At 38.2% G+C, this 144,179-nt stretch overlaps 2 protein-coding genes and 2 long non-coding RNA genes across 6 annotated transcripts; 1 reads left to right on the forward strand and 3 right to left on the reverse strand.

Annotated features, from left to right (window-relative positions):
* Nucleotides 1–53,404: 53,404 nt before the first annotated feature.
* Nucleotides 53,405–61,992, reverse strand: LOC123585928. The gene is made up of 2 exons (XR_006706492.1): nt 59,341–61,992; nt 53,405–53,880 (listed from the first exon to the last, which is right to left on the reverse strand). It is a non-coding gene; the product is annotated as an uncharacterized LOC123585928 (long non-coding RNA).
* A 195-nt stretch (nt 61,993–62,187) lies between these two features.
* On the reverse strand, nt 62,188–80,145 carry CA2 (carbonic anhydrase 2). The gene is made up of 7 exons (XM_045454667.1): nt 79,994–80,145; nt 78,678–78,875; nt 68,997–69,115; nt 68,347–68,439; nt 67,212–67,274; nt 64,823–64,978; nt 62,188–62,993 (listed from the first exon to the last, which is right to left on the reverse strand). The coding sequence occupies exons 1-7, from the start codon at nt 80,025–80,027 to the stop codon at nt 62,874–62,876; spliced, it is 783 nt and encodes a 260-aa protein (XP_045310623.1). The 5' UTR covers nt 80,028–80,145; the 3' UTR covers nt 62,188–62,873.
* Nucleotides 80,146–93,292: 13,147 nt separating this feature from the next.
* CA3 (carbonic anhydrase 3) lies at nt 93,293–104,260 on the reverse strand. Its single transcript, XM_045454668.1, has 7 exons — nt 103,327–104,260; nt 102,347–102,544; nt 99,836–99,954; nt 97,955–98,047; nt 96,861–96,923; nt 95,377–95,532; nt 93,293–93,993 (listed from the first exon to the last, which is right to left on the reverse strand). The coding sequence occupies exons 1-7, from the start codon at nt 103,358–103,360 to the stop codon at nt 93,874–93,876; spliced, it is 783 nt and encodes a 260-aa protein (XP_045310624.1). The 5' UTR covers nt 103,361–104,260; the 3' UTR covers nt 93,293–93,873.
* On the forward strand, nt 102,552–117,629 carry LOC123585931. Of its 3 annotated transcripts, none has more exons than XR_006706493.1 (5): nt 102,552–103,173; nt 112,039–112,131; nt 113,011–113,156; nt 115,432–115,633; nt 117,581–117,629. It is a non-coding gene; the product is annotated as an uncharacterized LOC123585931 (long non-coding RNA). The 3 variants fall into 3 exon arrangements; XR_006706495.1 differs by having other exon boundaries at nt 113,011–113,152; XR_006706494.1 differs by lacking the exon at nt 102,552–103,173 and adding an exon at nt 104,221–104,311.
* Nucleotides 117,630–144,179: the final 26,550 nt, after the last annotated feature.

Here is a 144,179-nt window from a genome sequence, read left to right on the forward strand (position 1 = left end):
AACTCACAAACCATGAGATCATGACCTGAGCAGATGGATGCTTAACCTACTGAGCCACCCACACACCCTGAGAGGAGATTTAATTTGAACTTGAATTTTCCCTTTCCTGAAGGGGGAATAGGTTAAACTGAGGCCCAACAATTAGGTTTTGCAGTGGGAGGAAAGAGCTACAGAATAAATGATACTTGGAGTCTAATTTTTATTTCTTTTTTAAATAATAAGGAAAGAAAACAAAAACATTTCATTGTATCAACTTCAATGGAGAAAATGTCTCTTGGAAACCAACTGCTGCCATTGTTGGGTATCTGTCATGGCAGACAACAAGAAAAAGAGGTTCTTTTATTTTTCCCTTCAAAGAAATGGATTTGCTCAGAGACTCTCTGGGCCCGGAGCTCAAAGTCACACTTAGAAAATCTCTCCAGTGGAGCCAGAAGCCAGGAAGGCCACTGCTTCACAAAATGTCAGTTCAGAAGCTCTGGGAAGAAGGCTTCTTTGGGTCTCAGTCAATATTGAGTAATAAGGGAAAGAAAAGTCTTAAAGCTCTCAGTCACCAAACTGTTCTTTAGGAGGCAGATGTTGACACATCTCAAATGACACGTCTCCAATGAAATGTAACCCTTGCCAGTGGACATTTTGGAATCACAGGAATGCTCTTTCTGAAAATAAAAATGCACTAATATGTATTCTAAACTTACAGCACTATCTGAAGGAAAAAAACATTATTTTACAGTTAGACCAGGCCTCCAGACCAGCCTAGGCCATGGGAAAAATTAAATAAAGAGAGAATTTGTGCATGTGGTTGTAGAGTTTGTCAGGCATGCTAAGACTTAGAGTAAACAAAATTCATATTTAGAAAATCAGTTATAATTTAAACTCATCCTTGGACTCATTAACCAGAGTTAACCACAAAGAGTAAACTGTCATCTTTTTTGTTTTTTTAAAGTTTATTTACTTATTTTGAGACAGAGACAGAGCATGAGTGGGGGAGGGGCAAAGAGAGAGGGAGAGAGAGAATTCCAAGCAGGCTCTGCACTGTCAGCACAGAGTCTGATGCAAGGCTCGATCCCATGAACCATGAGATCATGACCTGAGCCAAAATCAAGAGTCAGATGCTTAACTGACTGAGCCACTCACTCAGGTGCCTCAAGAGTAAGCTGTTATTCTTAAAACCAGAAATATTATATCTGTCTCCTGTTCTCATTAGCCTGTAGATTCAAATAAAGTCATTGTGTTATTTACACTCATCTTTTTAGCTCAGTGATACCATTCAGCCAAATTCTGAGGGTCCCTCTCCCTCTCCCTCACCTGTGAGAGTGTCCACGAGTTATGCCTGCATGTTCATGGATCAGTCTGGACCCATCACCTCCACGGTGTACCCCAGACCAGGGCTCATGATGTTCTACTTAGGCAGATGCCGGTTGCAACCTTGCAATGTCTTTAGGACCAGTGCTTTTTTGCATGTTTCTACTCACCACAAACCATCACCTGACAACCTGTTTTAAAACCTTCTTTGGAAAATGAGGAGGCAGCCTCTTCTTCCTATGGATTAGCTCTCTCAGCATAGTCAGTCAGCAGAGTTGTGCATAACCCACACTAGCAGAGCTCACTAAGTTTAAATACAACCCTTCCTCTCCATAGAATGAGGAGACTTCCATATTGGTGTGAGAGTAGCTTCCACTGAGAGTGCACACTGAATCCAGGTTGCCTACTCATCTCTTGTTCTTCTCACTTCAGATCAGTTCTTTCTGGGGGGCCTACAGTTCCTTCTTATGATTTGTCTTTTGTCATTTCTCCCTCTCCTAGTTAATCAGACTCAAATACGTATTGGATCCCAATTGTTGACAAGGTTCTAGTTCTCCTTACAATTCCTTCAGCCATTGTAAAGTCAGCCAATGCAATTAGGTAACAGAGAGAAGTGGCTATCTCCTAATCCCTTATCCTAATATATGTAGGGACTCTCAGTTCTCTGGACTTGATTCTGAAATGTCTGGGTTTTAATCTTAGGACCACCACTTACTAGTGTAACCTTGGCAAATTATTTGACCTTGTAACAGTTCATTTTCTCATCTCCAAAATTAGAATGACTGTACTCAGCCAACATCTCTACTTTGAGACTTGAAAAAGATAATGTAAAAGGAAGCACTTTTTAAAAAGTTCTCAATATATTTTATATGTGGCAGGAGTCCCTGCTTGACTTGTTGCCAGAACTCAGGGGTACATGAATATATCTGACTTGCCATCTAGCCCAGCTAAATCTATTTGCAAGACAGCTGAAGAACCTTCCAAGAGAGACTCCATGTTAAGTGGAGTATTCAGACACAAGGCCCTCGACTCAGTAAGGAAGCTTTAGTCTTCAGAAAGAAGGGGTGAGTTTTAGTTTAATAGGATGACATATTTTTCAAGCTCAACACCTAACTGGGCTCAGTTCTCCCTAAATACCTAATGAGGAAGCTGAACTTCTTGATCACTATCAAACTTTAAGGACAGTGGAATTTGAATTGGTTTTGTTAAAGTACTCCATTTGCACTCTAGGCAGTAAGAACTGGAAAAATTATTTGTATACATAAATCAAGACAAATATATATGTTACAAATACATATTAAATATATTCTGCATTTGCCACCCTAACAAATATAGAAGGTAAACATTTCCTAAGAGATTATCCTGTGGATTTCATTACTTTATATAATTTTTGCTGAGCTAATGGAAATTATAGATTCCACTTCTTTATCTTTGATCTACAAAAGTACAGAAAAGTACTAGGTTTAGTTGGTCACCAGAAGATGGTTTGGGGAATTACAATTAACAATGAATTACTACTTAAAAGCAGATCTTATTTAGTGGAAATGTCCTTTCCTTTTTGGAAACTATTTATCAACTAAGATGAATCACTCGTAATGTTTACTTTTGTAAATTGGCAGGAAAACCATAAACAAATCTCAAAGGAGATTGATGAATAAGGTCTCAAAGACATTACTGCTCCTTCCTGAATTCTTAAAGAACTCGAAACCTGAAAATATAGAATTCAGAATTTCAGTGTTTCTTCAAATTGTGAGTGAATAAATGCAGAAGAAATCAGGACATTAGTCTGACTGTTCACAAAACAACCTAAAGTAGTAATATAACAGAATCTTAAAAGAAAAATTAACAATTCAAAAGAAAAAAGGTGACATTTATGGGCTAAATGGTGTCCTCTCCAAAGTGCATATGTTAAATCCTAACATCCATATCTCAGAATACGACTGTATTTGGGGATAGAGCATTTCAAGGGGTAATTTAAGGCAAATGAAATCATGGGGGTAGGCTCAAATTCAATATGGCTAGTATCTTTATAAGAGGAGACTAGGGCACAGGCACAAACAAAGGGAAGACCATGTGAAAACAAAGGGAGTAGACAGTCATCTATAAGCCAGTGAGAGAGATCTTGAAATGAAAACAACCCTGCTGACAACTTGATTTTGGATTTCTAAGCCTCCAAAATATGAAGAAATAAATTTCTGTTGTTTAAGTCACTCAGTCTATGTAACAGCCATAGCAAATTAATACAGTCCCCTTACACCAAAAAAACCTTCCCAAAAAGTTCAAAAGAGAGAGAATCATATTCTTTCTCTTGGATCTATAAAGTCTCCTATATTTTGATTGTGTTTATATTTTTCTTTTTTTTAAGTTTATTTATTTATTTTGAGAGAGAGAGGCAAGGAGAGGCAGAGAGAGAGGGGGAAAGAGAGAGAATCCCAAGCAGCCTCCGACATAAGGCTCAATCTCATGAACCCTGAGATCATGACCTGAGCTGAAATCAAGAGTCGGACACTTTCCTGACTGAGCCACCCAGGTGCCCCTGTGTTTATAATTTTCAAAGCAGCTTCATATTTATTATCTCCTGTGTACCTCTCAACAGCCCTATTTAATGGATGGAGAGATCAAGGCTGAGAGAACAAAGCCTTGCCTTGCTCAGTGACAGACTAAGTATCAGCACCAAGACCTTTTGATTCACTTGTATAGGGCAACAGCCAAGGTTTGATGAGGATAAATATGCCATTACTCCACATTTGCTGATGGGGAGAGAGGCACCATGTGATTAAGTGACCTGCCCAAGACCCTCTTAGCAGGAAGTAGCCTATCAGAGTCCAAAGCCAAGTCCTCAGACTCCATCTTGTGAGGTTTCTCTCTCCATGAGGGGAAGGCATGCCCTTTCTCTACAACCCAGGACGATTCCTAACTTCCTCTTCTTTCTTCATCTCTTCTTGCCAAGGAGATGCCTGTTCTCAGGACTAAAGGGAGGTCAGCTGGTTAGGCATATTTTTATAACTTTTGAAAGGAATTTTTAATACCACAAAGACAATTTTATATTTCCATGCAGCTTTAACTTTTGTTCCTAATGAGAACAAAAAGTTCCATCTCTGTATGACAAAAGCAATAATGAGTAATTATAATCCTCTAACCCCCTCCACCTACACACATGCTATTATACCTTTTAGGTAACGAATAGGTTGCTCTACGCAAAGAAAGGTCATCTAAAAAGACAGACTCATAAAGGGATATGCAGAGATCTGTATAACTACAGAGAATTTGAGAGAGGGGAAGGCATGTCTAATAAAGGATTTTAGGAAGTTTAATTTATAATTTACTATGTAAACCCCACTGTACAATTTCCATTTGGATGCCTTTAAGAGTTTTTCAGCAGAGGCCTACATCACTTTTCAATAATTTATTTTTGTTTCTTTAAAGTTTATTTATTTTGAGAGAGAGAGAGTGTGTGTGTGCATGCATGTGTGTGCACCCGCATAAGCGGGGGAGGGATAGAGAGAGAGAGGGAGAGAGTCCCAATCAGGTTCTGTGCTATCAGCATGGAGCCTGAGGTGAGGCTCAAACTCATGAACCATGAAATCATGACCTGAGCCAAAATGAAGAGTTGGGAGCTTAACCAACTGAGCCACCCAGACACCCCACTTTTGAATGGTTTTTAGAACTGTAGTTGTGTTTCTTTCCCTTTTCCTGTCCTTCTTCTCCTTTTTCCTCCTCCTTCTCTTTCTCTTCCTCGTCCTCCTCCTTCCTCCTCCTCCTCCTCCTCCTCCTCCTCCTCCTCCTCCTTTCTTCTTCTTCATGTCATACCAAACTGGAACTGGTCTTAAAGTGGGCCAATCTTATTTGAATCACAATTGTTTCCTGTTAGGTTTACTGAAGAATGTGCACGAGTAAGGATTCTAGCCTGCAAGCTGCTGGTAACCAACAGAAAGAACTGGAACTTCAGATTTCAAAATGTGATTCCCCTACAAAATCTCCTGGATGAGTTAATACTTCCTAACAAAAAAGTCACTCTTACAACTGGAAAGAAGTACATACTAGTTCTAGTCACACTCTCTCTGTTTCTCTTTTTATTTTACCATCTATCCATTCATCTATCTGTTTACATATCTGTCTATACATTCTAACAAGAGGTTTCCATACAATAATTTGTGTTTACTAAACTTTCCCATATGGAAGTTCCAAGTAAGAAAAACTGTCCACAGGGGCGCCTGAGTCGCTCAGTCAGTTAAGCATCTGACTCAGTTTTGGCTCAGGTCATGATCTCATGGTTTCGTGAGTCTGAGCCCCACAATGGGCTCTGTGCTGGCAATGTGGAGGCTGCTTGGGATTCTCTCTCTCTTTCCCTCTCTCTCTGACCCTGCCCTATTCACACTGTCTCTGTCTCTCTCAAAATAAATAAACTTTAAAAAAAAAAAAAAAACTATCCACAATTAAACTTAGTGTGAAAACCAGAGCTCCTTATTATACCACTTTCTGACAAGTGACTCACTGTCTCTCACCTTCATGACATATAGAGCCAAGGGGTGAAGGAACTAAGGATAACACGGTCTTTAACCAGGAATGGGGAAAAATTTTTTTTTGAAAGCATTTACCCTAAATCTTCTATCAGAATCTTCTTAGTCTTTTAACATTGTCAGTTCCCATATATAATATGGGAATCATCTGTGTAATGTGAAATCATCCAGAGAGCAATCAAATCCAGCCAGAAATTCCTAGAGAGGATGTGGATGGTCTCAGAAAAGATGAGTTTGAACACTCTTTCAAGTCCCTAGGTAATTGTCTGAGGATCTCTGAGAAAATTGATCACTGTTGACATGAGACTGACTGAGATGTCAGGTAACCTCCATCAGTTAAGGAGTCCAGCAAGAAGGCCAAAGCATAGACTTAGAATGCACCCACATGTGACAGAATTGGTTCTGTGATGTCAGACACTAGTCAGCAGGTCTTGCAAATGAGATGGGGACTTCAGGGAAAAAAGCCCCAAAAGACAGGTCAGAATTTCCCAGCCTGCCATGGCTTTTAGAGTAAGCCTTTTTCTGTTGTGGTGGTGGCAGAGTGAGATCACCCTCTGGGGCACTAGAAGGGAGTCTCACCTTTGCAGCAAGGTCGCTCGCTCCAGCCAGCCAAAGAGCTGTGGGCACCTGTTTGTTCTTTATTTAGTAATAGTCCACTTTGCAATCTGCTTACTATTCTGAAACGTCTCTTCTATTTTTATCCTGTCATAAGCTTGATTCCTTGGCTTATGTCCTGGCTCCATCTTGACCCTCCCACCCACTCCACCTCACCTTGAATGTGTTTCCATCAATAAATAAAAATATTTTAGTAGAATGCCTGGTTGTCTTTGGATGAATTCTCCTCCTCTTGCTTCGACTGTGTGGTTACCCTTGAATTCCTCCCTGAGTTGACTCAATTAGGTAAAGGGATTTCCAGAGCACTTTTTTTTTTTTCAACGTTTATCTATTTTTGGGACAGAGAGAGACAGAGCATGAACGGGGGAAGGGCAGAGAGAGAGGGAGACACAGAACGGAAACAGGCTCCAGGCTCTGAGCCATCAGCCCAGAGCCTGACGCGGGGCTCGAACTCACGGACCGTGAGATCGTGACCTGGCTGAAGTCGGACGCTTAACCGACTGCGCCACCCAGGCGCCCCCAGAGCACTTTTTTTTTTTTTACAGACATACCCCTCTTAGGAGCAGGTTAGTCTTAAAATAATTATCACTCCATTGCCCATCTTTTTCCCTAAATAGATTTTCTTCTAGGTCTTTAAGGTATTTTTGGTATTTAAAGTATTCTTTAAAGTATTTCATTAAAACATAAATACTCCTGAAAAATATGGAACATCTTAATGAATAGGAAACATCCTATTCATTGCTAATGAATAGGAAACATCTTAATCGGTAAACAGTCGAGACAAGGCCCTATTGATGCTTAATGCCAAATAATGGGCTAATGACTCTGACTTCACTATTGTCAGCTCACGCTTCCCTCCTGAGCTTCAAACCTACATGTACAACCATATGCGAAAGGAAGTGTTTCCTCCTAGATGTCAACCATACATACCCTTCATACTCCACGTGTCCCAAACCCAGCCCATCTTTTTCTCCTCCAAGTCTTCCATATTCCCTACTGGGCTGAAATAGCATGCCCTCTACTTACATGCTCAAAGCCAGAATCCTGACAGTGTTTGTATACGTGTGCATGTGTGTGTGTGTGTGAAGATAGTAAAGGTAAATGTACCAAATCTTTACTTGCTTGTATGCAAGAAGGCTTAAATATAAGTCCATACTTGTATTTTTTGCTTTCAAGAGAAAATTTCCTCCTAAATCCTTTAAATATTTAATTTAGCAAAGTCTAATATACATAATATGTGACCCATGTATAATTTTAAACATTCTACTAGACACTTAAGAAAAAGTAGAATCACTTTGCCTGGGAATACATATTTATATGAAAATAAAAGTGATTAAGTGGAAAAAAAAAACAGAGAAAGAGCAAAGAGACAGGTGAAATTATATTTAATAATATATTTTATTTAACCAATACACCTGAACTACTATCATTTTGACATACAACATTATAAAAATTATTAACGACATATTTTATTTATTTTTGTACTAAGGGTTTGCTAGTAGGTTTGTATTTTACATTTATGGCCTATCTCAATTTGTACTACCACTTTTCAAGTCCTCAATAGCCCCATGCACCTAATGACTACTATACTGGATAGTGTAGAGTTAACACAATCCAAGTCAAAATCTAATTTGGACCAAAAAAAGGGACATGAAATCCAAAAAAATGATTCTGAAATTATTCTAAAATTTATAAATCTAGAATCTCAAATAATATTCTGAAAAATAAGAAAAATAATAGGAATATACTATTGCAAATCTAAAAACTTAGATTCACGTGGAAGCCAAACTTCTAGATTTAGTTATAATTAAGAATGTAGTCAACTTCAGGGGCGCATGGATGGCTCAATTGGTTAAGCGTCGGACTTCAGCTTAGGTCTCACGATCTCATGTTCCTGGGTTCAAGTCCCCTGTTGAGCTCTGTGCTGACAGCTCAGAGCCTGGAGCCTGCTTGGATTCTGTATCTCCCTCTCTCTTTGCCCCTCCCCCACTCACACTCTGTCTCTCTCTCTATATCTCTCAAAAATAAATAAATGTAAAAAAAATAATAATAAAATTAAAATTTTAAAAATTAAATATTTAAAAAGATCTGAATAACTGGAGAAATATTCCATGTTGACAAACAGGTAACTTTCATTGTATAGATGTCAATATTCCCCAGATTCATGTCTGAATTTATTATAAAACAAATAAGAAATTTAGCAACATTTTTAAAAATATAAAAACACTTATTCTAGAATATATATGAAATATAAAATCCATGAATAGCCCAGTAAGACAAAAAGAAGAGTGAAGAGAGATGCTTTTTCTACTAGATAATAAAGCTACAAACCTTAGTAAAAACCAAATGATATTGGTGGAGAATAAATAAACCAATGAAACTTTAAAGAGAGCTAATATGCACATATTTGTATTACATATATTATATATTATATATACATATGATCCTATATATATATATATATATATATATATATATATAACCTAATGTATGATAAAAGGAACATCAAATCCAATGGGGAACAATTCATTGTTTAGTAGATTATGTTGGGGAAGTCTCAATATCTCCAGAAAAATAAACTGGATCTTTGTATAATACATAAAGATGAACACTAAATTAAAGATTTAAATGTAAAATTATGAAGTCAGTATAGCAAATGCCAAGGAGAGATCTTTGTGACCTTGTGGCAGAAAAAAAATGTGTACTTAAGGGATACAAGATATGTTCATCAAATTGACAAATTTAACTATATCAAAATTAGGGATCTGTCTTTTACAAAAATAGTATGGGCAAAGGTAACAGATGACAGAATGGTAGAAGTTACCAATAATGTCTAAAACTGCCAAAGGATAACTTAAACATAGGAAACTCTTGCAAATCAAAAGAAAAAGGAAATAGACAAGTACTAGAATAAGAATCACACACAAAAAAGGAAAACTGAATGGATAAGAAATCCTCAGACTCATCAGTAACTAAAGTAACACAGATTAAGCAAACAATGAGATATCACTTTAAATCCCTCAAATTAGAAAATTTTAAAAATTTGGATACAACCCAATACTGATGAGAATGTGAGAGAGCTCAGAGCCCCACATATTATTGATGGGAGAGAAAGATTTGAGTCACTCTGAAAAACAATCTGACAGTACTTAGTGAAACTCATCATGCAAAAAGCCTATATACCCAGCAATCCCACTCTTGGCTATAAATCTCAGAGAAATGTTCTCAAAATCCATTATGTGACATTTGCAAGGATATTTGTTGCAGCGTTATTTGTGTTTCCTGGAAATTTGAGGCAATTTAAGTGTCTACAACAAAATGCCACGTATGGACATTTAAAACTCTTACAAATATTATATTTTAGAAGGGTACATGCATATCCAAAAAGTAGACATTAGAGAAGAGAATATGCTTGGGAGTCAAGAAAAAGGGGGATATAGAAAAGGGAATAATAGAAAGGTCTTGATTGCATCAGAATGGTGGGATGTCATAAATTGAGACCATGATCAACTCTACACGTGAGGTTTGACATGAGAAAAATGAAGAATTTTTAAAAATCATAACCAAGAATTGTGCAGATATAAGACATGCAAAAAAGTAATGTAGAGAAAGTAAAGATGGATGTGTCTGAGTGATAAAAGCTGAGCATGGTGGCCCCCAGTAATAAGCTTTGGTCTAGAGGAAAGACAGTGGGGCTGTGCTTCAACAAGAGCTTGTCAGTGTAAAGGGTTAATATCTTATGTGCAAACACCTACACCCTACATCAGGAGTTGCAAACTCCTAGCCTTAGTGTTTCTTAATAAACCCCCAAAACACAAACAGACTCACTAAAACCCAGTCTTCTTGTTAAACCTATATTGAATGGACTTGCCTATCCATAGCCTCTACCTCTGAGAACATTTACTTCACTTTCTTACATATTTTATTATTTGTTTATTTGTTTATTTATTTATTTATTTATTTATTTATTTATTTCTCATTCTGAGCAAGCAGGGGGAGGGACAGGGAGAGGTCCCCAAACAGGCTCTGTGCTGTCAGCAAGGAACCCGGTACGAGGCTCAAACTCACAGACCGTGAGATCATGACCTGAGCAGAAACCAAGAGTCACTTAACCGACTAAGCCACCCAGGTGCCCCTCTCTTGCTTCACTTTCTGTGTTACACTTGTTTCTTTGTCCTCCTTTCCTCCTGATCAACCTCAGTTCCTATCAAAAGCCAAGAAGCTACAAAATTAAACTTAGTTCAAGAAAAACTGAAGGGCAGAGAGTCTAATCAGATTGCCCACATGTATGGTCTATGCCAGGCTCTACCTGGTCTATAAACATCCAGGTATAAATCTGGTATGAAATGACAAAACTAAGGAACACTATAGCACAACTGATAAGAAACCAGCGTCACCACAAGTGAGATCCAGAAAACAAAATAGACTATTTGAAAGAAGACACTGAATAATTCCGGTGAAGTCTTGATTGACACAAAGATTGGTGTAATCCCTTCTGAACTCAAGAAAATAAAGCTCTAGGCATACTATATTAACATTTCAACTCAAATGGATATTGCTTACCTTATGTTCACCACCCTTGAAAACTACACAGAACAGGTATAATGTGAATGAGAGTGTTGTATGTATATAAACTAAGTAATGGAATAGTAATGCAATCGAGACTTTAAAATTTGGAACTTAGAACTCTTGGTAAATTATACTAAATTTTATCCACCCTTGATGTCTTGTATTTATAAAGATAAGATTTGCCTTGTAATTTCCAGGTTTGCAGCTAAAATCCCAGCCATTGGCAGAGTCATTTGACACCAGAAGTCAAAGAGGATGAAATATAGGATATTAGACTTCATGATGCAGAATGGGAGTAGAGAATATCCAGATAGACTGACGGGATGGCCTGCCCTTAAGGAAGAAAGACCCAGCTCCTGGGATTAGAAATCAAATAGTCCAGATTCTGGAACAGATCTTATCTAAAAGTAACATATTTGGTATCAGCTGAGTCTGGAATTTGCTAGGTAGACAGGTCTGGTGGTACGGGAGAAGGCTCAAAGTGTCCAAATAATATCATTTATTAATGAGATACTGAGAGCTGAATGTTATCCTAGAATTATGGACAGTCTTGCCTGAGGGCCAGGCTTTTTTAGAGACTAATATGCATGTAGTCACTCATGCACGTGTACACTATGCAATCGACAAGCAAACCAAACCGCTAGCTTTAAGTGTTCATCACTAACCTCTTCAGATACGCAAATGAACATGCACAGACACTGAAATATTTATTCTTATTAATAATAAATTACAAATTCTGGATCTGGTAGAGGGATTCTTTATTTAGAAAGATCCCAAGATAAAGCCACTGAACCTTTTACAAATGTATGTGCTTCTTTACATTGTTGATCAGTTTGATCAGGAATTTTAGATTCTGCAGCTGTGATCTGTGATCTGTCTCTTCTGCCAGGCCAAATTTCCTTTTACTGATTTATGTAAGCTACAGCAGGTGAAAAGCATAAAAAATATAAGGATATAGCTCTGCACCCAGTTCAAGAAAAGAAAGGCATAGTCCTGCCTGAACCAAATTACTAAGATAGCCTAACCGTACTAAAAGGGCAGGGACTTATATCTAGAGATATTAATATACACTTTTTGCATTAATGGATTCTAATTTTCAAAAATATTTTTTCATGTAAAAATATAAACTCTACATCTCATTTTCTGACTTATTTTATATCATGTCTCTTCTTCTTGGTATTCCTTCAGTATTTCTTTGACAACATATTTGTCATGCAACACACACACCAACAATGGCAGATGATTTTCCCCCTTCCTTCAGTTCTGCCTGATTTGCTAAAAACGCATCACAGAGTAATTTCCTAAAGAGGGGGATGGGTTGGAGAGACTTTGGCATCTTGGAGGATCAGATCTCGCTCTTCAGAAATGAAAACCATAGATAAAAATATATCCACAAAAATTAGACATTCACTCTTCAGAATCATTTATTACTCTGAAAGATAGCAAAGAGAAAGGGTTGAGCAAAAACACAAACATCTTTGTTGAACGTGCTTTATTTCACTAATAAAGTTTGTGATCACCAAAACAAAAACAACAACAAAAATCAATAATCCTGTGAGGTCTAATAAAACCCTAAGGCAACCACGTAATTCTTTATTATTTCAGAATATGTTGAAATATCACAAAAGTATAGAAAATGTGTCCATCTCAAACTCTTTACTGAGCGGGAATGTTTTCATAATAGCAAGCTGAAGCACTAATGAAACCCATAGCTTATCAGGATGACCTTTTAGAGTGTGCCAATGTTGACAAAATCAAAGAACTCTTAAAATCCAGAAAGGACAAGCAAATAAGAAACTATAAGAAAGCATACGACATATTTAAGTCAACCAAACCAAGTTTGTTTATGTCTTGATTTAATCCCTATCAAACAGAAATGACAATACCTTTTTAAACATGTCCTGGAGAGTCCATTTTTCCTTTGATCTTCTAAAACTGTTTTATGACATTCTTAAGAAATCACCACAGAGCAGTAATTAGCTCAGCTCTTTCACAAACATACATTAAAACTATTTAAAAGTATATTCCTGGAAGCCATGAAATTATATATATGCATATTTACATATCTGTGTATGTATGTATACATACTTATGTATGCATATAGGTATATATGTGTGTTTATGTGTATATTTATGTGTGTTATACATATGTATAATGTTTAAAATATCTTTAGCTACAAAAACAAAAAATGTTAAATCCATGCTCATTTAGGGCAAAATTAAATCCAGACTCCCAAGCCTTAGCATATTAACTCCTCTAGCCAGAAAGATCACATGTCAGAATAATCAAGCATCCACAGTACTTGTAGCAGAATTAAGGCAAAAGGAAATAAGAATTCTATTACTGATGGATGTGTTGGATGCCTTTCTTTAGCAAGTCTTTTTCAGGCAACTATCCCTGAGCTCATTATTTAGATTTGCCACCTAAGAATTTTCTTTTTCCCTCTCTCCCAAGTATCTGATTGCATTTATTCTGGTAACTTAACTGCGGTGTCATTATTACATGATTCATCATGTAACCAAGGGTCAAACATGTTTTCAAATCTACAGTAGTTTTCAAGTCTGTAGGCGGCATAATAAAAGAGATCCAAGTAAACGAATGTGCTATAAATATTTAAATTTGTGAAGAATATGGTAGAAGCTTTTGGTTTTCTCTGAGTTCTTCTGAAAGGATGTGGTTTTTAAACAAGAGAGCCATTTCACAACCAAACCAATTTTAATTCAGATTGTGCCACTCAATGTTCCACACCCATACTCCTGTTGGTGTATAATTCCTAATGAAATTTCTAAGTGAAGAACAGCCCTATCTTTGCCTCTGGAAAACGCTCTGAATACCATTTCGGCCTTGGCAGCCTCTATGTGACAGCTCAGTAACTCCCTGCTATGAAGTAAAGACACTAAAGAGGATTATAATGCCAGCGTTTAGGGAGCAAAGAATATTTTTTAAAGAAGCTGTGGGGGGAAAAATGGCTGGATCTAAGGAGAAATAGTTTGTTTATAACCATTTGAAAAAAATACAGATAACATTACAAAGGTCGATCTTCTGCTTCAGTGTTAAAAACAAAAGCTATCTCTTAGCAGTTCTGGATGTCAGCCAGCCTTTGGTTCTTCTGCATTGTAGTAAGCCACTTCCTTATTCGTTGTATATGCACTCCCATTGTCATTACCAGAGCTGTCTTTTTTAATGACCACTTCTGCTCCCATGTTCATCTCCATAGCCTCTACTCTCTCAGGTCTCACCTTAGCTGTCACTTCCTGTAGGAAATCCTTCTGGTTCCATCCTCTTTCAACTGTACTCTGCTACGAAGTGTCATAGGTAGATCAAACTCAACATGCACAGATCCAGGCCCACCACAGTCCACCAAACCTGCTCAACGTCCTCCTGTGGTCCCAGCTCAGCAAAGGGCTCCCCATCCAGGCAGTGACCCAAGACAGAAACACAGGTGCCACCTTGGGTTCTACCGTTCTTTCCCCAACACCAATTTGGTCACCAAGTTTCTCGGTCAAAGATGGTGCCCACTTCTCACCATCCCTACTCCAGCACTTCTGATTCAGGTGACTGTGTTACCATCATTTCTCACTTGCTTGATGACACTCTCCTATCAGGTTGCCCTTTCTTCATGCCCTCATTTCCATCCACTATTCTACCACCAGTCATTCTTTCTAACGTGTGAATCTAATCAGTTATTCTTTTTTTTTTTTAAGTTTATTTATTTATTTTGAGGGAGACAGAGACAGCATGAGGTGGGAAGGGGCAGAGAGAGAGGGAGACAGAGGATTCCAAACGGGCTCTGCACTGTCAACACGGAGCCCAATACAGGACTCTAACCCATGAACTGGTGAGATCGTGATCTGAACCAAAATCAAGAATTAGATGCTTAACCAACTGAGCCATCCAGGCGCCCCTAATCAGTTATTCTTTAAACACTTCACAAGTCTCCATTGCTTCAAAATATTATCCAGGCTTCTTATCTTGATTTGCAAGGTGCTTCATGATCTCTTACCTTTTACAGCTTATCATTTTCAATTCCATTCTGAGTTAGATATTATCTACTGAGGTAGATATCATTACTTTTAATATAGAGATGATTAAATTAAGTCTCTGTGATGTTAGAAACTCTGATGTTGGAAATTACTGACTACGCCAGTAATTGGTAGTGTTAGATATGAACTCACATTAGAAGTTTGAATAAAGTATCCAGAAATTTAATTCAGATTTAGAGGTTGAATTTATTCTTCCTCAAAAAGGCATGCATCCTTCTCTTTTTTTTTAAGTTTATTTATTTTGAGAGAGAATGAGAGGGAGAGCATGCATGTAAGCCAGAGAAGGGCAGAGAGAGAGAATTCCAAGCAGGCTCTGTGTTGCCAGTGCAGAGCCTGACATGGGGCTCGATCCCACGAACTGTGATATCATGACCTGAGCTGAAATCAAGACTCAGACACTTAAATGCTTGAGCCACCCAGGCACCCCCAGAAGGGCATGTATTCTAAAGTTCCACTTAACATACTTCTGATCTCATATACAGAACAAGATGGTTCAATTTCATTAGAAGGTTATTTGTATATAAATTATTATACCACCCTTACCTGTTATCTTCATTGGATTCTCCTGAAAACAGGGTTTGATGAAGGGTTTGTGAGTAAGCAATTATTTGGGAGGTGAGCCCAGGGAGCAGGAGTGGGGAGGAGCATGAGGCACAGAAGGAGGACTAGCCAATAAAACTATGTGTTAATGACATCAGTGCTATGACAACAGGGTTCAATTCTCCCAAGGAAAAGTATACTGGATAGCTCCTAGAATTGTGACCATGGAAGACAGAGGGAATTTTCCATCAACTTCTGGCCCCATTGGTTGACAGTTGCCTTCAGGGATATTAACTGCTCCAAGGTTTTGAGTTGTATATATGTACTAACGAAGGAACATTCTGCCAGTACTTGGGGTCTGTGAGGCACACAGGGAGCACACGTATAAAGCCCCTGGGTCAGGGGTTTCTCCCTCCCTCTGTGAGTTGAAGCTTCCATAGACCCATCTACAACAGCCACAGCTAAAATAAGAGATGGGGTTAGCCAGGATGAATGTGGGCACCAAAGGCTAAGTCACCTATTGCCAGGAAATGAAATAATTAAGAAATGGGATGCTATTCTATTCACTAATATTTTTAGACTCACGATAAATTTCAAGTAATAGGTTACAGATTAGCACAAATACAATTTTCACTGATTTTTCTCTGCAGAAAACAAAGATAATTGAGTTACATGTAGGTGGTCCTATTAAGTGACTCATTTGCAAATAAGTACCAAGTGCTTAGGTTGCAAAGCTAGAGCTAATCAATAAATAATTCTCTTGGGAAAAGAGACAGAATTTTCTATTTCTACAATAGTCCCTTTATAGAAATGTCAAATATTAAAAACTCTGGGCCCAAAATTAATCACAGAAGAAATGATTTTGACCAAATTTTAGCACCTTGGAAATCATATGACAGATATATTTTTACCTCTCTTTGTTCCATGTCAGTTCTCAAGCTTCTTTGCTTATTTATGTATTAGGGAAGAAGAAATATGTCAGGGTAACCTATAGCTTCCAAAAATGAAGTTCTTCATATATTTTGGAACATGAATTCTTTATATCCATTTCACCTCATTTTAAAATGTATTAGTAACATATCCATAGACTAAAGATAGAGATAAGAAAATAAAATATTAATAATGTTTATTGCCTTGGAATGAAATTAAAGAAGTTTTTATTTTCCCCTTTGTGTTATTTGGAATTTTTCAAATTTTTATAGTATTTACCTGTTTTTTTGAAAAAAAATAAGCCTACACTACACATCATTTTATAAAAAGTCAAATTAAAAAGAAAATGCTGTGGTAATCATTTTTAACTCAAATGTGACCCAAGATGATTTTCATGAAAAACTGCCACCATGTAGCACAGGTGTGTAGAAAATTTTTCATCATGATGAAAAAGAATCAACCATTTGATTTTATGCTAGTTAGCTTCTTTCCCATTTGCCAGGGATGTTAATACCTTTGGCTTATAGGCCTTGCATGGAAAGTCTAAGAGATGTTGAACAACATGTATGAAGAAAGGGGAGAAAGGCTACATTTTCCTTTCTCTGAGAGAACTTGGAGCAGACCTCTCCAGGCAGGAATGTGGCAAGAGTTACAAAACCTCACTGGCCTTAATTTTGACTGTATAGGGACAAAAAGACTACTTGTCATTTCATGTCTGGACTGGTGATGACCTTCTAGTGTCTGGATAGATTTACATTATATTCTCCTGTTAGGAATGTTCTTCTGGCTCTATTCTTCCACATTTCCCCTGTACAGGTGGAAAATTCCAGAAAGGCACCAGAAACATCTTATATAAGAGAGTTGGCGAACTCAGGGGTGCCTGGGTGGCTCAGTCGGTTGAGTCCAACTTCAGCTCAGCTCATGATCTCATGGTTTGTGAGTTCGAGCACAGTTCTAGCTGTGCTGACAGCTCAGAGCCTGGAGCCTGCTTCAGATTTGCGTCTCCCTCTCTCTCTGCCCCTAACCCTCTTGCATTCTGTCTCTGTCTCTGTCAAAAATAAAATAAACATTAAAAAATAAATTAAAAAAAAGAGAGAGTTGGTGAACTCAAACATTAACTACTATCATCTCCACCAACCAACTAGCAAGAGATGAGCCTGATAGACAAAGCTGATAATTCCATTAGGAATTTACCACGGGTAAATTCTAGGTGGATCTTTATGTTGTTAACCCTGGGTTATTCTCATGTTTTTCTCCTTTTCCAGAACCTCCTGGCTTTGGTCAGCTGGGATTGCACTTACAGAATAGCTCTCTGGCTATTGTGCTCTTCTATAGGACTAGCTGCAGAATGGAGCTCCGTCTGCCTGGTTCCCCTTTGCCATGCTGCATTCGACGTCAGCCACATAGCCTCTTTTAGTTGGTCTGGGTTTGGGTTTTGTTTTTGTTTATTCATTTGCTTTTGCTTTTAATCTCGAATAAATTGGGAGCAACTGAAATAACAAATAAGAGAAAGTCGAGTTTCTGATAATCATGGTTCTTACCCTTTGAGGCTGATTAGATTTCTGAGATGGTTTCTAGTTACATCCTTTGCTTCCATTTCTCAAGTTGGGGCTTGCCAAATCTCGTCTTATTTTCTGACTTCCTCATTAGAAAGGGGGATGCGGTCTTTCCTATTTGAAGTTTTATTCCTGTGTACGTTGGCAAGCAAAGAAATCAAGGCAAAACATGTACGCCCTTTGTCTTTGGTGGATAATTTACCTTTCTGTGAGCTTCTGTACTGAATAACAGAGAGGCCATACCTAAATCACCAATTACCACCATTATATGCTCCTAAATACACTGCATTTTTCCTTTATAGTAGAGTTTCTCAACCTTGGCATTATTGACATTTTGGGCTGGATGATTCTTTATTGTGGGAGACAGGGCTGTCCTATGGGTTGAAGGATCTGAGCAGAATCTCTGGCCTCTACCCTGTAGATAGCACCACCCATCTCCAATCCCGATCATTTGTGACACCAAAAATGTCTCCAGATATTTCCAAGTCTTCTTGAACATTTCCAATGTCTTCTCAATCACCCCTGATTGAGATCATAAATCACTGATTCGGAAAACCTAATACATTTGTAATTATATGCTTATTTGTGTGATTATAAATAATTATTGCCTCATCCACTTGGTTAGAAATTCCACAGGGGTAGGGACCAACACTTTTCTAAAATATGACCAATTTCTGTTCCAGACACATAGTAGCCACTCTTTAAATATACATTAATTTAATTAATATATAATGATGTGGCTAGTTTTGAGTTGTTGCAATAATTCTAAGAGACCCAGGATTAACTAATGTCTATGTCACATTTCATGAGAAAAATGATTATTCTGGCTACACAACAAAAATGGTATTTACAAACTCTAACAGTATCTTAAAACATGACATTTTGGGAGACATGTCATAACTTTTTTCTTATATTATGACTTGAAAACTTACATACGTAAGATTTTTATATTATTTCAAAACTTGATTTGAACTTTAATCTATGTTATATTTCTCCATAAAGTATATCTAAATATTTGTGGCTGTTAATGTTTGTTTATTAATGCTGGTGTCAGATAGATGGCTCAGTTTTCTTAGCGCATTTTATTGTTAAATTTAATACAATTTTTAAAAATTTAAATTGCAAAATTAATACTTTAAAAAATAAAAGTTCAAACCACACAAAGGAAAGCTCCTCTTCTATAAATCAGTGCTCTCACCATAGTTAAAAGTGATTGCTTAAAGATTATATATTCATTCATGGGCACACACACACAAATATGTATATACATTTGTTTTGTTATTGTGTTTAAGGAATGTTTTTGCTTAGGGGCGCCTGGGTGGCTCCGCTGGTTAAACTGTCTGACTTCAGCTCAGGTCATGATCTTGAGATTCGTGAGTTCGAGCCCTGCATCAGGCTCTCTGCTGTCAGTGCGGAGCCCCCTTTGGACCCTCTGCCCCACTCTCTCTCTGTCCCTCCCACTCTTGCACATGCTCACTCTCTCTCTCAAAACTAATTAAAAAAAAGGAAATGTTTTTGCTTAAATGGTATGAAAACATACTTATTATTTTTCTGCAATTTGCTTCCTTCACCAAACAATATTTCCAGGATCCACATAGACTTACCTGATTCTTTTAACCTGATGCGTACTAGTTTGTGGTATGGACTCCCTGTAGTTGTTCGTTGTTCTTGTTTTTTTGTCACAGTGATAAGATCAAGCATTCAGATATTATCAAAGTTTCTTCCCCTTACACACAAATTTCCTGACCCTTCTTTCCATTTAATTAGCAACATCCAATGCCTTGGAGGAGTGCTAATACATCTAAATGAACCAAACAATCCATTTCTTAAATTTTAAGTTTCTAAGTAAGCCTTGGAAAATCCTGGCCCAAAAAAATCGTTTTAGAGGTCATTTTTTTTTCTTTCGGCAAAAGAAAGGGTGTTTCGTTTTTACTTTTGTGTTTAGTTTTGATACCCAAAGGTAAAATTGGAGCAGAGCTGAGGAAAAGAACAAAAAGCCATAAGCGATAGCCTGGAGAGAGAAGAACTCAAGAGTCAGAATGTCCATTCCGCCTCTATCCCCACTCCCAGCAGCACAGATTATGTGGCTAGCACCGGGAATGGAAGGGATTTGAAGGTCAGGTGTCATGTAGGTCTTTGAGAATAGAGCATTTCGACTAAGCACTATTAAATTGATGGAGGGAAGAAAGTTCCAATGGTCTATTACCTCATAACAAATTACTATGAAACTTCAATGGCTTAAAACCAATCTCTGTTATCTCTCACAGTTTCTGCAGATCAAGAATTCAAGAAGGTTTTGGGTGGATGCTTCTGCCTCAGGAACCTCCTATTTAGCTGCAATCAGACAGTGGCTTGAGTGTAATGGTCGGGTGTATCAGCTGGGGCTGGCCAGGTACCTGGTCTCTCTTATGCAGTCTCAGGGCCTCCCTTTATGGTCTCTGCTACATATGTGCTAGTTTGGGCTTCCTTGAAGCACAGTGGCCTCAGGTCAGCCAGACACCTTACATGGCAGCTCAGAACTCCAAAGGCAAGCAAGCGTCCAGAGAGAATGAGGCAGAAATGCATGACATTTTTATAACTTGGCTCGGAAGTCGCACATGGGTCCCACATGGTATCATTTTTACCGCACTCTCCTGGTTGAGGTGGTTACAAAGTCCTGCCCGGGCTTAAATGGAAAGGACAGAGACCCACCTAACCACTTAGTGAGAGGAATGTCAAAGTCCCATTGTAAGTAGGGCATGTGAGATGAGAGATATGGCCCAGCCCGTGGTTATCTTTTGAAAATGCAATCTGCCACAGGGGAGAACAATACAGCTGCAGGCGCTCCGATAAATTTTGTGGCATCTGAAAGTGGAGAGAACTTGCTCCCCACTTCCCATCTGGGACCTGAGAGGCAGTAAGCCCCTCTCAGCTCTCTTCCCTATCACAGCAAATGCAATAGCAGTTGGGTAAAAATGATAAGTGTAGTTCCAGGAAGAGAGGGGGCCTGAGGTAGCCCCTGGCAGACCTCCTGCTGCCTATAGTGGGGAGGTGAAAGAGCTGAATTTTCACGTTCCTCAAAAGACAGGAAAATGTGCGAAGAGGGAGAGAGAGAGCATGAGCACAAGAGAGAATTCACATTGTAAAGGGGCATCTTGGGGTGCCTGGGTGGCTCAGTCGGTTAAGCGTCTGACTTCGGCTCAGGTCATGATCTCTGGTTTGTGAGTTCGAGCCCCGCATCAGGCTCTGTTCAGACAGCTCAGAGCCTGGAGCCTGCTTTGGATTCTGTGTGTCCCCCTCCTCCACCCTCCCTGCTCGCGCTCTGTCTCTGTCTCTCATTGATAAATAAACGTTAAAAAAAAATTAAAAAATAATAATAATAAAGGGGCATCTTGGTTGTGAAGAAGGAGTGGCATTCTCCACAGAAGGCAGTTCCACCTTTAAACTAGAAGCAGATCCAGTCACAGCCATCTTTGGGAAGGTTAGTGTGCTGGGGGCGGGGGAGGGTGTGGGAAAAAGGTGAAGTTTCAGAAGCAGGTATATCAGATTTGCATGCCTTGAGGATGGTGTCACACCCTTCGGCAGATGCCAGTGTATCAGACACCAAGCAATGGCAACCCCACCCGCATTGGGAAGCTCTCTTAGTAGCCTGGGAATTTACACAACATTCACGGGAAAAGAAAAAAGTCCTGAATTGACCAAGTTTGTGGGAAAACGGCCAGATTAAGTTTTCTGCCATCGGACTAAATGGGAGTTCAATGTATAATATTTATTTTGAGTTATAGAAAAATAAAGAATGCTACCAATTTTGTTTTCATATCTGCACTCCTGGTTCACAGAAATCATATCCATTATAGAAATATTCCAGGGGCACCTGGGTGGCTCAGTCAGTTAAGTGTTCGACTTCTGCTCAGGTCATGATCTTACCACTTGAGAGTTCAAGCCCTGTGTCGGATTCTGTGCTGACAGCTCAGAGCCTGGAGCCTGCTTTGGATTCTGTGTGTCCCTCTCTCTCTGCCCCTCTCCGACTCGCTCTCTCTCTTTCTCTCTCTCTCTCAAAAATAAATAAATATTAAAAGAAATTTTAAAAAAAGAGTATCAGTTCCATCACCAATAAAGCAGCAAATTTTTTTTTTTTTTTTTACAGCAGATTGCTGTAGGTTTGGCTTTCTACTAAATGCTCTCAGTGGGTAAGTCTCCCCCACTCATCACCATGAAAAATTTTGGCTATGGTTATCACTGATAATTTAAACAGGGACTGGCAGGAACAAATATGATCCATTTTAATCACGAGTTAGAGAAATAAGGAGGCCAGGAGAGAAGAAGCAACACCAAGGATCTCATCACCTCCAATTGTGATTAGAGGTAACACAGTTCATCCTTACAGAATTTCAGTTACTTGACAGATTTCATCTGCCAGTATCATTTGTCCTCTACTTCTCAAGTGTGAGTTTACACATCTGTCAGTCCAAGTAAAATAAGTTCACCTAATAAGTGTTATACCTAATTCTACTTAACGTATAAAGCCTATTTCATTATTAGATCTCAGTAAGGTTTAAATAATACCATGATATGGTCATTGAAATGTTCAGATTTCACTTCTTTTTTGACTCAGACCAGTCCTGGGGAATGGAGCAGTATTGCTCTCTCAGACATGAAATAGCACCACAGTAGACATTGAGTTTTAAAAATCTTGAACAAATGATGGTAACAAAATAGGGAAAATGCACACGAGCATTTTTGTCTAAGGAGTACTAAAAATCTAGATAATTTTTTCACTGAATCTGAGATTTAAACTTAGAACTGAATAAAATTAAGGAATAGATACACCTTGGAAGAAAAAGAGATGGGAGGAAAAAATAGATCATAAAAGTATCCTCAAGACTGTTTGAGACTATTATGATTACAAAATGTGTTCTGTTTCGCTAAATCATTAAGCATAGTAAAATTTTCATACACATAGTCTCACAGGGGAAAAAATGCAAGACTAGTGAAATAAACGAAAGGGAAATCCATATGAAAACTTAAATTGTTTTTCATTCTTATTTATTTCACATTGGCAATTGACTAATCAAAGAGGATGAGCATATTATAGTTTCCTGCCAGACTAGTAATTTAACTTTTTTCTGACTTTGTATTATGTGTGTGTTTCTAGTGAGGGGGGCTCTTAGCATTGCAAAAGGGTATTAACAATGCAAGACCTTATCAGATTGAATAGACCTAGATGATCCCTTCTGTTCTCAGGGCTCATTCTTAGACACTCTTCAGCTCTCAGTTGAGATGTCTTCAGTAGCTATCGTATGTCAATGTGTACTGAGCACTCACTACTGGGTTCGTAATTTACATGTGCCATCGTATTTAATTCTCATGACAATTTTATGACTTGGGCACCAATATTAACCCCATTTTAGAGTATAGTAAAGAGTAAAGAGTTAAGAGTATAGAGTATAGAGGCATGATTTGCTAAAGTCATATGTCCTAAGCTGTTACATTGTATGTATGGAATTAAAATACAGGTAGCCTGGTTCCAAGGCCAATGCTGACCCAGGGTGTGATTAATCCTAGTCCAGGTTATGGCCTTCCTGCATGCCCACATGAATCCTAGGGCTTCCCTCATCCTTGCACTTTCAATACTGCACCATGGCTGCCTGTTCCATTGCCCGTCTCTCACGCTAGATTGCAAGCAACTTGAAGGCATAATTTTTTAAATTTTTTTATTTTGATTTTTATTTTAATGAGTAAACCTAACTCACAGATGTTTCCTGAATGAAGAAGGCAGTACACCAACATAAAAGAAATATTAAAATTCTATTGCTAAGAGTCAATTAAGATTCAAAAGAAGACCACATGTTAATAAATGAAAGAAAAGAATGACATCTTACATAACATATGAATATTCTTCGCAGTTTAGCTCTAGCAGAATTTTACATACTTGACAAATATCTTTTGCTATAACTTGGGCTTTAGAATCGTGATTATTGACGTCAGAAAAAACTACCTATAAATCTCAAAGCATTACCTGTGACAATGCCTCGTCAGAGTACTACTTCTGACAATGCCTCCTCAAAGGGATCATAAGAATCACCTGGGAGCCTTTTAAAAATACATATATTGGGGCACTTGGGTGGCTCAGTCGGTTGGGCGTCTGATTTCAACTCAGGTCATGACCTCACATCCATGAGTTTGAGCCCTACATCAGGCTCTGTCCTGACAGCTCAGAACCTAGAGTCTGCTTCAGATTCTGTGTCTCCCTCTCTCTCTGCCCCTCCCCCCACTCACGCTCTGTCTCTCTCTCTCAAAAATAAAATAAAAACATAAATATTTTAAAAATACGTGTATCCTACAGACACTTTTCCAAAAAAGACATCCAGATGGCTAACAGACAAATGAAAAGATGCTCAACATGACTCATCATCAGGGAAATACAAATCAAAACCACTATGAGATACCACCTCACACATGTAAGAATGGCTAACATTAACAACTCCGGAAACCATGGATGTTGGTGAGAATGCAGAGAAAGGGGAACCTTTTCGCACTGTTGGTGGGAATGCAAACTGGTGCAGCCGCTCTTGAAGACAGTATGGAGGTTCCTCAAGAAATTAAAAATAGAACTACTCTACAACCCAGCAATTGTATGAGTAGGTATTTATCCAAAGGATACAAAAATGCTGATTTGAAGGGGCACATGCACCCCAATGTTTATAGCAGCACTATCAATAATAACCAAATTATGAAAAGAGCTCAAATGTCCACTGACAAATGGATAAAGAAGTGTGGTATATATATACAATGGAATATTACTTGGTGATCAAAAAGAATGAAATCTTGCCTTTTGCAACAACATGGTTGGAGCTACAGGGTATTATGCTAAGCGAAATAAGTCAGTCAGAGAAAGATAAATACCATATGATTTCACTCATATGTGGAATTTAAGAAACAAAACAGATGAACATAGGGGAAAGGGAAGGAAAAATAAGATAAAGAGAGAGAAAGAGGCAAACTATAAGAGACTCTTAAATACAGAAAACAAACTGAGGATTGCTGGAAAGGTATGGGGGGGGGGGGCTAAATGGAAGATGGCCTAAATGGGTGATGGACATTAAGGAGGGTGCTTGTCGGGATGAGCGCTGGGTGTTATATGTAAGTGATGAATCACAAAATTCTACTCCTGAAATCATAATTACATTATATGTTAACTAACTTGTATTTAAATAAAATTAATTATTTTTTAATAATAAAGATTTAAAAAATAAAAATACATATATCCTGGCCTTACCTTCAGAGATTCTGATTCTTTAGAAGTGAAGTGGAACCAAGGAGTTTGCATTTGGGGATTAGTTGTGTTGGCTGATTTAAGAGAGTTCTACCCCACTCAGTTACATTGTGCTCCTTTCCCTCCCCTAGTTTTTGAGGAGTGCTGAGGAAAATCCAGCCAAGCTGAAAGATCATCTGGCTACTGACCCTGTCCTGGCTTATATTTGTAATGTTGCTCTTTCCCTGTGCAAGGATTCCCAAACACCCACACTTAGCCCCTTGTGCTAAGGATTAGTAAATACTGAAAAAAATTTAAATACTATATTGAAATGTATTAGGAACCTAATATTTAATTTTGTAATTGATTAAAATTATGGTTGAGATTATTGACTCAAATCAAAAGACATGTTTTGGTAGCTTTTTAAGCAATTAAATTAACAATTTAACAATTGCTTTTCAAGCAATTAAATTAATTAACACTGTAGCTTTTTAAGCAATTAAAACAGGTTAAGTAATTAATTTCCACTAAATAACAAAGATACTAACATTATCCAGTTGGTCTCAGACACCAGCTTATTTTTTTCACACACATTTGCTCATCATAATCCTGTGAGCTAGGCATTATTGTGACATTTTGTTGATTAGAAAACCAACTTTCAAGGCAGCTGAATAACTTAAGATTCTGGCCAGGGGAAGGCACAGCTTAGGTGTGGGTCCAGATTTCTGATTCCACATCCAGAGCAATTTTCCTTTACCAGACTAACGGAGACATTTCTCTCTTCTTTAGTGAAAAATGCATTACACTCAGGGTTTTTTCCTAATGTATTACCAATTTTTCATAACATTTTCGGTAACCTTACTTTTTAGTAGACAGTCTTTTTTGTTAGAATTACTCCACAGCCCCCACAGTGAGTAGGCAGTGAAAATTGGCAGCACAGTCCAGAGTCTGATTTAGTCAAACATCAATCCACTTGTAAAAGTCCTTGGAAAAGAAAAAAAAAAAAAATGTCTTTAACACTTTGCCAAGCAGTAGAGAGGAGACTGGCTTAAAGGTTATATGAGCTTTCTTCCCATAGTTCAGAACATTCTACTTCACAGCTTCAAACATCATTACTCACTTATTTTCTCTCGTTTGATCACTTTTAATACACAGGGAGATGAATTTTCCCCCATAAGACACGTTAAAGTGCTGAGTAGCTCTTCAGGTAGCCCTCAGTTGCATGAGTCCTGTCATCTTGGGTTAAGCATCCTTCTCACCTGACTCAGGATGCTGCCACCAGAAAGGGGGACATTTCTAGTCTCTGACCAGGCAGCTTCTCTCTCGTGACAGCTATGGCCCCTCCACACCTGCTTCAGACCCTCTACCAATCCTCATTTAAGAATTCTCTTGGCTGAGCAGACTTGAAAAAATGCTCTCAAAATATTTGACTAAGCACTTCTGACCAATGTTATAAAATCTAAATGGTATGAGGTGGCTTAGTGACAAAGTCCTTTTCCAGCTTCACCCCATTTTCCATTTGCATTCACTCATTTGTGTACTCATTCATTTATTCAACACATGCTTTTTCAAATTTTAAATTCCAGTACAGTTAACATAAAGTGTTATATTCGTTTCAGGCATATAATATAGTGACTCAATACTTCCAGACATCACCGCTCATCGCGCTCATCACGACCAGCGCACTCCTTAATCCCCATCACCTATTTTACCCATCCTCTCAAACACATGTTTTTTAAGAGGCAGCTGTGTGCCAAGCACAAACATTGGGAGGATTAACTATTTACTGTCTGCCCTCAAGAAGCTGCCCGAGAGACGATTTGTAAAAGCAGCCTGATCCATCCAGTGATTCTGCCTGTGCAGGGTACCGGGGAGGCACAGTGGAGGTTCCTCTATCCCAGCGACCCTTGGGGACCGTTGCTGGACAAGGAGAAGCTTCCTGGGGAGGTTACTTCTTAATTGATTCTGGTAAGATTCGTGGAGGAATCAGAATGAGGTGAGAGAGAGTAGCAGAATAAGACTTGCTGAGAGGTACTCTCCACAGTGAGGACATCATGAGCAAAGATTTTGAAGAAGAAAACTGCACACATGTGTGCATGCATGTGTCAGTACCTGTGAGTGTGTCTGCGTGTGTGCATGTGAGTGTGTGGGGATGTGTGCGTGAGATGGGTACTGAAGTTGACCCGGTGTGTCATCAGGGAGCAGAACATAAAAATCTAGAATAGAGAAACACATTCACAGCTGCCGTTTCCTTCTATTTACTGATCGAAAATCCTGAGGTATACAAAGATGTACCAACTTCTTAAAGGCTGAAAATAAAGAACAACACTACCCAAATCCTTGGCCACTCTTAACCAAAGGCCTTTCCTTTGGGCTTTTGTTTATTAAGTTGTGAAATCAAAAAGGTAGGGCTTAAGAGTAGTGGAGCATAAAGGCTCTTGAGATTAACTGCCTTAGTCTGGATCCTGACCTTTGTCGAGTTCTGTAAACTGAGGCCAGTTACTTCACTCCCTGTGCCTCCGTTTCTTTGTAACATGAAGAAGACAATGAGTTATATCTCAAAGCTGTTGTATTCATTAAATACACAGAAAGAACCTAAAACCTTACCTTGCAGGAAAGAAGCACTCAGTGAATCTTATCACTATAGTTACTATTGTATAAAGAACAATAACCTAGAACTCTCTAGTGCTCTAGGATATTTACTGCTTGATTCACACTGTAATGAGGTTTAACACAGGTTTAGACAAAGAAACAGACTTTTAGGGTTAGGGTATCCTACATCTACCAAGTATAGCTATGTAAACATTTTGTGTCTGTTTTCTCGTATTTAAAATTTTAAATGTAATTCATAATTCCATAATTCACAATGCCCATATGTAATCCATTCAGTTATTCTCAGGGTTAAATAAAAAGAAGTATTTAAATGGCCCTGGAACATATGGTACAGGTATCTGATATGAATATTGAAAAAAAAATTAATTACATTGCCCTTTTGTGCAAATGTAAATGCTTAGTATTTACTTCAGAGGAGAGGAAATACAAAGATAGAGCATGTGGGACTTTTTGATGATGGGGGGACAAGAAGTTAATAAGCATTTTTTTTAAAGCAAGCAAAGTGAAAGCACTTTTACAACCTCTTGTGAAATTTGAGATTGTTATCTAGATATTTAATAACAGACTTAAGACTGAGGGTTTTATGGATATTAGTGACATCAAAATTATGCATACAGAATGCAGGAATAACGATATAAAGACTATCAGACGTGATGCCTCAGGATGTACATCTCGGGGGTGGAGAAGACATCCTCTTCCGGTACAATGCAAGAGTATGAAAAGGTGCACAGCAAACTAAAAAGAGGGGTGGCCAAAGAGATACTCTTAGAAATATAGGGATGCCTGGGTGGCTCAGTTCGTTAAGTGTCTGACTTCAGCTCTGGTCATGATCTCAGGATTTATGGGTTCGAGCCCTGCGTTGGGCTCTGTGCTGACAGCTCAGAGCCTGGAGCCTGCTTCAGATTCTGTGTCTCCCTCTCTCTCTCTCTCTGCCCCTCCCCTACTCACTCTCTGTGTGTGTCTCTCTCTCAAAGATAAATAAACATTTTAAAATTTTTTTAAAAGAAATACAATACTAACCATGATCCAATAAACATATTAAGAAAAAGTCATTTTGTAAATAGGATAGAATTATCTATTGAACTGAAACAATGCATGTACTTATGTACATGATTAAGCTAAAAACAGAGTCTTTTAAGCTGGGTCTGAATAGAAGAAAAATAATCATGACAAGGCTTTCCCTGTGCTGTCACTGAGTGTCTGTGGGTGACAACATGCTGGAAGGATGATGACTGACAGCATTAATTGCCAATCTGTTCCATTTCCATGCCTCAGTCTTCTCTTTACCCTAGCCACTCCTTCCATTCCATTTCCTTGCTTACCTTTTCTTTCAAGAGGCATACAACCAAGCAGACTAGGATAATACTATCCTGTTCTCTTACACATACATGGAGGTAGCCTCCAACCTGCCCAGCCACAACAATGGGGTGACTTTTATGTTTAATCAATAAAAACCTAGGGAATAAATTAATAAATATTTTCTGTCTTTCCAAGAAGTTTAAGGGCTGGGACTCATGGTGACAGCAAAGAAATATGACATTTCCTTGACTTCATGATGCTCTCACTTATAAAGAACATCATAATTTTATGTCAACTGAGAAAGGAGAAACACTTGCAACTAACCAATGAAACAATGCCATACTGATTGCATGAATGAATGAGCTGGCCATACCAATTCTCATTGCATTGAAGTTTCTTTCATCTTCTGGGAGGGAATTGGCAATGTCTCCTTTCTTTGATTGCCTTGCTTGGCATATGATAAAAGGTTCTTTGGCCCACAATTTAGTACAAAATATAACAAAACTTCAACCACTTTTCACCATCTTTTTTTCCTTAGATCATTTAAAATGCTTCACTGTTGATTTGTAAGAAAATATGAAATTGTAGTCATCACTCCAATCACTAATATCTATTTCACTGCCATTAAATTTATGTCCTACCTCTCTATTTCTGTGCATTTCTACACAGACATAATTTTTGGTTCATTGCTGAATTATAATGTAATCTTTCTATAAACATTTTAAGTGACAATTAAATTGAACATCTGTATTATTAACCGTGCTATAACTATGTGTATTAATAACCATTAACAATCTCAGCTAATGTGATAATATCGTCAGAAGCTACAACCAAGTTCATCCATGTGAACCCAAGTTCACCAATGACAACTCTGCCACACCAGTGGTAGTTGATGGCAAGACGCATCCAGCTTTCAATAATGTTAAAATATAAGGGCAAAAGTTCCACCTTAGAATAGGTGAAATGCAATAATAAGACTTCATCCCCGTCTTCCAAATGTTTGCATATCGTAATTTGGAGATAAGACATAGAAATATAGTAAGATAACCACAAGTATATGACTCATATAACTGTCAAAGGACCATCACAGACAATAAATACTCTAGGTCTTCAGGGCAGAAAGATAATACTTAGTGTCATTTCAGTTTCCTTTCAAAAGGAAAGACCAAGACCCAATTCTCCTTGATATCAAACCTTGCAGTTTTATCCCTACATGCTAAACTATTGTATAGTAATGATTTATACAAGGAAATCTGAGTCCTCTGCCTTAATTCACAGGCATTCCAAGAGGCATGGAGAGTTATAGTAGAGTTAAAAGGACAGCACACATTGACCGTACAAGCATTAAAGCAGCAAATCAAGAAGAATGGGGAGTGCACATCCCGGCCTGTCTTCACATAGACCTCAGCCACACTGGCCCTGGTACTATCTCCCTTATGCTTGGCATACGTGTGGATCGGCACATATTTATGCTCAAACCATTATCCCTACCTCAAATAATTTTGCCAAGCCTCAAGCCACCAGTATTTTAAAGGCTCAGCTCAAATTCTTGATAGGAATAATGAGGTTTGAGGATTATTGGCTGACAGGGGGACAGTCAGAAACACTGGAAGAGAATGGGTTTAGAGGGATGGAGAACTGACTGATGTACCATTACTGATTTTATCAACCAGAGGACATTTGACATTACGGGGGGAAGCTCTGCAACTATCCATCCTCTTCCTATTCAAGTCCTACAAACTGTTTCCATAAGTAGTGAACGTTTTGAAGATGTAAACCAAAGGTTATACATATTCCTTAAATCTGAGCATAGTATCTTGTGGGTCACAATTATTCAAAAAGATGTATATAGATGGCACGTGTTATGGGTTGTATTGTGTTTCTCCAAACAATATGTTGAAGTCCTAACCTCACTTTATGGCCTTACTTGGAAATACGATCTTTACACAGGTAACCATGTTTATATGAGGTCATTAGGGTAAGCCCTAATCAAATATGACTGGTGTCATTATAAAACAGGGAATTTGGACAGAGAAATGGACACACCGTGGAGAGATTACATAAAGACACACTGGGGGTGCCATGTGAAAACAGAGGTTAGAGTGATGGATGTACTTACCTCCTGAGGCGTGTCAAAAATTGCTGGCAGACCCCCAAAGCAAAGAAGGACAAGGAAGTATTTTCCCCTACATTGTGACAGGGGACATGGCCCTATTGATGTCTTGCATTCAGACAAACATCCAAAACTGTAAAACAATACTTTTCTGTTGTTTTAAGCCACCCAGTTTGTGGTACAGCCCCAAGAAAGAGCTCAATATGATGTCTTTTACTCAGTGGGTTCTTAAGAATGAGCAAATGCTAACACTTCATCATTTCCTCAAAATATTTTTAAACATAGGGGAAAAGTGTGGAAAGGAAGAGTCAAAATACATCTATTTCTTTTTTATAGGCAACAAGCACTGCAATAGATACCAACATTTTTGCCTGTGCTTAGTTTCCAATAGCTACCATAGGAAGTGTTGATGTAAATTTGGCTAACTGACTGTTTCCCATTGGAATGCGATCAAAACAAAAACAATGCTGGATCACACAAAGTATCTCAAGTGTTGCTCCAGCTTTTCCAAGGGAGAAAGTTGGTTTGTCTTTCAGTGGTTAAGGGGCTCTTTCAAACGTCTCTAATTGCTAATGTACAAAGATCAGAATCATGTAGCAAGAATTCTGTGTTTGGGAATCCTGGATATGGCCACCTGTTGGCCCTCTGGAAATAATTTTTTTTTATTTTAATTGAAAAGCTTGTGTCTGAAACCAAACATCCAACCTCTAAAGCTACTGGTTTTCTTCTTAAGGTATCTGTACACTCTTATTATTATACTCAAATACTTCTAAAGTTTCTGAAATCAGTCCAAAACTCATTAGACATTTCTATCCTCCAAAGAAATACAACATCTGAATCATATAGTTTGCAAATCACAGAATATACTATGCTTAAAACACATTCAAATGTAAAGTTTCATTTTAATCTACAGATAACCAATTTTTCCAATAACGGTTTCAAGATCTATTGATTCATACACTCATCTCCATAATTAACTAATTAACTGAGCACCAGTTTCTTTTTAAAAAGGAAATATTATCATTCAAATATTTGTTAAGATGACATTTTAATCAGACTTCCTGAAAAGTATTCCAAAGTCAGCTGACATTATTTGTTAGCTGACATTTCAAAGTAGAAATGCATTTTAGTGTTACAGAATTACTTGGAATAGAGTCTTTATTTTTAAATTCTCTTATTTGATTTTTTGAGTGATCTAAAACAACCAGAGCTACTTCTCTATGAGGTTTAATAGAATGCTAAACAAAATTTAGTTTGTGTTTTAATCCTGATTAAAAACAAAGTGGCAGTCTGTCTCTAATAGTCTCAATCCAGGGCCCCTTTTGGTTCCTCTCAAATTTGTCACTATTCAGGAAATTAGAGCTTTCATTTTCTGTTCTGTTCTCACCTAAAAAAATCTCCTGAAATTTCTAGATTACTATTACCTTTGAGCCCACATCCTTTCTCCATTCAACATATTTGCCTTTGTTCCAAAAACCCCTTGTGATATGGAAGTCACCTAGGAGCCTGTAGACACGGTTAGAAGGGAACAAAATAGTCTGTAATGTAACAGATAGTAAGAAAGTCTTCTTTATCCAAAATTGCCCTTTTACTCCCAACAGCTCTTTTTAGAAGTTCTTGTAAAGTAACAGAGGCAATGTGTTGCTACTTGGCCCTGTGTCCTCTTACAGCTCTAATAAATATTTCAGTGATGCAGAGGAATGGGGTGTAATCACTTTGCTTTCTTCTTATGACCTAATTTGTAGGTCCTCCTTCTATGCTAAGTACCTTTCAGCAAATACTGAAAGATCTGTGCACAGTTTGCATCTCGTGTGAAATTTCACTTGTTTCTCAAAAGATAATAAGCCTCCCTGAAAGACCCCTCCATTTGGAAAGCCAGGTTACCTGTACAACATAAGCATAGAGATAGTATTTTCTAGGTTGCTGACTCAATTTTTAAAGGTCATTGGATGGGTTTTAATCTTCGTGATTTTTAAAGTCAATGGGTTGTAAGTAATTCAGATGTGTTCTGTTTTGAGACTGTTTCCACATTCATTAAAATTGATTCTCCCTCTGAGTCAGATTAGTACTTGCTTTGTTCCTACTGAAACCAACATTTTGGACTCAGCGAGTTTTCTTTCACCTTGTCTTCAAGAACTTTGCGAGGAAACAGTTGCCTGCTCTGTGCCCAGCATTCCGATTCCACAAGACTGTGTGTGACACATTGCTTACATGCATCTGTCCAAGTCAGGGTCAAAGCTGAGATCTGAAACTCATATCACAGTTCAAAATGTCAGTTTTCCCCAGAAGAGTGAAGAGTCATGGTCTCGGAGAGATGGACACAAGGGAGGCAGAGGACTAGGTCTCCTTCTCCAGAAGTCTCGAGTTTTATTCCAACAACAGCCAAACTCTATCCTGGACGGGTGGGTAAAGTTAACTGCAAATCGGAACAAAACAAAATTTTTGTTTGCCACTCGCCCTTCCTCTATGAGTGCCTCTACATTTAAGCCCTATTTATAGACTGACCATAATGGCAAAAATTATCAAACAAATGAATACTGATTTTTATCCAACCCATCTCTTCTCTGAGAGGCTTTACTATTTAGCTATATTGTTTAAAATCGGATGTTCTGTGGCTGCCTACCCGTGAAGTATTTCTGTGACCACATGAACAACGGTATAACTTTTGCTTTGAAACATGCCCAGGGCAAATTGTTAGCAGTCATAATGTATGGCCCAGAACTTTGGAGACTTAGTCACTACTGACCCACACATTGGAACAGAGGGAGAGCTGTTTTCTGAGGAAGATTTGACACAGCCTCTGGTTGGTGGGTACTTCTGTTGCCCACCTTTCTGCTACCATTCTGTGGGGTGGTAGCCATTCATGTCAGGTATTTCTCGTAGTGAGAAAACTTTACCCCTACCGTCTGCCTCTTGATCAATAATCAATTACCTATCTGCTCTTCAGGATCTTGGCAGAGATGACAACATCAACCTTCACTTGCACAACTCCTCAATAAGAGCCTCATTATGAAAGTTAGTACTTATAAAGAAAGGCCTGAAAGCTAGTACTTAGAAAGAAATACCTGACAGACATATATTCGATTCTCTAGTTATTCTGTTTTCTCTGGACTAAAACAGACAATGTAAATAAAAACAACCAATCCTTGAGCACTCAGGCATTTACCTAATTGTGTGTTTATAGCAGTGTCATATCTTGCTATTGATTATTGTCATTTTACAGAAATGGCATATCTAGTACATGAACTAGGATTCATATCAATGTATCTGATCCCAAACTGAGTTTGTAATCACAGTAAAGTGTTCCTTACCAAAGAACTATATGCTTAAATTGTGTGCTTTGGACCTTTATGAATTATTTTGCTTCACTGTAAAACTGGCAATGTTGATGATGGTTGTTATATAAATGAAGACCTATCAGAAATTATTCCCAGTTCTTTTGTTCAGAAAAGACTGAGACTCCTTAGACTAATTCTTTTTGTTTTATCTCAAGAACACCAAATTCTACGTAACTGGTTCTGTTTCCTTGTTTGCTTTGGCCACTAGGAAGCACAGAGACAACCTTTAGCAACTATACATATGCATTTTCACACACCGATCTTACCACATATTTATTATTTTCCTGCCTGCATTTCCCTTGCGCTCATTCTCTCATTCATTTATTTTAGCTACTTTCTATTGTGTGTATTTTTTAAACCTGCTCAAATCCTTGGTGAAAATAGACAGAGTATGTTAAGTAAGTAAGTGCAATACATTCATTGTGATTCTAATTAATTTATTTGGCAAGAATTCATTAAGTGCATGTTATATTACCAGAACTATTGTAGGTACTGCATATTTACTGAGACCTCCAAAATAAAAACATTAACATTATCCCAGTGTTTGAAATATAACTTCTTATTCTACTATTCTATTTCTTATTCAGCTAGCCAGGCAGTGTCTAGCCAAAAATATAAAACTAAGACTTGCAGGAACATAGTGACTCTGGTATTCTGCTTTCTTGTACTACAATACTCAATGGCCTTTTAATCTATCTCTTAACTATAGAATATTGTCAGTTTGAGTAGTTTCATGCATGAGACATGGAGACCAGTTACAAGCAAAACATATTCATAACCACAGCAATAGTAGTGCAAACCACCAACAGTTTCTTCAGCATCATTACAGATTATAATTAACCCTCAAAACTAATTTTTATGCCAGCACCCTTAGGCCTGAGAGGGGGGATGAGTTATACTTTATAGAACACTTTTCATTAGACAAAAACGAAATGCAATAACAACACACAAATGAGCCAGAGTTGGCAACAGCCAGAGTTGCCTGTTATGACTACTAATCCAATTCTACAGAGAAAAGAAGAAACAAACTAAGATCAGTCAGGATTACCCATAACACACATGTCTGATTCAATTTTGTTATCCTTCGAGTTTATCTCACTCGTTGAGTGCTGTGGCCACTTTTGAAAAGGTGAATTAATTATTAAGCAATTTCTGTAAAGCTACTTAAGTCAGCTTTTTCTTTCCACCCCAAGAGTAATGATGCAAGCAAATGCATTCACAGAGTAGGATGCAATTGAGGCTTCAATTGATTTCAATTATTTGCTATATTTCAGCTAAATTAGCAGTTTAGGATTCATTTTCCCATTTAACTTTAATTTTCTACACAAAGGAGACATAGATATTTTAAACTTGACTATTTACTTGTAAAACATACATTCTAATGTTTTTACACCACAGCAACTATTATCCAATGTTTTTCTCTTAATAGAGACCCTTCTAATTAATGTGCTTATTGATCTTTCATAGTTACTTCCAGAGAAGATTGATACTTAATTCTGTCAAGGCAAAACAAAGTTCCTAAAAGATCTTGAATTGTTGCTCTCTGAACATATATTCAATCATTTTTAAGTGTTCTGACTGGTTGCCTGGTATAATTATTTTAAAATTGGATGAACTGTATATTTATATTAAGAAGAAACCTGAGATACACTTACAAGAGAAACTCAATTAAAAATCTTTTTTACTGATGTGCAGAATCCTGTGTCAAAGTCGTTGAATATTAAATTATGGCCCTGCTTAGGTTCTATTCAAGGTAGATTTGACCTTCCAAACCAAAGAATTTCTTTTCATGAATCATTTGTGCAACTCTGATCCATGTTAACAATAAACGAAAATTAAGAGAAGTATCACAGTTAATGTATATGCCATCTAGAGTGTTTTCTTGTGAGTCGCAGACAACCCTTCCCAAAGTGGCTTAAACAGTAACAGCAAGTTGAATCAGTCACCAGGTACTGGTGCCTTCAGTGTTTCTATTCTATTTCCTGTTCTCCTTCATCTGTGTCTTCCTCTATATTTTAGCTTTATCTTCAGATGACTCCCTTCAAAGACGCAAATGGTTCATGCATTCCAGATGTCACATTGGCAATATATCACAATATTCAGGAAGAGATAATTTCTTTAAGTTACTCTCTGAAAAGCAAGCAAACCTCTTCTTCTTCAAAAAAAAAAAAAAAAACAACTTTTTTTTTAAAAAAAATGTTGATTTATTTTTGAGAGAGAGAGACAGAGCACAAGCAGGGGAGGGGAAGAAAGAGAAGGAGACAGAATCTGAAGCAGGCTCCAGGCTCTAAGCACAGAGACCTATGCGGGGCTAGAACATACCTGAGCCATTAGAGGCTTAAAAGACTGAGCCACCCAGGCGCCACCAAGCAAATCTCTTCTTAATGAAAAATTTAATTGGACCCCGTGCCCATTGGGAATCAATCTGGGAGTACAGAGAAATGTCGTATTCTGATTGGCCTACACCTGGGTTCCTTAGCCAATCATTGTGGCCAGAGGGGTGGGACTGACCTGGGTTTGGACCAATCACAGCTCCCCACTGGACCTGGTAGAAAGGTAAACCCCACCCTGAGCACAGGCTACTATGCTGAACAGGAGAGGAAGAATGGATGCCAGGGTAATAACCAGGTGACCACGTCAATTCCTAAACTTCTTTCAGAGTTCTCTTTTCTTTTATTCACAGGGTAAGTGTGGGAGCATAATGTGAAACCCAAGAATGCACAAAAGCAGTTTTTAGAAATTGTTGTGGATAGAAGCCTAAAGATTATGGTGAGTCCCAGTTTCCGATTTCTGAGACTTTATCCAAGTCTCAAACACTGAAATTTGCTTGAATTCTAGATCAGAGTAAATGTGGCTTTTCATAGTATTTTCTCACTATTTTGAAGAGAAATTTTGCATACAAGACTTTGCTGCAGACTGGACCTCAGTCTGCCCGTTATTCCAGAAAACTCAGCAGTCCTGATGATTCCTACCTCCTTCACGACTTCCTTCAGGCAGCTGCTTCTCAGTGATGTCACTGTGTGAGAATCCAAGGGCAAAGAGGCTGCTAAGTGAGCTGGAGTCTTCTCCCTGGCACAGAGTCAGGTAATTCATCTTTGTCACAGGCATGGAGACAAAGAGACCTGCTAAACTAGCAACTCCTTGTCTCACGTGGTGCTAGAAAATAAAGATAGATATGTTGAAGAATGCAGCTGAGCAAATGAATAAGACTGGCGTCATGAGTTCATACGGGCAAATTATTTCTGATATAGAAACAAAGTCAACTGTGCCACTAAACTCTATCATTGAATTTTCCTTCTTTTAATGATCGTTAGAAAAGACTGTAACACTAAGCATCTAGTGAAGGAATTCTCCTGAAATGAAAAAAAGATGTCTTAAAGTAACCAAAATAGTCAATTTAGGAATTTAGAAATAGTTTTATTTAGTGTGAGAAGTTATTCTTTTAAAACGATAGAATTCATAGTGTTTTCTACTTGAAACTTTTCGTTTTAAATTTCTTAAAATTGAATCTCTAATAAAGGCTGCCAGCTTCACACACACACACAAATCATCATATCCAACTAATCAAAGTCCTTTCAGTAGCCAAGTGACAAATCTGTTATTGCTTAGAGAAAGTCAGAGAAGTAATCCGTTTTGATTTAAGTGAAGTTTCAGACTCTGTCCCACTTGGCATATACTGTAATAATCCGCTTCTAAAGTTCCACTGGCTGGAGAATGGAATCTGTCAATTCATTAATTTAGTCAGTCAACAAGCATTCTTTGTGTACTTACTGCATGCCAGACATGGTGCTTGGCACATTCTGAGCTTCCAACTTTACCACCAGCAGCACCAACTGAAGGTTGCAAGAAAAAGGATTGAGGAATAGAAGAAAATAGGAGAGGCATGTGGAGAGAAGGAAGAGAGAAAAAGAAAAAGAGCAGGAGATAAGGACAAAGGGGAGATTTATCCATTGCTGGCCAGTTAATGTTGGTAGCTGGCTTCTGTCTTGGCCATGCTCTTATTTAGTGAGAATGAAGGGGAGAAAAAGGGAGAGGCAAATGAGGAGAGAAAACCCCCAAGGGCTCTCTACCATCTTCACTCGATCAGCCTCAGTGCTGTTCTTAATTATCACACCATCCCACCACCAACCCTATATTCAGTGGCAGGACTCTAGCACTGCTTCCCTTATTCCAGAATGTTGGAGACAACTCTAATGCCTTGAAACCACCAAGGATGAAACAGAAGATGTGGTCTTGGCTCCCTACTATGTAACTCTGAATGAATATTCTGGTAACAGAGCCTCTATTACCACCTACAGTAGTTCCGTAGGATTAGTTTTTTAATTCACTGACTCATGCATTGATGACCTACTAGGATTAGTCATTATTCTAGGCTGTGGGAAGCAATGATTACATACTAGCAGGGGGACATATATCATATACAAGGAAATTAACAAGAAAGTATCAAGTAGTAAATTTTTTGAGCTATACGAGGAATTAAAACAGGAAAACAGAATAGAACGACTAGGTGGCTAATTTGCATTGGGTGCCAGGAAAGATCTAATAGTTAAGGTGAGTCTACTAGGCAGGGATAACCAGTGACATTTGTTTTTGAGTGTCCAAAGAACAAGAAGGAACGGTCTTGCTAAAATCAGAAAGAATAGCATCTAAGTGAGGAAATGAGTGTCAATGCCCTAAGGTGGAAACATATCTGACTTATTCAAGGATCTCAAGTAAAACTAGTGTCACTGGAGCACAGAGGCTGAGGGGAAAGGGGTGATAGAAAGCTGAGGGCACAGCACAAAAGGCATTGTGGGAGAGTAATTTTGGGTTTGAGTTTTACTCCTGGGGTAAGAGGAAGTTATTTTTGAGTCAGAATATTGCAATACACCGACATTATATGCTGCTAGCATCATCAGAACACATTGCAAATCTATTACATGCTAAATAAATTTGTGAACTTTTCTGGGATCCAAACCATCGTGAGAAAGATTATGTCCATGAGAAAATGCTTTCTGAATTCCAGCACCATCTCTTCAGATCTGATTCATTTGTAACCTGGGTGGGGATCTTCCCTTGGCTTGGGCATTGTCCTAATATTGCATCACTGTTTACTTGTATTCTTCATTAAAAATTGGGAAAGGGGACAACCATAGACCATTTGAGTCTCCTAGGCCTCAAGAAGAATCTAGTTTATCATTTCTCTCTTTTCCAACGTGCATAGAATCTGGCTACTGGCAGAATACATTTGAGAGTAGTCATTTACATTAAGTCTTCTTTAATTTGTTTTAAAATGTTTTATGACAAAAAGAAAAAAAATTAATTCATACCATCTTCTCTTTAGTTTTAATTAGATGACTTTTGCCTTGAATTTTTTCATAAACCCTTTTGACTTACAAAGCAATAATAATAAATCATCACCACTTTGAAAATTTCATTAGGAAGCAAAATGTGAAAAGCAATTATATATTTAGTAATTTGTGAAAATAACCAGTTATTTTATTTGGGGAAACATACCTTGTTTTTTAGGATGAAGAGATCACTCTAGTATATGTCATGGGCTTCATCAATAATTTGAAACAAATTTAGGACTTAGATAAATATATAAATGTAAAATGGCTTACCAGGTGAATACCACAGACCCACAAATCCAAATTGATCAAGTAATATGATGAAATTAAAATGTGATTTTCCAGTTATGAATACTCATCACACATAAAACTGCCATAATGTTTTCAAAAAATGTTATATTATGGAAATTTCAAACATACGCAAAAGAGAAAATAAGATAGTCAACCACTCAGCTTCACTAATTATCAACATTTTTTTCCATTCTGCTTTATTATCTAGCCCTACTTCTGACATTTTTAAGAGCTGAAAAAAATTGTATGCATAAACTGGTAGTTATTCTGATGTTAACTGCAAGATCATTCTTGTTTCGAACACTATGTACCTTTTTATATTTTCTTATTTTTATCACGAGTATTAGATCTAGTTTTCTTTAGTAAAAATTTAGGTAAATTTAAGTAAAAATCTATCATATTTTTTTTCACAGCATCACATCTCTGAGTGCCTGTGGGAATTCAATAAGAGATAAGTACTAGTTGTTTAGATGTTTCCAGATTTTCTGTTTCAGAACCATAGTGGTAATGGAGAGGGGCTGGCAAATGAGCAAAGGAGTGAGATAATAGCTGATAAGGACAAAACAGGAACTACTTTTTTGCTTGATGATACTTGATGAGTTTAGACTGAATGTTAATGATAGGAGAGGAATCGGGATCTGGGAATCACTGTAAAAGAATAAATTTCTTCCTGGGCTTGTGCCTAATGAATCTTAGACTTGTTTCCCCTACTGTAGAATCCAGTCTTATACATCTCCATTTCTACAACCATTCTTTTATTTAAGGTTTTTATTTCCCCCATGCATTTCTGTGACTGCCTCTTCCTTTCCTAACTCCATTACATTTTCCATTTTATCTACCTGCAGTCGAAGAAATATTTCTAAAACTCAGGTATGAACATGTCAGAATTCTCCAGTGGTTCTTCACTGACTTTAGGATGAGGCTGATTCTTTAGTATGAATTAGGTGAACATTTTAAACCCGACTCCAGCTTACCTCTTTGCCACCATAGTATTTTGAACTTGTTGCATGAACTAAGATGACTGCTATAGGTATCCCTTCCTGGTGAAAACTAACTTCACGCCATCTATTCCTCAAAGCATCCTCTCATTTAGAGTCCTGAACTTCATCTGTATGAAGTGCTCCTCCCCTCCTCCCATAGCACCAACCAGGTTGTGTTGTAAAGTCTGTTGACATCTTCATTTCCCAACTAGACAAAAACTCCCTGAGGCCACCTACCATGTTTTGCTCCTCATTGCATCCTCAGTGTGTTTGCTATTGCTCAGTATATGTGTTCAATAAATGTTGGCTGTAAGGGTGCCTGGTAGCTCAGTTAGTTAAGCGTCTTAGGTCATGGCTTAGGTCATGGTCTTGTGGTTTGTCAGTTTGAGCTCCGCATGAGACTGTCTGCTCTCAGCACAGAGCCTGCTTCAGACCCTCTCTCTGTCCCCTCTCTCTCTGCCCCTCCCCTGGGGCTCTCTCTCTCTCTCTCAAAAATGAATAAACACTTAAAAACAAAAAAACTAAATATTGGTTTTAGAAATGGCTGACTGAATGAATGAAAAATATGCAATTCTGCTTTTTTTAGTAAAATAATTCTGCCAGAAAGAAAAGGAAAGAATCATCATTTGGAGTGTAGTTTGCTATATAATAAACCATGGTAGAAAATTTTGTCTAGTCAAGTATACAATTCTAGAGCTATTTTCATAAATATATTAATATTCTTACTATATTCTTAATATTTTACCTATTTTCTTAAATATATTTATAATTCTAGATATGTAATTTGATTTCTTTTAATGTTTATTTTTATTTTTGAGAGAGAGGGAGAGAGACGGAACGTGAGTGGGGAAGGGGCAGAGGGAGAGGGAGACGCAGAATCCGAAGCAGGCTCCAGGCTCTGAGCTGTCAGCACAGAGCCTAATGCGGGGCTTGAACTCTTGAACTGCAAGGTCATGACCTGAGCCGAAGTCGGATGCTTAACTGACTGAGCCACCCAGGTGCCCCTAGATCTATAATTTTAAAATATTATTATTCATTGTTATCAAATCCACCTTAACAATACACCTCAGTGGGGTTTCAATGGCACACCTTTGCTGTGAGCCAAATGTGGGTCCTCCACCTTCCCTCCCCAAATGGATTACTGTACTTTGTTAGCAGCAGCCTGAATAACTCTATGTTCCCTAAGAGACTCCAAGAAAATGAGAATGGATGAGAGGAAGTTGAGTCTATTTTTCCCCTCAAGAAAAGAAGCAGACATTCCCCCCAAACCTGATAAACACAGGTTACTTAGGTTTTTGATGGGATTTATTGATTTATTTGTGTTATGTTTCAGTGTCTTATGCAATTTTAAGCTATTTGTGTTCCATACACTCAAGCCTTTCAGAAACAGATGGAACATAAATTTAAAATAAATAAAAGTGCAATTTGATCTGTATATAGCCACAGAATTGTCAACACTTATGCCACATAATATGTTGGTATATTTGTTTCATGTTTATGATATGAAATTGATCGATTTTGTCACCTACAGGATAAATATATTTATAAGAGATTTATTTATAAGAGACTTAAACCTTATTACCTAAATGGAGAATGTGCCTGACTGCTCCATTTAAATAGCTCTGAACTTAATGCAGTGCATATTAGAGAAAAGATATGAAAAATTATTCCCCTTTTAAGTGCCTGGGGGAATATACAATCCTTCCAAGTACAGTTAAGAATAATTTGTCTAAAAGGTTGTAATTCAAGCTATAATTTATTTTTACTTCCAGATTTTTGCTATCATTTTCTTTATATTGGTTCTTCTGCCAAAAAAAAAAAATTGCATCTCTAACAATATGTATTTTTAATAAGGCTATGGAAGGGCACCTGAGTGGCTCAGTGGGTTGAGTGTCCAACTTCCGCTCAGGTCATGATCTCGCAGTTTGTGGGTTGAGCCTTGCATCAGGGTCTGTGCTGACAGCTCAGGGCCTGCAGCCTATTTTGGATCCTGTGTCTCCCTCTCGCTCTGCTTCTTCTCTGCTTGCACTCTTTCTCTCTCTCAAAAATGAATAAATATTTTTTAAAAATTAAAAAAATATAAAAATAAAGCTATAGAAGAATTTTCAGCTTTAAAACACGTAAGATTTTGTAAAGGTCCTCCAGTCTTATTAAGAATAATATGGGAAATTATGTGATTCAGATTCAGATTCAACAAACATTTGCTGAAAAGCTCCTATATGCCAACCATTCTGCCAAGTGTTTTATCATGATATCTCATTTGATCTCTGTAACAATTTGATGAGGAAAGTATTATTAGTATCTCTGTTTTACAGATGGTAACTGAGACTCATGGAAATTGAGTAAATTACTTACATTACACAAATAGAATGGAAAATGTCTTGGAAACAGTGCGACACATGGTAGGCATTCAGTAAATGCTTGCTGAACCTGAAACAGCACTGCCTCTTAAGACAAATACTGTTTCTTTTCAGCATTCTTAGATCTTAAACTATACAAAATGAGTAAACATGAGGCTTGGCAAGTAGTCTGGCTTATTTATGTCTTTATTTTTTGTAAGTAATCTGTTATTTTATCTGAACAGAATATTGAACTGTCTGCCGGTTTTTAAAACTTTTCAAGCATGATTGAGGCCAAGCTTCTCAAATCTTATTGTATTATTAGCTCAACACATTTCTCTCCCTTATTATTTTACTGAGGTATCTAAGAGAAATTTTTTTTCAGCGGAAGCAGTTTGAGATTCTTTTAGTCAATCTAGAAAACCATCTTCTATGTTTAGTCGATGCTCATTGACATTGAAGTTTGGGCTTTGCAAATGACAAATTGCTTTAAAGTCAAGCTTTATGCTTTCTTGATCATTCCCTCCAGCACCTCACATAGTGCCTTGTACATCACAGATACTCAGTAAATACCAGATGGATGAAATAATGGATGAATAATTTTTGTATTGAATGCCACACACGTATAAAACCAGTTATTCTTCTCTGAAATGTTTCTGTGGATTGATTCAATATGGCTAGTTAGTTAGTTTGGCTAATGAAAATTTAAAATCTAATTCATAGTATAGCATTTTATATTTTCTATTGTTTCAATACAAGAGAAATGTCTTTGCAGTTTCTTCATCTACCCTCACAGTTTCTCCGGGAAGCTCTACGTAGTAGAAAGTATAGCAGTTCTTGAAGCCACTAACCCAACCTCCACTTGCAGTTCTGTAGATGTCCGTAGTTCTTCCTCACATCTGCACAGACTGCAAAGGCTTTTTCTTTGAGAGAAATCCTGTCCCTGATGACTTCAAGCCATTAACCTGATGAGAAAAATCATATAAGAAACAATACATGATTAACATGTTAAATAGACATTATTCTTCCATTTACCATGAGTGAATGGGATAACTAGTATCAAGAAAGCACATTCTGAAGTTGAATATAGTCCTAAAACTTTATCTAATTGATGAACAAAATCAACTGGGGCTTAATGAGAGCATGGTAGAAATCATTTCAAGTTCCATGGGACAAATGCATTATGCAGCAATATCCAATATGTCTTTGGAGCCTCACAAATAGTTGTTGTAATCACTTCCACTTTTACATTTAAAGGAAATGTGTTGTTAGTTATGGCAACTCCACCCTGGCTACCTTCCCAGAAAATTGTGTGCTAAATATATTCAGGCAAAAACAATGAAGACTTGTTCACATTTTGATATTGGAGTCCTTTTGTGGTTTTCAATGAACACCTTACTGACCTAATGAATTTGGAGGACACATTTCTAAATTCTGCAGCTGAAAATGCTTCCATACTGGTCTATCGCTTTATTTCCCTCTGGGATGAGGACATTTAAGTACCACTGGAAAAGAACTTTGCTGAATCCTGCACAAATATAAATCAGCTCTTTCTGAGGTTACCAACTTGCATCAATCAAAAACTGTTGGAATATAAATAAGTGTGATACTGGAGTGTATGGGTAAAAAATAAAAAGGGTGCTCCATTACAACCAGAATGCCCTTAATTAAAGAATATCTTTAATTTTACTTTTTAATATAAAACAATATTTTCTGGAGGTTGGGTGATAACTATGTAGTAACTACTCAGTATTCTTATGTCAGGTTACTGTTTCAGAATGGATATTTAGAATTCTTATCCTTCTAGATTTGTCCTAGATAAATTTGTATTGAATTAGATGTTATATGCTCTTTTTTGTTTTTTAATATTCCATCTCTGGCACAACCTCAAGTACCAATAACTGATCTTTTTTTTCTTTTTTAAGTTCATTTATTTATTTTGAAAGAGAGAGAGAGAGAGAGAGTATGAGCAGGGAAGGGGCAGAGAGAGAAAGAGAGAGATAGAGAGACAATCCCAAGTAGGCTCCACACTGTCAGCACAGAGGCTGATCAGGGGCTCCATCTCACAAACTGCAAGATCCTGACCTGAGCCAAGATCAAGAGTTGGACTCTTAACCGACTGAGCCACCCAGGCACCTCTAGATGTTATATGCTCTTAATCCATCTACTCATAAAGTTATAGATTTGCAGAATGTTAGGATGCATTGTACCTTAGAAATCTATTATCAGGGCACCTGGGTGGCTCAGTCAGTTAAGCAACTGACTCCTGATTTCAGCTCAGCTCATGATCTAGTGGTTCAGGCCTCAGGTCAGACTCTGTGCTGACAGTGCAGAGCCTGTCTGAGAATCTCTCTCTTTCTCTCTGTACCTCCCTTGCTCGGGTGCACGCATGCACTCTTTCTCTCTCAAGATGAATAAATAAATCTTAAAAAAAATCAATTAGATCATTTGGAGTTTTTTTCCCATTGATCACAAACCGATAGAAGAAATGAAGGGTGAATCATCACAGGGTATTGGAGAGGCTAGTTTAACTAGGATAGTAAGATTAGGTCTTTATAATTTTTTTTTTTTAACGTTTATTTATTTTTGGGACAGAGAGAGACAGAGTATGAACGGGGGAGGGGCAGAGAGAGAGGGAGACACAGAATCGGAAACAGGCTCCAGGCTCTGAGCCATCAGCCCAGAGCCCGACGCGGGGCTCGAACTCACGGGCCGCGAGATCGTGACCTGGCTGAAGTCGGACGCTTAACCGACTGCGCCACCCAGGCGCCCCAGGTTAGGTCTTTATAAAATGGCATCTTTTCAGCTGAGACTTCAAATGAGAGGGAAAAGCCATTTGAAAATCTCAGGGAAAAGCATCCCAAGGAGATGGAATGGCAAGTATAAAGTCCTTGAAGCACAAAAAAGGGAGCGTACTAGAATGAAGTAAAGTAGGAAAAGGGCAATGAGTTCAAAAGGGCAGGCCAAAACCAGACTACAAAGGGCCTTAAGAAGAGGGTAAAGAATTTGGATTTCCTTGGCAATTCCATGGGACATCATCTGAGAGTTTCAGGGAAGGGAGTAACAGGGTCTGATTTATGCTTTAGGTTGAAAACTCTGGTGTCTGTGTGAACAATAAGCAACAAAGTAGCCAGAACAGAGGGAGGAAGACAAGTTGAGATGTTATTACAGTAGTTCAGGAAAGATAGAATAATGACTTGGACAAGGGTTGCATTGAAAGTATTGGAGATAGAAGAATCTGATGAGATTTCTAAGTGTTTGATTTGAGCGAGTAACTGGATGGGAGGTGATGCCATTTGCTGTTCTTGAGAAAGCTGAGCAAAGAGAAGATTGAAGAGATAAGCTTAATTGGTCTTGCTGGTCATATTAAAGTTTAAGGTACCACTTGGACATCCAACTGGCAAAATTGAATAGACAGTAGAGGCTGTGCTTCAGGGTAGATGTCTGGAGTAGGGATAAAAAATTGGGAGTGTTCATCATGTGGGTAGCCTTTACAGCTGCCTAAATGAGATCACTTAGGTAGAAAGTGTAGCTAGAGGAGAAATGGACAATAATTAAGTCTGTGGGGAACCCAGTAGGAGGTCTAGTAGAGAAAAAATAGCCAGCAGATGAGGCAAATATGGGATAGGCAGTGAACTGGGAGGAAAACGCAGTGTTGTATCATTGAAGCCAACTGAAGTAAGCATTGAATCAAACAAAACAAAAAACGACAAAAAGTAGGAGTGATCAATTGCATAAAATGTATCAAAATGCCAAGTAAGATGAGGAAAAGGAGAGAGTTTGCTTTGGTTATATCAGGTGCTTTGTAGTCTTAAATAGTATCATTTCAATGGAGATAAAAAGCTGATTGGAGACACCAAAGGAGCGAAGGGAATGAAGAAGTGGAGATAGCAAGTAGAGAGCCCTTTGAGGAGATTTGTTGTGAACAAAGACACAGATCTGTAGCTGAACTGGTTGACACTTGCCACGTGTGAACAGATAGTAAGCAAGCACATCCTTGCTTTGGACCTCAGATGTTCTGACTCTGAACCAAATATAGTAGGTCTTAATTAGTACCAAAAGACCATTTTAAAAGTATTTTCTTAATATTTTTTCTTTTATTTTCATCTTTAACTAAATATTGCTATAGTCAATTACACAGCTGCCTAATACTGAGATGCTGTGAGAGCTGATTCTTAAATAAGAGGTCTGAGAATACTAGATAGCTGTCAGGGGCCCAACGAATACTGAAGTATGGCACAGATTTTGTCACTGAAGAGATCCACACCTGTCACAAACAAGAAGTAACTGTACATTGTATACTTTTGGGGTCCCATTTCAGAAGAGAAATAGTTCCTATTTTCCAACTGCATTATCGTATAGAAAGAGTAGAGCCAAAAGTGATTTCATCATGCTTCATCTGAAAGCTTATCTATGACACATCAAGAAAATGATTTCACTTTGGTTGGTATTTAAGTCAGCCAGTATGTATAATATAGGAAATGAATGTCACATGAAGTAGGACTGACTCAGCATAATTATATCCATTGCCATTTAAGTGTGGGGATGTGGTTCCTGAGGCAAAATTTGAAAGTAGGCTTTTAAAGACTGCATGTGATCTTATAGATAATAAAAATTGGAAGGGAAGAAGGGAAGGGAGGAAGGAAACCAAAGAAGTGAACAATTATTGATCAGTCATGTGCTTAGCACTATGCTAAGTACTTTAAAATGCATTCATTTTGCATTTTTTAGTTTTAACCAAAGGTCTTTTATCGTTATTATCTGGATGGCAAAAATTGAGGCTCAGGAAAGCTAGTTCCCTAATATAACATATCAGGGAACCAATGCATGCTCTAACTAAATTCCAGCTCCAGCAATTAAATATAATACCATCATCTGTGCTAGCAAAAACTTCATCACATAGCTATAACATATCACTTTATTTCTTACTTAGGTTTATTTTGAAGAAGAGAAGTAATGGAATTATGTAGGAATTCTCAGAATTCTGCTACATACCATTCCATTCCATCTTAGCTATGACTGTACGTCACATGTCATTCATATGAGCTTGACACATGGGGGAAGAAATCCCTGCACCTCTGGTTCAAAATGCATTTGTGATCCATTTACAAAGTCTTTCAGGAATACAGAAGTAAAAACTACATAGTTTTGCTGCTATATTAGTGGAAGAGACACATATAAGTGGTCTCTTGTTTAGATTTTTAAATCCATAAAAGATTTCTCCTGTGCACTCCTGGAAGACTGGAAGCCTTTAACTGAGAGTCCAGCACCTAATAGGAGGGGCTCAATAAATATTCACAGATAAATCGACCTCTGTGTATGTCAGGCACTTTGGATTATAAGAAGGAAAGTAAAAACTTAGGCTGCCTGAAGCAAAGGGAAGGTAAGAATTCACACAAAGGGACAGAGACAGAGACCCAGAGATGCAAACAGCTCTGGGGACCAACTTCTCCCTCCTTTCTTCTGGCCTTCAAGGTCTTTGTCTCAAAGATCCTGTGTGCTGTTTTCTTCCTTTTTCTCTGACTATTAGACAATCCTCTTTGTAGTTCTTTAGTTTAGTTTGTAAGGAAGTCTGCCTGATAGACTCACCTACTCATTATTATCTCTTTTGGGCAGAAATTTATATTCTAGGCCATTTCTTGCTCCAAATTTGAGTGTGTTCCCTGATCCATCCAATAAGTGCTCATTGGTAACTCAAAATACAATGAAGTGCTGCTTTTTTGACCAATGCATTAGTTCCTATGATATTTTACTTAAGGATCTAATTTGACTTGTATCAATAGCATAGACTTTGGCTATATCTCTGCCCAGGTCATTTCAGAACAAGTCTAACACTTTGCTTCCTGTCCTTGAAGAGCAAAGAAAAATTATATGAAATATTGACAGAATTTTTTTTAAGATTTTATTTTTGAGTAATCTCTATACCCAATGTGGGGCTCGAACTTACAACCCCAAGAATAAGAGTCACATGCTCTAATGACTGAGCCAGTCAGGACCTTTCATTGAGAATCTTTTTAAAAGAAATATAACAGAAATCCAAATGTGCCAGAATATCAAACACTGAAGAAAGAAGTTTGATCAACACCAAAAAAAAAAAAAATGAAATAATCCAATTAAAAATGGGCAGAGGACCTGAATAGACATTTTTCAAAAAAAGACATATAGAGGGCCAATAGACACATAAAAAAATGTTCAACATCACTAATCATTAGAGAAATACAAGTCAAAACCATAATAAGATCTCACCTTATGCCAGTCAGCACGGTTTGTATCAAAAAGTCAAGAAATAACAAACATTGGCAATGATGAAAAGGGAATCCTGGTGCACTATTGGTAGCAATGTGAATTGGTTCAGTCACTTAGAAAACAGGGTAGAAGTTGGTTATTCAAGAAATTAAAGATGGAAATATCATACAACACAGTAATTCTACTTATGGGTATGTAACAAAGAAAACAAAAACACTAATTCAAAAAGATATATACACTACTATGTTTATTGCAGTGTTATTTACAATCGCCAAAGATAATGGAAGCAACCTAAGTGTCCATTGATAAATAAATGGACAAAGAAGATGCAGCATATATATACAATGCAATATTACTCAGCCATAAAAAAGAATGAAATATTGCCACTTGCAACATGTATGGACCCAGAGAGCATGTTAAGTGAAATAAGTCAAACAGAAAAGACAATTACCATATTATTTCACTTATATGTGGAATCTAAAAAACAAAACAACTTGTGATGAGCACTGAGTATTGTATGAAAGTGATGAATCACTGAATTCTACTCCTGAAACTAATATTGCATTGTATGTTAACTAACTAAAATTCTTTTAAATGTTTATTTATTTATGAGGCAGTGTTTATTTAAATGTTTATTTCTTTATTTTTGAGAGAGTGAGAGGCAGAGATTGAGAGCATGAGTGGAGGAGGAGCAGAGAGAGAGAGAGAGAGAGAGAGAGAGAGAGAATTCCAAGCAGGCTCTGCACTGTCAGCGCAGAGCCCAACATGGGGCTCAAACCCATGAACTGTGAGATCATGACCTGAGCCAAAATCAAGAGTTGGATGCTCAACAAACTGGGCACCCCTTAACTAGCTAGAATTTAAATAAAAATTTGAAAATATGAATAAATAAATAAATAAATAAATAAATAACAAAACAAAGAGAATGGAAATAGACTCATGAATACAGAGAACCTACTGGTGGTTGCCAGAGTGGTGAGGTAGTGGTGAGGGGATGGATGAAATAGGTGAAGGGGATTTTGTACAAACTTCTAGTCATAAAATAAGTCAATCACAGGGATGAAAAGTATAGCACAGGGAATATAGTCAATAATATTATAATAACTTTGCACAATGGTAGATGGTAACTACACTTACTGTGGTGAGCATTTCATAATATATAGAATTGTTGAATCACTACGTGGTACACCTGAAGTTAATATAATGGTGTATGTCAACTATACTTAAATTTAAAAAAAAAAGAAAGTAGTTTGAAAGTGAGTTGTTTCTCGTCAAAGATTAGAGTTGACACAAACCAAATTCATGCACCACTTACTTTGTATGAAAAATGTTTTTGACAGCTAACAAAGTGGTTAGGACTTTATTTTTAAAGTTAGTTATTTTATAAGTTAGGACTTATAAACTTTAAAGATTATAGAAATTTGATACACTGGTAGTAGTAGGTTACATTCTGAGACATATAGAAATAGCTTTGCCCTCGTGGTAAAAGAATGTGCCTTGTGATTAGACTCCAGAATAACAAACATGCCAGTGAAAGACAGAATATGGGCAAGAAATTCATTGTTTCCCCCCAAAAATGAAGCTGTTAATAAGATACATTTTAAGACATCAGGGATATGAGTATAGCTTGATAAGTGTTTATATTGGTTTTTCAGTTTGGCACCTACATATATGCTGTAAAAATTTTGACTTCTTGTCAAAGGCAAATTTACATACAATCTAAGCACATAGAGAATCTAGATTGCATATTCCCCCCACTTTAAAATGTTTATTTATTTTGAGAGAGAGAGAGTGAGCACGTGTGTGCATGTGAGCAGGGGAGTGGCAGAGAGAGAAAGGGAGAGAGAGAATCCCAAGCAGGCTCCATGCTGTCATCACTGAGGCTCAATCTCACAAACTGTGAGATCATGACCTGAGCCAAAATCGAAAGTCAGACACTTAAATGACTGAGCCACTCAGACACTCCTCTCCCTTCTTTTAAAGTGATGAAAACTTGCTATATATATTCCATAAAATCCTTTAGCAGGAAGTAATAATAAATAAAGTATAGGCCCATAAATAGGAAATATTCAGGAAATCCTGAAGAATATAATTTCACTTTCCCATATAACACACATCTTATGTAAAAGGATATTGGAATGGTGTTATGGATTAAATTGTGTCTCCTCCCCCTCAACAAAAGGTATGTTGGAGTCTTAAACCTCCATTACTCAGAATGTGATCTTATTGGAAAATAAGGTAGGTGCAGATATAATTAGTTAGGATGAAGTCATACTGGAGTAGTGTGGGCCCCTAATCCAATATGACTGATGTCCTTATAAAAGGGAGAAATTTGGACACAGACACACAGGGAGAACCCCCATGGAGACTGGAGTTATACCACCTCAAGTCAAGGAACTACCAGAAGCTAGGAGAGGGGCCTAGAACAGATTCTTCATTAGCTCCTTCAGAGACCCAGACAACACCTTGACCTTAGACTTCCAGGCTCTGGGGCTGTGAGGCAATGAAGTGTTGTTTAAGCCCCTCAGTTTGTGGTACTGCATTACATTCAAAGAATCCACAAGAATGTTAAGCTTGCATGCTGTGAAGGAGCAGAGTTGGACAATACCCAACACGTCTGTTAGAATGAACTCATTTATATAAAAGCTGAAAATCTGCTGTTGAAAAAGACACAGGAACACTGACTTCACTGGGATTCAAGTCTATAAAAACATGTAAACTGAGTGGCACATGACTAAAAACAGACTGAATCATGAAAGGGAAGGCACCACAAGGTAAAACAGAGTCTGGATCCTGAGCTGCCCATTGCTTGAAGGCCAAATGGCCCCGGTGCTGTGGAAGCATTCTAGAAACGTGTGTGTGTGTGTGTGTGTGTGTGTGGTGAAAACCTGTGCCTCTCATCGTTTTGGAGCACAGACAGCTCTTTAGTGGGTGGGACATTGCAATAGTGTGTAAGAGAAAGTGAGCACCTTTTTTCCTGACAGCATCACAACCTGTATGGGTTGAAGGAGGCCCACATTAAGGCCATGCAACTATCAGAGCTTAAACTGAAAGTCCCGGCAAGGTTGACAGTTCTCCAGTTATGTGAGTGGTTCCCAGCCCCAGGTGCAGTGGCAGCTGTCCCATTTCCTCACTGGTAGCAGGGTGATAGAAGGACACAGAGTCAGAGACCCCAGGGCTCCATTCATAACCTATGGAGGTTTCCCAGAAGGGATTTCTGGTTTCCCGTTCCACTAACAAACAGTAATAGTAAATTATGCCTAAGGAAATTTTTTTTTCAAATAAATTTAGGTACTCCTCATATCTGCAGAAATACTTGGAGAGAAAGAATCTATCTCAGACCAAACTTTCTGCATGTCTGTCAGTTAAGATTGGAGCATCAAAAAATTTAAACTTTAATATATATGTTTCCTGATTTATATACAAATTTGGATATAGCAATCTTACTACTATATGTTGAAAGTCAATTTATTATCTTTTATACAGATATAAAATTAATTATTTGAAGGAAAGTAACATTAAAAAAAAAAACATGTTACAACATAATGGCTACAGCAACTATTTTATTTACTCAGTAAATTAGGCCGAAAGGCAGGCAAATGAAAATGAAACGAAGCAAATACACTAAAGGCTTCCTCACTGGCATAATGGAAAAGGCTATGGAAACGCTTGAGAATGCTCCCCACAAAGTGTTGCTTGAGCTCTATTAGATCAGCTAGAAAAAAAAAATGGTGGAGTCTGCCAAGCTCTGACAGCTTTCTCTATTAGAAGGAAGCGTCAGAGACTCGTGTCTTCACAAACTCATTCCAGGACTGTCATTCCACAGTTAAAGGACCATTTATCTGCTGGATAGTGTCCATCTTGGAGATGTCACTATGGGTGTTCCCTGAGCTATACCTGGAAGAATCAGATATTCCACTGGGCTTGCAGCATGACCAATGTTTGTTCTGAAGTGAAAAGCCTCAACATGGTTGTTGGAAGTAGCCATATATTTACCTATGGGGTTTCACATTCCCATAAGCCTGGAAAAAATCCAATCGTTACATCATGAAATGGATTTCTGCATGGTTCAATCACTGAATTTTTAATAGCCTTAAGTAACATTTATTGAGCACTTGCCACAAGCAAGGAATAGTGTTAAGAATTTTGCGTAGATTATCTTTTTTTTTTTAGATTTTTAAAATTTATTTTGAAAGAGAGACAGAGACAGAGAGAGTGTGAATGGGGGAGAGGCAGAGAGAGAGGGAGAGAGAGAGACAATCCCAGGCAGGCTCCACACTATCGGTGCAGAGCCTGATGTGGGGCTTTAACTTACGAACCATGATCATGACCTGAACAGAAGTCAGATACTTAACCAACTGAGCCACCCAGGTGTCTCCTAGATTATTTCAGTCCTAAAAATAACTTTAACAAATAGGTACCCTTGTTATCTCCATCAAATTCATGAGGAAACTAAAGCCCATGGCAGCCAAGTATCTTAACTATCATCTCACAGGGAACGATAGCAGAGCTGGTGGTCACACTGGCAACCGGGCCAACCTTACACTCTTAGCTCCATCTTATGCTATCTGAGTCAGCCAGATGGAAGCTGATCCTCAAGTAAGGTCACGGCTTCAGTTTTGTTTGATGGGAAAATAGATCTTATTTTGAGTGTTTTTATGAGAGCAACCATCTATTGATTGCTTACTATGAGCCAGACGACACGAATGCTCTTTGTACATATCCCGTTTACTTCTGACCTCAACCCTCTACCATGTAGTATTGCACATTTTATACACAAAGGAACGGGACTGAATCACCAAGCACTTTTTTCAAAGTCACACAGTTGGAATAGAAGTCTCTCAGCCCAACTCTAAAGGCTATATACTACCTGCTCTAAACTTTCTTCTTTTATTCAAAGAATTTTATTTTTATTTGTTTGGTACTTTTTCTATTAATCCCTGCTGGTAATAATGATGCCTATGAAATGCCTTTTTCCTCAAAGCTGATATTTATGTTTTCATGTCATATCAAGACTAAGATAAGCTAAGAAAGTGTGCCCAGTAGTAATTTCCCACAGAATGGTCAATAAGTAAAACAAGTAAAAACTGTCATTCTGAAACAGATTGATCATCTCCCCTTTTAAAAAAAAAATGAAGGAGGGGCGCCTGGGTGGCGCCGTCGGTTAAGCGTCCGACTTCAGCCAGGTCACGATCTCGCGGTCCGTGAGTTCGAGCCCCGCGTCGGGCTCTGGGCTGATGGCTCAGAGCCTGGAGCCTGTTTCCGATTCTGTGTCTCCCTCTCTCTCTGCCCCTCCCCCGTTCATGCTCTGTCTGTCTCTGTCCCAAAAATAAATAAACGTTGAAAAAAAAATTAAAAAAAAAATGAAGGGAAAAATGAGAGAAAAGGGGAAGAAATCCTGAGTGTTTGGAGCTTGTCTCCAATATCACCTTGCCTAGGAGCTGTGGAATAATTCTGCTGGTTCCAATGGGAAGACCATGAGTGTGACTTATTTGACCAAAAATCACTTTTAAAATATACCTTTCAGTGCATTTTGCAGAAGGTAATGCAGTAAGGAAGCAATTGGATTTTATTTTATGGTTACATAAGGGTTTGTCTAGACTTTGAAGCAAATGGAGCAAAGGCTTGCTCTTCATCCATCTAGTCTTTATTGGTTTCTGTACTTAAAAATGACTTCACAGAATGATCACAGCATAAATTCTTGGGGGCATTACCCAAGAATGCGATATAGATGGTATCCTTGGCATCGGGTATCAGAAAGAGAGGAAAGGCGACAGATGAAGTCAGTCATAGCTGTTTGAGAACAGTAGCCTGATCTGATTTGGACTCATACTAAAGACTTTTCATTTTTGGTCTCTTTTGGGGTCCATAGTTCTTCTAATCATAGCTGATATTTTTTGAGTGCTTACTAAGCATGGTAGTATTTATCTTACATAGATTAGCTCACAAGAATCTTATGTGAAGGCTAGCATTATAATCCTCATTTTATAGATGAGGAAATAGAGATTTAAAGAGATTAAATAACTTGCCCCAATTCATGCAGCTAAGAGACAAAAAGCCAGGCAATGGATGTAGACAATCTAACTCCACACCCTGTTACGATCAACCACATTTGCCACACTTCTTTCTGGCTCATGCTGGTGCCAAAATCTTGTTTAAGGCCCTATCCAACTTTTAAGTGAGATTTGCAAATATTTATTTGTGCAAAATATGCCTCTATTCAACTGACAGGGAAGAAATGAATAATAAAATAGTAGAGAATGTAAAAATAATTTACATTTGAATTTGTTTAATGTGATAAAATTTACCATTTTAATCACTTTCAAATTTACAGTTCAGACATTCACATTGTCATGACTGTCATCAGCATCCATCTCTAGAACTCTTCATTACATATGACTTTAAAATACATTCATTCATTCATTCATTCAGTAATAGCTATTCAAAGTCTAGCTGAACCTCTGCTCTGAGCCAGACACTGTATTAGACAAAGCCCGGCCCACTTCATATTCTCACATTCTCCCACAAGGCTGGCCAGCCAAGCCTGGTGAGTCCTTTTCCTTGCTGCTTGGACCCCAAACACAGCAGTTTAGAGAAAGAACAGAGCTGGGGATAGGGAGTTGATACAGTCAGAGATGGCCATGCACCATCAAGTATCATTCTTCACATTATAGAGTGGAGAGCATGAACACAAAACTTGTATTTGCATCCCCTTTTTGCCACATTTGTGGGCACTTAGATATGTTTCCTAGTTCCTCTGCATCCCCAAGGCTTCATTTGTAACATGGAAATAATTTTTACTTTATTGCATTGAGAACAAGAGAGATAACACATGTATGGGAGAAGCTTTAAAAATAACTAGTGTGACAAGGAAAATAAACATTTATAATTCTCCCGCCACCTTTATGAAAAAGGAGATCTTGAAACTGGAGGCACTTTCCTTTGCTGGCTTTTTGCATGCTTAAGTGTAGTATACTATCAAGAGATGGTTTTGTGTGCACTTGTGTGCAAGTGTGTGTTCGTGTTCACATGTGTATGCGTGCGTGCATACACATACGAGTGTGTACATGTGTGATTTAGGAGGGAGGAGGAGGGGAAGATAGAACTAAATTACTGGTTAGAAAGAGAGGAGAAAATGAGGCCCCAGGGAGGCTTCAGGAATAGGGGACCGCAGTCCAGGGAGATTCAGAGCCCTTGAGGAGAAAAAGGATAGAGTTGGTGAGTCCCTTTTTTCTTGCTATGCACTATAGGCTAAAAATAATTCACTTCTGTTCTCTCTTTGATAGCTTTAAATACTTGTATTTTCTCTTTATTTTTGAGATTATATGCAAGGGGAGTGACGTTGAAAAGATGTAGCACTAAATTCTACTTCATTATTGGCTCCTGAAAGAACCAGGTAGCTCACCAAAACGGCTATAAATAAAGTATCTTATACATCATAAACACACGTATTGCCAGCCAGTGTGCATGTGTGTGTGTGTGTGTGTGTGTGTGTGTGTGTAACAAAAAAATTGTTTTGGAGCTCTACATATATGTGTTCCATGTACAGATCTCAGTGTTGAAAGGCATTATTCTTCCTGCCAGAACTTTCTGAGAATAGACTCCAGACAAAGCATGCAGACTTGAAACCTTTTAGAACGTAGAAACCCAGGTGCAGTGAAGGGAGGGATAGAAAGGACTGGTGACTGAGCGTTGGAGAGACCTGTCCTGGGTGGGCATGTTGACCTCTGCCAAATAAGCCAGAATCATCCTTCTAAGAGGAGGACCAAGAACTACACCTTCTCTAAAAACACTGGGGACATTTCTGCTCCCAAAGACAAAGGCGTGTGGAGAAAATCTTCAGACGCCTGGGGCCACCAGTTCGGACACCAGAGGCTAGAGTTTCCAGCCACCATAAAGGCGAGTATGCAGGAGGTGAATGCTACACTGGACCCACTCTCTCCATAGGTAACCATAGACTCCTGTCAGCTGAGAGCTGAAAGTTTGTTCCCAAACCCTTTCCAGGCATCTCTATTTACAAAACAAGTCCTTGATAGTGGGGCCATCAGGCTGATCTGCAGAATAGAAAATTCCATCAGATAGGCTGGATGTGACTTCAAGCCAATATGGTGTGGTTCTCTCCCCAAATCCCATACAAGGACCATCCTGACCCTAGAGTTGCACACACATAAAGGAAATTGAATGATTATTGGAGGACCATGAAGCTTTCAGCATCAGAGTTTTCAGGGTTCTCTTTTGTTTCATTCCACCAAACCAATAGTTAAAAATACTACATGAGAGGTAATGAACTACCTTTATTAACATATTTAAGCTCTATATTCCCTTGTAATAAAGGTAGGGATCAGGGACAGAGAGAGGAAAAAGAGAAAAGGGAAGAAACACAAATTAAATTTCCTCTTTTGGGGAGCCTGGGTGGTTCAGTCCATTGAGCGTTGGATTCTTTATTTCTTTTTAGGTCATGATCAAGCCCTGTGTTGGGCTCTGCGCTGTCAATGTGGAGCCTGCTTGGGATTCTTTCTCTCCCACTCTCTCTCCCTCTGGGTCCCTCAAAATAAATAAATAAAGTTTAAATAAATAAATACATAAAATACTTCTCTTATATTAGATTTTACCAAGTGAGCTAAAGAAACCTCCTGAAGCCTTCAAAGGCAGCATATTGTTAGGTGTAAAGTATACAGAAATTTTAAAATATTTTCCGACGGACCTTCCCCAATTGTGAAACCAATATTCTTTCTGTGCATTTTGTCTGCTATTGTGACCCTGGCAAAGGGTCCAGATGAATGTTGCTTCCAGAAGGAACACAGTATAAGGGAAGCTCGTTTCTGACCAACATAAAGTGGTGAGGAGAAAGGGAGCAAAGATGCAGGTACCGATGTCCCCGTTTCCTGCCCTCTCCACACACACACACAGTCTTTCAGGGTGAAATCTGGGTGATGAGGGAAAGCAAGGACTCCGGGACCTAGGATCAGAGGAGGTAGGCTGTCCCTGGGTGATTCCTCCTGTGTAACAGGAGAGTATAAGACTTTGCAACCAGAGGCAATGGTGGGAGCAGTTCAGCTATAGGCATCTCCAAAAACCAGGTGAAACATGTCTGCAGACACAGATTGGTGCAGGGCCAGCCACTCCACAGCAGAGACCAACAAGGTAATCTAGGGGACATCTTACCCATCCTGGCCTACTTCCCCATACCTGGGCACTATCTGTGTGGGCTGATGTGGAGGAAGAGATAAGAAATCTTAAAAACCTGCTTAAACCAGAGTATATTGCAATGCCATTTAGTGACAGGTTTGAGTTTTCAGCCACCCTGCCACCATTCCACGTAGGATTGGAGATGAGCATGGTCTTAAGGAAGATGAGATCGGCTGTAGCAAATAGAACTATGTTGTCTTTGCCCACCAGGTATGGAGGCATGTAGGAAACAAGGCTTCTTCTCACCCTCCACCTACTCCACTTATTTCAGATCTAAGACAAAATTTACTCACCTTCCACCCAACACACTTGTACCAAACACCAGCTACATACACAGTGCCCTGTGGTCGAACACAGGCTGCCCTCCAGAAGCTTCCAGTACTGTTAAGGAAACAGACACCATCACAGTTATGGCACCAAGTGAAGGAGGTCATTGATGTCAGAAACCACAAAAGCACAAACTCTCCTGGATGAGAGATTGGAGTCAGTGATAAGAGCTGATGTTAGAGCCCGGCATCCAAGAACGGTTCAGATTTCACAATTAGGGATGGAAAGAAAGGACATTCTGGGCAAGGAGAATAATCACCAGGGCCCAGAGGCTGGGCCAGTAAACTTTTGACTGTCCACAGTTTATTCTCATCTGGGTTTCCCATGTTAAGTACAACATCTGTATTATTTTCCCATTGCTGCTGTAACAAATTGCCACAAATTTAGGGGCTTCAAATAACACAGGTTTGTTGTTGTAACTTTCCAGAGGTCAGAAGTCCAAAATGAGTCTTATGAGACTAAAATTAAGGTGTCAGTGGGGCTGGTTCTATCTAGATGCTCAAGGGGAGATTCTGATTTTTGTCTCTTCCAGCTTCTAGAAGCTGTCAGCATCCCTCCACAGTACTCTAAACTCTGCTTCTGTGGTCCCATCTCCTTCTGCTTTTGACCTTCATGCCTCCCTCTTATAAGAACCCTTGTAATTACATTGGACCCACAGGATAATCTCTTCACCTCAAGATCTTTAATACGATCACATATGTAATGTTTATTTTACCATGTAAGGTAATGTATTCACAAGTTCTGGGGACAAGGAGGCAGGCATCTTTGGAAGGCCATCATTCTGCCTGCTATAATATCATGTATGTTTCCTCCCTTCTTCTAATGGAGTATGATAACTGGCATAGGACTTTTTTAGTAAAATGCAAAAGAGAAATTTGAATATATTTTTTTAAATGTAAACATGCTAATACCAGTTATGATATCCATTAAGGTGATACAGACTTTATTTAAAACTAATGATCGTCCTCAAAGAATAAATATAATCAGAATTCTCAATATTTGATATGAAATTATACTTCTCAAACTGGGGCTACCAGGATCCCAGGAGGTACACCTGATGACCAGAGGTGATAAGTTGCAAGATAAACATTCCAAGAGTGCTGATTTACTAATTATAAGCCAGTTAAAATATTTTATAATTAAAGACGAAATGTGGGTATAATACAGAGGAGAATGTAGAATTTGAAAACATTTAATAAAAAATGAGACTTTAAAGAAGCAATAGTATGTTTCAAAGTGTGCCTGAGTACTGCAGATACGCTTCTCTGCTTTAAGGGCTATTTTGATGGAACATTTGAAAAGCACTTGTATAAATTAGGATAACTTGTGGCACATTACAAATATGACAAAAACTTTCTCAAAAAAATCAAGACAATAGTATCTCCTGGTTAAATTTAATTTTAGCCAAGAGTGAAATAAATGTTTTCATTGCAGTATTTGGAGAGATCATCTGTTATGTACCAAGCACATAATAATTCACCTATATATAGAATTCAGTTGTTGATAAGTTTCTGATTCAGTATATAACTGAAAACCAATATGTAAAAATATGCACAAATTAAACTCTTCATTTTATATGTAGAAGAGGTCCACTCAGCAATTGACCTGGGGTAGGTTTACTTTTAATTTACAAACACAATTCTAGTTAAGATTGGCTCTAGGGGTTCTATACCCAAATCAATAAACGGTGAGTTAGAGGAGAAGCCTCATTCCAGAAAACTAAGAAAAATTGATGGCACAGTTAACAGAGTAACACAGACAAAATTTAAAAAGTATTTTTGAGCACCTCCTATACACCAGACATTACCTCATATAATAATCACAATCCTGAGTATTACCCTCTTTTGATAGCCAGGATCAGAGAGATGAGAAGTGCGGGGCCTTGAAACAAATCGGACTCCAAAGCTTGTGATCTTTCTGCTACATAAAACTCAGCGTGTTTCTTTAGTAAAGCAGGTGAGGGGTGTAAATGAGTTTAGAGACTTTTCTAACTCAAGTAACATAGGAGTTTTATTCCATGCAGTGTAGAACTTGAGGTTCGTGTTAAATTTGGCTTTCCAGAATAACTCATCAGCCAAAAATCCATTGCATAGTCCAGGCACACAGCTAAATCCAGAACTGCCATAGGAGTGGAAGATTTTGATTTCATATATTTACTTTTCTTCTTATCTGTAAGGGTATAATTTACCTTTCTAAGATTGAAATTACTCTTTTACTTGTGGGTACCACTTGAATTCCGTTTTTTAAAATATAAAATGGACTTTTGTTTTATTCCCAAGGAGTATATATTGATTCAGCATGTACACCTTTCTCCGCCTTGCTGCTTTTAGTGTAACCAGTTCTTCTCTCCCTTGCAGGATTCATTCTCATATGAGAATGAGATTCATTCATTCTTCATCACTCATGAAGATTACATGAGTGTTCAGAAAGCACTTAAAACAGCACTTGGCAAATAGTAAAAGACCTTCCAGGTTTTTCCTTTTATGAAAACTCCTACAGTTATGAGTAGCCAATTATGATAGCTTATTATTAATTAATTAATATAAGTTATAAAAGTACACATTTGCTCTGCACACCTGGGTGGCTCAGTTAAGTGTCCAGCTCTTGGTTTCAGCTTAGGTCATGATCTCACGGTTTGTGGGTTCGAGCCCTACATTGGGCTCTGGGTTGACAGCACAAATTCTTTTGCCCCTCCTCTTGCTCATGCGCTCTCTCTCTCTCTCTCTCAAAACAAATAAATAAACCTTTAAAAAAGTACACATTTGCTTTTCCATTATTACATATTGCCCAGCAGGAAATAAAATAGCCCCAAATTAAAGTCCAAATTTTATTAGAGAATATATCTAAAATACAATATTTATTAAGTTATGATATATTATTTGAATGGAAATATACTCTGTATCACAACTATAATTATACCAATTTTACAGATAATACTTCATTTATATCTCTGTAATTCAAAAGTCACTAAATTACAACATAATTCATATTTAACATTGCTACAAATATATAAGAATTTAAAATTTGCTCATTAATATAACATCTTGGAATCATGAACATTTATTTTACCTGATTCACATTACACAGAATCATGACTATTTTACCTGATTTACATTACATAGCTCAATTTATCTCATGATAGGGATTTGCACTCATTCTATTTTCCTATGCTTTAAAACTAGCATTTTTGTGAACAATTGTCAATGCTCATCACCCTCTGTTCTATGAACAAAGTCAAGGTATTTCTTCCCCTATTCCTTGAACTATATTCTCCACTACAGAAAGGCTACTACCATAAGCAAAGCACCCGTCACAGCAATTCTGTCAAGGATGACACCTGGTCAGGTTCTTCACATTTTACTAAGCACATCAGGTGAGAAATGAAAGGTCTAGAAAACCAGATGCAAAGCAGCCAAGGTCCAATTCAACAAGGTAGATTTGTGCTTAGCTAAAGGGAAACCCAGATGTCCATTCTTTGGTCCTGGGCTCCGGGACCATCTTATTTGAAGGAAGCATTAACTTTTCTGTTGTTCAGCGGCTGAGCTGGGCGCCAGTTGTCAACCATCAGCTCTTCTGGTTCGCCCTCCTTATTGAAATTAAGCTTACGGAATTTCAGCATCTAAAAGGCAAAATAAAATATTAAAAAACTAAAAGTCCAAGTTTCACAATAGTATTCATTTATGTGCTTGCGTTATACCCTGAAATGCGTTTTCCAATATTAAACTTCACTTTGATTCTCAATAAATGTATAATCACATAAACATATGTGTATACTTTTATTTTCCTTTATTTTTTTAATTTTTTTTTTTTTAACGTTTATTTATTTTTGGGACAGAGAGAGACAGAGCATGAACGGGGGAGGGGCAGAGAGAGAGGGAGACACAGAATCGGAAACAGGCTCCAGGCTCTGAGCCATCAGCCCAGAGCCTGACGCGGGGCTCGAACTCACGGACCGCGAGATCGTGACCTGGCTGAAGTCGGACGCTCAACTGACTGCGCCACCCAGGCGCCCCACTTTTATTTTACTTTAAATGTTGTATTTATTTTTGAGAGAGTGCAAGTGGGGGAGGGGCACAGAAAGGGGGGCAGAGGATCTGAAGCGGGCTCTGTGCAGAGAGCAGCAAGCCTGATGTGGGCTTGAACTCACGAACCATGAGATCACCACCTGAGCCCAAGTTGGATGCTCAAGTGAATGACCCATTCAGGTGCCCCTATATCCCTATGCTTTTAGATAACAAATCAATTTCTAGAAAATGCACACAAGATTGTTGGTGTCATTTGGAAGGAAATTTTCAGTGAGCTTGTTTTTTTCCCTCTTTAAATTTTAAAATCAAACATCAAAAGCCTATAAAACACTTCCGAGATGTAAAATACTAACAGAAATTTTAGATCCCAATTAGAGTTCTGTTTTCTGCCCCAGGGAAGGTGACCTAAAGTGACCCAGGATCTGCAAGTCCCAGGGGATAAGTGAGGGCTGGTATCTCTGCTTAAATGTATAGAAACACATAAATGAATTTTCCCAATCTGGGAAATCCTTGACATTGAGTGATCTTTATCCCCTTTTAACCTTGTTTTAGCTCCCTGGCCCAACGGTGTGAAACAGGCAGCCCTCAACCAGCCTCCTACTTCTTTGAGGCTATTTGTGCAAAGGGGTACTTCCCTTTCCTTAAGCAAGTCTTGATCTAAATGAAGAAGGATTGTTTGGGCAGTAATAAAACAGCCCACAAATCAACAGCCTGTAACCTGATCTCTTTGGTCTAGTAATTATCCCTCAGCTACTGTAACATCAGTTAAATTACCCAGGATCCAAGTCCTTGTGGATCCTACTGAGGAATGTCCATTTTCTACATTTCAGCTGTGTGGGAATAGAGACAGACAGTGGGTACTATTGGCCACTTAGAAGCTGCATTAATAACTTGAATTGCATAAACTATATTGTATGGGAGAAGTAAGAGTCTGTGTTAAAGGTTGTTAAAGCAACCTGGAGTGAGTTTTTGATACTTTTTTCTGCAAAACATGGCTTTTACTTTTGTCAGAATTCAGAAAGGTATTCTGATACAAAAAGAACTGCAGCAAGCTCTTACGTGAGTGAGCAGTCGGCGGGGAGTTACCACTGATATCTGTGTAACCTTGAGTATGAAATCTCATTGTCCTGGGCCTCAGTTTCCTCACAGTTTCCATAAAAGCATTTATTAAGTGACAGATACCCTTCTCATTTAATCCCCAGGATCACCCAACTTCACAGAGTAAACACTGCCTAAAGTTATGGCTAATAGCAGCAAATATTTCTCAAAAGCTGTTTATCAGCTACACACTGTTATAGACACTAGTTCCACAGCTAGAAGCATCAAGAGCAGGATTAAGCCCGTAAACCCTGGGTCTGTCCAAATCCAAAAGCCAAGCTCCTCTGTCTGGATGAAATGCTCTCCCTCACTTTAGGAAACCGACCTGCTCACTGCTAACGCTGATGGACTCCTTGAGCAGGATCCAGGTCACACATTCCAGAAGAGGAGGAGTGGTCAAGGAGCCTGGGTAGGTCCAGTAGTCCAAGCTTTCCGGAAGGAGGACACGAGGGTCAAAGTTAGCGAAGTCAGCACTCTTACCCTGGAATTAGGCAAACACACAGGTTATGTGTCGTGATCAGAGTGGGAGGAAGGCAGGAAACAAATACTCCCTTCTGGTTGCCAGAAAACTTTTTTTTAATGTGATTTTTGAGAGAGACAGAGACAGAGAGAGACAGAGAGAGAGAGAGAGAATGAGTAAGGGAGGGGCAGAGAGGGAGACACAGAATCTGAAGCAGGCTCCAGGCTCTGAGCTGTCAGCACACAGCCTGATGCAGGGCTCGAACTCATAAACCATGAGATCAAGACCTGAGTTCAAGTTGGATGCTTCACCAGCTGAGTCACCCAGGCGCCCCTCCACTCCCCCCCCTTTTAAGAGAGGTCCCATATTCACCAGAAAACGAAATAAAAAGAAATTAACAGATGACATTTGACTTGGAAATACAGACGAGCAGATATGAGCAAGGGAACCTGACGATACTATTTTCACATGTCCATTCTTATCTTGTCCTCCATAATTATCCCTTATAATTTCCTTCAAGTTATTAACTGATCACATCCAGTATTTAAAGTGAAATTGCTGCCACTAAAATAATGCAAATTTGAGGCTGCAGTCACCAAAATAGAGTACCCTTAACGAGGAGGTAATTGCCTTGCTATCATACCTGATGGCTGGATCAGAACTGAATAACTGCTTTCTTTTCTGGACACTACACTTTTAAAGCAACAGATGCAAACAGCAATGAGTTACAAGCAGAGCGACAAAGTTGTTATAAAGAGAGAAAACTGTCCTAAGAGAATAAAGCGAACAAAAGATAACTAGCCTCAGGGTAGGCAAAACCCTATTAGAGAAAATAGGTTCAAAAGAAAGAAAGATCAGGGCTCCTGGGCAGCTCAGTTGAGCAACCCGCTCTTGATTTCAGCTCAGGTCATGATCCCAGGATTGTGGGATGGAGCTCAGTGTTGGGCTCTGAGCTGAGTGTGGAGCCTGCTTAAGATTCTTTCTCAAAAAAAAAAAAAAAAAAAAAGAGGATCAGGTTTTTCATTTTGTGAGGTATAATTAATACATAATATTATATTAGCTTCAGGTGCACAACATAATGATTTGATATTTGCATATATTGCAAAATGATCAACACAATAAGTCTAGTTAACATCCATTACTATGCCTGGTTACTAATTTTTTTCTCTTATGATGAGAACTTTGAAGATCTCTCTTAGCAACTTTCAAATATGCAATGCAGTAGTAGTAACAACAGTTGCTATGCTGTACATTTTATCCCCAAAACTTATTTATTTTATAACTGGAGGTTTGTACCTTTTGACCCCCTTCAACCACTTCCCCCAACCTCTGATAACCCCCAATCCGTTTTGTGTCTATGCACTCATTGGTTTTTAGTTTGTTTATTTGTTTATTTTTCAGATTCCGCATATAAGTGAGATCATATGATATTTGTCTTTCACTATCTCATTTCACTTAACTTAATGCCCTCAAGGCCCATCCATACTGTCGCAAATAGCAAGATTTCCTTCTTTTTTATGACTGGAAATATTCCACTGTGTACATATAATCTACATTTCTTTATCCATTCATCCATTGTTGGACACTGGGCTATTTCTGCATCTTGGCTATTATAAATAATGCTGCAGTTAATGTGAAGGTACATATCTTTTCCAATTAGTGTTTTTGAATCAGGTTTATTCTCCATCATTCAAAGGGGTCAGATAGGAGTAACAAGTGAGCATTTCAGAAGATAAACATGACTTCAGTGAAGATGAGCTTTCTGAAGCCAGGCCTGCCACTGGGGATTGTATTTAGCAGATGTTCAATGACCTAAACATGGCTGTGCTGTAGAATTTAAACTTGGGATGGATTAGTCTTCATGCTCAGCATTGTATCTCCTATGTCATCCAAGTGACTGAAATGGAGCAAGTACTTAACAAATACCTGCTGTGTGAATGAGTCAATAATTTGACCAGATGATCTTTCAGTTTCCTTTCAGTCATGAGATTCTCTGACTCTTATATATGAATGTTCAAATGATGGGGAAACAAGATTAAATAAAGGCAAGATTAAAATTATACTAGAATTAGGATCAACTTTTGGATAAAGAAAAGTTACATGAATATATAAGCAACATTTTACCTTCATTAACCGTTCATCCAAACACCACATGTCAAACTGAGACTATTCGATTTGATCAAAAGAATTTCCTAAAACCAGTGGGATATAAAACATAGGTACTCTATCGAGGTGGCAGAAAATGCAACTGTACCTTTGTTTTAATGGAGTCCAGTGCATCAAGGACTTTTTGTAGGCCCGGGTTGGCATCACCAATCTATAGGAAAACATAATGTACAAGGCACCGTAATCTGGTTGGTATTACATCAGTTTTGATTTGGACAGCTCTACCATAAAAGGTTTCCAAACGATGAACCAAGTCTACCACTGGTACATGCCACCCATCCATCTTTCTTTGATCACATTGGCACCATGAACTTCCCTACTGTCACTGACAACTTCTTTCTGCTTCGCCCCCCCCCCCGACCGCCCAGTCCCCTGAATGTACTCTCTCAAATGTCACTAGTGACCTCCAACTGACCTCTAACTGCCAAAGCAAGGAACACTGTTCAACCTTAACCTTGCAGGATTTTATACTATTGACTTCTCTCCATTTTGAAATTCTCTCCTCCTTTGGCTTTCCCTCTGCCCTCCAGCCTCAGCAATCTCCCTTGACTTCTGTATTCCTTTTTAGTCATTTAATACCATCTTTCCCACTGCCTTAAACGTCTTACAGTCTGCAGTTTCTCAGGACTGCGTGATTAGCAGCTTTATCTTCTCCCTCTTGGTGCTTTCCTTGGATGATTTCATATTCACTTGTAGCTTCTACCTTGACATATGATGTCAGGCCCCATGAATCTCCAGCCCAGACTTTTGTCAACTTGCTTTACAGCTGTCTAGAGGGCAGCTCAAACTGTATGCCCCACTGTTGCCTGAAATTCTCCAATATTGAGTCACTGCCCTTGAGCCCTCCCAAACTTGATCTAAATTTAGCTTTACCTGTCATGAAACACTACTATCTAGTTAAGGGTGAATTTTAAAATAAAAACCAGTAGTCATCTGAAGTATACCTCTTCCTCATTTTACATTTCGCATGTATACATCCTTCACATTTACATCTAAATAGCACCTAATTAATACCTCTTGGATTGTTTGTTTTGTTTTGTTTTGACTTTTGCCCTCCATCGCTAGAGCTACTAGCAGATATGAAGGGGGACATAAGCCTGAAAATATTTTGGAGCCAAAGGCATTCCTTAGGCTCTTTGTAGAATGTCCTGTTTATTATGAATGTTCTGTCTGGTTAACCTTTCTCAAAAACAGGGAAAAAAAGAATTGGGCCATCAACTAACCTTTAAAAAAATACCCAAAACAGCCAGTCCATCAGGTTGCTGCACAGCTTTTCCAAAATCCCCATATTTGGTGTTCCAATGAACCAAGTGAAGCTAAAGCAGTCGGAGACAAAACCATAATGAATGATATACATCATTAATCCTCCAAATGTTATCCAGAGACAAAACCACAATAAATGATATACATCATAAAACCTGCCGATTGTACCCAGTGATCTTTTCTTTACAACTAAAGGTTACTAAAGAAAGGGAAAATGTGGGTAATTTAAAATATAAGCTTTTCTTTCATTTTCATCCCAATTATCCACTATTTGACATAACAGCAAGTGACTTCCTCAACTCTCAAAGAGTTACATATTTTTGAGGAAAGACACAAATGCTATTTTTAGATTTATGTTAAAACAGGATCCTCCAATTTGAATTCATTTAAGTTTTTGCAAACGATGTCCTTGAGTGTAGCAGAGAATGTTTTGCAGCATTAATTGTAATATCACAAATAAAAGTTATAAGAAGCAAATGTGAAGGTCCTTTGTAAAAAGAAAAAAAAGTGGTTCGCTTAGTTTGAGTCGAATTTACAAAACTATGTTTTTGAAATTAATGCTGAAAATCAATTTACATTTTTCCCTGGAAGGCAAAAAAGCATATCTTACCTCTGCAGCATATTTCTTTTTATCCACAGTATGCTCAGATCCTTGCCCATCAGACGAACCCCAGTGAAAGTGAAACTGAATCAATCTGTATGTGCCAGTGAGGGGTCCTCCTTTCAGCACTAAAATGTAAAAAATATGTATATATATGATATATATATATTATACATGTGCCTATGTGTATATGAGTATGAGTGTATGAATGTATATACATACACACAACATACACAAAATCACATGTATATACACACGTGTATGTACATATGCACATGAAACACACACTACTAAATATTATAATGTAATTCAATCCTGTTGCATAATTCTAAATTTATGCCTGTAGCAACATTTTCACTTTGTGAAAATTAAATCCAGACTCAAGTTTAGTCTACAGGGCTGAACAAAATCCTTTCAACTGGCTTTTCTCCTCACTTGTGTTGGCTTGAAGGTGGGTACTTTTCCCATCTGTTTTCTGAGCACAATGATAACTTCTCTTCTGGGTTTGTTTGGACTCACAGGTTCTGGTTCAGAGAGAGGAAGTCTTAAGTGGAATTATTAAGTCCTCTGTGAATGACTGGGGAGGTGCCCTTGTATCTGCTTGTCGATGCAGGTCTGTGGCACACTCCAGAAAACATGGGAAGCTCTCTTTTCCACAGCCCCATGACTGCCCTGCCATCTGCGTTGCTAACCCCAGATGCCAGAATTTGCGAAACAATAAGCATTCCATTGATCTTAGTATAAAACCCAATTTTCCTTACCCTGGCTTCCCAAATTCTTCACAATTTGGATTTTCACTGCTACTAACTAGCTTTATCCCATTAAAATGTTTCATCGAACCTTTCTGATCTTAATTTCCTCATCTGTAAAGTGGATCCATTCAATTGTTTATCACTTCACTAAAAATTTATTGATCACCTAACAGAGCACATAGTACTCTGTTGCTCCAAAAACTTAAAATTCTAACTTTAATAACTGTCTTATGATTCTATTATTCTGGTATTAATATAACTTTGTTAGAGTAAAGCACGAGACGGGTGTCATCTCCAGTACAGTCTATCTGTAGATACGGAGTTGTGTATTAGAGAGAATTAAAATAGTAGGAAATCAGTTTCCCCCAGCCTCTCCATAAAACCTTGTTAACTTGTATATATTCATGAAACTTACCAATATATTTAAAAGCTTTTAAAATTAGATTAGTTCTCCAACTTCAAATTTTATTTCTCTAAAACTAGGATTAAAACATCTGTTGCTATAAGTGCATTTAATAGCTTTGGATTATAATTCTATACAACAATGAGCCCAAACTTACTCCGGCTTTGCAAAACAAAGCAACAAAAGTTTGTTTAATTTCACCTAAGTATGCATAAATGGTAGCAACAGCCATCCATCTATCCAAAGTAAAAAACAGAGCTGGCTGGAAGATATTTAGGCCCTTCTTAGCTCCTGATACAACCTCTGGTCCCTAGCACTGCCTTACAATAGGCCAAGGGGCGGGGGAGGGGGAAGAACCAATTATGTAAACGATGTTACATCACAGATCTGCTAAGAAACATCAATTTGGGTACAGTCTGATAAAATCACATCTCTTGAAATTTAACGAATTATTGTCAAAGTTTTTTTTTTATCTGATAATTCTGTAAGGAAATAATTAGCCTTATCCGCATCCCCCCCCCACAAGGCTTTTTCAAAATAAAAAATTCATAAAATTTTCATAATAATATATTCTTAAAACAAAATATTTGTTCATGAAATAAACTGGTACTGAAATAATTCCTTTATAACTTTTTAAAGCTACCAACTGGCTGGTCATAAAAAGCAAATGCCCTCTGTAACATCACTAGTTCTACCAAGTAGCAAAATAAATTAAATAAAACCATATTAAGCATCAAGATAACTTATCTTTCTAAATGTATCTCTTTTCCCTTGTGAACAACATCAGAATCTTCAATTTTAAAAATAATAAAACTTATTGCTGTTTCATATTCTTATTCACTCCCTTGCAGATCTTAACATTCCATCTTAATTTACTTATTTCAGAGAAGATTTAGAATTAGTCAAGAATGTATATAAGCTTTTATTAAACAAGCTTTGCTAATACTACAGAAAGAAAGAAAGAAAGAGAAAGAAAGAAAAGAAGGAAAGAAAGAAAGAAAGAAAGAAAGAAAGAAAGAAAGAAAGAAAGAAAAAGATTCTTGGTTCAATGATTAAACATACTCAGTGCTAATCTATTATTACCAGACACCTGTTTTAGCTCCTGTTAAAATAAAACTATGTTGCCATGTAGATTAGAAGCCCTTGTACATAGGAGAGGTTATTAAATTCTTAAAATTTAGTCGCTACGAAAAGAAACATTTCTGGTCTACTTCGGGAGTTGGTTATTTCAACAAATCCTTAGCGCAGAATTTAGTTAATGAAGTCGTCCCCAAAACATGGTTACAGTAATAAATTGCCACAAACTTTAATAAAGGTAGCATACATCTTATGTGCAACATAAAAAAGACATTTGGTTGAAAAATAGGGAGCTTGTACTTTTTCCAGGTCTACTTATTTATTTACTTATTTTGATTGCTACATACCATTTTATGAACGATTCAAGTTTAAAACGAAGTCTGTCTGTCTGATGCAAAAATAATTTTTAAAAGTAGCAGAAACTGCTGACTGCGTATATTTTTCCTCTTTAAAATCCAGCCATGTTAGTGAGGGTTCTGAAGAGTTCATGATTTATTGTATCACGGAAATGTATTCCACAAGGGACAGCGAGACATAAATTTTCTACCACAATATCTTTTCAAAATTCCCAAAACTTAATTTAAATCCAAATCTCAACACCAAGGGCTCTAGCCAATTTTAATTTTCATGATCAGCCATCAGTTATACATACTACATATATAAAACACAAAATAAGTACTAAATACATTCTAATCTGTCTTCCTATACATATTACTTAGAGAAATTACGTAAACTATGTTATTTGTGAAAATTAAGGCATCCAGTCCAATAATATACAAGACTATACAAATTAAAAACTGAAAATTTAACATTTTTAATTTTTTCTTCCTACTCCCTTTATTATTACTTAACATAAAATGTATCCAAATAACAAACTAAACACCTTAACGAATATCAATAATCTCTCTTAAATCCAAAATACAAATAAACCATTTCTAATAATCTTTAGTTTAAAATGCAAATTTAAGGGATCTCTTATTAATGAAGTACATGACTAAGTCTACTAAAAATGCAGCATTTCCAGGAGATAAACAATCTTCATTAAATTACGCATTACTATTTTGCTTTTGAAGCAGTAGTCAATAATCCTGGAGTTTACAACTAAAATCAAGAAAATGAATGAAGAAAAAGTCCCCACACTTTATTTCTTTTAAAATAGTGAGATGTTTAGCTGTCACTTACACTAAAGTAAACAACAACTAAAAATCAAGGGAACAGAAGTTTTTAGTTTCTGGTACATGGAAATTATATGAGAGTAAAAACAATACCTAGGATCTGTGGTTTAACTAAAATGGATGGAGGGAGGTATTAAGGGGAGGGGGGTGGATTTTTAGAAGAATCAAGATAAGAATGTATTGATTTCAAAGACAAAGAAAGTAGACAAGATGATAGCCCCAAAGAATAGAAAACATGAGCCAGTAAACATGGAACAGCATTTTATTTCTCTTGAAGACCTCTTAAATGCTGTAAAACAAATAGAAAATATTCAAGGCACCTTCCATATCTCTGGTCCTCAGATTTCTATGTGAATCAGGATCATCTGTTAAAATGCAGATGCCCAAGCCAGATGCTGACTTTAATGACCGATATTTTCAGAGGGAACAGTGAGATGATTCTGGTACAGATCAAAGTCTAAGAATAGACGCTCCACAGTTTTTGTCAGGCAACAGGGAAAAGGCTCTGGATTTTAAAAGGGTAAAGCACCACTTCAGTTTTCCCTTCTACTGTATGAACTATGGAAAATGGAAGTTTTATTAGAACATATAATACAGCAATGGGGTTGGGGGGAGGGTTGTACCTGGGTGGCTCAGTCAGTTAAGCATCTGACTCTTGATTTCGGCTCAGGTTCAAGTCCTGAGTAGAGCACTGCACTGACAGCGTGGAGCCTGCTTCGGTTTCTCTCTCTCTCTTTCTCTCTCTGCCCCTCCCCTGTTCATTCTCTCTCTCTCTCTCAAAATAAATCAACTTAGGGGCGCCTGGGTGGCGCAGTCGGTTAAGCGTCCGACTTCAGCCAGGTCACGATCTCGCGGTCCGTGAGTTCGAGCCCCGCGTCGGGCTCTGGGCTGATGGCTCAGAGCCTGGAGCCTGTTTCCGATTCTGTGTCTCCCTCTCTCTCTGCCCCTCCCCCGTTCATGCTCTGTCTCTCTCTGTCCCAAAAATAAATAAACGTTGAAAAAAAAAATTAAAAAAAAAAAATAATAAAAAAAATAAAAAAATAAATCAACTTAAAAAATATATATAGCAATAGGGTATTTTTTGAAAATGTGATGTTAGGTGTGTGTGTGCTCATTTAATAAATGCTTTTTGAAGACCCCACTAAATATAATCCACTAAGAAATACCTGTTGGCAATAAAAAGATAAACCAAACAACTGGAAAAAAAATCAAAAGGACAGGATTTTTTAGTTTTGTGTACATGGAAATTATAGGAGAGTAAAAAAAAAAAAAACAAAGGAAACTCTTGACATGAATATAATTAAATACAGTATTTAGGGGTGCCTGGGTGGCTCAGTCGGTTAAGCGTCCGACTTCGGCTCAGGTCACGATCTCGCAGTCCGTGAGTTCCAGCCCCATGTCAGGCTCTGTGCTGACCGCTCAGAGCCTGGAGCCTGTTTCAGATTCAGTATCTCCCTCTCTCTCTGACCCTCCCCCGTTCATGCTCTGACTCTCTCTGTCTCAAAAATAAATAAACGTTAAAAAAAATACAGTATTTAGAATGTTTTGGTCAGTTTTATAAATACTTAGGTTTCTCTTACACCATTAACAGTATGCACAACGAACCCTTTCACTTGTTGCTGCTCTGATTCCTTTTAATTTAAAATTATTCACGGAAGGACAATATTAAAGCTTCAAAAGCAAGTCCTTGAAAATCAAGCAAGACTCATGTATGGAGTTCTATTGTCATAGAGACAGTGGTCTGCCTGAAATGAGCACAGATAAATTATTCATTTCCTTCCTTTTTTCTTGAAATAATATAGACAGATAAAAATATATCAATTTCTAAAGAAGAGAAATTATATGACAGTTGTATATGGATTGGCTCAATAATTTCAGGCATTGGTTTTTCAATATTTGCATCTAACATTGCAAGAAAGCAGGAGAGTTTTAAACTCATTAATAAAAGTTAATGAGTTAGCAGAGTTAATAATTTGACTAGTATTCTTTTCTCCCAGATAAAGCTAGTAATAAAAGAATGCAAGCAGAGAGAGTTATTTTTTAATAAGTTTTTTAAAAGACCAACAGGATTAGCAATTTTTCATTAATTTAAGGTGGTTTATTGTTAAAGGAATTTAGAAGATTGATGAGAACTTTTAGTTAAAGCTATTAACTCCACATTTTTATTTTATTAACTCCACACCTAAAAAGAATTCTCTCAGGGCACCTGGGTGGCTCAGTCGGTTGAGCAACTGACTTCGGCTCAGGTCATGATCTCACAGCTCGTGAGTTCGAGCCCCATGTCGGGCTCTGTGCTGACGGCTCAGAGCCTGCTTCGGATTCGGTGTCTCCCTCTCTTTGCCCCTAACCCACTTGCATTCTGTCTCTGTCTCTCTCAAAAATAAATAAACATTAAAAAGAATTCTTTCAAGCTTAAACATACTAAACTACTAAACATAAACATAATAAACTCAACCAGCTCAGTTAGTGATATCCTAGTATCAGATAAGATAATATTCAGGATATTTGAAAACTTAAATCTATGAGAAGTTCTAGAAGGCTGAAATCTCACTGAGGTAGAAATAAATAAATAAATAAATAAATCAGTAAAAGGAACTGAGGCATTTAGATGTAGAAAACAAGAGGTAAAAGATATCTAAAAATGTTAATACCATGAAAATAACTCTTAACAAAAAGAGATGTTAAGTTGTTGATTCAAAATATTGAATGACCAAAAAATAAAATAAAATATTGAGTGACCAAAATGAATGAATTGTTTTTAGACTTCAGTGTATAGAAAGGCATATCAATTTTTTAAAACATGGTACATATACACTAAATATTAATTGTGGTTATCATTCAAAGATTCTTATTCAACTTTTATTTTTAAGTGATGGTCATTTAGTCTCACCCCAACAAATTAGAAGGGACTAGCAAGTTAAACTCCTTAGCATTCTGTTTTCTCATAATTATTTTAAGTGAATTTGACTAGAGTATCTCCATCATTCGTTCTAACTTGAGAGTCTAGGATTCTTTTTTTTAAAAAATCTAAAGGGTGCTTCTCTGCATGGTATGATTGTTTGATTTATTCTGTTTTTCCTTAATGCCAACATTTTAATATATTCTACATCCTGGAAAAAAAATTTGCTTCCTGGTTTAACCCAAACAACTGACAGTGTTGAAGAGGTATGGGCAAAGTTACAAAGGGATCATTCATACATAAAGGAGAGCAAGCCTTTCTAACATTAACTCTTCCTTGTTTTAACCTCCTTGCCCGTCAGAGCACATACTGTTCTCTCTCAAATCCCCTGGTCTTTCCTACTTCTCTTTGCCTGGAGTCTCCTCCAAGTTCAAGCCTCAGCATAAGTTTTATTTACCCTGGAAAGTATTTCCTGACTTACGCAGAACGACTCCTCTCTTTCACGTTTCCATAGTTCCTTGGACTATATGTCCTTGTTGCACTTACCAAAATCGCTGTCAGCTGTCACTGCTGTTTCTGTGTCTTTATACTTCAGGTATCCCCAGCGTGAAATCTAGGGATACAGGAAGGAGACTAGACCTCTACCTGCCTTCATGCATTTAACTGGTGTTAGGAATGGGTTTTTGTTGTTGGTTTGTTTTGTTTGTTTGTTTTGTTTTGTTTTCATAAGAACTAAGTGAATAATGCATGTGTCTCTAAAGGCATGGGTGTGAGACCCTATCAAAACCACTGTTCTCACAATCTAAACATGGCTTTAATAATATATGTGTTACTCACCAGGAGAAGTAGTTTTAAACAGCTCTCTAATCAGTTACTGCTTATTTAGAAATCCATCAGAACTTGTCATTTTCGTGCTAAAACATGTAACTATATAATAACATCACATATAAAATCAGTACATACTTTAATGTGATAAATGGAATGTTGAGGAAAATATAAAAATAAAAATTTTAAATCCCATCAGGTGGTGGCAGGTAATCTTCCAGTTCATTAAAAACTTTCTTCAGTAATCTTACCACAGGTGATCGCTACAGCAATTGCCTAATAAAAGCAGTCGAACGGTGTGTCGACATGAAAACAGCAATGGTCACTTGTTGGAGAATCGTAACGTGCCAAGTGCTGGGCTAAGGTGCTTTCTATCTACCGTCCCATTTAATCTTTCCTTTGTGGTAGATACTACTGCTTCTCCAATTTTGCAGTTAAGAAAACTAAAAATTAGAGACATTAAGTTGCTATTGTTCCCAGGGCCACCAAGCTAGTTAGTGGCAGAGCTGGGACTTGAATCCACGGCTACCTGACCCCTTTCTATGTTCACAGTTGCTAGACTCAATGTCAAAATCCACTTTCCAGTAATAATATATTACTGAAATAATTATTTCATGATCAAATTTGTAAGGAATTATCCAGTTCTATTTGCTAGACATTTGTTTCCCCGTCACTCCAAATAAGCACCCAATTTCTATGCGGCATCCGATGACTGGTGGCCAGTAGGGTCACTGAAAACTGACTTCACTGGCAACATTGAAACATACAGTCACTGTGTCTCTTTTTTTAACAGTTGATAGCTAAAGACTAAAATAGCTCGGGGGCGCCTGTAGGTGGCTCTGTGGGTTGAGCTTCTGACTTCAGCTCAGGTCATGACCTCACAGTTCATGAGTTTGAGCCCAGCGTCGGGCTCTGTGCTGACAGCTCAGAGCCTGGAGCCTGCTTCGGATTCTGCGTCTCCCTCTCTCTCTGCCCCTCCCCTGCTCACACTCTGTCTCTCTCTCAAAAATAAATAAAGATTAAAATAAATTTTTTAAACTAAAATAGCTCAAGTTTTTTTTTTTTTAAATAAACACGGAGTTTTGTAGCATCCTTTGTATATGTACAATAAGACCAAGACTATGGCCTAGTCATATTATAATCAAAATATGCAGTATCCTTTACAGGAAGGAAAGAAATTTCCCTTATTTTTAGCTTAATCACTTGAGCATTATTTCTTTGAAGTGGAAGGCTTACTTGGGAAGGTAGAATCATTGAAGTGTCTTCAATGAACATCCTCTACTAAATCTAATAATCAAAGTCTAATTAGCCATTATATTATGCCAGAATATGTGTTTGCATGTGTGTGTGTATGTGTGTGTGTGTGTGTGTGTGTGTGTGTGTGTACTGGGGGGAGGTGCACAAAAGGAACAGGTAAGTTGAAAATATTTCTCAGATGATCTCCACATTATCCTCCATCAAATTGTCTTCCAGAGTCACTATTTCAGAAATCCAAGCATCAAAAAATAATTTAAAGAAGGTAGGAGCGAATTTTTTTTTTCCAAACTGGACTGAATAATTGGCTAGCTACTGAAAAAAAAAATGGTCAACTGGACTATAGTGGCTATAATTACACACACTATATTAGTACTCTCGGTCATTACTGCAAAAATTTGACAGCGTTAACGGGATGTCTTCTTGGTTTTCCTGTTTTCTCTTTTTGCCCCTGCGCTCTCCCTGCTCCCACACCACCATCGCACATCATGTGTCTGCAGCACCATTCATCCAACGACCTTCAGAGGAAAGCACTCAGGAAAATAGGGCACTGGCAATTAAATCAACCAATGGGCAAAGAAAGCTGCTACCATGTCTGAATGGGATTGTTCTCCTGTTTCTAAATAAGAAAAAAGAAGCATTCAAAGTGCATCCTGTAAACAGCTCTACTACAGATAAATTATGGTCATTGGTTTTGTCAGCAATGGGCCAGGTCCGCCCACCAAGTCTAAAACCTCTTCATTTGTGGAATGAATTTCTGGGTGGATACCAAGATACACTGCCACCTTTATCACATTTGCATTCATAAATACAATGCATCCAAATTTCAGTATTTTATTTATTTTTTTAATTTTTTTTCATTTCAGTATTTTAAATAGCGAGGCTTTCTCCACTCTTCTCACTGCTACCTTCAAGACAGCACTAAGATGTACTTTTTTATTGAATAGGCATCAATTCTGGAAAAAAATATTTTAGAAAAAATCTCCAAAGTTCAGTTTTTGCAAATCGCATTGTTGCTGATCTTTACTGCCAGGGGACCTTGCCTTTTGTGACTTTTCACAAGCAGATTACAGTTATACAATGCCCTACATAGAAACCAGGAATTTTATAGGGGAGCCACAGCCCCAGGCCACTTCAAAGTAATTAGCCTACTTCTCAGAGCCTGGGACCTAATGAAGATTAGCAGAGTGGCATCTTAGAGTATGGAGACAAACAGGAGTATTAAGCCACTGCTCCTGATTCCTCCCATTAAGCTGGGAAAATAGCTACTGGGTAAGAGACACAAGTTATTTTTTAAACACTGACCTGCTTTGTCCTGGGAGTCATCAAATTCCACGTTGAAAGAGTGACCGTTGTTGATGATCCTCCGAGAAACCGCTTGCTCGTAGGAAGGAAACAAGGACTTCAGGCCAGGATCGTGAATGGCTGCTTTGGTGTCGATGTCAATAGGGGACTGGCGCTCTCCGTTGGCAATGGGGAAGTCCTTATGCCAGTGCTCCGGTCCTAGCATTGAGGAGAGATGTGTGAATCCCCCAGTGTGGGGAAGGGCACGACCAGATCCCTAGAAAAGGGCAAAGATTCTGGAACCAATCTGCTCCGTTCCAATTTTGGTGGCACCACTCGGCTGAATAACTTATTTTGTGCCTCAGTCTCCTCATCTGTATTATGGGGTAATGACATCTACGTCCTAGAGTTTGTGAGATTTGGAATCAATACATGGAAAGGTCATAGAACAAAGAATGAGTGCCATATAAATATTAGCTATTTTTATGCTCATTTTATTGAATTCGGCAACTGAAATTGGGCAAACACTATCATCGGGGCTCGTGGTTACTATTTAGGATATTCAAGCTCATTTAAGACATTCGGGCAGGTCGGGATTCCTCCCTACTGAATGTAAAGGCAGAGTCATTGCTCAGGCCTGGCACCTCTCTTTTAATGGTCAGGATTCCCCCTACCTGGGAAGTCCTATCCCACCTCTAGATGCGAAAGGTGCGCCAGACACATCTTTCTCTTGCATCTGCTGGCTCTGGAGAGCCCAGGTCAGTGGCCATGACAAAACCGAGTTCCTGGTGACCCTCTAACCTTAGGAGAGGAGACGTGATGAGAGAACCCAGAAATCACCGCAATGGATTCAAACCAGCCCACGAAAATGCCCCGGGACGGTTCGTGTTGAGCGCCTTAGCCACAGGTGCTAAGAGTGAAGTGTGTGCAGGGAAGGGGGTCCCCTAATTTTTCTGCAATCAACAATTAACATTTCCCTCCCCCTTAAAAAACCTTCCTCGCTACCTCCTAGGGCCGGTTAGGATAGCCTCCGGTTCGGGACCCGGGGGCAACTGAACTCGAGTCCCGAGGCTGAGGCTGTGCTCCCCCTCCCTCGGGCCCTGCGCGCCACCGCCGTACGCGGGGATTCCTCGACAGTGGCCTCGGGGCTGGGGCAACCGGGCATCCCAGCGCCGGGAAGCAGAGGGCGGGGCGGGCACGGGGGGCACACCGTGCCTCGGGTGTTCCCACTGGCCGCGGTAAACAGCAGGTGCGGGCGCTGCGGGGCCGGGGCCAAGATCCGGGCCAAGATCGGGGCCCCAGGCGCCGCCGCCGCGCCGCCCTCCGCCGGCACTCACCGTTGTGCTTGCCGTATCCCCAGTGATGGGCCATGGTCGCGCCGCTGGTCTGGGCAGGGCAGGAGTTGGCGCGGGTCTAGCAGTGGCTGCTCGGGCGCCTGCACGGTGTGTCCGCGGGTCGCGCCGTCACCGGCTTTTATAGGCTCCCGCCAACTTCGTGTTCGGGGGCGGCCCGGGGGAGGGAGCCCCGGGTGGACCTGGACGAGGGGAGGAGGAGGTGACGGGTGGAGGTGATCTCCCCGTGCTCGGGGCGGACCAGGCGGGCGAGGCACCAGGGGCGGGGAGAACGCCCTCTCGGCGGGCTCTGCTGGCTCAGGACCTCCTCTCTTGCCTCCCGGCTCCCCTCGGCCCGCGGCCCGGGCCCCGGGTCCCTGGGCTGGCAACAAGGCTCCGAGCTCTCCGCGCGCGTGGCGGCGGCGGCGGCGGCGGCTCCCGGGCTCCCGGGTGGGACTACGCGCACCCCACCCCGCCCCTCCTGGGCGCGAAGTCTGGCGACCCCGCGGACTGCTCCGGACACGGGCCGCTGGTGCCTTTCATCCCCAGTCCCCATTGTGATCGTAGCCCTGGCCTCAGAGTGCTCCCGCCCCGCCCCATCGGCTGCACCCGCGCCGGGGACTTCAGCCCCGAGGGCTTACTCCCCGGTGTTCCCGGCTCTAGACTAGCAGGCCAGGTTAGGAGCTATGACCTTGGGGCAAATAGGGATACGATCCTTGAGGCGCTGGGAGCCAGCAGCTTCGGGTGCTGAGAGCCACGCGCCCCCTACTGGACGACCGTGGAATAAAGTAAAAAGGTGAGCGAGAGTCTCTTGTGCCATTAGTCCACACTGAGGAGAGCCCAGGAGATTGCATTTCCCTGCAACTGGTCAGGGTATCATATGAAGTGCTCATCTCCTACCTTCCTCCTCCTCTTTAAAAAATTAACTTTGGAGGAGAGACTTCCTAGCTGAGTACACATTAGTTTAAAACATTTTCCCCAAAAACTTCTAAAACAAATCACTTTTCTAAGAGAAATTAGGTAAAACAAAGTATTCCTTGCAAAGAGGCAATTTCCCTGGTTGAAAAAGGAAACTTGGCATCTGGGATACCTAAGAAATAATTAAAAAAAAAAAACTGAGAGGACATTTTTGAGGCAAGGCAGCATTATGACTTGGTGGGCCCCCTTCTTCATAAACATACATACACACATACATAGTTATGGCTGTATTGATATGAAGAGTAATATCTTAACATTATGTATTTCAACATTTTCTTCCACCTAAGTGTTCCTTTTTATTTCTCCTACTTGAAAAGAAAACATTTTTGTGGACATCTAAAAGTGTTGTGCGCTTGAAGCACTTGTCCTTACTGTACTTAAAGATAAGGAACTGTTTTTAGGCGGGGACAAAATTAATTTCCTTCAGGAGACTTGGCCACAGAGATGGGAGGAGGATTTTCTGTCTTGTGGGTCTCTGTGATCTTTGAGAGATCATATTAAAGTTAAAACTGAAGATGGGGCGCCTGGGTGGCTCAGTCGGTTAAGTGTCCGACTTCGGCTTGGGTCATGATCTCGCAGTGTGTGGGTTCGGGCCCCGCGTCGGGCTCTGTGCTGATAGCTCGGAGCCCGGAGCCTGCTTCGAATTCTGTGTCTCCCTCTCTCTCTGCCCCTCCCCTGCTCATACTCTGTCTCTCTCTGTCTCTCAAAAATAAATAAATGTTAAAAACTGAAGAAGCAGGAAGAATTTTACACAATTTTATCAGCCCTGGCATCATATTACTTTTACAGATAAAGGAATAAATTATAACATCAGTATAAATTTTTGTAGTGTTGATCTCAAAATCTTTGTTTACTATAGGGGTGCCTGCGTGGCTCAGTCCGTTAAGCATCAGAATCTTGATTTCAGCTCATGTCATGATCTCACAGTTGCTAAGATTGAGCCCTGCCTTGGACTATGCACTGATAGCAAGGAGCCTGCTTGGGATTCTCCCTCTCCCTCTCTCTCTGAGTCTCTTTCTCTCAAGATAAATAAATGAACTTTTAAAAAGTCTTATTTACTATATATTTCAGTTAATTCCACACAAACCAATATGATTCATGTTTATGTTTATTTGTTCTTGTCCTAAGAATCTAGAAAAGTGTATACCTCTGGTTTTGGGGAGGGAGGGGTCTTTTGGTTGCTGTCACAGAGAATTCTTGGGCAAAAGAGAATGAGTCCCCTGAGGTTGAGCACTATATCACATTATTCACCTCTGTATCCTACGTAGCTACCACGTTTTTGTAACCTGAGCCCTAGGACACTACCAACTACCCAAGAATTCTCTTTGAAATTATGTGGTCACTAATTCAAATGGAGGTAACTTCAGTTTCTCTTTACAGAAATCAATCACCTAACACATAACGTTGTGCTGAAGTTAGACTTGCTTTTGAGTCTGGGCTAATTCACCAGCCCTCTGCCCTTGGACAAATTGCTTCCTCTTGCAAAAGTTCCATTTTTTTTTCATCTGTAAAGCTAGGATATTAATAATGCCTACCTCACAGAGTTGTGGGGAGATCATTCATATAAAGGATTTAGCATAGTGCCAAAAATTAGAGCTTAATAAATGTTAGTTATCATTATTACTATCACATGTTTTTGAGCTCCTATTACATGCTTAATGTTTTTAGGTACTATTTAGGCTGTAAAAGCTTTGGTCATCTATCCATTCATTCATTCATCAAATCTATCCAGTACTATTATGTGCCAAGAATCAGTAGAGGGGTACAGCCCCAGATCAACAGGATCCCTGACCTCCTGGAGCTTACATGGGGATGGATAGGGATAGTATACAATAAACAAATTTTAAAAAAAGTGAATTTCCAACAGTGGTAATGACTATGAAGAAAATAAAACAGGAATGAGGTAGAAAATTATGAGGGAAGGGTTGTTACTGTAGATGCAGTCAGTGCTCATGGAAAACCTGTTGAAGGAAGTGCCATTTCAGGAACCATTAAGGAAAGACCTAGGGAAATGTATTTCAGGAAGAGCCAACACTAAGTGTAAAGACCCTGCTGAGGACATTTCTAGAACAGAAAACTTGTGCTTAGAGCACTGTGAATGAGGAACAGACAAGTAGGTGAAGTTAGAGGCGCGCAGGGGCTGCAGCCTGCAAAACCTTGCAGACCATGTTCCAGGGAAGGACTTTATACTCATTGCATGGGGAAGTCACTAGGAAGTTGTAAGAAAGGGAATGATAAAAACTGCAGCAATATCATATTTCAGAAGGAAAAGGAGTTCAGAGCTTATGTGGTCCAATTCTTTATAGATGAGGAAATCGGCATTAGTTCCCAGAATGCCGCTTGCTGTCCCCCCACCTTCCTTGCCTTCGACCCTCTGGCAATGACCTTTCACAAAAAGATCCACACTTACTAAAGTAAGCCACTTCGCTTTAATCCAGGCTCTGGCTTTCCTCTTGGCCTCTGAGTTTCTTGACATTCTTCTGCGGTGGGATGGGAGGAAGTGTCACACAGTAGCCCAGGGCCCGGTTTTGTGAGTTTGGATTTGGCTTCCAGGATTTACCCTCTCTGTAATCTTGGATGATTTATGTCACCTCCCCAAGCCTCAGTTTCCACATCTGAAATGTAAAAAGAGTACCCTGGGCTGTTGAAATGGTAAATGGACTAACTCGTGCGATTTAGTCATGCAAATTAGCATGATGCCTGGTTAGCCATTAGCTGCTGCATTAGGATTCTTGTTCTTGCAGCAGAGACATAGAATTGTGCTATGGGAATCGGCTTTGTAAGACGACAGACCTGAGTTCAGATTCGGGCTGCAACACTCACTTCTTATATCACTGTTAGCAAGCTAAGTAATTCCTCTGAGTTTCACTTACTTTTTTGTAAATTTGTGGGGGAATTCTAGCTCTGGAGCTTTATGACGAGAACTGATGTCTGGAAGGTATTACTTATGGCTCTGGCACTTTTAAAAAATTGAATAAGTAATATAATTATCATGATAGTACTTCCCTTTGTAAAGTAATAGATTGGCTTTTCTGTTTCTCTAGCTTACATGAAGGAAAAAAATCACATTCATTTAGTGAACATTTTTGGAGTTCCTACTCATAAAAATAACACCGAAAACTGATTACACTTCAAGCATGGTTCTAAATGTCTCACGTAGTCCTACTTTACAGCAAGGGACACTGAGGCATAGATGTAAGTCATTTTGCCCCAGGTATCCACCAGGAAGTGATGGATCCAGGTGTGAAACCAAGAAGTCTTACTGCAGAGTCTGAGCTCTTAGCCATCTGCTACGAGGCCTCACTGAGGACCTGCTAAGCTCCTTTTGTATAAAAGTGTATAAAAGGCTCTTTCCTTGAGGTGTTGTAGTAAAAACGCATTAAGATAATGTCTGCAATACTGCTCTGTAAAGCAAAGTTACATCAACATACTGGTCATTTCTAGGGTTTTCTACCAAACCCCCTCTAACCAATAAAGTCACAGGAAATGGCACTAACTCTACATCTAATAAACAGATACATTCACTTCCCTAAGTAAATTGCTTCTCAGATTTAAAACGTTAGCTCCTTAATGTGTCTTTGATAAATAGTAGCATTTGAACTTTTCTGTAAGTAATTAAATTTTTTAAGAGTAGTTGGGGATTTCAAACATTGCTACCAAGCTTCCATTTTAACCAGAAATAGAAGGGAAATATTAAGTGGGACAATTACACTAAAAAACACAAATTAAACATTTTAAATATTTTATGTCCTGTGATAACTACCACATGCCGCACCAAGAAATATTCAATTTAATAAGAATAAAAGTCTATCTCATCGCAAAGCATTAGTTCTCAGCTGAGGGCAATTTTGCCCCACAGAGGATACGGACAATGTCTGGAAACATTTGATTGTCATAACAAGGGGGTGTGTGCCACTGACATCCAGGAATCCTGCTAAATATCTCACAATGCACACTACAGCCCCTTATAACAAAGAATTATTCAATGTAAAATGTTAATAGTACCAAGATCATGAAACTCTGCCTTAAGAGTATCTATAAGGTTATGCTTTTGTGGAAGGTCTCAAAAAGGGTTATACACACACGTGAGCCCTAGCAGTGCTTTGCCCAGAATGTGCCCTCACTGATTTTGTGTTGGTTAGACAATTGCACCTTAAGGGTATTGTTTATTCTCTTAGCTTCAGCATATTTCCAATGATGGCTTTCCTACCAAAATCACGATAGCTTGATTTTGTTCATAGTAGCTTTGTCACATGGTTGAACTTCTCTTTTGCTTATAAATCACCATCTTGTATGGGGAAATTTTTACTTCCTTTTAGAAACAAGAACAACTGAACATTTTCCATGCAAGGGGAATCGTAGGCATCATCACAAGCAAGTTTTTCCTCCTGATCAAGGGCAAGAGTCAGGATTCCCCAGTGTCATAATTGGAGGCAAAGCATACTTCCCCTCCCCAAATTATCCTACCTCCACCCTCAGCTAATCCCCACTTGGTGAAACAGTGGATGAAACACGGACCCAGGTCAGTGTGGAACCATAGAACAGAACAAAGTTGACCAGCTGTGCAGAGACGGTAGAGCCCGATCTTGTTAGCAGAAGGTTTCAAACCAGCTCTCTATACAGTGCAATGCATACACCCTGGGGTTCACATGATAGGCTACTCCATGGCAGGAAGACAATGTGGGCACTAATATCTGTAGTTATTTTTTCACCTTCTAAAAATGTCTACTTTGTTATATTTTACAGTATGTATAATAGCACAATATGTGTATATAATTCACTTTAAAAAATCCTATGTTGGTGGTTCATGCTCTAAAACTGTATCCTAGTGACCTGAATCACTCAAAAGGAGTGTGAAGTCCATTGTTGGCCTAAAGGCCCAGGTGACCCATAGCCTTGTTTTGTGGGTGGACTGTACTCTTGGCTCTGTTATCTGTTCCTTCTTTCGAATGGCACGGATATCATTATTGAACATGTATTTCGTGCCCAGGGTACTGGGTACCGTGGTCATGCCTGATAAGCCCTTCCCTTCCGTGGTCACAGCCATGTTTAGTACAATTTATTTTCAATAATGTTTAGACATTGCCTTTTTCTTTTTTTTTTTAATTTTTTAATGTTTATTTATTTTATTTTATTTTATTTTATTTTATTTTACTTTATTTTTGAGAGAGAGAGAGAGAGTTGGGGAGGGTCAGAGAGAGAGGGTCACAGAATCTGAAGCAGGCTCCAGGGTCTGAGCTGTCAGCACAGAGCCTGACGCGGGGCTCGAACTCATGAACTGTGAGATCGTGACTGAGCTAAAGTCTGGTGCTTAACTGACTGAGCCACCCAGGCACTCCTAGACATTGCTCTTTTCTATTCTATTTTTTTCTTCTCCTTGATGCTTCTAGGTAGTTCTTTGACTTACTTTTCTTTCTTTCTTACTGGACACACCTTTGAAAAGCACGAAATCCTTTCAAAAGGAGGGTTTCTTTAGACACTTGTATATACTTTTAAAATTATATATCAGATACTGAGTGTTTTTGCCCAGCTAAAAGCACCATCCTCTTAACAAGTTGCAGACTTTGTTCTTCACTCCTTGTGGTAATTTCATAATTCCTCTGAAATTCCCTGCTCCTCTGAGGGCCTAATCAATCTTTCATACCAATGAAGCTGCTAAGAACAAGAGGCTTAGTACACCTCACAATCTTGACAACGGGCCCCTTTGAAGAAAAACCAAATTAAAAGGAAGAAATGAGACCTTCTCTGGTGAAATATCATTTTAAAAATCCTTTAAATAAAAAAAAAATTTATAATAGGCAGTCTCAGGGATTTACATATCAAGTTATGAATTGAGCCACAAAATACCCCTCCCCGCCCCCCCCCCCCAACCACCACCAACAAACAAAATAGACCCTGAGTCTGATTTCTGGTAAATTTGCCATCTGAATAAAAGATTTCCTCAAAGAACTCTCATCTATGTTATAACGTAAGTTCTAGGAAGTAATTACAAGTACATGAGTATGTATGTGGTGTGGATGTCTGTGTTGTTTGAATAGGGCAGGAAATTTACTTGCATTGACCATCTATTATTGGTTGGGGTGGGGCAGAATGTGTTGATTAAAAATGTTTATTGAATTTTCAAAAGTATCACACGTTGCTTATCTCTGGCCATGCCAAAGGATTTGAGTTAGGAAGAGTTATCTTTATGTATGTACCATTACTATGAGCATCTTCACACAAAGCTGAATGAAATGGAGGGCTAAAGTCACTGATGAGAAAATTAAGGCAAACACATAAAAGTTCAAGCATGAACTTATAAAAGTATGAATCATGCCAATCAGTATCACCAGAGACCAATGCCACAGGCTCATTGCCAACCTTCAACTCTTCAATTTGCACATTAGAAGCACGAGTGCTAAACAAGATAAATATCCGGGTGGAGGTTCTCCTTTTATATCTCTTAAAACACGTCTCTTCTACAAGAAGTTAAGCTCATTTTTAAAATTTAAATTTTCAAATGGTAAGTTTTGAATATATGTGATATGCAACTGCTTCTCCTCTCCCATGAATATTCTCTTTATCGAGAAGTCTGGGTTCCACTAAAGAAACTCCTGCATTCCTCCAAGAACTCTTTAAGATGCCAGTCTCTGACATTCCCAGGATGAGAATGTAGGTCCCATCAACTCAAGGTCTTAAACTGAAATTCAGTATTTTAAGATTCTTATTGTCCCATCCATCCATCCTTCCATCCTTCTTTCCATCCATCTGTTTCTCCCTTCGTCCACAAATAACTTTTTGAGTACTGACTGGGTTCCAGGTACAATGTTAATACTGTGGCTTTAGTAGTATAACAAGACAGATAAAGTCCTTATCCTCCTAAAATCTCCCTACCCCAATTGCTTACCTCTGTTCATCTCTCTCTCTCTCTCTCTCTTACTTTCTCTCTATCTCTCCCTGTCCCCCACATGCACATGTGATGCTATACATCAACATACATTACAGACAGAATATAAAAGTATTCTTGTTATTCCTACGATTGGTTCCTGATTAAGAACCTGACCCCTAAATCATCACTGAGTAGAAGCTTCCTTATTGCTAACTTTCTGCCTGCCCCTTTTCCCACTTAGTTCTCAATTCCTCCCGGGACTGTACCCTGCCTTGCTCCTGCTCTGCTTGGCTTGTATAATCTTCCTACCCTTGCCAGGCCCTCTCTTTGGGGTCTCCAGTGACTGCCTTAGGTCCTCCATTAAACCAATCATACATAGGAGCAAAAGTGTGAATTCTAAAAGCCAAAGTTGCATAGTATTTTCAAATACTTCCATTTGTAATATACTTTCATGGGAGTCAAGTGCCCTTGGGGGATGACTTCCCTTGAACAAATGTAGTTGGAACCATTCAAACTTCAAATGAGTTGAATGAGTATGATAGAAATGTATGGACGTGTTGAAACAAAGAATATGTGCATTTAATGGCCAAAATGTTTTCCCTGAGTTTCCAGGCTTCTCTACCTGGAAAAGATTTAAATACAAGGGAGAATTTGATTTTCTGTTTACTGCACAGAGTTGATTCTCACCTGGCTAAAATTAGCTTTTAAATCACTGGCTTTTACGCCTCTGCAGTGCAGTTGGTCCCCTGTGACTGTACAGTTAGACTCGCGCTTACTCCTGCTGATTACCTGTGATATTATCTACCTGGTCAAGTTATCAGGTGGCTGCTATTAAACACCTTCAAATCTAAAGTAGTTCATTAGGTCTCTAGTCATTCATTCTCTTGATCCTAGATTTTTATGCCTACGCTGTTGTATTTCCTTTTGTGTAATTGGAGTTGAGTCACCCCCAAATGGATAAACTCTTCTCCCAGGTTGACTTAATGCATCTTGTTCAGGACTTTGAGTTTATGACATGCCCCAACAAGACCCAAATTAATTTCATGGCAGGAGACTTTCTGTATTTGTAATTAGGATAGATTTTCCACTTCATGCAGCACTCCAAGGGACTCTATCCTTTTGAAAGTCAGTAAAACAAAACAAATGCTATAGTCTTCCCACCTCTCCTCTTTGGCTTATTTTCCTGATGTCTTGCCAATCATACCCTTCCTCAGGTAAGATAGAGAGTTTCTGGAACAGAACCTTCCTCAGGAAAAATTCTCTGGTCCTCCTCCAAATCACCCCTTATAGCATCGTACTGGTTTTTTAACGTGGCCACATCTTGTTCTTCTGCTACTTGGTATGGTGCAAGAGCCATTATCATTGTCAATGCCAAGCACAGAGGGGAATCCATTAGGGGATCCCTTTATTTTTTTTTTTTTTTCAACGTTTATTTATTTTTGGGACAGAGAGAGACAGAGCATGAACGGGGGAGGGGCAGAGAGAGAGGGAGACACAGAATCGGAAACAGGGTCCAGGCTCTGAGCCATCAGCCCAGAGCCCGAGGCGGGGCTCGAACTCACGGACCTCGAGATCGTGACCTGGCTGAAGTTGGACGCTTAACCAACTGCGCCACGAGGCGCCCCTAGGGGATCCCTTTATAATAACTCCTTTACCATTATCTGAATTAAGATGTGGATTCACGATGTTATTAATAGATACATAAAGAAAAACATTATTTTAGGTATTGAATAAGCCATATTTCTTTTTCCTGGTTGAAGCAAAATTAATTTATAGAAGAGAATAATTAGCCCTTACTGAGGGTTTTATTACATGCTACAATTATCATTCTAACAAGTTATAGGTACTAACTCACTTAATTCCTTAAAAAACTCTCTGAATAAGTACCATTATCATTCCTACTCACAGATGAGGAGACTGAGGCCAGAGAAATGAACTTGCCTGAGAACACATATCCAGCAAATGTTATATAACGTGCACCGAGGCCTCCAGAAGACTGAACAGGGCTGTAAAATGTTTGTGTTTAAGTTTTGATTCAACAACTACAGCCTTTAATCTTAGGCCTCACTTGTGACTATTAAATTTCTCAAAAATAAGAATCCCTCACCATCTTTTGTAGATAGATACGAATGGTTCATATTAAACATTTGAGAAAAGGAAAAGGAGGGTTCAGGATTTAAAACAAAACTAAACAAAGCAAAAACAAACAAACAAAACCCCTCATTGCTCGGCAACCAACAGCAAGGCTTCTCGGTTCATAGTCGTGTTTGTTCATTGTTTTGCTGCCATCTAGTGACCAAATGAGAATTAAATACAAACATGATTTTGCCTTCTCATTTACATTTTAAATCTGTAAGTGCTACCTTAGGGCTAGTTTTTAAAAAAATCATTAAATTTTCAAGGACGCCTGGGTGGCTCAGTCGGTTAAGCCTCCGACTCTTGATTTTGGCTCAGGTCATGATCTCACAGTTTGTGAAATCGAACCCCGTGTTGGTCTCTGCCCTGACATCACCAAGCCTGCTTTGGATTCTCTCCCCCTCTCTGTCAACACCTTCTCTCTCTCTCTGTCTCTCAAAAATAAATAAACTTAAAAAAAATAAAAATCATTAAATTATTATATATTAAATAGCAAAAATATTACAGTTTTCATTTTCTTCCTTACCTCTTCTCACTTCTTCTTCCTCTACTGAAATATTTTGGCTCATGTCCAGAGTTCCTCTTTAATATCAAATAAGAGGAAGGGAGAAGAGAAACTAAAATCTAATTTTGTTTATGTGCTGTCTATGATTTGATTTGGGACTATATGTATTCTTCTAGAATAATTTTATTTGTGGGCTTCCTGGGTAGCTCAGTTGGTTAAACGTCTGACTCTTGATTTCAGCTCAGGTCACAATCTCATGGTTCCTGGGTTTGAGCCCCATATGGGGCTCTGCGCTGACAGTGTGGTGCCTCGTTGGGATTCTCTTTCTACCGTCTCCTCTCTTCTCTCTCTCAAAAATAAATAAGTAAACATTAAAGGAATAATTTTATTTATGCCAATTCTTATGAATGGCACTAATTTTTCACATGTGACCAAGTCGGTTTATAATTGATCAATTTCACTCATATTTATTTAATTGCATAAATGAGGATAGTTAGACACTGAAACCTGAAGTTTTATACGTTCTATGTAGAATACTTCCCATTCATCTACATAAATATTCACTGATTGCACATAAATAGATTTGGATCAATGGTCATGAGTAGTTATTTACCTCTTCATAAGTATATTGTCTCCCAATTAAAGGGGTAGGATTATAATTTATATAATATATGTTATATTATATATTATATAATATATTTTCACCCTCAACAGTCGCTATACTTACTAACTTCTTGTTGATCATGCACCATTCACAGACTTCTAAGGATATAACTATCTGAATATTATGACACACTTAATTCAAATTAGTTTCTGTTGAAGTTTAAAAATATCTACGATTACACACTGAAGAACAAAAGTTGGCAGATGCTGAGATATATTCACTACAGCTCCTGCCACATCCCCTCTGTAGGTTGTGTGTGCCTAAAATGCAATTGTTTGGAAGCCTATGCGTGACCATGAAAATGATCCATATGCTGTACAAGGACATAAGTGTGGTTTCAATACTCTAATGAACATGTATAATAACTTAGCATTTTGAGTGCAGAGAGAAAGCTGAAGTTTTAAGTTGGATGATAATTGTGAGCATTGGCAACGACTCAGATTAGGGACAGGGGAGCGGAATATGTTCCAACTGGGAAGTTGTCACCTGAAGCTAAAGAGATCATTTTCCAAGGAGCTCTCAACAAAGATGAGCAAAAGCCTGCATTAGTCTTAATCATGTACAGTAATGGGTTGTTCAAGAAGATGAGTGTTTGTCCTGGGGTCATCTAGGTTCATGACATCATTGATTCACCAAATATTTATTGAAAGCTTGTGAAGTGCTAGGCACACTGCCAGGCAATAAGGGGAACATCAGTTTGTAAGACTCACATCTGCGCCCCCATGGAACTCACCATCTAGGGAGATAGCCTCTCTTGATTGGACATTTTCCCTTAGAACAGTTCCAAGCTTATTTAGCCTGTGTTCTTGAATAAGGACCCCTGTAGCTGGTATGAAGTTATATATTCCTCCCCTACATAGAGTGTATTCTGGGTACATTTTTACAGTGCTTTAAACATTACTAAGTATCCTGAGAGAATCAGCTTGCATATTACCACTAATTGATAAAAACTCCACACCTCCTAATTTCAAGGGATTTAATTAACACATCCAGTTTGCACTGACCAACCTGGTTTTGCTTCACCCAAGTGGTAATCTATTAAATAACTTTAGTCTCCTGGGACTTTGACTTCCAACATCACAGGACTCTCCTGACCCAATACTATTTTCATTCCTTACGGTTATTAAATTATTGCTATAATTTTCTAATGTAAGTCAACATATTAGCCAGTGATGTGATGAAAGATATATCAAAGCCACTAACTGCAAGACTAGACTTTATGCTTAAATATATTAAATGCTTTGAAGATCTCAATGTATGGACTTTTGTAGCGTTAGATTAGTGTCATCCCAGTGTCCATTAAAAAAAATAAGGACATAGGGGCACTGGAGTGGCTCAGTCGGTTAAGCATCCAACTTTGGCTCAAGTCATGATCTCACAGTTCGTGGGTTCAAGCCCCGCGTTGGGCTCTGCGCTGACAGCTTGGAGCCTGGAGCCTGCTTCAGATTCTGTGTCTCCTCCCTCTCTACCCCTCCCCTCCTTGCACTCTATCTCACTCTCTCTCAAAAATAAATAAGCATTAAAAAAAAAAAGGACATAAAAGCTACTGTCTGATTTGATTCCATTCCTCTTAACAGCAACCATGGTACTGGCCTGGACCCCAGAATCCTAAACCAACTTTGAGGCTTCTGGAAACTATTCCACATTCTCAAATATATGGTCACACATTCCTCTTCTGGTCTGCAGTTTTCTCCAAAGGCCCTCACTGATTCTTAGCCACTCTGTGAGGGATGTAACATCCAACTCAAATCAGAACCTAACTCTGCTGTCATCACCCTTCCATTATAAAAAACAGAGTTACAAAGTTTGCCACTCTTAGTTTTAGTCCGTTTCTGTCATTTATGACCCCTTTCTTCATTAAAAAACACAGCACAATTTTTTTTTCATTCACATCTTTATTAGCTTTGATGATCAGTACAACTGCTTTTACCTCAAGTGCAGTCATTCACTCCTTTGTGTTCTAGGAATTCTTGTTCCACCCTCAAATTAGAAAGATACCAGAGGCAATTTTTATTTTAATAAGCATGCAAAGAGAAAGTAGTAAAATTAAAAATAAATGGCCCTCCTTCAGGTAAAGAAAAATATTAGGATAAAGTCAGCCACCTTTGTGAAGAAGAAATTCAAATACTAGATCAAACTTTTTAAAACGCCCAGTTGAATGTGTTTTCCTTTCATTGATATTCAAAACCAGATAATCTTTACAGCAGCTAAAACTGTAATAAATGATGGACCTCTTGTTGGTTTTATTTAAGGTTTAAAAGGCATCATTTCAATTGTTTGCGTCCATAGTAGTTTTAATTTCTGGCTTATGCTTAGTTGCTATGTGATCCTCATACACATCTACTCCTACATATAGAATTACTCCTTACTTCTTTAAGATGGACAACTCACAATATGACAATAGTAAAACTGAAGTTCTGTGAAATTTAAGATGACAGAAAAATAGTGTCAAATACCCATTTTTCCAGATCTTTACTCCTCCACCTGTTTCTTCTTCTTTGAAACCTTACTAGAAATGCTACTTTCATAGGAAAGATGACTATTACAAAGGCCAAATGCGTTCATGTTACATCTTGTCAAAGGAGCTGGTTTCTTGGTATTACACTCTTGTATTCATTGCTCTATGAGTGTGGAAAACTGAAATATACTTGGAGTAAGGAGCACCAAAAGGAGACAAGGAACCAAGCTCTCCAATGGCAGGTTTCCTTTCCTGAAGAGGGCAAGCTCCAGCAGCCTCATTTGAAGGAGGCTCTCACCACCCTGCCCTTGATAGGCTGTGGAGGGCGCCAATTCCCCACCAGGGGCACTGGGGGCTCATTCTCAGCGCTGGAGAAGAGGCTCCTCAGCTTTGCCATCTGCAAGGGGCAAGGGGAGACCGTCAGCACGACATTCTGGCCAAGTGCACACATTCCACATGTGACAGTCGGCAAAGTCTGGCTTTTCAAACAAGACAAGGAAACCACGAAACCTGTTGGTCCAGAGTTATTTGGTTACCAGTTCCTGAGTAATATAAGGTCTTTCTCTATTTGTAATAACACTTTTCTCCATTCTGTATAGATCACCATGCCCTCTCGTCAAAGTGTTTTCCTTCGAATTCAGAAACAATTATTTAAATATAAGGGGTCAGTATGAAGCATATGCTTTATGTAGGAGGGGATGACAATTCAGTGCAAATAAGAAGTTAATGGGCCTTCATTGTAGAAGTTTATGGAGTACATTTTTTAAAAACAGAAAAAAAATTAGTCACACTATAATTAAAACTAATTTTTTTCTTATAAGAGGAAGAAAAATTTAGGAAATTATCTTCTGTATGCTACATTTCTACCCAAAAAATGTTTTTAGCTTTCTCCTTAAGAAAATTGCATTCCTCTTTCAAAATACGTACATGAGTGAACCTGACCATTAAATCTAATCTTTTCATTGAAAAATTATCATATATACTTGAGTCTGTAACTGGCAGAATTATGAAAACTGTCTTAAGTAAGGGAGACATACTGGTAAATACTTCACTATTAGACATTCATGATCTAGGGTGTGAGTTTCTGTGTTGCCCATTTGCTTTAATCTGTTCTCCATAACCCTGGTTATGTATTTCTTCCTAAACAATCTTTCCTTGAAAGTCTCTCTGATAAATGTGGCAAGGACATTGATTAGACGGACACTAAGAAGAAAGGCCGTGGAAAGGGGTCAAGGGGTATTGGAAGCAGACAGACCAGAGCTGACTCTCAGCTCTTGCACTTGGCTGTGTGATCCTGGGCTAACAATTTAACCTTTCTGAGCCACAACTTACTTGTCTGTAGAACTGGAAAAACCATATACACGTCACAAGGATATTAAATCCCTTCCATTAGTACCCTTTTCCCCAAGCCTGTATTTACAATCTCCTAACCAGTGCTTAGTATTTGAGGGGCCTCCAAATTAACAAAGGCTAACTCATATTGATAATCTAAACCCTAAAGAGTTTCTAGAGCATGAATCCAGTCATCGTTCATTATCACAGCCACCTTTACATCATCGGCATTTATCCTGGTACTTTTGGAAGCCAAGTTTTAGAAAGCTGAAGAAGCTGACTGTAATTAACCAGGGCAAACTATGAAGTCTCTAGTCATATAGCTGTTTTGTAAGCATCCATTTAGCAGCTGTACATTTTCCATTTAGCATCTATGTCTTATACAGCCAATGTAAGTGGCTCTGTAAGTCCGTGTGTCCTCAAGGCTCCACTCGTGGCGGCAGCTTACCTGGTCAGAGCTCACGGTCATAGGCTCCTTCAGCAGGAGCCACACAATGCACTCCTCACAGGGCGGCGTGGTGAAGGAGCCGTGGTAGGTCCAGTAGTCCCGGCAGGCGGGGAACAGGCAGGACGGGTCGAAATTTGTGAAGGGAGCCTCCTTGCCCTGGGAGAGAGGAGGGTGCAGGCTCAGTGAGCAGGTGCACCCACGCCGCCCACCCCAAGGGTTTCACCATTTGGTGAGAATGGATTTCAAATGCAATGGAAAAAATGGTACTGTTAAGCAAAGTTCATGACTTTTAGAAATAAAGGTCAGAGGGGGAAGCTGGTTTATGTTATGACTTTGACATAGTCATTGTAACATTTTATTCCCTATTAACTGTCAGTAGAACTATAACTCTATCATTTCTCAGGAAAAGGAAGAAAACTCACATGTAACCGCAGTAAAAATATTTCATATAAGTTAATGTTTAGGTTCACAATGCTAAATAAAAACCAGGCTCCCTTGAATATTATACTCAGAATACTTTCTGCGGTGATAAAACTTAAAAGCATTTTATTAGAACAATTCCAAAGGCAATTAAAATGAATCTGTTAATTAGAAGAGTCCACTCTTAAGATTTAAAATATATAGGTGTCACCCAAGAGAAAAGGGCAAAACCAAAACCCAAATACTTAGTACTTCTCTAAGTGTGTGCATTTATGCATGTGTGTGTGTGTGTGTGTGTGCGCGCGTGTGTGTGTTGAGGGCAGGGATTGACCATTCAACTTCTCTTACATTTACTTCATTAAAAAATGTCATCTGACAGACTATGAAAATTAAATAGTCTGATATATGTGAAATTGCTCTAAAAATTATAAACCATACGAATACAATAGCATTTGTCTGTATACATATACTTAGCACATTCATCAAACTTAGTAACAGATTTTAAGTGAAACAAATACACTTGAAAATGTAAAAATAGGGGCGCCTGGGTGGCTCAGTCAGTTAAGCAGTTAAGCGTCTGACTTCAGCTCAGGTCTGATCTCACTGTTTGTGAGTTCAAGCCCTACATCGGGCTCTGTGCTGACAACTCAGAGCCTGGAGCCTGCTTTAGATTCGGTGTCTCTCTCTCTCTCTGACCCTCCCCTGCTCACACTCTGTGTATCTCTCTCTCAAAAATAAATAAACATTAAAAAATTTTTTTAGGGGCGCCTGGGTGGCTCAGTCGGTTAAGCGGCCGACTTCGGCTCAGGTCATGATCTCGCGGTCCATGAGTTCGAGCCCCGCATCGGGGTCTGTGCTGACAGCTCAGAGCCTGGAGACTGTTTCAGATTCTGTGTCTCCCTCTCTCTGACCCACCCCCGTTCATGCTCTGTCTCTCTCTTGTCTCAAAAATAAATAAACGTTAAAAAATTTTTTTTTTAATTTTTTAAAAATAAAGAAAATGTAAAAATAAAAATTGACATTCCCTGCTTTATGTTCTAGGAGGGAATATGATTTATTTTCACCTTTGTCTTAACTTTGTCCAGTGCGTCAAGGAACAGCTGGAATTCGCCTTTCTCACGTCCTATCTGTAAGAAAATAGGAAACCAATAATTATATTTTTCCCTTCTCCATAATCTATGATTGTCTTGAACACTGATTGTGATCCATCCATCTGCAACTAGTGTTTATAGATCTGCCAGAATATCTTGTACTAAGCAAAAACATAAGTTTATTTCTCCCCCAAGATGTTAGGGTATATATTTTTTGAACTAAACTTAGACACCAGGCCTCTGAAGTACAAAACCACAAAATCACATGAGGTCCTTGACCTTCTCTGAGGTCATTCTTCTCTTTTTTTTATGTATAGAATTAGAGCTGGAATGGACTTGACCTATGTAAAACTAAACTTATTGTCTTTCGATTCAGACCTACTCCACTTCCTGTTGTGTTGCATTCAATCACTGAAAATGACCCAATGAGTTCAGGACATAAAACAAATTAGGTCATTCAAAAAGAAAGAAGCTAGATTTTCACCTCTGGCTTAAAATCTAGATTATGTTACTACTAAATTCATAGTGTTAATGACACTAAGTCCACTTTAAACCAAAGTTGGCCCAACAACACACACATTCCGTGTGCTATCTTAGCCTGGGATCATGTGAGTGGTGGCTTCCCTAGGCCGAGGGGATGTCCAGCCAGGGACTTGGCATCACAGTGGTTCCCAACATTGGCTTTTCTGGTTTCCAGTGTGATTGAAATAGAGTAACGGGAAAGGATAATGAACAATACTGTTTTTCTCTCCCCACCACCATAATAAGCTCCTTCCAAGGCTCTGTCTCCATTACCCTTACACACACACACACACACACACACACACACATTCATTCTTGAAAGAATTTAGAAGTGTTAGGGTTACTAAAGAATGGCAAAAGAAACATGTTTAAAGGAGAGCTAAATAATTTGAGCTGATCTTAGCAGAAATATCTTGATTAGTTGAATGAATAATGACATTCATTCCTCTCTCTCTAAATAAAAGGAAGGCGTGGATCTCATGCTACCTTAACCACTGGTAAGGAACTAAATTTTGGAAGAAAAAGGTGGCCAATTTTTACCTTACCTTCAGAAAAATGCCAACCACAGCTATCCCATCAGGCTGCTTGAGAGCTTCTCCAAAAGTGTTATACTTTGGATTCCAGTGAACCAAATGAAGCTGCAATGATACAATATAGGTTAGGAGGAAATTTTCTAGAGTAAAGAAATATGTATAAAATTATTCACAATAAACCCAATTGTAGTCTAAAGTTGTTGAACACTCTTATAGAAGTTGATAGAATTCTAAATATTGACATGCAACATTTTGGTGAAATTTTTAATGGTTTAAAGAAGAACTGTATAAAATTATTATAAGTAGATCGAGAACTTTGTAATAAGCTATCAGTGAAAATTGAACTTTTGTTAAACTAATTCAAAATATTTATTTTAGTTTTGTACAACATTTAATTGCTCCTTTTTCTAACCAAATGAAACAGTGAAGCGTACAACTATAAGCAAGAAGCTGCTAACATTCTAGAGTTAGAATTAATAGGGAAGTAGCAGGGGACAAACAGTAGGAAAATTCTTGGGCATTTTTATATCTACCTCCTTTTAGCATCCAGTGCTCAACAACCTGGTGGTAACCTTATCTTAATTTAGAACATAGGCACCAATTAAATTAGTCAAATTTCTCATATTGAGTTACACAGAATGGAAAGAGAATACAGCAGTTCACAGCAGTTAAAGATACTATATTCAAGATCAAAAGCGTTGAGATAAACCCATGTATAAAGGCCAAACTGCAAGCCTTGCCCAAGGTTGTAAGAAATTTACTAAACTTTCCCATTTTCAGGGGGAAGGTGTCTAGAAGGCAGCCTTAATTATTTATCTTGTCATGGCTTTCTAGACGGACTGTAGAGCAGTGTAACGATCATAGTGAAGTGTACTTTGGGTCTCCTAGAGTTTAGTTTAGCCAGCAATTAAGCACTAATGATGCCGCCTAAGACCGTGTCCACAAGTGCCTCCAAGGTTCCTGCCCCAGCTCCTGTGTTGACCACAACCTACCACTAAAAAAGAGTGCGGCAGTAAAAACCGAATGCTCCTCACCTCCAGTGCATGTGTCACTACCCCTTCCAGGCTTAGCTTTATAAAAACAAAATGCAGGAGGTTTGTCTTCTTCCTTGTAATTTGATGCCTTGATCTGAACTACAAATCAGGCTTTTCCTTAATGGATTAACCAAGAGGTAGTATTAGCTCATATTAAATTGTATGTGTGTGTGTTTCTATCTATTCATCTATCTATGTGTGTATATATATATACGTATATATATGTATATATATACACGTATATATATGTATATATATATACGTGTATATATATATATATACACACATATATGCACACCCTTCATTAAGAGACTAGAACATTAGCATTAGCCAGAATTACTAAATGCTATTTTTAGAGCACTACATTCTTACAGAAGAGGCAGCTTAGGGCCCTGGACAAGATGATAAACTCTGTTGCCAATCTACGTAAGGTAGAGTGCCAGGTTTAACACTCACCAGCCATGTAACTTTGTTATGTAGCTTTTCTGTGCCTCAGTTTCCTCATCTGTAACCTATCCCATAGAGTTGCTGAGGGGATCATATAAGTAAATACTTGTAAGCACTTAATAAATGCTAGCTATCCTTATCTTTTCTGTTCCATTCAGTACCTTGGCTTTTTTTTTTAAACTGCTATCCAATTTCTTATTATAACCTTGAAAATTTTCATGCATGACATAACCCATCTTCTCTTAACCATCTAGCCTAGAATATGTAGCAACTTCAGCTTATGCTAAAACTACTACAGCTCTTTTTCACAACTACGGGCTTGAAGGAAGAGTAGCGGATACTATTTTGTTGTTAATTTTCACTTGGCAGGTTTCACTTTGTGACCAGAGTGGACCATAGCAGTTCCTCCTACCTCCGCAGCATACTTGACTCCATCCACAGAGTGCTCGGAGCCGTGGTCATCCGAGGTGCCCCAGTGAAGATGAAATTGACGAAGCCGGTAGGGTCCAGTGAGAGGACCACCCCTCAGCACTGTGATTCAGAGAAGCTATGTCAACAGCGAACTCATGCTTCTTTTACAGAGTTTTACTTTAAATTTTTTTTAATGTTTATTTATTTTTTGAGAGAGACAGAGACAGAGCAGAAGCAGGGGAGGGGCACAGAGAGGGGGAGACAGAATCCGAAACAGGCTCCAGGCTCTGAGCTGTCAGCACAGAGCCCGACGCGGGGCTTGAGCTCACAAACCGTGAGATCATGACCTGAGCCGAAGTCAGACGCCCAACCGACTGAGCCACCCAGGCGCCCCTACAGAGTTTTACTTTAAACAAGTGTTCTTATAGACAAAGTTTGCTGGGCAAAAGTCAGTCTGCTACTGTTCTCAAGCACCCTGGTCTGTTCTTGCAAAATAAAGTCTTGGGATGTATCAAAAGAAATGATTTCTCTTTTCTGTCTTATTTTTTTGCTTGTTTTTTATGTTTAAAACATCAATTTAACATTTATGACAGTAAAATTAAAACAAACAATGGGCGATAAGGATGCAGACTATCGACAAATGAGTTGGTCCTGCATTGCAGCAGGAAGAACATGACAGTTGAGAGGCAGGCAGATGTAGGTTCAAATCCTAGCTAATTGTGTGATGTCAGGCAAGTGGCTGAACTTCTCTGAACCTGTTTTCGCATCTCTATGAAGGTGATAATAATATCAACCTTTCAGAGCTGCCGTGAGGATTAAATGAGATTAAGGACTTTAAAGTGCTCATCACAGTGCCCATAAGTATACCAATAACTGAGCAAATGTGAATTCCTTCTCCATGTCTTGCCTCCAACTCCAGTCTTCTTTAAGACTACAAGCAAGAGCTTTCATCCATACTCACACTGTGTCTACTCAAATGAGGTAAAATGGAAAATTCAGAAATTTCTCGGGAATTAGTCAATGGTGGATGGCTAAACTAGACAGTTCTGGGTAACATTAGTTTTTGAGTTTGATGTCCAAATACCTCAACCCTTCACTTAACTTTGATCTCACTTCATTCACCTAGGGACTGATTTACAGGTTCAAATATTTTCTGCAGGTCATTGGAAACTATGCAAAAATCCTAAAATCAAGATTTAGCAACATAAGCTACATCAAAATAGAATTCAGAGAGTAGCTATTCTAGAAAGGATTGACCAACTATTGGTGCTGAAATGGCACACTGAAAGCCACGTAATATAAATCTGAAACAATAGAGCTAGACTTGTGTGAGCTTGGTCATGTAGAAATAAGTGGTTTGATTCATAGCATTTTTCCTGTCCAAGCACTACAACAGTTATTTTTTGGGCACATGAATCCAATTATTAGGATAACTCATATGGAACTGTATTTCACCATTTTTGCTTACAAAACTGGTATTTTCATGTGGTTCAACATAATAGATACTGTTTAGTTTTGTCGTTTCTCCTTCAGAATGGAACTTGATTTAAATGGAGAAGGGAGAAAGAAATAACAGCAACATGAAATTATTGTTTAAGAAAATACAAATTTCCATGATATTTCTTATTTGGAGCCTTCTGGTAGGTAGGAATTATGACACTATGCTCTTTTTATAACATCTTTGAGAATACTCATTTATGTAAATCAGTGAGGATAATTTTAACTTTTTTTACAAATGTGGTTGTAGGAAAATGTATTTTGTGCATCAATCATCAAAATATTAGATTCTTTCTTACCTCATTTACAGTGAAATAAAGCATTTCTAATTAGCCTTCTTTTATTTCTCCGACTTGCTTAATAGTGTTGTGAAATAAAGAGTTTTTTAAACATGTGATGTTTCATTTGCACACAGCACAAATCACTACTCACGAAATTGTCCGATACTTCAAAAACACTCACCAAAAGGATTAATTATACGAACCCCACTGAAGCATTGAAGGCAATGTTCCAGACTTATCTAATGACCTTATTCTCTCCCCTGGATTGCCCCCCCCCCCACCCCACACACACCCCAGAGGAAGAAAGTGCTATGTTCCTTGCTTTGTACGATGGTATCTCGGCCACACTTGGGAATGAGTGCCTTGCTCTCTAGGCTGTGGTCAAAAACCACAAGAACCCTTAGGTGTAGGCCATCAGAGCCTAAAGGACACTCATTTGGACTCATTGCCATCACCTCCCTATCAAGCTGCATTTCAAGAATGCATTGCCAACTTTTAGCTTGGGCATAGGGCCATTTTGCAGCAGCAAAGTTGACCAAGGTTAGAGAGTGTGACATTCCTAGTCAATGCATAAATATAATTCTTCATGACTAGAGAAAAACAGAGTATCATCTCCATTTTCAGAGATGAAGTGGTTCCTTTTCCCACTAACTCTGTTACTGTGTCATAAATCTCATTGTGCCAATATGGACATTGAAAATGCCCATGTGCCTCTACCTAAGTGCCATACTTACTTGACCTATCGTAAGTATCATCAAACACAACCCTGCAGGTCTTGCCGTTGTTCAAGATGGTCTTGCAAGAGCCAGGATCATAAGATGCTGACCATGGCAGCAGAGAAGGGTCGTGCCTGATGTCTTTAGTATGCAGTTCGATGGGCGACTGGTTGTCTCCCTTGGCAATTGGATAAAGTTCATGCCAGTGGTCAGGACCTAGGAAGTCAAGTTGAGGGCACGGATTTACTTGGTGGCACATTCTGAGCCCTTTCTAATAGACTAAACCAGCAAAATACACGGACACTAGTCAATAATTATGAAAAGGCCTTGGATTTCAGTTTGGGCAAGACAAGGCTTAGCATTTAAGACCTTTTCATAGTTTTGTTAATAGTGAACCTAGAAACTATTTAACTCAGAGGAGTCCCTCTGCTTGCTCAAGAATACAGCCTCAAAGGCTTATTTTTGAGATGCACTTCATCACATGTCTTACCAATGCCATCTTCTATCATGTAGCTGGAATAAAATAACACTGACCACATGTGGTTTTCAAAGCACACCCATATTTCTTTTACCATGGGTTAGGCAGAAGCCAGCAGGCAGAGCAAGGATCTTAAACCAACACCAGGCTAAGAGAGGTTAAAGTGCTTGCCCAGTATCATGGAGTAAGGGACAATCAGAACTGGACCTCTCGTGGGCTGACTTCTCAGTCAGAGGCAGTGTGATCTTGAGCAAGTTACGGAGCCTCTCTCTGCACTTCAGTTTCCTCCAACGGAAGTAATAACGGCTCCATACCAGGGAGAACTAAATGAGATAAAGGTAAAAGGGTCAGCAGCTTTTGGCACTTGGTAAGTGCTCAGTAAATGTTAGTTTCCATCAACCCCTCCTCCCATAGTTTCCCACGCACTCCCTAGATTTGCCCACTTTCTACGCAATGCCAGGGGCTCCTTTGGCACTATCCCGGGACAGGGGGGAGGGGGTGGGTGGCTGCTCGGACTCACCGTTGTGGCTGGCGTAGCCCCACTCCTTCGCCATGGTCGTCTTTGTGGGCACTGGACCGCAGCTGACTTCTCTCCCCGGCGTCGTGCAGAGTCCCCGCGAGCCCGCGCCTTTTATATAGGTCCCCCACACACTGCATGGCCTTATTAGGTCAGTGAGGGTGGGGCGGGGGGCTAAACTGGATTGGGGTGGTATTTGGGAGGCGCGGTGGGGGGAAGCCAATGAATTCCAAGAGCTAGACAGCTGTTGGGCTCCGAGGGGAGATGGGCGAAGGCCCCCACCCCCTCCCTACCCTCTCCCTGAAACCGCGGCTCCTGGCTCTGCTAACTCTCCCTCCGTCTCCCAAAGCTGCAGGGCTTTCTAACTAGTGTTGCCGCGGTGCAAAAATGCGGGCAACTTTTGTTTCCTCCTCCCTGCCTCCCTCCTGCAGGCTTTTTGTTGTTGTTGTTTCGGGAGGTGGGGTATCCTAACTGTGCTTAGCCACCAAATAAAATGTGCACCCCAGCAGCGCTTGCAGCCTCACTTCGAAGTTGCTTTTAGCCCAGGCTGGTTGTCTGGCTGCGGTCTGTGGACGCTTCTGGGAGTTTGTTTCGTTCCAGCGATCCGGTTACGGTGGCTGGAAAGAACACGTTTGTTTGCCTGACCCGTGTTTGACTCCCTTGCAGACAACTTGTAAAATGTTAGGAGCAGAGGATGGGAAGAAAGAGGCCGGAGGGAAGGTTCTATAACTCCGCTATCCTTAAAGATATTTACAACGCCCTGTCTTTGCAACCGCCCCAGGCAGCATTTCCCAACCTAGCGAGTCCCTTTCGTCTGCAGGGCGGTGAGGGCTGGATCTCGGAGAGCTCCGGGAATCCGGGAGAGGTCTGCATCCTAGGTTCACGCAGAGCAGGAGCCTGGGACTGATTTACCCCTACTCCGTGAGCCGTACCTCTGCTCACGAAAAGTCGAGAATATTCTGGAGTGTTGGAAGGCCACAAACATAAAGTGAGTCATATTGTTTAAAATGTAGAGCCTCCTTCTCCAAGAAAGAATGAAAGATTAGAAGAAAAGGAAGAGGAGAGGCTTCCAGAATTGCTTTGTGTTTTTCTCTGTCCCTCCCAAGTTGTTTTAGAATATGATGAGCCATGCGAAAGGAGGATGGAACTGGTAGGTCCAATGTGCACAGAGATATATTTTTAAGTGTCTGGTTATGGTTTACATTGAAGAAGTCAATGTACTACATATTTGTAAGTCTGAGAGTATATTGTCAAATTTCTTCTTTGTTCTAGGTCAGTAATAATACTACTTACAAAAAAGACAGCAAAGAGACGTAAGACTAATTTCAGTGCTATCTTGAACAAGGTTGCAATATACATTTCCTTAATTGCTTTGACTTTTATTGATGCTAGCATTTTGTATTTGGGGATTACTAACCTTGAAAAGGAAATCTCTCATCATGGTAAAGATAGCTCATCCCCAAGGCATGTGGAATGACTGACCACACTCATAACCTGGACGCCAGGGGAGTCACTCCCCGGCGTATTTTTGTGACCAGGGATCATTTGATCCACACAATAGCAGTGTGGAATCAAGAACTGAGATAGTTCGGAAAATCTAAGCGAACAGCAAAGCAAATGCCCTTAGACTCTGAACTCAAATATGTCAGTGTTAGATTAGAAAACCTGCAGATTTGGGTTGTCTGGGGTCAACCTTCTGCTTTACTGTGATAGTGTGGTGCTATAGTTTGTAGTTAATGGAGATGTTTTATATTTCTTATTGAGTACATAACTATTTGTATCAGTAAACTATGATCTTGCTTCAATTCATTAAATCATAATCTCTCTTTTTCTGGTATGTGTAGTTAAAAGTTGGTAACTACATTTCATGTTATTTGATACAGTGGTAATACAGATAAAGTGGATTTTTTTATGGAAGTATAGTTGACATACGATATAATATTAGTTTCAGGTGTACAACATAGTGGTTGGATATTTATATACACTATGAAATGATCACCCTGGTGAGTCTAGTTACCAACTGTCCCCATATAAAGTTATTACAATATTAGTGACTATATTCCCTATGCTATACTTTACATTCTGTGATTTATTTATTTTATAACTGGAAGCGCATACCTCTTAATCCCCTTAGCCTATTTCAGCCATCCATTCCCCTCTTCCTCCACACCAGCAATTACTGGTGTGTTCTCTCTATTTATGAGTCTGTTTCTGTTTGGTTTTGTCTGTTCATTTGCTTTATTTTCTATTTCTGTTTGGTTTTGTCTGTTCATTTGTTTTGTTTTTTAAATTCCACCATAAGTAAAATCGTATGTATTTGTCTTTCTTTGTCTGACTTATTTCACTTAGTATAATACCCTTTAGGTCTATCATGCTGTCACAAATGGTAAGATTTCATTCTCTTTCATGGCTGTGTAATATTCCACTGTGTATACACCCCACATTTTCTTTATCCATTCATCTGTCAATGGACTCTTAGATTGTTTCCATGTCTTGGCTATTGTAAATAATGCTTCAGTAAACATAGAGGTCTATATCTTTTCAAACTAGTGTTTTCTTTTTCTTCTGGTAAATACCCAGGAGTGGGATTGCTGGATCATAAATTTTTGGAGGAACCTTCATACTGTTTTCCATATTGTCAGCACCTATTCACATTTCCACCAACAGTGCACAAGAGCTCCCTTTCCTCCACATCCTCGCCAACACTTGTTATTTCTTATCTTTTTGATACTAACCATTCTGACTGGTGTGAAGCAATAGCTCATTTTTGATTTACATTTCCCTGAGGAGTAGTGATGTTGAGCATCTTTTCATGCGTGTGTTGGCCATTTGAACATCTTTGTTGCATAAATATCTACTCAGGTCCAGATAAAATGTTTAATAAAATCTTTATACCAAGCAAGGCCAACAATCCAGGAATTCATCATATTGTTATTGTTTATGTGTAGACAGAATTTTAAAAATGGGTTGTCAATCAAATATCATATGACTTCACTCGTATGAGGACTTTAAGACACAGAACAGATGAACGTAAGGGAAGGGAAGCAAAAATAATATAAAAACAGGGAGGGGGGCAAAACAGAAGAGACTCATAAATACGGAGAACAAACTGAGGGTTACTGGAGGGGTTGTGGGAGGGGGTATGGGCTAAATGGGTAAGGGGCACTAAGGAATCTACTCCTGAAATCATTGTTGCATTAATGCTAATTAGGATGTAAATTAAAAAATTAAAATAAAAAAAGAAAGAAAAATAAATAAAATAAAGATTTTTAAAAATAAAAAAATGGGTTGTCATTAATCAAAAAAAATAAAAGACTCTCCACAATGAATAAATAACAAATTAAAGACTGTACACAATGCCATATAAATTCAAATAAACACTAGGCAGAATTTGCAAAATGAAGTATTTAATAGTTTAGGTGGCATCGTCTCAAAAAATGATGGTTGGCGTTTTCATTGTATTTTCCTATAAGAAAGTTAATAAAAATTGGAATTTTAAAGCAATTAACACCAAATCATGTCAAAATAATGTATTTTTCAGAAACCACAAACTAATCATTCTCATCTTAAATGATTTGCTCCAGCACGTTTGCCTGTAAATTTCAAAATTCCCTGTCAACAGTGCAAAGAGATCATTTTTTAAAAAATTTCTAACCTTTTTTAATGTTTATTTTTCGGAGAAAAGAGATAATCACAAGTGAGGGGAGGGCAGAGAGGGAGGGAGACATAATCCCAAGCAGGCTCCAGGCTCCAAGCTGTCAGCGCGGAGCCTGAGGCGGGACGCGGGACTGAAGCTCACCAACCGAACTCACCAACCGCAAGATCATGACCTGAGCCAAAGTTGGACACCTAACCAACTGAGCCACCCAGACACCCCAAGTGCAGCCATTTTAAATTTTGTCAAAGACTTTGAGATTTCTGGAGATGGCTTTAAAAAGAAGACTGTTAGGAATACACAGAGATAAATAATGCCAGAAAAAGAGCCAGCAATGATTAACTACAAATTCTTTCCTAGCATAGTGACAGCATTTCTCCCAGCATTATTATTGATGTATTGGGCAACTTGTAGGATTTTTTCCCCCCCCAAAAATGTGCTTATACAAAGAAAGGAAGAGCAAGGTCAGAGATAGAAAGTGAAAGAGAAACAGAGTGACAGGCAGACAGACAATAGAGCCGCCAAGAAAGATCATTTGGGTAAACAAAAGTTTTTGGTGGGTGGAGTGTCTGAATTGTGGAAGTTTCAACTAAGACAAAATGACTAATAAAAATCAAAATTTTAAATTAATGTATTTAATTTTCACATATAACATAACTTTTACCTTCCTCCCTGACAATGTTTTGTTTTTGTTTTTGTTTTGTTTTTTCCCCAAAAAACAGAATTGGAAAACTTGGCTCATCACATTATATAGGACCATGATAGACTTAGTTCCTGAGTTTGTCACCAGTAATAACTCTCTTGGATTGGATCTTAAATTTTTGTTGCTGTTAATGGCAACTTTGTAGGAAGCCTTGTCACATCTGATGTCCCTTACTAACAATGTATCTATCTGAGATAGTTACTTTATTTGCAAGGGAGGAGCATGAATCCAAAGGTGAGGACCCCCAAAACCTATGTAATGAGGTTTGATCAGGGTTTATAAACTTATTTTCTTTTAAATACAATTTTTTCTTTTAAAATGAAGTAATAGCGGGGCTCCTGGGCGGCTGAGTTGGTTAAGCATCCGACTTTGGCTCAGGTCATGATCTCGCAGCTAGTGAGTTCAAGCCCGGCATGGGGCTATTGCTGATAGCTCAGAACCTGGAGCCTGCTTCGGATTCTGTGTGTGTGTGTCTCTCTCTGCCCTGCTCATGTTCTGTCTCTCTGTCTCTCTCTCAAAAATAAATAAACAATAAAAAAATTTTTTTTAAATAAAAAAAAATAATAAAATGCAGTAAAAGTATCTTAAATAGAGGAAAATTCATTACACTTTATGATATCTTTCTTAGGATCAAGTTTTGATGGTCAAATTTAGTTTTCAATAACTTAATCTAGTATTTGCTTGCAAACTTAAGTGGAATTGTGTTTTGCTTTGCCATTTCATAGCACTTAGCTGGCTGTTTGCCCAAATTTTTTTGGTCTCAGATACCTTATCTGTGAAACAGAGAATAATGCCTGCCTTACAGGAGTCTGATGAGGCTTAAATGAGATAATACAGTAAAGTACTTATTACAGTGTAGGCCAATGTATTTAGGACTCAGAAAAATTAGTACCCTTCTCTGGCCTTGTTCTTTTTATCCAATTTCTCTTTGAGCAGACACCTGCTCTAAGTAACCCTTGTTCCTTGTTGATCATGAACAGTGCTTTCAGTGCATATTGCAGAGCACAGGTGCTAACCCGCAGACATCACTAGGATGAACTGGTGGAAGATAAAGTTGATACCCACAGCATTCACCTTCTCCTTGAACTACTCTGAGCCTCTCAGTCTAATGGCCACGCTTCCCAGGGTGGGAGTCGAAGTAAACCTTTTTAACCACCTGTGACCAATTATTTGCAAAAAGTATTAATCTAATATAACAAATTTAACTGAAATTCTAAATACTGTAATAAGAACTAAATATAATTCCTACAAGGCTTAACAATTCTCTGGTATACTATTTGATAAACAAGTTTTTGAAAATAAAATTCAAACTCCTTTAAATGGTATTCAGGGGACTTCAAAAGTCTACCCTCTCTACTTTTTAGCTCTAGCCTAGCCTTTCCTTCCAAATTCATCCACCCTGCAATTCAAGGCCACGCTGCTGTTAGATTTGTATTGATTTTTTTGGCATTATTTTTATTTATTTTAGGGGGGTGGATTTCGGGGTACTGTTTAATACTGTTTAGTTAGCCACTTCTGGCTTTAAAGCATTGCTCTCCTAGGCTGGTCAGATAACTTTTCAAAATAATAACTGCCTTGGACACTTTACTTGGTTATTAGCAACAAACAAAATAATAGACATACACACACTTGAAACTAACATTTTTCATTTATCATTATTCTCACTTCACAAATTTAATGGAATGAATGCTTAAAACTGTGGGGTTTTCATGCAGGAAGAAATGCAAAGTATTATTTTAAAAAATGTAAGGCACAAACTTGATAAAACTAAAATCATGGCATCTTAAAGACATTAGAGACTGCTTTTCATGAAATTTCTGAATAACAGAGCCAAAAAATATCTGCATCAATTGTTTGAATATTTAATATCATTAGGTATTTATTTTTCCAAAAATAAGTAATCAAGACTAATAGGAATTTTTGCATTAATAACATATACCACACAGCTATTTTATTATATTTCTTCCAAATAAATAATGAAATTTAAATAACCTACTCTTAAAATATTTTGTGTTGACATAAGTGCACAATTTTCAGTATTTTTCAGCTCTAATTGCTGGATAATTGACAAATAAAATTGTACGCTGTTTAAGGTGTCCATCATAATGACTTGATGTACATATACATTGTGACACAGGATTCCTCCCATCTAGTTGATTAACACATCTATCACCTCACCTATTTATCTTTTGTGTGTGTGAGAGAACATTTAAGTCTACTTTCCTAGCGAATTTCAATTATACAATATAGTTTTATCTCCTGTTGTACCATGTTACACATTAGATCCTCGGACTTTAGTCATCTTACAGCTTAAAGTTTGTATCCTTCTACCGATCTCTCTATATTTCCACTTATTATTTTTTTTTTTTTTTTTGTATTTTAAAAGTAAACTTCCTTCTATAGGAAAGGGCTACTTAATATCTTCATTTCCTCCAATGTAGATACTATTGATCCTAGGATGAACTGTTATTTTATGTTCCACTAAGAAAAAAAGTGCTGTCAAGTAAGCCATCACACACAGCTTTTCAAAAAGTCCTGTCAATAGTGTTTCAACACGCCTCATACCCTAAGACTAAGATGCGATTAATTGTTATCTGTTGTCTAGAAAAAGTTCTTTGGATGCTTCTGATTTTGCCTCTAAATGATAAGGACTATCTTGTCATTGTAAAAGAGATGTAATTTCTGTTTAGATACAGCTTTATAATGTTGTTTTTTACTTTGTTTTACATTCTAATGCATCCTCTTGATTTGTGATGTTTGGGGGGGAAATGATTGTTTACTATGATATAATATTAATGTATTTCATAAATTGCAATCACCTGAAATCCCTGCATATAGTTTGGCCTTTGGTATTTAAATAACTTAAAACTAGTATGAAATTTTGACATAAATTTTCTCAAAACAGAAACATTCTTAGTTAACTATTATTGCTGTAGAGAAGAGCACACCTGTGGAACATAATGGTCAGCCACACACTCCTCAAGGTGATTATAATACATACTCATTTGTGTAAAACAGAAATTAGGAAGGAGGAAATTCCAAATGGAGAGCAAACTGCTGCACTGAGCTATTGTTTTTGCGTGCTCTGGTACATAAGCTATCTACCTTGTTTTAGTAGAGGTATGTTTATGACAAAATCTTTAACATATCCTCTCTGAAATGCTAGCTCAACATCTCACCAAGTGGTCTCTCTGTGACCTTGAAAACCAGAATGCAAGATGAATAGCTAATCATGTGAAATTCTATAAGCCAAAAAGTGATGAAAAGGATCCATATAAATATTGATGTCTAAAACAAATGTGGTTTTTTCCATACTAGAACAAATATTTTTATTTACTCTAGACCAATTCAGTGTGTAACTAGAATTGAAACTTCCGGAATTATAGTTTCCTATCAGAATTAGCTGTAGTAAAATGCACTTTTCTTCATGCACCAGAAGAATCATGTGAATTCAAAAGGCTTTAAGGAATTTATATTCTTTATTTACATCGCTAAAATAAACTCCCTTGTAAGATCCAATATATTTCAACCTTGAAACAAAATATTACTAATAGAAACCAGAACTAGTTTTTATAATTTTAATTGTTCACAATATCCTATTGAAAATGGAATATAACTGAATGAAAAGTACTTGTATGTCATGTAAAAATGAATTGCAATGTATAGAAGAGCCAAAGCTGCTTTCTCAGGGCAATGAAGGCTTTTCATGTCTCACTCTTTAGAAAAGAGAACCTAATTATTGCTGGTTAATATTTATGAATGCCAACAACATGGAAAAATTGGAACATATATCCACACTTAGGGCCAAGAAAGTTTCAATCGAGGCTTGATACATAAGCGCAGACAAAAACCAGTGGGAAAACAATGGGTTGGTTGGGGAATAACATGATCGGGGACCAGGAGTGTCCTGCTCCTGCTTGGAGAAGATCTATCTTGCCACCTCTGCAGTTAATCCCTCATTAAACTCCGATGTTCTACTGACATTAACTCTTAGGACAGTTTATCCCTCTGTACTATCAGAGCTTGAATCCTCAAGGGTGGCCATTCTGACCAGATTTTTGGTTTTCAGTTTCACAGTTAGTAATCACTTATTATTGACCATAAAGACATTCTTCTTTTCAGAAAATACCAAGGAAGGGGTAGAGAAGACAAATAATTCACGCCGAGAAAGCTCCATTCAAATGAGATGGATGAACCTCGCTGTCCCTCTTGGACAGAAGCACACATATGAATACCTTGCTCACAGCCAGATTGATGCACATGGCTCTTCCAAAATAAACAGAACTAGATTCTTTGTTTGGCAACCATTGTATTCAGACTCACAATTACTTTTCTAAGGTATTCTTTTTTCACACAGGGATCAGAACTGAGCCTGAGAGGAACAGCTGGTCAGATTTTTTCATCTTTGGCCTAAGTCACAAACTTCCCACATTGATATTTGATTGAGAGGGTGAGTAATGGGCATTGTTGCCTGGGGCTCGGTACTCAGATTGCAACCAGCAGCACTGCCTAGTCGGGGACAGGGTGATGAGAGAAACACATGGCAGCTTAGCATGTCTGATATTGTACAAACTCTCCCCTTGCCATAATTAAAAAATGGCATGAGCTCCAAAGTGAACTTAAAAAAAAACTGAGTTCGTCAATTCTGATTCAGGAACAACCATTCCTTTACACTTTCACATTGCTGAACTGTTGTGTTACTAAAATCTATGCTGATTTTGTTAAGGTACATTATTTAGTGAAATAAAAAAGGATCTCTCTTTGGTAGTGGTAACCTAGAAAGAGTTGTTCATTATTACTTGTCCTGTAAAGAATTTTATTATTCTTTTAACAAGGATAGAATAAGAATTGCATAAATATAAATATGGAAGTGCGTGGAAAATATAAATTATAATAATATATTTCACAAATTTAATATACCTTGATTTGAACATATATCTTTAATTTAGGTTTTACTACACATGTAGATAAATGACATGCCACAAATCTTAGCATGAATCCTATCTCTCAGAAATGGTTTCTATGCCAACCACCAGACAGAAACTTCTGAAGTCACTACATTCCACTCCATAATTTTAAGTCATTACATCGCATAAGTGTATTTATTTTGTTCAGTGACTGGTCCAACACTGTTCTTTAGCCTATGACATCGGTGACTAATCATAGTAACTACTACTTCTGAAGTTCTTATTAGTATATTTGACCTACCAAATCAAATAAATTCCAAATGGAATAATATTTATCAAAATCCAATAGGTTTTTAAATATATCTAAAGAATGCGTTCAACACAGATCTTTAATGCTTTCTACATGTCATGCTCTGTTCTAGGCACTGGAGATATACGAAGGATGAAGAGAGAGAGACTGACTGCTCCCACTGAGTGGGTGGTACTGATGAAAAGCAAGTAGACAATAACCATGTGGCTTATCAGGAATAATCCACTGGAGAGACTGGAAAAGAGACATCTTCTGTAGGTGTGATAATTGTAGAATAGTTTCCTGAGGAGGGGAAATAAAAGAACTAAAGCATGGAAAGCCATTGGAAGAATTCAAGAAAAAGCACTTCAAGTGGAGGAAACTCCAAGAACCCTGTAGCTGGAGGGTAGTAATCTGAGGAGAGGGTGTTGCAAAGTGGAGTGAGAAAGGATGGTACAGGCCAGGTCACGTAGGTCACAGTGAAGAGTAGATCTTTGACGTTGGTGCGATGGCAAGTTATTGGAGAGTGTCATGCTGATGAGGGATATGACCTGATTTGCCTTTGCAGATCACTGACTATCATGTGAAGTAGAGCTGGAGGTGGTAAGCAAGGAGAAATACAAATTTGCATTATTATGATTCTAGTAAAACATTTTCTTCATGAGATGAATCTACAAATCTCAGATGGAGTTCATAATACCATTAGTGAAATTTGCATGGCTGCACATGAGAAAGAAACAGGAAACAAAACTCAATTCTGCATTTCAACGTGATCACCATTAAACTAAGACAATGAAAATGCAGAAAAGTAACTATTTTCCTCCATGCCCAGGAATAAGGAGTGGTTATCAGTTAGAGATTTGGGTTACCTAGTAGGTCATTGGTATTGACTACTGCCCCCACCCCCCGTGACCTCCATTTTATGACTTCTCTTAAAACAATATCTGAAATGTGAGTAGCCCAGAGGAGCCTGAGAGAGGGAGCTATAAACTTCTCCAGGCTCCTCCCAACTAGAGGAAGACCAGGAGCCAGCATACCTGTAGCAAGAGGGGGTCTCTGTAGTTAAGCCAGAGCAAGTTTTTGTTTGTTCACTCATGTGCTGTTATTTATGTATTTGGTACATTGGTTGTAAAATAGAATTAGACCACAAAGCGTTGAAATTAACAATTGGAACTCAGACTTCCAGAGACCTGGGTCCCGCCTCCAGCTCTGCCACGTACTTGGGGCCAGTAACGTCCCAGTGCATGGGCTCCCTCGTTAGTAGAACTAGGAGAATGGAAATGTGTTTGTCTTATAGATTCATTAAGATTACACATGCAGAGTACTTAGGAATACTACCTGGTATTAATAAGCATTCACTAACTAGCTTAAAAAACATAGAAATGTAAAATAGATAAAAATTTTGTCCTGAGTGAATTAGTTCCCAATTAAATGAAACTTCATGAAGGCAGAAACCAGGACTGCTTTACATATATATTGGGCTTATAACCATAGGCCCAATACCTAGCTCAGTAGCCATAAAACAAATACAGTTGAAGAAAGGCAGGCAGGCAAGCAAGAAGGAAGGAATTCAGGGAGGGTAGAAGGGAGAGAGGAAAGAGAGAGAGGGAATTTCTAACTAATAGGAAGTGAATTGTTTGAAGGAGAATTTCTTTCACTCCCATTAAGCAAAAGAAATTGTTTATAGTCAAAAGTATCTGATAAAAGACTGAAACGTGTTAAAGATTTCTTGAGATTATACAGAACTAGAAATGGAAATCTAAAACTGTGTGTGTGTGTGTGTGTGTGTGTGTGTGTGATGCACTGAAGATATTGCATTAATGTATAGAGTGCATTCTAGGGTTTGATTTCAATTTCCAAAATATGCCTCTAGATTACTCACTTGTCTCGATTTCCACTGCTATCATCCCAGTCTAAGCCCTAGACATCTTTCATCTGAACTATTGCTCTCTCCTGTGTGTGCCCAGAATATGTGCTCGCTTCAGCAGCACATGTACTGTGTGTACCCAGAATATACTAACCTCCTTCTAGCCGCAGAGGCTTTCAGCTTCTGTCTTCTAACTAAAGTGCTCTTCCCTTAGGCTCTTTCCCATCATTCAGGCTTTAGCTGAAAAGTCACCCGTTCAAAGTGTCCTTTCTTGGCCACCCCATCTAAGTAGATTCTTAATTTTTATGAGAGTACCAGGTGTATATTATTTCTTCTACTTATCAAAACCTATAGTAATTTCATTTATCTGTTTCCTAAAGTGAATGATGAATGAATGAATTTATTTCTGATTTAACCGTACCTCAGTTATCTGAACTAGACAATAATTTGTTGAAGCCAAACACTGTTGACCTTTCTCTCTTTCAAAGACGTAAACTTTGTGATGGTACCTACAAGTTGAAGTTAAGCACACGTTTTTCCAAACAACATGTTAGAGAGCATCTTTTAGTCACTGTTTCACTATTTATAGGAAATTAAAATCACCATGCAAGTTGCAGGAAAGTCACCTGCCTAACACAAGAGTAAATACGGTAATTTCCATCCCTTACTCCTTCCACTCTTTCATAGGCATCTGCCAGCATGGCATGCATATTGAAATCCCAATTCAGGAATGAAAATCTGAAACCAAGCTATCTGCTTTTGTGTACTCTGGCACTGCATCATTTAAAATAATCCAAGAATGAAAATATGAGCTAAGCTGTTTGCTTTTTTAAACATTGAGCGTGTCAATCCTGAAATTCCACTGGACAAGCATTTACTCTCCACAAAGGTAAGAGTTCCTGTTGACCTTGAATTATTCAGATGTCTAACAATACAGTACCCTCCAATATATGTTCATTCTGAACAAATAGAATTTGGACCAAATTATGTCACGATCACAATCAATTATAGCTCACTAAATAACATAGAGATTAAATGTTTTTAGGAGAGCATTTAAGATGTGAGGCTCTGAAATCATTGCACCCTGAGTTTGAATGCAAGCTCTGGCACTTACAAGGCGTTTATCCTTGGGAAAGTTACTTTGCCTGTCTAAGGCCCCAGTTTCCTTGGTGATAAAATGGGGATAATAAAATATTTCATTAAGATCTTCTGAGGGCTGAATATAATAGTGCATATAGAATATTTACTATATTAGCTTTCTTAATACATATTAGGTGATGTAATAATAATAATAATTATTATTATTATTATTGTTACTGGCTTTTTTAGTTCAAATGGATCTTACAGGTTCTTGAGTCCAAACTTCAGTGAAGTTCCAAGAATCTCCAATTTATGAGGGGTCATCCAGACTCTTCTTGAATGAATGTAGATTATTCTATGTTCCTCAATTTCAATTGTTTGCAAATAATTTATGCAATTTTATTGTCTCATTTGGTCCTAGTTCTGTCTGTTGGAGTAAACAGAATTAGATTTAACCATCAGCCCTAAGATATCCCTTCAAATCTTTGAAAATAGCTATTTCACTTTCCTTCTCTCACCTCCACTGCACTGTCCAAGTCTTCATGTTAAGCTGAACATCTCCAGTTCTTCACGTGCGTGACACAGTTTCACTCTCCTCTGAACACAACCCACTTTGTCAATACTCTTCTTAATAATAGCTGGAAAAAATGTTGAGGATATTTGTCAGAATATGTCTGGTAAGAGCAATGACCAGAAGTACAATTGTATTCCTTTTCCTGGACACTACATTTCTTTTAATGCAGGATAAGAATGCCTTAGCTTTTTTGGCTCACACCTTTGGATCATATTGAGCTTGCTCTCAATTAAATATCCAAGTCTTTTTCATGTGAATTTCTGTTAAGCCAGTTCTCCCTGCATCCCGTATTAATATCAGCCTGTAGTTCCAGTCTGATGAAATCTTTTTGAATCCCAATTCTTTCTTTGAGCATATCAACTATCACTTCCAGCTTTGTGTCAACAGCAAATGTGGTCAGCTTGCCTTTTGTGTCTTCATTTATGTTGTTGATAAGGCTATCAAATAGAATTTTGCCATGGAAAGAACCCTTTGACCACTCTGGGGGTATTATCCCAGGTTGAAATCAGCCCATGAATTAATATTGTTTGCATACAGTTATCCAACCCTTTGTGACTCTCCCTAATTACAGGGTTAACTATTCTTACCTATAAGCATGCTGCTGTTAGTAGTGTGGTGTCATGGAACACTATAACACAGTTCAAATCCTTGCTTTGTTACTTACTATCTGTGTGATGTTGGGCCAGTTATTTAACCCCTCTGAGCTTCCTTTTCCTAATTTACAAAATAGTTTTTAATTAATAGGCTAGTTCATGATGAATTGTGTCATATTGATCAATGGGTCTCAAAAAGCCAACATACTTCAGGCACATGGAAATTGCAGCATAAAATGAATTGCTGAATAAATAAAAGAGCAATGATTAAGTCAACTTACTTATTTAAATCAAGATGCGTTGTCTATGTCTATGTTATTTCTCCGATCTTTTTGTGTAGTCCACTTATGAAAAGTTGATAATAAGATATGTAAAGTATTATGTATTTATAAATGATCCATTGCTAACTCCTAAGATCACTATAGTCTTTATTGTTTATTGAGATATGATTTACATATTATAAAATTAACTCTTTTATAGTGTGCAATCTAATGGCTTTCAGTATATTTACAGAATTGTGTAAACCCCAGAATCTAATTTCAGAACATTTTTTAAAAATTTGTTTAACGTTTATTTATTTTTGAGGCAGAGAGAGACAGAGCATGAACAGGGGAGGGGCAGAGAGAGAGGGAGACACAGAATCCGAAACGGGCTCCAGGTTTTGAGCTGTCAGCACAGAGCCTGACGCGGGGCTCGAACTCACAGACCGTGAGATCATGACCTGAGCCGAAGTCGGACGCCCAACCGACTGAGCCACCCAGGCACTCCTAATTTCAGAACATTTTAATCACCCAGATAAAAAATTCTGTACCCATTAACAGTCCCTCCTCATTTCCTCTTCAACCTTCAACTCTAGACAACCATTAATCTATTTTCTATTTCTACAGATTTGCCTATAATGCGCACTTTGTATAAATAGACTCACTTAATAATTTGCTTTCTATGAATATATTTTTTTACTTAGCATAATCTTTTCAATGCTTATCCAGGTTGTAGCATGTATCATTACTTCATTTGTTTTTACTGCCGAATAATATTATATAGATGTACCATACATTATCCATTCATCAGTTGACAGACATTTGAGTTGTTTCCACTTTGGGGCTACTATAAATAATGCTGCTATGAGCATTTGCATACAAGTTTTTGTATGGACATATGTTTTTATTTCTCTTGGATGTACACATATATGAGTGGAATTGATCGATCACAGGGTTACTCTGTTTAATCTTTTGAGGAGTTGTTTTCGAAGGCAGTTGTACCATTTTACATTCTCACCAGCATGGAAGAAGGCTCCAGTTTCTCTGCATTTTAGCCAATACTTGTTATTTTTCAACTTTTTGATTATAGCCACTTATTATTATAGTGTGATGGTGCGTAGTGGTATCTCATTGTGGTTTTGATTTGTATTTCCATAATGACTACTGCTGTTGAGCATCTCTTAATGTGCTTATTTGACCATTTGTATACCATCTTTGAAGAATGGCTATTCAAAGTATTTGCCCGTTTTTCAATTGCAATATTTACGTTTTTATTGTTGAGTTGCAAGAGGTCTTTTATATTCTGGATGCTAGTTCCTTATCACATGTATGATTTGCAAATATTTTCTCTCATTCTATGGATTGCCTTTTAACTTTTTTGATAGATTTTTGAAGCACAAAAATGTTTACACCTGATGAATTTCTATTTATTTATTTCCTTATGTTGTTCTTGTGCTTTTGGTGTGTCATATGTAAGAAACCACTGCCTAACCCAAGGTTACAAAGGCTTATGTCTATATTTCCTCCTAAGAGTTTTATATTTTGCCCTTAAATTTAGATCTTTTATCCATTTGGAGTTAATTTTTGTGTATTGTGTGAGGTAGGGGTCCAACTTTTTTCTTTTGCCCATGGATAGCTAATGGTACCAGCACCATTTGTTAAAAAGGCTATTCTTTCTGCATTGAATATTCTTGGAAAATTGTTGAAAATCAGTTGATTATAGGGGGGTTAAACGTCGGACTCTTGATTTCAACTCAGGTCATGATCTCTCAGTTTTTAAGTTCAAGCCCTGCATCAGGTTCTGCGCTTACTGTGAGGAGCCTGCTAGGGATTATGTCTCTCTCCTTCTCTCTCTGCTCCTCCCCTGCTTGTGCCCTTTTTCTCTTTCTCAAAATAAATAAATGAACGTAAAAAAAAAGAAAATCAATGGACTATAAATGTGAAATTTATTCCTGCACTTTCAATTCTCTTCTAGTGCCCTACTATACTGTTTTGAATATTACAGCTTTGTAGTAAGTTTTGAAATTGGTAAGATGAGTCCTTCATCTTTGTTCTTTTTTAAGGTTGTTTAGGCTATCTGGGTCTCTTCCATTTTTCCCTGAATTCTTGGATCAGTTTGTCTGTTTCTGCAAAGAAAGAAAGAAAGAAAGAAAAGAAAAGAAAAGAAAAGAAAAGAAAAGAAAAGAAAAGAAAAGAAAAGAAAAGAAAGCTGGAACTGCATTGACTATGTAGTTTTGCCCCAAATTTGGGGAATGTTGCCATGTTAACAATATCAAGTCTTTAAGTCCTTGAACATAGGATGCCTTTCCATTTATTAAGTCTTTAATTTCTTTCAATGACATTTTGTAGTTATCAGAGTACAAATCTTGAACTCCTTTTGTTTATTTTATTTGTAACAATTTTATTCTTTTTGATGCTATCCTAAATGGAATTTTTAAAAATTTTATTTCAGATTGTTTATTGCTAGTATATAGAAATATAACTAATTGCATAATTGCATAATTGTATTGTATGCTGAAACCTTGTTGAACTTGTTTATTAGCTCTAATAATTTTTTTCTTTCATATTTTCCTACGATTTTCCATATGTAAGATCATGTCTTCTACAAATACAGATAGTTTTACTTCTTATTTCCAATTTGGATACCCTTTATTTCCCTTTCTTACTTAATTATGATGGCTAAATCTCTAGTACAGTGTTGAATTGCATGTTGAATGCTGAAATGGTAAGAGAGACATATTTACTCTGTTCCTGATTTGGGGGGGGAAGTTTTCAGTTTTTTACCATTAAGGATAATGTTACCTGTGGGTTTTTGGAGATGTCCTCTATCAAGTTGGGAAAATTTCTTTCTATTTCTTATTTGTTGAATGTTATTTTAGTATAAGAGGGTGTTGGATTTTGTCAAATGCTTTTCTTTGTCTACTAAAATGATCATGCATTTTTTGTCCTTTATTCTATTAATATGGTGTATTATGTTGATTTATTTTTATATGTTGAAGGAAACTTCCACCTAGGAAAATTCTACTTATGAAATACAATCCTTTTTAAAAAAATATAGTTGGATTCATTTTGCTAGTAACTCAGTGAACCAATACTTTCCAAGTGGCCAAAAGATGATATTATAATATCATGCATGGGTAAACAATCTATTCAAAGTACAAGATAGGCCATGAATTTTAATGTAACAGAATGTGAAAACCTTATTAATATGGCTTAAGATTCTACACCAAAGCTAATCTTTAAGAATTTGTTGAGTTTTAGGGTAATATAAAAAACTCATAACTATATGAAAGACTGTTATAATGTAGTCAGTTCTACTTTAATGCATGTTTTGAAAATCTAAATTTGTTCCAACTGGAACCATTAGATGAATGCAGAAAACTGCACCCAAATGAATGGAGCTGTGTAGGAATATGTAAAATGCATCCACGCACACATGGTAAGTATATTGGCCTACCACATCCTCCCATCCACATCTGGTGTTATAAGCTTCCTTTTGATTTCAAATGATTCTTCTGTCACCACTACCCCAAAACTCTCCAGCTCTAAGCCTTCTGATGGACTTATGGCTCCTGCCTTAAACTCTAATATTCCCATTTCCTCTCAGCTTGTTTTGTATTTTTTCTTTCTTGTCTCTTATTCTTCTGTTTTCTTCCTCTGGCACATGTATGGTAGTGGGTGTAGAGCCAAAGCAGGCAAGCCTAGTGGGAATGTAAGTACCCACTCCTACATGCAAACCTCAGGTATTTTTCAAGGTAAATTACCATGAGTACCATAGTATTTATTCATTCCTTAATCATTTAACATGTGTAAAGCTGTGACACCAATTTTACTAGATTATTGTCTGTGTTTTAAATTACATTCCTACCTGTTTTTTTGTGTCACTGAGAAGTTTATGAGTGTTGTATCTCAACTCTATTTCCCTATCAGCCTTGTGGGGTTTTTTATTGAGGTAAAGTTCACCTAACATAAAATTTAACATTGTAACCATTTTAAAGTATACAATCTAGTGGCTTTTGGTACACTGACAGCATGTGAAACCATCGCTACTATTTAATTCCAGAACATTCTCATCATCCCAAAAAGAAACCTCATACCTATTTAGAAGTCACTTCCTGTCCCCAATCCCTACCAACACTGGTAATCACTAATCTGCTTTCTCTGGATTTGCTTATTCTGAACATTTCATATAAATGGAATTGTACAATTGTACAATTGTATGTGGGCTTTTGTGTCCAACTTCTTTCACTTAGCATGATGTTTTCAGGTTCACTCATGTTGTAGTATGTGTCAGTAGCCCATTCCTTTTTATAACAGAATATTTCATTGTATGAATATATGACATTTTGTTTAGTCATTAGTGTCCATAAATTGGTGGACATTTGGGTTGTTTCCATTTTTTACTATTATGAATAATGCTTTAAAAAATTGATATAAAAATTTAAATAAATAAGTAAATAAATAACAGTGGTATACAACTATCTGTTTGAGTCTCTTTTCAGTTCTCTTGGGTATACAACTAGGAGTAGGATGCTGGGTCATATAGTAATCCTTTGTTTAACTTTTTGAGGAACAACCACACTGCCTCTCTTAAAATTATTATAGCCATCCTAGTGAGTGTGAAGCAGTATCTCATTTTGGTTTTGATTTGCATCTTTATTCATGAGGGATATTGGCCTGAAGTTTTCTTGTGATCTGTTTTTCTGGCTTTGGTATCATGGTAATACCAGTCTCATAGAATGAGTTTGGAAGTTTGGGGAAGAGTCTGAAAAGGATTTCACTTTTTGAAAACTTTGAAAAAGATTAGTGTTAATTATTCTTCAAATGGTACAATTCACCAGTGAAACTGACTGGTCCCAAACTTTTCTATGTTGGAAGTTTACCAATTACTGATGTACTCTCTTCACTTGTTATTGTTCAGATTTTCTATTTTCTTTTCAGTTACTTTTAGTTGTTTATATGTTTCTAAGAATTTGTCCATTTCATCTAGATTATTTAATTGGTTGGCATACTATTGTTCACTGTATTCTTTCACAATCCTTTTATTTCTTCTAACCTTTACGTTGTGAAGATCACCCTCTTGCTCAAAAATAGGAGCTGATCACTTCCCTTTTATCCCCTTAAAATTTTAGCATATACTCTAAAAAATTGTTGAAGTCTTTGCAAGGTAAAAATCATAAACATGGTTTATTACAATTGCATTTGATGGGTCAGGCATAATAACTAATATGTTATTCTTTACAGAGACAGATATACCTGTCCTCCTTCATTTTAGCAAGGGAAGATAGATAATACACAAAATTAGTTGAATTGTATAGCATTTTAAAAAGTGATTAGTACTTTGGAGAAAAAAGAAAAAGGTGATAAGCCAACGGTACAGAAGTTTAAGAGCATGTTTTCACAATGGATACTCATTTTCTTCCCTGCAAGGGTGACATTTGCACAAACAACTAGAAGATATTTTCATGATATAGTCTCCCTATTCAAATTGGTATCATCACATGTTTCCCCCTTCAAAACCTCCTTTTGACGTGCAGCCCTACCTTTCTGTCCCATGTAAAACACCCCCACTGTTTTTTTTTCTGTGCTGCTTTTCCACCTCCAACACCTCCATGCATACTTGTCCCTTTTCCAGCCATCATCAAATATCTTTCCAATGTGCTTACTATGGAGGGTGTGTCCTCCCAGCAGGGGACATATTTGTTCCTCTAAATGGCATTTTAAAAAGCATTTGACTTTTATCATAAGCGTCTTATAATAGATATATGTCCTCTAAAGAATTTCCCCTTTCGGACATGCTCCCCAAGTTCATTCTTCTGAATCTTGCTGCCATGTATTTCTTCCAGAACAGGGTACCAGGTTCTATTATTTTAATGTGGACCACGATTCTTTATTACTAGAGCAACTTACCTTTTTATGTGCTTTAGAAAATTTTATAAAAAATAATTTCAGCTAATTTTACAAAGTTATGTTTAAGTTAACTTCAAAATGTTAAATTCAGGGGTACCTGGGTGGCTCAGTCAGTTAAGCGTCAACTGCAGCTCGGATCATGATCTCATGGTTCGTGGGTTCGAGCCCCATGTCAGGCTCTCTGCTGTCAGTACAGAGCCTGCTTCAGCTCATCTGTCTCCCTCTCTCTCTGCCCCTCCCCAGTTCACTCTTTCCTTCTGTCTCTCTCTCTCTCACTCTCTTTAAAAAATAAATACATTCTTTAAAAAGTTAAAAAACGTTAAACTCAATATACTTTATGTATACAAAAAGAAAGTAGCCTACCAGTTTTTTATTTCCTTGAGATAGATATCTTCATTTGCTTTAGAAAAGAGCCCCCAAAATCCGAAGTCTGAGAAGCATTGGTGTCATTCCTCCAAGGATAATTATATTAGCTAAGGATATTTATAGTAAAAAAATTTTTTTATTATAGGTACTTTCATGGGAGTAAGATAAAATCCATAAAATTGTAGAGTGCAAGGTTAGGAGAGATATTTTCTTTTGTGGGGTGCAAAGAGAAAGAAATTAGCATTCGTTGAGCATCTACTAGACATAAAACCCTATTACGGTCCTCTCAACAACAAAGCAGCTAGACCTTAATATCTCCATTTGACAAATGATACAACTGAGCTCTGAAAAGATAAGCAACCTACTCCAGGTGACACAATTATAGACTGGCTAAGCTTGGACTGAAACTGGTCTAAAGGCCAGAGTCTTTCTTTCCAGTAGTTCATGTGATAATAGAACTCAAACTAGGCCCATACCAAATAGTAATTATCACAGAAATCCAAGCTATAAACGCTTACTAAACAAAAAATGGTTGAGCCACATCCAATTTGTAAAGTACCCAAGGATAGTTCATTGTAGAGCCATTAATTTACATGAAAAATTGATGCATTATTTGTGACAGAAAAAGAAAACAGAGGCCACAATCTCTGCCCACACACCCTCACAACACACACACACACACACACACACACACACACACACACACACACCAAAAAAGGTTTTGTGCTAGTACCTTTTAAAATTCTCTTTGAAACCTTTATTTTCAGCATTTTGGGATGTATGACAAGCAGTTAGCAAATATGCAAGTATTAAAATAACATAGTGGTGAAATTTTAAGATTGGTGTGTGACTTTTCATTCAGGTGCAAAGTGTATTGAGGGAATGTCTCTCCTCCCCTTTGTCAACGTTGCAATTATCAAGCAGTTACTGGAGCCAGCCTTCCTCTTGCAGGGGACTGATGGGTCCCCCATGACCATGATCTCCACACAGAGTAGCCACCTCTGCCCTGAGAAAAACCTGGTTGCACAACCACAAATGACACTCTTAAACTAGGCCAGACATCATGAAAGTTCACACCCCTGACCAAAAAAAGGCATTGTGCAAGAGAGTATGGATAACTTGGAACCCACAAAAAAGAATCACTGCTGGAAAAACCCAGCTCGGTTACTCAGGTTTAACTGAGGATCTGTCATTGGAATTAATATGGTGACCATATAATTTATCATCCAAACTAGTACTGTTTTGAGGGAGGTGTTATTATAAACTCTCTGTGATAGCAGGCGTGAACTGGGTTGCACCAGGCAGTGGGGGGCTTCTGGTATGGTAGCTGTTAGCCTCATCTCTGTAAATAAGAAGACAAACATCTAAATCGTATATCTGCACCATGCAGTGTTGCAAGCTCTCTGGGAACATTTTGGATGAAAGAAGTCTACCTGTTAGTAGCTGCTAGAGGCAAAGCCTATCGTCCAGGTAACAGAACTCCATGCATGATTAAATGAACCTCGGGACAGGTTAGTATACAGCAAGCAAGAACACAGTTCTCTTTTGTCTCTTGTCCCAGAAATATGAACCATGAGAAAAAGGGCAATAATACAGAGAAACCAAGGGTTTTGGCCCTCTTTCATATGGCCTCACAGCATTTTTAGGTACTAGCACTTAACAAGATCTGTGGCCCTTCATCTTGTTCCCGTGTTGTCTACCCACGAGTAGCTGAAGAACAAGGGTCATATCTAACTCATCTCTGCAGCCCCAGCATTTAGCACACAGCTGCACGGCATGTCTTCAATTAAAGTATATAACGTGAATGAAAACAGTAGGATCAAGGTTCTTAATCCTGAAACTAAAGGATTTACTACATTGACAGACGCTGAACCTAAGAAATGAATTTTCCCTCTTGGTTATTAAAGAATAAAACCCATTGAGTTTCAGGAATAAACTCCTATGAAAATCCTATGCCCCTCGCCCTCATTTCTACTTGATTTTGCTTTCATACGCAAATGTAAGGGTGAAAGCAAAATAGACTGTTTCAAGTTCCAACGCTAGCAACAGGCTGAAAAGCAACTTTAACTTTGTCAGTTACTTGTTAAATCTCCGCAGTCTTTTCGGTTATTTCAGCTTTGTTCTACAAGCAGGCTATCAGTTTTACCATCCTATTTTTGTGTTTGCTAACCAGAAATTACTGCAGTGTTTCCTAAGATGACTGGAATGGTAACTATTCTTTTTGAACTCACCCTGCCTACCATACCTTTCTTTCTCTTCAGCCACCATGGAATCAGAGTTCTAAATAAAGAGCTTACATGTGTTTTCAAGCAGCCAAATTCACCTCTGTTTATTTCACCTCCAGGAATATTCTTTGGCTAGAAGCTCTGGGAGCTTCATTTACTGGTAGCTCAGTTAATACAGACAGCGACATACTTCTAAGATGGCCTTTGGGCAGAATTCAACTAGAGCTGCTTCAAATTCTTTTTAGAAGTGGACAGGGCATAAATACATATATTTTTGATAGCAACTATGGAAGGGTTGCAGCATCATATCTTTTTTGGAATGAGGTGGGATATAAATAAATAGAGAACTATGCAGAGTTCCATCTCAGATATTTGTTTACAAGGAAAAGGTCTGATCTCTCCAATCCATCCTCTTTATCATTGCCAGAGTTATTTTCCTAAAGTGAGAAAGTATCCTATTACTGCTCTCCCTCCAATCTTTCCAAGTCTCGTTTGACCCTCCGTTCACATTTCTTACCTCCGTTTACAAAGCCTAGGGTATGTGAGCTTTCCAGACTCATCTCCCACCACCTTTCCGTTCCTACGCAATGACATAGATTGATAGCAAAAGTGACCCAGTTTCCTACCTTTCCACACTTTGCTCTGTGACTGTGTAGCACCTACTGACATTCCCACTCCTTGAATCTGCACTGGCCTGGTGAATACATTGCCTTATAGAACGTGGATGATGTGCTGGTTCCTTGGGTAGTCCTCAGAGGGCCTTATGTGGCTTTTGTTCTAATACTGCCTCTGTCACAAAAACAAGCCCAGGCCAGTCTGGCAGAGGGTGAGATTTCACATAATGCAGATATGTCATCCTGGCCGAGGCCATCTTAGACCAGTTAACTCCCAGCTACAAGACAGTTATCACAGATATAAGGGTGAGCCCTGCTTAGATGGGCAGAATTCAGAGGCGCCTGGGAGGCTCAGTCAGTTAAGCGTCCGACTTCAGCTCAGCTCATGAGCTCACGGTTCAGTTCGGAAGTTTGAGCCCCGTGTCAGACTCTGTGCCGACAGCTCAGAGCCTGGAGACTGCCTGCTTCAGATTCTGTGTCTCCCTCTCTTTCTGCTCCACCCCACTCACATACATGCACTCTCTCTGTCTCTCTCTCTCAAAAGCAAAAAATAAACATTAAAAAAAATTTAGGTTAGCAGAATGCAGCCAGACCCACCCAGCCTATCCATAGATTCCTGATAAATAATAAATGTCTGCTGTTTAAGCCACTGGATTAGATTCATGATAAATAATAAATGGTTGTTGTTTAAGCCACTGGATTGGGAATGATTTGTTACATAGCTTTACTGTGACTAAAGATAACTGATACATATACCAAACTACTCCTAGTTCCTGAATGCAAATGATTTTTCACCTTTTCACTGTTTTAAAAATGCTATTCCCTCTGCTTGGAGTAAGTTTAAATTTAGCCCATACTCATTATATTCCCCCACATTCATTCCCCATCTTTGTCAGCCAGGGACAATCCTACTTACATTTTAATATCTTGCAACTCAAAGCACCCCTGCCAAACTCAGCAATAGTGTGGTCAATTAAAATCTCCTTTATTTCTCTTTTTCTCTCTTACCTCAAAGTCACTCTCTCCTCCATGATTCTTAGTGCTTTGCACCAGTCTACATCCTAGCAGTTGTCACATTATATTGAACTTATTTTGCATTTTTGTTTCCTCCACTAGACTGTAAGCTCCTTGAGAAAGGAGAGCATGCCATTCAATCTAGAGTAGCCAGGGCCTAAGATAGGTCCACACATTTTAGTTGCCTGACTGTGTTTATTTTCTACTAAGCATTTGTTTCTTATCAAAATACAGATATGGAAATGTTACACAATACAAGTGAGAACAATATTTAAGTTAATTTTCAATCATGTGTTAACACTATGCTGGGATTAAGGAGACAAAAGTCGGTCATAACTGAGTTTATAAAAGAGATAGGTTAAGGTCATCATAAAGATTTGTGGGATAGGTAACCCCCAAATTATCTGATTTATCAACTTCTTATTTTATTCAAAATCCAGAAGGTATATTCTTATTGGAGCAAATGCATTTAAGAAGGAGGATGTGAGGCAAAAAAGTATTTTTATGTGTAGCAATTCTGTCTTGGCAAATGAATTTACTACATATAATCCTGCTCAAAGAGCATATCTTCTGGCTAGGAGAGAGGACTTGATAAATTTATGCAGTAGGTTACTTTTGTTTTTATATCAAAATGTGTTCTCCCTTTTTTAAGACATCCATGTTAAGTAGGTTCTTTTGGACTTTTACAATAAAGACCATCCTTATAGCTCAGGTGATGGAGGGTAATTGTAAGGATACTAAGACTAAAACCTTATTTGAAAAACTATGAGGACAGGAACACAGGACAGCTACAGAGAAGGGAACTGGAAGGGTGATAACCATATGATCTGTCCCATCAGCAAGAGGGGTCCATGTGTTCTCCCATTAACTCAGCCCCAGGCTACCCACCCTCGTGCTGTCTACTACTATTTACTCTTCTCTGCACTGAGGTCTCTGCTTACATCAAAATTAAACTTCTCATGACTCTGGCCTGCCTCCCTCATGGCCTCTCTCAGAGTAGCCAGTCAACTTCTGTTGTCCTCTGTCAAGAGTACAGATATGCATCATTTTTCTGAACTCAAATTCACATTTGTCTAGAGCTTTCCACAGCAGGTCTCCTCCCAAACTATGGGGCAGCCCTCACATTGGCCACCTCCCTCTTTTGGAAAGGAATGCTGTGTCAGCATAAGATTGAAGAATGAAATTTACATTTCCTCTGGGGCTGTAATATTCATTAACTTAACCTTTGTTTCAAAGAGAAGAACAGAAACAAAAATTTAAGATCCTGATCAGTTGGCATTTTTTTTCTAGATAGACTTTTTTTTTTAATGACTCAACTGTGCTCTAATCACTATATAAAAATCCTTTTCTATTGCTTTTCTTTTCCTCTTTACAATCTTGTAATTGCCATACCTCGCCTACTACTAATCTCCATCCAAGATTGCAATTTCAGAGATGAGGCTATCAGGCTTGAGTGTCTTCAACTACTTGCCACTCCTTAGCTACAAAATTACCTGCCCTTTTTTCCATCCTTATCTTCTTTCCCTTGTCACACACACGCACACACACACACACACACACACACACACACGCACAAACATAATACATTTATCTGAGCTCTGAACCTCAATTCCACCTACATATTTTTCTCAGTTTTCCTTTTATGTCTTCAACAGTTTCCTCCTCACCTATTTTGTCAGCAGGTAAATAAGCTTAATTCACTCACCTCTGACAACGTGCAAAACTAAAAGCCTCCAATTACCCTGCTCTAACTCTCTTGCCCTCACAGTTTCTCCCTACAAGCAGTTGGTCTACCCCGTTAACTCAACTTGCTCTCTTACCATTCTATCTTCTACCCACTGAGTTTTGCATGGTTGCTACTCCAAATCTGTGTTCTCTAAGGTCAGCAGTTACCCATTAATTGCAAAATCCAGTGAGTACTTTTCAGCCTTGGTCTGGTTCTATTCCAGTTGCTTCTAGTGCTCAGTTTTGACTTCTTTCCCAATTTTTATCCCCCACCCCTACCCTTTGGTCTTATCCAGTGACTTGGCTCTGCTGGCTCATAAAAGTCTTTGTTACAGACTCTTCTCTTGCTCTTTCTTCTCCTCAAGGCCCTGGGAAGGCCGCTTAGACATAGTTCACGTCCTATAGCATTGACCTGCATGCTCCAGTATACTTCAGACACTCCAGTCTAGCACACCTTAGCCCCATTGATGAGTAGCAGGGTATTTCCACTCTCTATCATCTCACTAAATTACTTCAACTCCCACTTATAAGCTAAACACCCACAAATTTATATCTCCAATTCTCAGATGCATCCACCAGGTCTCCCACAAGCACCTGAAACTCGACATGTCCAAAACTGACCACCCCATTTTAACCCTCAAGTCTGTTCCTCCTCCAATATTTCCTTTCTTGATGAATAAACTTCTGGTCATTCAAGCCAGTTATGTTTTTGTTTCAATAGTTTTGGTACTTCTGCAATGCTCTCGTACTATTCTCTTTAAACTCAACCCTCCCCAATGCATTCCACCATGCACTACCCGAGTTGTTATGCTAACAAACAAATCCAACTGCCACTTGTCTATTGGAAATGTCTGCTACTGTTAGAACGAAGGACAAACTTCTTAGAGGTCACACAATTTCTCCATCACCTGACTATTCTGAGTCTCCAGCTTCACTGTGCTTCACACAGCTTCACTGTGTTCACTCTCATCCTTTATGCTCCAGAAATACCAAATTACTTATACATATGGGCTCTAAAGGACATTAATCATTTTGGATGCTAGAATATTCAGGATCCCAAAACCAATGAAAACAACAAGGAAATAAAAGCCAAGAACTATTGTATTTTTGTTAATGGAAAGAATTTAATGTGAGGATTTGGGGCATCAGATGAATGGGTAGCAGACAACTGAAAAGGCAAAGGAGACAACTGAGTCAGCACAGACATAGTAGTTACAGGGGGCATCTTCCAGCCCTGCAGTTAGGGAAACAAAGAGAAGAGGTTGGGTTAGTGCTACCTGGAAGCTTAGTGAAATGGTCCTGAGAATTGAAATCCAGATATTTTAGCAGGAGGTGTAGCCCTCCTGGTGCTTTAGTAGCTCAGAAGTGGGTCCCCACTAAGCTAAGTCCCAGATTACTAAGGAGGGAACACTGGCTGATTGGAGCTGGTATCTTGGGGCAGGAGGCAAGCAGTTAGGAGGCTGATTCCTAGAGTGTAGGAGAAAACTCAAGACTGGAATCGACTGTCCCCATCAAGTTGAATAACCATTTCTGGGGTGACCCTGATGGGAGTATGGAGCAAAAGAGGAAGGAACAGCCCTTTCTCCCTCTCTTAGTCTTCTAGTCTCCTGGAGTGGCCCCCGCTAATAAGCAGAATCTGTCAGGAGTAGCTGGCCATGGAGTAATGTGGCTTGCAGAGTCCCAGCTCCAGCGCCACTAAACAAAGATTGGAAGGACAATAGCTGACTAATCAGCATCCAGACAACGTTCCTATTTCAGGAAATGCCAAGACTGATGAGCAGTGGGGCCCTGCTTCTCTATCTGAAGGATGAAGGGGGAGGAGTGCTCATCTCTCTCTGAGCTCCCTGCAACTATAGCATCTATGCTCATCCAAATGAATGCTCTTTATGAGTTTAGCCCTGGAATGAGAGACAAAGAAGAGGGAACAGTACAGAATTCATTTCAGTTGTGGCTCTGGCAGCAGCAGAGTCCAGCGTCAAGAGGCAGTAAGTGATCTGAGAGGAAGCAGTAATGGTGACCCATGACAGGCCCAGTAATGGCAGGACTGCTGGTGGGACGTCCAGGGTCCACCAGTGCCAGCTGTAGCCACCCAGTCTCCCTTGGTTTTTCCTCCATTCTGAGCTTAGTTCTTTAGACTTCTTGTTTATTTATTTTTGAGAGAGAGAGGGGCAGAGAGAGAGGAGACACAGAGTCTGAAGCAGGCTCCAGGCTCTGAGCTGTCAGCACAGAGCCCAACATGGGCCTGGAACTCACAAACTGTGAGATCACGACCTGATCTGAAGCTGGATGCTCAAACGACTGAGCAACCCTGAAGACCCTACCCCAAAATTCCAATATATAACATTTAGAAAGTTTGCAAGTGTTTCTCTCAGATCTTAATTTTGTTTATATCCTCTTCCAGTATTAAGTTAATATATTCACATATTTCCATGGTGGCTATGTTTATTAATCAAAATATTGAGTTTAGAAAACTCTAGGAAGTGCAGAAATGACTTCCTTTCGCAATGTCCTGTGCATTATTATCTATCCATAATTATGATATTTATACACTACACCCATGCTGATGGTTCCTTTAGCAACTAATAACAGAGGGATCTGATTATTCTTTTTCCATGAGCCTCTATAATCCCAGAGTAGAGGAAAGAGTCTGTTCCATGGGCCATTTATGGACACGGTTTGTGTAGTTAGATGATCTTTCTCTGTCCCTCCTTACCCTCCAATGCCCTATATAGCCATTGGAAGCCAACTGTGGGTGGTTCTGAAATCTCTCCAGGGCTGGCAGCTTCCTGTTCCCTTTTACAAATCTGATTTCTCCAACCTCTATGACACTCTGTGCAGGCAGCTTCCTAGAATACAAAGCTCATCCTTGTGCCAATACATTTGAGCATGTTCTGCAAGCTACTTTAGAATAGAGGTTAAACCTGCAAGCATTGGCACTCTTAAACCAGAGAGTTGAGAACTGATAGCCTTTTTAAAAATTATAATCTAGGAGGGAGTTCTTAGGGGCACATGCGTTAAGAGCATTCACTGACCAAAAGTTTATTAAACATTTACTGTGTGACCAGAACTTTGCCCCTGCTTTCAAGTTTGAGCCCAAGTGTGCCTGAATGGATACCTCACTCTCTTCTCACTACCCTAGTGTACATGGAGGGGGAAAAAAATCTTTTGTTTATGGTTTCTTTAGGAAAAGTAAATAGATCTATTTACTGATCTGAATAAAAGTGAGCTGGGGCTCATTCTCAGCCTTTTCCAACTATGGAAATCTATATTTAAACTAATATAGACTAATATATTTAGACTAATATTAAAGTAATATATTTAAATCTATATTTAAACTAATGGACCTTTGAAAGACTGATTGGGACCTTTTCAGCTTCAGAGAGACTCAAGAGGACTGAAACTAGAGAAATGAAAAAAATTTATTAGTTTCAGCAGGACAAATTTTATAATTTTATGAGCACTATTCAGATAGTCTTTCAGGGGCACCTGAGTGGTTCAGTAAGTTGAGTGTCTGATTCTTGATTTCGGTTCAGGTCACTGTCATAAGATCCACACCCAGTTGTAGAGCCTGTTTAAGATTCTGTATCTCCTTCTCCCTCTACCCCTCTCCTGCTCAATCACACACTCTCGAAAGAAAGAAAGAAAGAAAGAAAGAAAGAAAGAAAGAAAGAAAGAAAAGATAAGAAAAGAAAAAGAAAGAAAGAAAGAAAGAAAGAAAGAAAGAAAGAAAGAAAGAAAGAAAGAAATTCTTCCAGTGCTATACTTTGTTGAGTTGATATAGAGCCACACATACTCATAGTCACAATGTAAATCACTTGCATCTAGCTTATTTATTATGACCCAACATATCTTGAACAATAGAGTTATAGAAAATAATAGAATTGACTAGATTCTCATTTGTTCTCTTTGCTATATCTGGGCCATATATATCTCCATAATAAAATTAAAATGTCATAATTAAATTATAAGAATTTGTTTGCATTCTCGTCCCTTTCATTTCTCTGCACCCTCATTGAGGGCCAGTTTGGGACCTGATCTGTCTTTGTGTATTCAGCACCCAGCTTATTGCCTGACTTCTAGGAGCCACTCAATAAATGGTTTGTAAAAAAATAAATAAAAATTTCTGAAGAAACAAGAAAGATAGACAGGAGAATTCTTACCTCCAAGTCTGAGTGGAGAAGAATCATATACATTGCACAACTGGGGAGTTAATGTAAATAGTAATGCCAAGACAGAATTCTGTCAGTTTTGACCATGAGGATTAAAAGAATTCCAGAGAAGAAAAAGAACCATTTAGGGGTTAAATTTGCCTGGGCAGGGTTTCATGGTGCAGAGCATAGAGGTAGAACTTAAGAGACAGGATTTGAATTGACAAAAAGGGTACAAGTCTTCCAGGTAGTGACAAAAATCAAACAAGGTTATGGGAAATAGAAATTTATAGATGGTATTAATCATTGTATTATAAATCTATGGACAGAGTAGTGAGAAAAAGAAACTTTTTCTCACTTGGAAATCCTATTTTTCCCCCTTTTTAAAATATATATTCCACCTATTCTTCAAGGTTATGTTCACAACTCACTACTTCTCCAGCTGAGCCAGCCCTGAACTTGCTCCCTTCTAAAAACTTTTTCCATTATGTTCTTTTCCTGTGCCATGTGGCACTTAAAGTATACAACACTCAAATAGGTGAGAGGAGTGGAAAGAGGGTCCAAAAAAAAACATTTAATTAGTATTAACTCTTCAACAATTGACTTGGTGACTCTGGCTAATCATTAAACTGCTCTGTGCCTCAGTTTTCTGAATAATTTCTAAGGTCTTTTCCAGATATAAGGATCTAAAATTTTTCTTGGTTAGCCTTTGAGCAGAAAAAGGGAAGAATATCAGAAAAAGCTTCCAAATCCTATCAGTTTCCAAAACTCATATGCATATTATAACCGAATCCATGCCCTGTCCAGGTGGGGAGTTCTTTTGTAGCCTTCTCTAGTTACACAGAGTACACATTTAGTCTCTCAAGTCAGACTGCCTTGCTTTGAATTCAACCCTTACCACTTTCTCTTTGACCATAGCAAGTGTTTAATTTTATTTTCACCATACATTAAAAGGGCTGTAAGGGTACCTTCTCCATAAGCTTGTTGTAAAGGTTAATAGAGATAATTGATGAAGAATTTAGCACATGGACTTCCAGAAGAAAAGCAGAAAGAAATGATTTTCGGGGCACTTGGGCGTCTCAGTTGGCTGAGCGTCTGACTTTGGCTCAGGTCATGATCTCACAGTCCGTGGGTTCTGGCCCGCATCGGGCTCTGGATAGCTCAAAGCCTGGAGCTTGCTTTGGATTCTGTGTCTCCTTCTCTCTCTGCCCTTCCCCTGCTCATGCTCTGTCTCTCAAAAATAAGTAAATGTTAAAAAAAAATTTTTTTTTAAAAGAAATGATTTTCAACCTCTCCTCCAGTTTGCTAAAATAGTGCTCCAAGAATTATAACTGTCTCCAAAAGCCACTTAAGCCATTAACTTTGCCATAATGACTTCCCCTACTTTCTTGGTCTTTCCATTTCCAAGCTGCTCTCTACATACTTTTCAACAAGGAATGTCGTTTAACTTGCTTCACAGATACTGGTGGTCAGGAGAAATGAACATAATACGTATATTCAACCCCAGGTTCTACTAAAATGTAGAAGTATGTTCCACAAGTACTAAAGTTGTGTTGCCCTATCTTTAAGGTCCTTCAAATTAATCAACCCAAAATTAATGAGACCGAGGAAATAGGACTTAGTTTAAAAGGCAAAGAAAAATCTACAAATTCTTAAAAGATGAGTGGTCAAGAAAGTGACTGATACTTTAGAAAAATTCAGCAGGCACTGGGGTGTAAGATGTACTAAATTTGAGGGAAGACTTCTAAGTCACAAATGGGTATAGTCTGATGATATTAGGATATGTTATTTTTGGAAACACTTGGAAAATATGATCTTAACCAAGTGTCAAAGTCTAATTAGTAGAGTTATATTAATTGAAAAAATTAGTTCTACTAAATTGAAAAATCTGGGAAACAAATTTAGAAGTGAAGAGAAGGAAAGAAAGGACAAAAGAATAAAGGAAAATAGGAGGGAAGGAAGGAAGAAAAGGAGGAAGGAAAGGAGGAAGGAAGGGAGGAGGGAAAAAAAAAAAAGAGGGACCAAAAGTGCTTGGCCTTTTGTGAAAAAACCCCTGAATAGAAATTATAAACTGAGCTAATTTCTGACCTAAACCCATTTCAAATGACAAAGTTTTCATATTATGTCTAGGTTCTAGAATTCACATTAGCATTTTGAAGAGTGTGGGATACGGTTGAAAATCACTGCAATAGTATTTCATTTTCAGAGAGGCAAATAGACTGAAAACTTTGAACTAATATGTTTTATCTTCAGCAATCTGTCACTGAAATACCTAGTGGGTGATGTATATTTTGGAAACTAAAGCCAAAACATAGCTGTTTGGGTAAGGCAAATAATTTAACCTCTTTAGCAACTATCCACAATGAATCCAATGAAGTTCCATTTTCCTCATCCAAAAACAAAAAACATGAAAATTAATGCAATCTGAAAACTTCTGGAAAACAATAAAGTCATTTTTCTCCAAGTATAGCATATTTTTTAAAATTGAATTTGCCATTTGAAAAAACACACAATTTTAATTCCTGGGACTTACCTAATCATTTCTCAATCAATTTTTATTCAATTGATTAAAGAATACAAGTTTTATTATTCATAAAACCAAAAATAGACTATTTGTTACCTTATTACAGTTATGTTTTCATAATTATAGTGAATTAAATAAGGAATGTGGCACTTCTCCTTTTTTTCTGAACAAAGATTATATAAGAAGAAAGTATTAGTAAAAGGGAACAAATGATGGATTTTCATACAGAGAAGAAACCTGATGGATAAGAAGGAAAGAACCAGATAGATTGGTACTTTCAGCATCCGATTGGAAATGCATACTGCTAGTTCATAATGCCGCTTTAAGAGAGAACAAAGGTCAGCTATAAATGTCTGTGGCCCTGTAAAATGAACTGACATACAAATGCTGCAAACACGTATCAGAGCAATCATCTTGAGCCGGGCCAAACATAGACAAAACTACAGAAGAGGTCATATATACAAAAAGTAAGATAAGAATTTGTCCTCACAATTTCCCTCCTACATTGCTGTTTTTACCGATACTCATATGTCTACTGTCTCAACTCTGGGTCCAGATACTATTTTCCTTCATTTTCCCAAATGTTCTTGATGACAGTGCATATTTTGTATTATCTACAGCTCTGTGGCCACCTGGCATGTCTATAATCTCTCCACTGATGTACCCATCCTCATTCTTGATTCTTTATAGATCTAGAGAGGTTTTCATTTTTATCTTTTCACCTTAGACACTGGTGATACCTCTGTTTAAAAGAGTTGATTCCGTTCAGGCCTCTTTAAATGAACCCAATTTACCCATGCAAAAATATATAGCTATGTCATATCTGGAAGGGACTTAAGGATCACCAGCAACTTTATTAAAGATGAGCTATCAGGGCACCTGGGTGTCTCAATTGGTTAAATGTTGACTCCGCTCAGGTCATGATCTCATGGTTGATACGTTCAAGCCCCACGTCAGGTTCTGTACTGACAGCTGGGAGCCTGGAGTCTGCTTAGGATTCTGTGTCTCCCTCTCTCTCTGCCCCTCCCCTATTCTCACTGTGTGTCTCTTTCTCAAAAATAAATAAACATTAAAAATTTTTTTTTTTTAAAGATGAGCTATAATGGCCAATTTTTGAGTAATTTATTGGTGGAGGCTATGCTTCCAATCTATGATCCTTCATATTGTTAAGCATGAAAAATTAATCAAGTTGTACTATGACTTCATGTCTTCAAACTGGAGTGCATAGCGCTTAGGAGTACATGAAAACCATTCAAGGAGTAAGTACAAGGACATGAGAGTTTTAAGGGAATCAATTTTCAGATTCTTACCTTCCATAGGTGCCTTTTCTAATATCCATTTGTCTGAGAATGCACCTGTGGTTGAAGCCTCTGATAATCCTTTCCCATTTCCACTTTCATAATTGACCATCTTTCATTTTATTTAAAAAAACAGCATATTTCTCATCCTTCTTGATTTTATTATGCATTACCCAGGTAAAAAAGGACAATCCAAAATATTGGCATCATTCAAACCTCCATTATATCAATATGCCAGACAATACAGTGGGACTTTGTAGCTTTCCTTTCCATATATATATTTCTGTCAAGGCAAAAATACAGTGTTAGGAAAGTAGCATTCTTATCTATTGTTGCAATATTCTGAATATGAATATGTTATAAAGTGGGAGGAAGTGATACATTTTGCTAATGACCTCTTGGGCTCTATCCTCCAACTACTGTCCAACTATTAATTATCCAAAAAATTTTATAATTTTAATTATTACAAAAGCAGTTCTCCTGAGGGAGAGTCCTATGAAGCAAAGTAAAGTTATCTCTAAGAAAAATCAATGTCTTATTTCGTTTCATTTCTTTATTTGCTTCTTTCTTTGCTTCTTTCTTTCTTTCTTTCTTTCTTTCTTTCTTTCTTTCTTTCTCTCTTTTCTTCTTTCTTTCTGTTAAATCTCTGATCCATTTGATATTTTTTCTTGTATGAAGTATAAGGTATTAATCTGACTGTATCTTTTTTTCAAATGATTTTCCTCTTTCCCCAGAAATTTATTTAAAAGTACATCTTTTTCTCTGGGTGATTTGAGACATCACCTTAATTATATACTAAATTTGCATATATATTTGGGTCTATTTCTGGATTTTCTATTCAACTTCACTAAACTGTCCGCTTATTCATGTGCTAGTAGCACACTGTGCTAATTATATCCAATGAAGCAGTTTTTAAAAGAAAAAGGAAGAGAAAGAGAAGGAGGAAGTCTGTAGGACTTCTCCCAAATGTCCTAAAAACTTTGAAAACTTCCCTTAAGTCCTCAATGCTCGTATTATTGAATTGATAGTAACTCTAAAATTCTTCAATACTGTACTATTTTCAAAAAATTTGAAAATTGCTCACATTAAACTATATGAACATGAGTTTAAGAAAATAAATTTAAGAAATCAGGATTAAGGAATAGTGGAATGGAATGGACATGTAGAAACCAGGGCCAGAAAGGAAATCATCACCTGCTGCATAGTTCCGATTTTCAGAAAGGGGAAAGCTTACCAGTTCAGTGGGGGGACACAAAGGTTTTTTTTTGTGTCACTAATATCTTAAAAGTTTAAAAGAAATCTTACAGAAAGAGCTGTGAAAGAATTTAACATGAGTATTTCACAATACACATATTTTAGGATTATAATTAAAATTTAATTCTTATAAATTAAATTTAAGTTAAGCTCCAGTTTAAGACTGGAAATATATAATATCTTGTTTATACATAATATATTAGATTTCAGAAGATTTGATGAAGGTAAAGAAAAAACTGAGTGAGAATCACTAAATTTACAAATGGACATAGTCAAAATGTAGGAGGTCTTTAATCTTTAAATGGACTCCTGTCTCAAAGTTGTGATTATTTATGGGAAAAAAGTCACTATTAAACATTTTAGATAGAAAAACTAGTTTAGTTCAGGTGTCATGCATACAAATATACAAAATTTATATACCTTTTAAAGTAATATATTTTTAAAATATATTATAATACATATTTTTTAAAGTAATATAAAGTAAAGCTTACAGTTTGTTGAGAACTTCTAGATTCTAGGCACTGCATTGGTACTTTAAGACATTATCTTATTTAAGTTTTACAAGCATCCTATGCTGTTGGTATTTATAATCACCATTTTATAGAAATGAAATCTATATGTATGAGCTTCTGGGAATTTTTTCAATGACCCACCGTCATGACTAGTCCATGGTGGAACCCACCTCTCTGGCGGTCTCCATACAGCAGGAATCCTAATAATTAATACTTGCCAACATGGTATCAATGCATCACATGAATAAAATAATAATGTAAAATTATATACGCAAAAGAGGGACACTTTACCACAATATTTATCTTAGATTGTTTTATTTAATCATTTATCTTCTAATAGATTTGGCTGGCCTTTTTTCACCTGTCTCTCTTTTGTCAGAAGCAAATTCAGTGTTATATAAATATATATAATTACTTTTCCCAAAAGGCAAAGTAGTCAGAGAAAGCCAATGATGATGATATGATACGGGTCATTAAACGTAGCCTTGAGCCAGACTTAAATTTCAAGTGGAGTCACTTGTCTGCTGAGAGAAATGTCATGGTTGCCGATAAGGATTTTTAGATTCTAGCTTCAGAGTCCTGGACCTTGAGTGACAGTTCCAAATGGCCAATTAAACTCTGAGATCAGAAAGAGCTTCATCTAAATTCTAGAGTCATGGCATTGAATCTAAGAGCAAGACTGACTGATTACACATTTGCAGACTTGGCCGCTTTCACAATGATGACAGGATAATCAACTTTCACCTCTCTTTCCTCTGAAACTTATAGAGAATACTTTTATTTTGGGAGATTTTTCTTACTTATAGAGAAACGATGTTTAGCTTTAGTGTCACTCTAACTTCATGACTGAGCCCGAAGCTTTTCTGAACATCAAAGAGTTTAATTTTTTCCATAATAATACATATTTAAAATATTATAACAAAAAAATGTAGAATAAATCATCTGGTGACTTGGTGTTCATAACCAATTCTAAACTAAAGTAAAAACTGAACATAGACCTTACAAATCATCTAGATTCTGTGTCTCACCCATAACCCGTTGGTCAGTTATTAGAAGCTGCATGAAGAATGAGGTAATGGAGAAATAATTCTGCATATGATTTTTAAAAAGAAAAAAACCTTGAACTTAACATGATTGCATTCCAGTTATTTATAAATTAAAGCTTTCATGTTTGTTACTTATGCCTGTTAACTTCTGATAATAAAGTTTAGGGGCGCCTGGGTGGCTCAGTCGGTTAAGCATCTAACTCTTGGTTTCAGCTCAGGTCATGATCTCACGGTTTCCTGGATTCAAGCCCTGTGTGGGGCTCTGGCTCTGTGCTGGCAAAGCGGAGCCTGCTTGGGATTCTCTGTCTCCCTCTCTCTCTGCCCCTTCTCCACTTGTGCTACCTCTGTCTCTCTCAAAATAAATAAATTAAAAAAAAAAATGGAGAGGTTTCTGCTTTGAGTCTATATCCTAAATTTGTGTTCTAAATTTAAATAATGTCATATAATGATGGGTTTTAATAAGCACACACTTTCCCTTTAAAAAATAAAAATGTAAATGACTAAAGAAAAAAATGGGGGTAAAATTAATGGAGAGGGTCCTCTTTTTTCATCTTTGGTGATAAGTTGATCAGTAAATAGTTTGCCACACAAAACAATATTTCTATCTGTAGATCAATTTGCCACACAAAATAATATTTCTATCTGTAGATCAATTAAAGTCAATTTAGAGCTATACATTCATCCCACTGCCGACTCCTAGTGTCTTGGCCTTGGACCTTTTTCTTTTCTTTGAGTGTCTGCCTCAGTTCCAGGTCAATGCATCACCATTACCCATAAGTAGTGCAAGTTGTCTATGACTTTCGAATTTTCCCCAGGCCACATTCTCTCAGCCCAGCTATGTGTCCTCTCAAGTGACCTTCAGCCAAGCTGATCCTGGCATTTACATAAGCACAGGATATTAAAACATTCCCTGTGCATGTTTAAAGTTGACACTCACTGCTCAGTTATTTCAGAAACTTTTTAGAACAACTGCTCCATCTTTCAAGTGTTTGTAGATGGGTGTCATGGACAGATCGTCCAAGAGGGTCAGAAGCCATCAAAGCATTATTTGCAAAGTCAAAGCACGTTAGTGATGTTATTCACAGAACGTGATCCCAAAGATTGTAGATCATCCATTCCAACTCTCTAACTCAAGAATTCTTTCTCTACCATTTGTGGAAGGAGGTAAGAGAGGGAAAAAATATGGTATTTGTGAAAGCAAAAGGCCTTGACCTGAATGCTGGTTCCAGCTCATTCAAGTCTCATGTTACCTTTTATCTTAGGCAAAACACGAACCATCTGAACCTCAACTGCACATGTAAGCACTCAGATGCATAGTAAGTGCTTAATAAAATAATCACAAATGAATAAACATGGCAATAACATCAGTCTTTCAGAGTACTTAGTTTTCCAAATCATTCCCCCAGCCCCTGGTAATCACTATTCTACTTTCCACCTCTACGAATTTAACTCTTCTAAGGTACCTCAGGTTAATGGAATCATATTTGTATTATCTTTTTGAGTCTGGATTTTTTCACTTAGTAGCATAGCCTTCAAGGTTCACCCATGTTGTAGCAAGATCATTCCTTTTGAAGGCCAAATAATAATTCATTGTATGTACCTGCCACATTTTGTTTATCCATTAACCCGTTGATGGGCATGTACATTGTTTCTGCCTTTTGGCTATTGTGAATAATGCTGCTAGGAACATGGGCGTACAAATAACTATTCAATTCCCTGATTTCAATTATTTTAGGTATATACCCAGAAATGGAATTACTGGACCATATGGTAGTTCTGTGTTTAATATTTTAGGAATCATCATACCATTTTCCACTGTGGCTGCACCATTTTATATTCCCACAAGCAATGTACAAGGGGCTCTAATTTTCCCACATCATTACCAGCACTTCTTATTTTCTGGTTTTTGTGGGGAGGGAGTACTTTCTTTTGCTAAGCTTTGCTTTTAATAATATCCATCTACTAGATGCAAAGTGCTTTTTTTTTCAAAGAAGAACCCCCAAAACCTGAGTCTTCCATGGACTCAGGTATGAACTTCAGCCCCACCATGATATATGGTCAATTTACTCAATTTCTCTCTGCTTTTTGTTTTCTGATTTGTAAAATAGGATGATAACAAGCTTGCCTCTAGCATTGTTTTGAAGATTTGGTGAAATAATATACATGAAGCCCTTAACGTGGAGCTTACACCTCGAAAGCAGAAGTACCTTTATTATTACTTATTTACATATATATCTTCTGTATTATATTTTGAGCTCACCATTCATATTTTTATCAACAAAACCTAGCTTGGGGCCTGACACATAGTCAATGTTTAATAAATATTTGATAGTTGAGCTTACACTAAACTGCAGACCACAGACAGTGGTCTTTCAGCCACTGTGAATATAGGAGTTCAAAGTTCCTTGAGAAACTTAACAGAAGACCATGGAGGAAGGGAAGAGGAAAAAACTAGTTACAAACAGAGAGGGAGGGAGGCAAACCATAAGAGACTCTTAAATACAGAGAACAAACTAGGGTTGATGGGGGAGTGGGGGAGGGGGAAATGGGTTATGGGCATTGAGGAGGGCACTTGTTGGGATGAGCACTGGGTAACATATGTAAGTGATGAATCACGGAAATCTACCGCCAAAACCAAGAACACACTGTACATACTGAATGTTAGCAAATTTAGCAATAAATTATATTTAAAAAAATAGATATGTGAAGCATATATACCAATTTCATTAAAATGGTTGTCTCTAGAGAGGGGAATAAGATAGACTGGGAGGAAAAGGGGACTTTACATGTCTGAAGCAAATATAAGTATAAACATTTGTATAATCTGGGTAGAAGATACACAGGTTTCTCATATGTATTCTATATTTATCTGTATAAGAAAGTTCACAATCTAAAATTTAAAAATAAAAAACAAAATTTAGTAAAAAAAAAAAAAAAGAGTCCAAAATTCCTTAGTTTAGAAGAACTGAACACACATATCAGGAATTTGCTGCTTCATAATTCACTGTGTGCAATTAAGTTCTTATCAATATAGCAGAATCTTTATTGTTCTCCTTCTCTAATGCTCACTCATGCTCAGCAAATGATTTTATTTTTCTCATGAAGTTGTAAATCAAGTAATCTTTCTGGCCATTGCTATAGACAAATATTTATACTGGGTGGATTCTACCTGACTATTGCTGACAAGATTTGGGTGCTCAAAGGGCAAGATGGAATTAATGGTGTGTGTTCTAGGATAGTGCCTCAGCTGGGTATACTACATACAACATTAAAGCCTACAATAATCAGGGACCCCATTCCTAGGTGGAACTTAGGTACATAAAAACCCCTGAAATAGAATCTAAAATTGGGGTGTGCGTGTGTAAATGTGTCTGTCTGTGAATACATGCATTTTCAGGGGACACAGATACAACTTCTATTACAATCTTAAAGAAGTGTATAACCAAAAAACAAGTAAGAATGACAGATCTAGAAGCCCTGGGGGCACTGGACCCACTATCAAGCCAGAACCTTAAGTTTAAAGAGAGAAATCAAGGTCTTTATACAAATTGTGATATAGGTTCAGATCTTAGGCAAGGTAAAACCCCAATTACTAGGACTAAGGCATAGAATCAGCTAACCAATTCTAGGTGTCATTTAAATGGGTAGGATAATCTAAATCTCCTTTGAACTCCCTCTACCTACACACAAGTTTGATCCAGAGCCTGAAGATCAATCCTAAAGATGGTAGTAAAGTCATAATAGCTGGGGCCATACAAAGAGGCATGCAGGAATCACACTGAACTGAGATCTTATGTGTTAGATGCAGACAGCCAAACATAATAGAAGAGTTATGACATCAAATTAAAAATTCCCTAAGTATCCAAAATAGTGTGAAAATATAAATTTAACACCTGTAATATCTGTTTAACATAACAGGGGCTTTTATTTGTACATACCATTTACACCTTAACCTATTTTTGTGTCTTGATCTGACACGATACAATTGAAATTGTTAACCTTTAATAAAGGACTGATAAAATAATTTGTGAAAAAAGACAATAAATAAATATTGCCTAAAAAAGGAAGAAAAACCAAGACACAGATAAAAAATAGTGTATCGGTACATGTTATGGAGACAGTACTTTACATTTCTATAAAATTGAAGTTACTTTCTATTTAATCTGTACAAATAAAAAGCATCTCCACTTTTACAAGCAAGCCAATTCAAATAGACAGACTGAGAGGTTCTTTCTGAGTTTCATGCTTATAGATATAAGCTAGGATGTTTCACTCTCTACGATAAAATCATC

This window comes from Leopardus geoffroyi, chromosome C3 (assembly GCF_018350155.1).
Source record: "Leopardus geoffroyi isolate Oge1 chromosome C3, O.geoffroyi_Oge1_pat1.0, whole genome shotgun sequence".
Taxonomy (NCBI): domain Eukaryota; kingdom Metazoa; phylum Chordata; class Mammalia; order Carnivora; family Felidae; genus Leopardus; species Leopardus geoffroyi.

Coding starts and splice junctions, on each gene's coding strand:
- CA2 (XM_045454667.1), bottom strand. CDS start 80,027: ATGGCCCATCACTGGGGATACGGCAAGCACAACG. Junction 78,876..79,993: donor GGGATACGGCAAGCACAACG/GTGAGTGCCGGC, acceptor CCTCAATGCTAG/GACCGGAGCACTGGCATAAG. Junction 64,979..67,211: donor TGGACTCCATTAAAACAAAG/GTACAGTTGCAT, acceptor GCCTAATTCCAG/GGTAAGAGTGCTGACTTCGC.
- CA3 (XM_045454668.1), bottom strand. CDS start 103,360: ATGGCGAAGGAGTGGGGCTACGCCAGCCACAACG. Junction 95,533..96,860: donor TGGACAAAGTTAAGACAAAG/GTGAAAATAAAT, acceptor CCTCTCTCCCAG/GGCAAGGAGGCTCCCTTCAC. Junction 93,994..95,376: donor TGACCGTGAGCTCTGACCAG/GTAAGCTGCCGC, acceptor TGCCCCTTGCAG/ATGGCAAAGCTGAGGAGCCT.